At 42.6% G+C, this 103,931-nt stretch overlaps 6 protein-coding genes across 7 annotated transcripts; 3 read left to right on the top strand and 3 right to left on the bottom strand.

Moving 5' to 3' along the window:
- Window positions 1-6,689: 6,689 nt before the first annotated feature.
- LOC308378110 (uncharacterized protein) lies at window positions 6,690-9,818 on the bottom strand. The gene is made up of 4 exons (XM_080854928.1): window positions 9,535-9,818; window positions 9,147-9,250; window positions 8,955-9,039; window positions 6,690-8,675 (listed from the first exon to the last, which is right to left on the bottom strand). Exons 2-4 carry the CDS (start codon window positions 9,147-9,149, stop codon window positions 7,852-7,854), a joined length of 912 nt encoding a protein of 303 aa, XP_080711054.1. The 5' UTR covers window positions 9,150-9,250; window positions 9,535-9,818; the 3' UTR covers window positions 6,690-7,851.
- A 334-nt stretch (window positions 9,819-10,152) lies between these two features.
- Window positions 10,153-13,907, top strand: LOC308378537 (uncharacterized protein; the record flags this gene model as incomplete). The annotated part of the gene is made up of 5 exons (XM_080855478.1): window positions 10,153-10,447; window positions 11,842-11,924; window positions 12,251-12,335; window positions 12,736-13,531; window positions 13,889-13,907. The coding sequence occupies 5 exons, from the start codon at window positions 10,153-10,155 to the stop codon at window positions 13,905-13,907; spliced, it is 1,278 nt and encodes a 425-aa protein (XP_080711604.1).
- A 2,139-nt stretch (window positions 13,908-16,046) lies between these two features.
- LOC308378536 (zinc finger CCHC domain-containing protein 2-like) lies at window positions 16,047-57,031 on the top strand. Its single transcript, XM_080855477.1, has 15 exons — window positions 16,047-16,961; window positions 21,536-21,647; window positions 22,123-22,193; window positions 34,672-34,743; window positions 35,149-35,249; window positions 38,050-38,153; window positions 48,512-48,577; window positions 49,955-50,015; window positions 50,512-50,656; window positions 52,539-52,600; window positions 53,205-53,302; window positions 53,732-53,860; window positions 54,462-55,395; window positions 55,525-56,000; window positions 56,897-57,031. Exons 1-15 carry the CDS (start codon window positions 16,185-16,187, stop codon window positions 56,959-56,961), a joined length of 3,273 nt encoding a protein of 1,090 aa, XP_080711603.1. The 5' UTR covers window positions 16,047-16,184; the 3' UTR covers window positions 56,962-57,031.
- Window positions 57,032-64,894: 7,863 nt separating this feature from the next.
- LOC308378152 (leukocyte elastase inhibitor-like) lies at window positions 64,895-67,766 on the bottom strand (the record flags this gene model as incomplete). The annotated part of the gene is made up of 6 exons (XM_080854990.1): window positions 64,895-65,296; window positions 65,596-65,763; window positions 65,844-65,986; window positions 66,177-66,294; window positions 66,495-66,635; window positions 67,590-67,766. 6 exons carry the CDS (start codon window positions 67,764-67,766, stop codon window positions 64,895-64,897), a joined length of 1,149 nt encoding a protein of 382 aa, XP_080711116.1.
- Window positions 67,767-85,320: 17,554 nt separating this feature from the next.
- On the bottom strand, window positions 85,321-91,757 carry LOC308378611 (leukocyte elastase inhibitor-like). 2 transcript variants are annotated; one of them, XM_080855555.1, is made up of 7 exons: window positions 91,734-91,757; window positions 90,853-91,034; window positions 87,391-87,531; window positions 87,052-87,169; window positions 86,700-86,842; window positions 86,335-86,502; window positions 85,321-86,036 (listed from the first exon to the last, which is right to left on the bottom strand). In XM_080855555.1, the coding sequence occupies exons 2-7, from the start codon at window positions 91,018-91,020 to the stop codon at window positions 85,629-85,631; spliced, it is 1,146 nt and encodes a 381-aa protein (XP_080711681.1). In that variant the 5' UTR covers window positions 91,021-91,034; window positions 91,734-91,757; the 3' UTR covers window positions 85,321-85,628. The 2 variants fall into 2 exon arrangements, with proteins under 2 accessions (XP_080711681.1, XP_080711680.1); XM_080855554.1 differs by lacking the exon at window positions 91,734-91,757 and adding an exon at window positions 91,465-91,660.
- A 1,125-nt stretch (window positions 91,758-92,882) lies between these two features.
- pigm (phosphatidylinositol glycan anchor biosynthesis, class M) lies at window positions 92,883-99,182 on the top strand (the record flags this gene model as incomplete). The annotated part of the gene is given in 6 exon segments (XM_080855733.1): window positions 92,883-92,921; window positions 92,923-93,120; window positions 97,346-97,887; window positions 98,163-98,421; window positions 98,711-98,812; window positions 99,015-99,182. Coding segments are annotated over 6 exon segments (1,308 nt in total).
- Between the last annotated feature and the right edge of the window lie 4,749 nt (window positions 99,183-103,931).

The raw sequence follows: 103,931 nt of genomic DNA, 5'->3' as shown, positions 1-103,931 counted from the left end.
AACAATGTAAGCAGAAAGCTGGAGGGCACAACACAAAAAAAACATGGCATGTTGGCCAACAATATGTGGAGGACAGCAGGACATCACAGACACATATCCCTTTGTGCATTTGTGTGTGTGTGTGTGTTCGCATTTGTGCTTGTGTGTGAGTGTGCATTTGTGTGTGCATGTGTGTGTGCATTTGTGTGTGTGTGTGTACAGTATATATTCTATATTCAGTATATATTCTTCTACTACTACTACTTCTACTACTAGTCTACTTTCTGTCCATATTCTAATATATAATTTACAGACTGATGCCAGTGGATTGTGACCCCAGATTTTCACATCTGCTTATGAAAAGTCTAGGAGTACATTTTGTATTGATTGATTTTGTTCGCTTATTCTAACAGTGTTGTACACTGGGGCTCTGTATTGATACATCACACATTCTCCATCTTGCCAACACCAACCCCCCCTCCCTACCTCAAAAGAACAACAAAAATAAATACTGAAAATCGCATATTTTGGCATTCTTGCATATTTTTTTTATGATTTTTGATTCTGCACAGAATGCACTGGTCTAAGTAATAGCATCTTCACCATAGGTCATACTGGTGAGCATGGATGACATGTCAGTATATTACAGCCATCTATCACCTTGTGAGAAGCAAGTCTCGTAAAATGAAGTAGTAAAAGGGCTACAGGCTTTTAACTACCGGTTCCTGTAGAGGTCATAAGGCAATCCCTAGGACGTGAGAACTCCATGATCACCTTAACCACTTGTTGACCGGGTTCTTGGGGACAAGTACCCTCCCATAACTACCCAGTGACTGTATTTGAACAGCAAACACCATGTGAGAAATGGATAACATTCCAACTGAAATTCTGTCCTGAGGAAATAGTGAACAGATAGTTAGAACACATGTGTTGCAGAATTGTTTAACCTCGCCTCTGATTCATCACAGGCAAGTTATATTATGATCTTCATTGTTTGTTAAAGTACCATAAGTTTATAACATTGACACTTACAGATACAGTTTATACTGACATACAGTTTGAGAAACTAGTGAGAATACAAGAATATACAGTAGATGTGTAAAGATTCATGCTGCTACTGACATATACTTAAGCAATATAGCACGAGTGGGAGTGGGGTAGGTAAGGGATAATCCCACGGGTGGTGTTCGGCCGTAGCCACCGAGGCCGCCAGGCCGAGTGGCGTAGGCAACAACACCCGTGGGATTATCCCTTACCTACCCCACTCCCACGAGTGCTATATTGCTTTTATAAAACAATTCTACAGTCAACAAATTAACATTTCAACACAAAGTTATTGATTAAAAATGGTTTATTTCGCCATTGTTTCTCCGCAACAAAAAATAGTTCCATTGTCAACGTCTTGGTTTGGAATTTTAAAAACTTTGAATTAACGGTTATCATCAATGCGAATGTTTCATCGCGGAGTGATTCATTTTTAGCTGTGAAAAGTCCCGTAACTGTAGGTATGTTGAAGAATAACCTATAGCATGGAACGTCTCTCGTCCAATCAGAAACAGCTAAATTACGCGCTAGAACCTAATTGTTTTATAATGTATAATAAACCAGTACAATAGGTCAAGGCGTTTTGTGTCCACTTCTGTCAAATATTTCTCTTGTTTCAAAATGAGATACTGTTGTTATATCTTACAGATTTTACATCAAAGACACATTATTGCCAGGAAATACAGACAATTGCCAAACCACATGATGATGATGTAGGGTTGGTGAAATCATCAGTACCCATATTTAAGCAATATAGCACGAGTGGGAGTGGGGTAGGTAAGGGATAATCCCACGGGTGGTGTTCGGCCGTAGCCACCGAGGCCGCCAGGCCGAGTGGCGTAAGCAACAACACCCGTGGGATTATCCCTTACCTACCCCACTCCCACGAGTGCTAAATTGCTTTTATAAAACAATTCTACAGTCAACAAATTAACATTTCAACACAAAGTTATTGATTAAAAATGGTTTATTTCGCCATTGTTTCTCCGCAACAAAAAAATAGTTCCATTGTCAACGTCTTGGTTTGGAATTTTAAAAACTTTGAATTAACGGTTATCATCAATGCGAATGTTTCATCGCGGAGTGATTTATTTTTAGCTGTGAAAAGTCCCGTAACTGTAGGTATGTTGAAGAATAACCTATAGCATGGAACGTCTCTCGTCCAATCAGAAACAGCTAAATTACGCGCTAGAACCCAATTGTTTTATAAAATCCAAATATCTGTGGCTACAGTCCCTGTTCTGTGCCTTTGGGGAACATACATATCACAGCTCAATCGAACCCAGCCCAGATCCTCAGAGATCCTTAGAGTTCTCGTCTAACCTACATACACTATACCTCCATGCTGATGACTCAAAGGGAAGTGTTTGCTTGTCTTACATGTGCACGTGGTGGGATTTCCTGGCCAGGTTGAAGCCCGCTATTGGGAGTGAGGTTGGTGGTTTGGTTCGCTGTGGGGAGCCAGGCACCCTCTAGAACATTTCTCACCAGATGTTGTGTGGTATAATAGTGCCTTTCATGTTCTTAAAGGATTTTGCTTTTCTTTTCAATTTTTTTTGCAATCCATCCAAATCCATGTCTTACAGCAAAGATTTATAGTTATCTTTTCTCAAAATGAATGATTCATTTATAAATGAAGTCGTATTATATATTATTCAGGCTATCGCGACAGATTAATCTTTCGCTAAATGTAAACATCGCTTAATCGCTCAAATAAAATATTCCCATTTACACACAGTGAAAAATGCACTGGCCATTATGTGGTTTTGTTTGGTCACCTATTCAAGACGACACCAAAATAGACATGGGCCTAGGGCTTTCAAAAACTGGGCTGTTTGGAACAAAACATACCAAACACACAGTGAGACGTGCAAACACAACCTATCATTCTGACTTAAAGTTTGACAGAAAGTAGCTAAGAAACTAAGAGCCACTTCTGCATTTAGAAATAAGCCTATGAACTGTGATGTTCCACTTAGAATAAGAGCAATTAGGCTAATACTTGATCACATACACAATGTACCGAGCCATTAGTTTATTTCCCTGTTTGGCAGCACATCGCATCAAGAATGCAAAGCTCGCAAGATCCGGTCCCTTGGAATTGGATTGCTAATTACCCAGGCAATTTACAGCACCTCATCGCTGGTCTGTGAACCTGAAATTCCCGGATTTCGGAGCAGAGGAGAGGCCCCTACTCATGCAGTTAGCCGTGCAGCCCAATTAGCATCCTTCACTTGTTCTTATTAGCTTCGCTCAACTCCAGTGCACCCAATTCCCCCTAAATGGGCCTTAATAGAGCGCGGAGCAAACACTTCAGCATGTATCAGTAGTGAGGTAAACAAGAGCCGATAGCCTGATTCAGTTGCCAGGTTTTGAGTGATTCATTCATTGATGTAGTCTAAGGCTGTGGTCAGTACACTTAAGCAGCCAACTTTTTTCCTAAGGTCACAAGGTGACACTATAAACACCTCTGCACCCATTACATTGACAGTTTGAAGCTACCAATACCAAAGGCTTTTCAAGACTGTGGAATAGCTATGAACTGTGGTAGGTCAAATTGTTCCACATTCTTCCTACAGGCACAAAATGCCACAAGAGAATAATCTGCGACACACTGGTCTGAAAGTTTCACAATACCCTCAGAACTATCTTCCACCATGTTCTCTGGCAGTTTGGGGTCCCTGAAGATGAGAAACATACAAACTCAATCTGGCCTCCATCTCTTGATGCTGCTCGAAGGAGTTAATGTTCCCGCACAGGGGGGTTCCCTTCTAAACATCTTCAATATGCGAAGCAGCAGGGGACTAGAGATGAAACTATGAAAAAGAACAGACAGGGCCAACGTAATTACTGTTGACAAAAATCTGCTGTTGTATAACAAAAGAAACAACTTCTGCTGGATCAGCGAGGAATGTAAACAGAGAGCATCGTTCACTGTCTTCTTTATGAAATAGATGTCTACCATTTCTGCACGTGTGTAAGATGGACCCACACCAGACCTGAGCCACATCCATCCCAGATGTTTCCCTGGGTAACAAGCAGCCAAACGCCAGTACATGATAAGCTACCCTGCAGCAGTCCAGTGACGGATCTTGTGCCACACAAGGACAAACACAAAGCTGTTACAGTAGCTTGCAATCAGCAAATTACAGCTCTCCATTCTGGTCACTGGACTGCCAGTAAACTAAATGTCTTTCGTTGCCTACTACACATTCTTAAAATGTTGGATATACTACTATCCCATACTTGGATCAGTTCAAGAGCTTCTAAGTAGCCATGGTATAGTGGAGCATTATACGCAAATGAAGATGATAGTGTCAAGGCTTTATCCTGCCTTTCGAAGAACATGTAATTTTTCTCCTGAAAATATTTCAGGCAGTGCTCTTTTGACCCTAAACCACTAGAAAAACTTTGTTGGACACTGCAGACATTGTGTCTGGCTTGCCTCGGAGGGTAACATGAGAGTTTGAGAGTGAAACATTTTTTTTTTTAGCTGGTAGGCACTACACGTAAACATTTGCAGATTAAATATTGAAAAGTTAACTGGATTTTGAAACTGGGGGAATACGTTTATACCGTTGTATTAATCTGCCAATGTAGCTTTTCATACTGTTTTTCCTGTAGAAAACAGACCGTTTCATGTGGATAGTTCGAACAGGTGTCTGTAGAGTTCCATCACTCTTGCCACCAGGTGGAAGTTTGGGTGCTAATAGCATTTAGCTTACACCTCAGTTGGCTACACCAGCTGATCTTGATCTTGTAATAATCAACTTAAACTCGCTCAAACCTCTGAGGATGTCTTGCTTATTTTCCACGATAACATGTCGATGTCTACATTTCTGTTCCACTACTAACTTACTTCGCTATTTACGAAAGAGATGCCAACTTTGTCCTATCATGTGTTAATAAATAATGGTTTTATAACATTTTAATAACTTTGATTTCACCTGTTGTACATGCAAACTCATAATCCATTTGAAGTTATACAAATTTCAGTTAAAGATTTCACCAGGACAACAACTATATATAAATGCACAATTAGAATATATTATCATATATGATCAGTCATTATATTTGCAATTTCACGTAAGGTATTTCTATTTAGATAGATAGATACACTTTTATTAATTAGAGCGTGAAACATGCAATGAAAATGTCCAGTCTTACCTCAATTCAAAATTCCAAATGAAAATGAAGTTGTTACCACTAGAGGGAGTGTACGCTGTATGTGAGCATAACGTTCAGTCTGCAAGTACTTATACTGTAGTGATTCGTGACGTAGACGTCATGGAACCGCGTCGATTTCCACCTGTGAATACTTGGACGCCCCTGGATAATTAACACTGGGACATAAACATCGGGATTTTTTTCAACACACATACCCACGAAGCAAAATATATAACTCATACGAATTACAGAAGAAATCTACAATTAAGCTGTCATTTATCCTTAGTTGTCTAAACCAGTTTCAGCTGCTTGTTTTTGTTTTGCTCGTTTGCTTTTTTTCCACATTAGATGAACCAGACCCCTATCTTTATTTTATATTACCAGTGTTTATGGAAAATGGGGCTTTCTGCAGGTTGTGTATCGTCTCATGCACTCAATGCCTCAGACAAAAAGTTATCATGCAAACCGCTCATCAGGGTATGGATGTTTCCAGTAAGACAATCCTTACCAGCTATGGTTTATTCAAATGATGGGTTTTGTTCATCTACAACGCTACATAAATCATTAAGGCTGCTCTTTCACAAATAAAGCAAAAAAGAAGACTATCCTCACACTGCAAAAGCTCTCATGTTCATTTAGTACAACACGTCTTAACACGTTTACCTTGGTATGAAATACTCTCTTTTCAATTCTAATCAGCTTTTGTCATCCAGCATCTGTAACAATGTGTGTGCATGTTTTCTTTCCCCGGAAAAGCACGTTGCTTTGTAGCATCTGTCTTTTGACCTCCTAAAATGAAGCAGGATTTCTTCAGCCAATATAGTTATAGTGATAATTTACCCAAGGCTTTACCAAGACATGCAAGACTATTCATACACTTTTAATTTTCTTTTCACTGCTGTCTGAGACGGTGCAACGTTGTTCTGCGCCACACCAAAAATTTGATTTCCACGAGTCCGAACACCGAAACGTCAGTCAGCCTCCCCGCCCACACGCGCATTCACCAGCTGCTACAAACCCCAAATTAACCCATCTATTTTGGATCCAATCTACCACAAGAAAATGTTCAACCTCTACGGAGACTTTCACTGTGTGGAGTGGACGAAGCACAAACTGTCTCGCTGACGTGCGTCAGAATATTATGTGGCCAAGTGGACATGCAGTGATATAGAAAAAAGGTCCTGTCACCTTTGGTCAGTCAGGATTAATACATGTCTGTGGTGTGTAATGTTTTTTTTTTTTGTAGACTGCTGCACTGTCGGTTGTATTTAATCATTTTTCAGGTTTGTAAAATTAGCCTGTAATTACAGTGTATTTGCATTGAGGTTTGTGTGGGTATTTGAGAAGACACTGGAAAGTCCACATAAATAGTTGTCAAAGTCATTTACAGAAATTAGACATGGAATATAATATATAAGAGTACCTGCCTATTTATAATCATTTCACAAATACAGAGTCTTAATAGGAAGATCATCAATCATCAACACAAATTTGCCCTGCCACCTCTAGGAAAAACACATGCAGTCACCTCCGTAGCTACCACGAGGAAGGGTTCTGCAATGCCCTCTACAGGACGTTTTTGGAACAACATAACCCTACATAACTTAAAAAACACAATTGTACCCATATATATGAACCTAACACTTGATTCATTTCTCAGCCCTTCCCAAAAACATATTTGATATTCAGTTTTTGACAAAAAATAAAACACAATCAAAGACAAAGATGACTAAATGAAAGACAAATGTTTGGTAGTCCAGTAACACAGGACACCTTCTCTTTTAAAGACTTACTGCAGCAATGTTGAGTATACACGTCACATAATTTATCACAATTAATCAGTTGAGGAGATAAGAAACTGGACTATCAGGTGTGGTAAGACGATCATTGTACACATGATGGTGTATGTAATCAGTGCAAACTACTGTTCCTGAATTTCATGAGGACAAAATGACCACTGTTTCTAATTGTGCCATGATGTACAGTACATCCTCTTAAAGGAATGTATAATAAGCTGTCAGTATGATATATTAAGGCAGAACACACATCATAGCATCTGGATATTTGTCTCCTAATTATGCACAGCTTCAGCATAACAGAAGTACACCATGACTATGTGTACACTTTTGAAGGAACATGCACAATACCTTTAGCATAAAAATGGTCTTACTCTTACTTGCTAAAATTTGACCTAATATGACCACCACCACCCAACAACAAGGATCAAGTGTTACCACATTACTACAGCAAAAGGTTATCTATAATAATATCGAACACATTTCTTCCAACATCCAATCAGTGACATTGCATGTCAAGAAAAGTGTAAGAGAGTAAAAAGGCCTGACTCAAGTATGGAATAATTCTCCGTAGGTGAGATACACAGAGTGACCCACTTGTCTGGTTACTGGGTCGGTCATGAAGGTGAGGGAATGCCCTAAGAATGTCCCTGTCCCAGAACACATTCTGACTAGGCTGTGTTTAAGTTATCTGTTGCTATAGAGTGAATAAAATGGTTTGCTAAATACATGTTTGAAATTTAACTAAGTAATGAGTGTTCAAATCTACAACATTATTCTGTCTCTACACCTGAACTTCACACCACACAAAGACACGTTACAACACATTAAACCTGAGCCTAACACCAACGTAAACGAATTCCGACTACTGTGAACTGAATTGGGCTAGCTTTCTCTTCAGACAAGCACGTTTATGTCGGTTGAAGTTGCTTGGAGCGTTGAATTTCTTCAGACAGAATTTGCAGGTGTATGGTTTGAGTCCTGTGTGGATGTTCTGGTGCACTTTGAGGTTCTCGAGTCTAGAAAACCTCTTGCCGCACTGGTTGCACTGATGTGGTGCAAATCCTGTGTGAATCTTCTGGTGAGATTTCAGGGTCTGCTCGGACAGGAGTCTCTTACCACATAACAGACAGGTGAATCTCTTTTCCTGGTCTGCTGTAAAGGACATGTTAAGTTGATTCCCAGAACCGCCTGCCCTCATGTCTAAGGACACAGCGCCTGAGAGACTCATATTGAAGACACTCACAGACCCAGGTGATTTTCTGTGTCTGGACCACTGCCTGTGCAGATATGACTGACTCCTTAGTGGAGACGCTGTCCAGTGTGTGAAGTGTGCATTCCCAAGCTCCACTTCCTCTCTCTGTACCTCTTCGTGTCCAACTCTACTACAGTCTCTGTGTTGCATGGGATTTGACTGGGGTGCTTGGTATAAACCAGCTGCCATGTCACTGTTCCACGTGCTCTGCTGTTCGTGGTAATAGTCTACAATGTCCTGTCCGCTGTTTTCACTTCCTTCGTCTCTGTTTGTAGAACTGGAATGGCCAGTCTCTGACTCAATCTTAGGGTCACAGTTGGTGTCTGAATGGGTAAATGTTTCAGGAGGGGCCCATTCTAGTCCTGTATGGGGGGACAGTGATGTGCTCAAATCCAGATTAGGATCAGGCAGGGCAATATCTGAACTAGTAATTTCTGTAAAGGAGGAATTAAGATGACATTGAATCAATATAAGTCAGTGAAAACAGCAATAAGGAGTTTTGATCAAAACTATCAATCTAACTTCTGATAAAATCATGCAAAAACCTTACAAACAATAACAACAGCACAGTGGGCACTGATAAAAGGCTTGCTAGTATAATAACTCTTGTCTTTGGCGACAAAGTTGGTGAGGTCATGATGTGAAAGCATTTTTTTCTCATTTTTGTATGAGAAACATGATATGGTGAATTACAACATGCTGCAGTTTTTTACCTTCTTGTTCATCCTGCTCTTCTCTCTGAAGTTCAAACTCTTCAATGACTTCCTGTTTCACAGACACCAATTCCATCTTTGTACCCTGAAGAGGAATACACAAAATCAAACAGACTCTGTGTTTTGGGCATATCAAATTCTTTAAAAATACTTACAGTGCGTCTGTGTGGTGTGTTTATTCGTAACGTATACCATATCTTGACTGGCATGTTCGGATTCTTCGTTGCTAGCGCTGATGTCCCTCTGGCTGCACTGAGGTATGGAGTGATGAGTTCCTGACAACCCTATATATAGGCCTACATTTCAAAATACAAGTAATTCAAAATATGTATTCATCTTTAATTGTCCTTAATGTACATTTCAGTACTACCCATAAAGAAACCGAGACCTTCATTCCTCCAAATTATTACCAAAAATACAGGTACAGGCCAGAGTATCAAATAAGTTGTTTTCGACTCAGGAAACAGGTGCGAAAAAGAATACATAACACCACACAACAAAGCAGTTTTATCTGAAATAGGCCTAATGCCTTTAGGAATTGCAATGACATTCCTTGCAACGGGGGTTGGTGATAACTTACCCACGTCTCCATCTTTATCCCGTTCAACTTCTCCTCGACTGATACCTCTCGGTGGATCATTGTCTTTAGTAGTGAACCGCTGCACATTCTTAGAAGAACTGTTACGATGTGGTGTCGACTGTGTTCTCCTTTCGACTTCCCTTGAGTGCTTGCATCTTGGACATTCAGCACGTAAACTAGCAAATTCATTATCAAATAGCTCGCAGATCTCTGTCACTGCAGCTGCCAACAAGTCCTCTAATAGAGAATAAATTTTACCCCTAAAGTGTGGTTTAGACGGCGTAATCATTTTGTGCGGCATATGCATTCGGGATAATCAGCCTGACACTGTTAATCCTGGAATGTTTTTTTATTATTATTTCTTCCTGGCCGGAGGTAAAGGCACAACTTATAGTGTAATACTATAGCGCCGTCTATCGCACTGGAATAGACTTCTTGGTAATACAATGTAAAAAACCTTCTAAACCTTCTAGTAATTCGTCTTCCATAGCCATAGGTGGCGATGTGTAGTTTATGTCCAGTTGTCCAGTTGTTTTCACCTAAAATCAGGAGTAAGAAAAATCGACCAGGTAGTGGACAAATCTGAGTCAACAACAACCTTAAGTGGGCTCGTGCATCATGATCACACGATCTGAGTCTCAGTTTAGCGGTAGAATTTCGTCGATACTTCAGGTGTTTGTGGAAGCAGCAGTGACAGAAATATGTGAGATCATTGACCTGGAAGTTGCTACTTTACGTGCTGAGTTGTCGATGTGCCGCTCCGAGAAGGGCTCTGCAAGAGGAAAGTTACAGTCTACGGAAGAGGACAGATCTTTTGGAAATGAACGTGGATTTGCAACACAAGATTTTGATGCTGGACCACACGAAAATACTGGTCGTGTACAGGCTGAGAGGAAACTATTCAGAAACCAGGGTAGGTTACGGTGATGTGTATGTTGACAGTAATCTCTCCCCCCCTCTCTTTTGTCCCCCATCCCTCGGCTGACAAAAACAGCACAGTCCAGACCGCTGTATCTGCTTTGCTGGTGTAAGCTGCTTGTTGCTGGATCACGCTGGTTTTACGTTGGGAAAGTGGAGGGATATCACACGAAGCAGAGGCATGGAATAAAGCTTTGTTTGGCCTTGAGTAAACAACGGCTTGTCCAATGCTATTATAACCATTAGCTATTAATTATAACCGCTGTATAATGCGAAGCATGCTCACTTAGTGAGCCACCTAATATCCACATGCTCTTGATGTGGTCCTGGGGTCATGACCGCTAGGCTATGCATATACGATATTAACGATACGTATCGTCTTGAAATGACCCTCATCACTCATGGCTAGGTACATTTTGAGCACCCCTGGAAATTATCCACAGACTGTGCGCCACTAAGAGGTCAAAAAGAAGACATGCTGGTCTGTGGTTATTTCGCCTAGCTTTTGGCCATCGTGAGCACATTTGGCAATTGTGAGCACATTTTCTCTCAACATGAAACCAGCATTGTTGACCTTCCAGCAGGGTCTCTCTCCCTAGGTTATTTTTCAAATATTCGCTTATATGGAAATACGCCTCCGCGCGTGCGCAACCACAAGTCTACGGTCGGATAGTCAACAAATGACGTCCTATGTCCTTTGCTAACCACTTTTCCTTGACCTCGTTGGAAAACATCATGAGGTCAATGAAAAATGAGGAGGATCATTCATAAGGGCTTAGGAGAAGACAATAGCTAGGAGAATCCGACTGCACTTACACTAGGCTAGGTATTTATGCAACAGCAAAAGGACAATCCATGGTCCTGCATAACCGTGGGGGAAAGTATTCATCCTGGGCTGCGGCGCCTCCAGCAAAGAAGCCTCAGCTCCCCAAGTGGAAATGTATTCCCTTTTAAACCAGGGTGCGAGTGTCCCACATAATTATAACAATCATTGCTATTACTCTTGTTACTTCAGTACTCCAAAGAAAGATGGCCTGCTTTGGCCTGTCATGGGTTCTAAGGGGTTTAAACAGCTATCTGAGAAGAAAAGAACACATGATGTTCTGTCACGTTCAATTTGGAGAAATGATTAGCTCACATCAATCTCTCTGAAGGATGCTAATTTCCACATAAGAGACAGACTTAATGTCATTGGAGCTTTTGTGATTGGTGCAAGGTGCATTCCCATATGTGAGGTAACTCATATAATCCCAAAGAACTGGGGTTAAAAAAACCCAAGTGATAATGGACTCCTCAGTAGTCATATCTTGCTATGCCATAGGTCCTGAGTGTGAAGTTGATTTTAACTTGTGTAATTGATTTTAACTCTTGTAATTGTTGACTGCATAGGAACTCCCAAAACATCACAGCCTTGTGTCCTATGGAACCAGCAGTGTGGCAGTGAAGAAACCAAAAATGCCACTGTTAAAGGGGTATGAACAAACCACACACATTTAAGACAGATTTATAAAAATGCTCTGGAAAAATCTGTTTTAGTCAACGTCTTCCTGCATGATATTAAGATTGTAAGAATATATGAACATGCTCTAATTTTGTAATTTCGGTTGTTTTGTGTGCAATTCAACCTGTTATTCAGATACAAGGCTCATACACATTAACCCATTAAAATGAAGTTACTGACAAGGTGACAAGGTGACCTCACACAAAGATGAACAAGTGTGACTTTAATTAATGGTCTTCTTTTTATGAAAATCATATCTTAAAACATGATCAGTATGTGCTTTGCCTCGCTCCATAGTGCACAAGGATGGATGCTGTTTCAGTCAAAAAGGAAATGCTGGAGGAGTCTGAGCAGCCGAACGAAGTGAAAGACAAACATGAAGGTAAAATGAGAGGACCCCACAAATTATCATGTAAATAGAAATTGCATCTGCAAGTTGCATCTGATTGCAAATATAGTTGCTCTCACAATTCACTGTATTACACTGAATGACACGCAATATGTGAATGTTATATTTATTTAATTCTTGCTTGAGATTTTCCAGGACATATAAAAACTAACAGAAATCCAGCATTTATGTAAATGTAGGAACATTCATAAAAAAATAGTTGCAAAATACAATAGAATCATAGTCCTGTAAGTATTGAGTAAATATAATCTTGAGGTCCAAGGTGCAGGAAAGAGAATGCATTTAAGGTGGATATGAAATAGCAAAAAGGTACTTTGTCCAACATATTATGTAAAACCATCTTTAAAAGCCATATTACTCTGTCCCTCTGCAGAGATCACTGGTGAGGGTATTTCCCTTACTGATCCAAATGAGGGCATGAGCACTTCACCAACCCCTCATACTGGGCTGGAATGGCCTAATTCTGAAGCCTGTGTCCATGCCAGCACTAAAAGTGGCTCCAAGTCTGAACCAGCGAACGTCTGTGCTGTGTCCACACTGTCTACTGCCGAGACTACCGACAGCAGACACAGCTGTTTGGACCGTAGCCATCAATGTGAGAACCTGCATATGTGGACCAGTGCTATGTCTGAGAAGCATTACGCTCAGTCAGGAGAGCTCGTGGAAGACACGGACCTCCAACATGAACAAGAGGAAGATGAAGAGGAAGAGGAGCAGGATGTCAGGCATTTGACACACTGGACTAACCCAGCATCTCCACTGAGAGGTCAAGCCCATCATTCGGTGCAGTACTTACACGAAGAACCGCCCGAGTCTGTGGGTGTTTTTGGCCTGAATCTTCCCCCAGGCAGTGACCCCCTCAGTATGAGAGGAGACCTCTCTGGCAGTCACCTTGGCATGTCTTTAAACCACCTCGCAGACCTCGAGGGGAGGTTCATCTGTCCCATGTGTGGCAAAATCCTACGAACTGACAGGGCGCTGCGGGCTCACATGAAGGACCACACAACGTTGCACATTTGTAATCACTGTGGGAAGAGCTTTGCCAGGCTGACAAATCTTCGAGTACACCAGAACATCCACATGGGAGTCAAGCCATACACCTGTAAATTTTGCTCAAAGAAGTTCAGCGACCCAAGCAACTACAACCGCCATAAACATCGCTGCCCAAAGTCAGACTGTAGCGAAGGGAGAGCGTGGTCACCCCACCCAGACTCGAACCCAGGTCTACAGGGTGCCAAAAATGCGCTCTGACCGCCACACCTAATGCCCCGGCTCGATGGCATGGCAGTCAGAGCACATACTCATCTGTAGGGACGATTACATCGTCACACTGCCCTCACCTTCGGGAAGCGCACCTATGCGCTTAACGCACACAGGCATCCCTCACGCATACACAAACATACTTCTCCCATCCAGAGCACCCCACACACAAGTGCTTCACCCAACTATGGGGTCCTTCACACAGGGTCAACTTCCTGGGGGTCCCTCACACAATGTTCACGGGTGCGCCTCCGATGACCTCACAGCAAGGCATCCCACTTCTGATACCATTTTTAGCGAAGGGAGAGCGTGGTCACACCACCCGGACTCGAACCCGGGTCTACGGGGTGCCAAACATGCGCTCTGACCACCACACCAAACTTCTTAAAAAAACCTATGCCTGGATGAAGTGACTCATTGTGCCTACTTACACACTTCTGGAATTCCAACATAAGCTTGTGGTCCAGTATCATATCTGTAGAACCTGAACTTCCTACAAGTAGAAAGAGAGCGTCTGCCTATTACACAGTGACTTAGATATTCCAGAAACTACACAAACACTGATTATGTGTTCAAAACTGGGGTGGAATGCCTGACATCATGCTCCTACACACTGTTAAATATTATTTATTGTCAGGTTGACAAGAGTGGATAATCAACCTTGATATTTATTCAAATACAATAAGGAGTTTGCAGAGCAGCATTTCATTGTTAATATGTTGACATGTATTTGGGGTTGGCATCATTGTATTTTGAAAAGTTTTGAAACATGATCTCAGTCCCTCCAGGATCTTTAAATCTTGCTATTTCACATATTGCACACAAATTCTAGGATTTCCGGGTTGTACATTTCTGTCATTATTACAATATTTTTGCAAAAACACGCAAGACCCAACAGCAAATTCAGTCACTTTTGATGGCAACAATCACAAGAAACCCTTTAAGTGTCTTTAAGAACTGTGAAAAGCGATATATAAATGTGGTGTATTATTATTATTATTATTATTATTAAAAGATCCTGGAGGGACTGATTTTTATGTTATGAGGATCTGCCGCCTGTTGCTTAGATACTGTTTTGTAGAAGTAAACACCCTGTGCCATGGTCTCAGAACTACACTTGTCAAAAATTGTCCCACTGTCATTTTAATAAATAATTGAAATGTTCTGACCATCATTGAACCATTTGTGCATCAGATTCAATAAACGTAAATGTTTGTCTGCACTGATTAGAATGTGTCATGCATGTGGGCAGAGGAGGGAGCTCAACTACAATTAAATGAATTCATTTAAGCACATGCTCTTATCTAATATGATGTTCAGGTGATGTAAGGTATACTTTTTATGCTCCCTAGGAATTGACTCCTTGAATTGGTATGACTGGTATTGTTACAGTCTTACTTGGTTGCTAGGGGATCATAGCATAACCATCATATTTATTTTATTATAGCTGGCTTTATCTCAGAGTGGATGCATGTGATGCTCTTGGGCAGACTGCCTGGTACAGTTAGTACGTACAACAGTCAGTCAGAGCAATTTTAAAAGGAAATGATGACTTGTTTTCATTGGTTTCCTGTTTTAAAATAAGACTGATAATACAGCACAGAATTAGAAGCAACCTATGCAGACCCAATGGTCTCTGAAGATAAAAAGTAGGACTCAGATGAGTAGTGATTCATCCTAGGTGTTGTGACACATTACTGCAGCCTTTCAGCTGTTGGCTGTGGATCCAGTGAGACATCCATCTCTTCCTTAGTCTTGTTTATCCCTCAGTTTTGCTGAACTGAAAATTATTCTACACTGTTATCAGACCTCCACAAAACATTTCAAGTTTTTCTCAGGTTCAGTCGACTGATTTTACATTATCTTGTCCAACCCTGCTTCATTCTGTAAAGGCTGTAGCCATCTCAATATGTGTATGATACTTCACATAACACTTTACTGGGGGATTAAAGGAGTTTCCAATATGATATGGAAGATAAGGTGTATCAAATGCCAGAGGAATTACTCGTTGCCAGATTAAATATGCTTTACTTTCCCCACCCGTAAACGTGTTTTAGCCGCATGGGGGCACTGTTGCCTCATGAGAACAGGGATTTCAGTGCATATTTATGTGATCCTCAAAGAAACAAAGGATGAAATGTTTAGAGCGTTCACTGAGAAAAAAACAGCAGTCCTCTTAAAATAATTTCTTGACATGTTGATAATTTATGGGTTAATGAGCAATCAAAAGTTACTAGCCTACAACGTGTTGTTTGCTATCCGCGTGAGCTTATACAGGGGTTGTTTAGGACCAAGCTGAGTCACTAGAGCCGACAGCGGAATGGGGGAGGAGTCAGTGAATGATTGACGGGACTTCTCAGGGCAGAGTGGAGTGGTTGAGTAAACGGTAAACTCTTTAGCGAGCTACAGCTAAACTAACGAGTGTCACTGTGACTATTCCAGAAATACATTTATCTTGGGGGTTTCTTGTCGTTTGGACATCTTTAATAGTGAGTGCGACGGGGAAACAATGCATTTTGATCCTTAATTTTTCGCATCCTTATCGTTCGACCAGAGCTGATAATGCTTAAAATGAAGCTGCCCATAAGAACGGCGGAGGAGGGCGACGATACGGCCGAGGACGAGCAAGAGCAAACTAAACATATTCCAAGGTCTGGCTCTCCTTCGGCTTCTGAGAGACATCACGGATGTTCTGGAGAAGGATATCCTTTTCGACTGAGCAAGGAAACTGTGTTCGAATGGTTTGGCTTACATCTCAACTCTGCTAAGCGTATTGAGTTCATGTATGGATTGCTACATATGTGCCAGCCTCTGGAGCTCCGCTTTTTGGGATCCTGCTTAGAAGACTTGGCAAGGAAAGACTTTTACGTTCTTCGGGACTGCGAGATAAGAGCAAACAGTCAAAGTGATATGGGGCTTTTGTCAGATGTGATCGACCCTGTCGTGAGGTCCAAACTGCTGGTCTGCTTGTCTCTCTTGGGATCTGACAATAGGGAATGTGCGGGGATACTATTTCGCATTTTGAGCCATGTGGATCCCACCTTGTACTACAAAAACTATGGCCTTCCCATTTCTTCCTTTAGGGACCCACCGTTTTTACCCTTCAATCCTCAGTGTGGGGATGGGGATGAGTACGGGAGATTGGAGCAGGGTTGCAGGCCGCTTATGGAGACCGGGGCCGGACTGTTAGAGCAACTGGCATTGCTTTTCACTATGGCTTCGTTACACCCTGCTTTTCCTTTTCACCAGAGGGAGACACTCCGCGAGCAACTGGAAAAAGTGGAACTTACGATTGAAGAGCAAACTAAACTTCATACTAAACCATCCTCCAGTACACAGGTAAATTACACAGATTAAAGAAAATCTATCTGATATTACCATAAAATGCATTTACAGGTTGTTCTGTATGTTTTCGCACAAGCAGGTTGTTCTCATATGAACTTGACATATGAGTCAGTAGCCAACTAACTTTTTTTTAGTTAGTAACGTTTACATCAACCAACCTTGCTACCTACAGGTTAGCATAACATGCTTTTGGTTAGCTTTTGTGCAAGGTTTTACATCTGATATTATCGGTTTCGTTTCACTTAAAACTTGTCACTTCGCCAAACTTCCTGTAGCCATCTGTAATGTCATACTTTTTTGCGAACTCAAAACGTATCGATAGTTTACTAAGATTTGTTTTCGATATGGTTATCCACCGACACTACTTTGAATATTGTCATACATGATGTGATTTATCTTGCCACTCCCCACACGCTAGCGAAAGTTGTATTGCTACTGAAATCTAACGTTATTCGTGGTAGCCGGTAATTACATTAGTTAGCTGCAATCGAGGCGATATTGATTAAATGTTAGTCATATGGTAATGCTCCTGCTTGCTGGCCACAGTAGGTTAACCATGGTTACTATCGGCTGTCATCTCACGTTAAATTAAATAGGCTATTCTAGCTAGTGTGAGTACCGTTAAATCCTGTTTGAATAAGCAACGCAAGTAGCCCACTTGGCTTGTAGATAGCGGTATAATATTTTTCCCGTGTAATTTTTTTTGCACCGTGGCCTAGTTACTCAATGTTTGAGGCTATATAAATACATACATTATATATATGGTAACACTGCCTCCCTTGCATAACGCGGAATTAACTTGGCCAACTTGGACTATAGGCGGCTAGGTTAGCATAGTCAGCTAGCTAATTTCTCCACCATTCCCAGTAAGAGATGGGCCACTCACATTGCTGCGTTACCTAATCTGTTTCATGTATCCTAATTTGGCAAGCTATTGCTAACGTTATTCAACCCTGGGATACAGCTTTGTGAGGAAGTTAAAGAAGGTCCAATGTTCAAACTTTTTACTAAACGTAGTTCAGCTGAAGAATGCATCACTGACAGTTATGCTTTTCCAGACTTTCCTGGTTAACATTTGATAAGCTTAAGCCGTAGAATGGAGCTGCTGTATTTTGCTCAATTAATTTGGCTTATACCCCTATTTACATGCTTGCACTTGTCCGTGCCAAGCACATACAGCCAAGTCGTTTTTAATGACATGTGGTGCCTACATAATATAAAACTTTTTATGGCGTCCTTAATGTTACACTTGCTCTGCCCATCGACTTGATCCTGTCGCTTGCGCCATGAGTGCATCCTAACTGAAACACAGAGTGGCCATGGTTTGCTGAAATAAACAGATAGCTAGATCTCCATTTGCGTTATTCTTGTTGAATGTCAGAGACTGCATTTCAAATGCCGTGCTCCTGCCCAATATATGAGCCAGTAGGTGCGGTTAGTTGCTAATATGCGTTGTCATAATAGAATAACCTCTTACATCTCAGATGCATACCTCAATTCCCAAGGCCGTAGTGCTCGCTTGTGTTTGCTCACAAATCAGAAGAACAATCAGCAACTGTTCGAAGTGGCATCCAGCTTACATGTCACTTCTGATTAATTAATTTTCTTAAACTCCACCATTCTTAGTTGTATTTTGGAGCCAGTGTAGAAGCAAAGCCTGAGATATTCACCCCTGCATATTTAGTGCCTCCACTGTCAAGAGTTATGCAAGTGGTCTTCTGTGGTGTTGCCACTGAAAAGTAGGAATGAGAACGAAGGCCTCAGAGTAAGCAGGAGCTGAAAAGGGTTAGCCAGGCGAAGGCCACTTCCTTTGGGACACATGGTGGGGCAAAAGTTTGACTTCCGCATTGCATGATTTGTTATTCTCCTAAACTAGTCTTAGGCCGAAGTGATTTACTGTAATGGTTAGTGCTTGCAGTGAGAGCCTACACTGTCACACACAAACACCTATATTTGTCCTCACACAAAACCACCTGGTACTTGCTCCACGGGACAAATGAGGGTCAGTCTCACGTTGTGTCAACAAATGAACTCCAGGATAGGCACATAAACATCTCCCATATATAGAGGTAAGAGCTGTTGTGCCTGCCATAACCCTTATGGCTCAAAGACACTCTGCCTTCAAAAACTGTTTTAATTTAATGGAAATTTAGTGAAGGATCATACAAAATCAGATGTTAAAGTTATTGATGGCAGGATAGTTGTCCTGATTCGAAAGGATCATAAAAGACAACACAAGCACGTTGGTGTAACATTTCTGCTTTACAAGGGCTTTGGCATCAGTTTGTCAACTGTTATTTTTTTCAAGTCATCATATTTTTGTCTGCGTCCTAAAACTGTGACAACTGCATCATTTTGGTTTCTTATTAACTACGAGTGAATATCCCACACCATGTGCAGTGCCTCTTTATGCAGCTTTGAGGTTTTGATCCCACAGAAGTACGTACTGTTATTAAACCCAGTGACAACAGTGAATTTAATGCTCCCCCTCTCCCCCCCCCCCCCCCCGAGACTTAAGCATAAAGTTCTTCCTGAGTCACTAACCCACTGACTGACCAACTGAAAGCCAAACAAGATGTATTTTTTGTCTTATTTCTTTCTGAATCTTAATCTGTAGTTTAACTCCTGACAAGACTGTAAGCTAGTAAACCCTGCCAAAATGTCCTCCCTGAGGTGTAAACAGATCATCGGAAATGTCAGTAGTCACAGCAACCATAACATCCACTAGGGAGAAGAAAAGAAAGGAGGAGGCAAGCTCTTTGACTGTGTAACAAGGCAGGTTTTCTGTTTGTCAGTGAGGGGGGAAAAGAAGTCTATCTGCAGACAGCGGCCCCTTTCAGCTATACCTTTGTCGCGCTGCAAATACCTTGTCTCATAAAACATGAAAGGGTGCCCATTAAGGTTGTCGACTGACACACAACCCCATCCATGAGAATTAGATTACAGCCCCCATTCCACCCCACCCCTCTCCCAACAGTTGTTGGTTCATTGCGTAAGGCTCAGGCTACTGTGGCTATGAAGGAGTCTAGGACTGCCACTAACGACTATTTTTCTATCGATTAATCTATAGACTATTTTATCGATTAGTCGATTAATCTAAACGATTAATTTTCCCCAAAAAAAAAAAAAAAATTCACCATTTCAGCTCAGTTCATTCATTTTATTTTTACATAATGCAGCACAAAACAAAATGTAAACAAAGGCTGACATATTTAAGTGCTAAACTGCAAGTTTAAACTAGCAACTCCCAACGTGATAAAAAATAAAATAAAAAAGAGGACTTGTTATAAGTCAGCAGCGCAGTAATATGTCCTGTGTTCCTTTGACTTACACCTTTTAACTTTATTGATCACAATTATTCAAATGTTATCTATTGTATTAAAGGCATCCCCCACACAAATGTGCTTCAAATAATGGCAAAAATAAAATATTTCGATAGGGTACATTCTCAACAAGCACGAACAAACACTGGCACCGTCAATCAACGTAGAATAAGCCCAGATCTAGCCTGCACATTTTCTGTTATTTAAAACGTAAAAACGTATTCAATGGAAATTCTAAGGTCACAGGCAGACAACTTTATGGCTTTAATAATGCGTGTATTTAGCAGCTACAATGACAAAAGATATTTAAACGTACAGCAATTTAATAAACATGAATAGACAATACTTCCACAATGGCGCCTGTATGTTTTCGTTTGAGGTTTTCGCGCATAGCGGTGGTGCTGCTGTGATAAGCCATTGACACTTTGCAGAGTGCACAAACCACCCTTTTGTTAGGTGCTTGTTTGAAAAACTCCCATACTTTTGACGCCTTTGGTCTTTGGAAACGTGTAGATTCCGTCTCTTTAGCCCACCAGGTCGGACTCCGCTGCCGCCGCCCGCCATGATTTTTCTAAAACTGAAGCATTGACTGAAGGCGACCAATGACTGGTGCCAAAAAAGACTGACGTCAGGCACGCAGCAATTACGTAGTGATACGGAAGACGCACATTCGTTATACTGAACTGAAGCGTTTTAGAAATTGAAAAGGTAAATTCATAAAATAAAAAAAAGATGCATCGACGTAAATTATTGATGCCGACGCATTTTTATCGTCGACTTCGTCGACCACACCGACTAATCGCGGCAGCCCTAAAGGAGTCCCATACTGCCAAAACTGGATGCATAGTGCACCATTATAGAACATGACGCAGTTCTGGCATTCACCCTTCCATTATTGGATACGTGTCAAAAATCAAGTTTGAAGAAAAACAGTGGCTAAATTTTCAAGGGGCATGTGTAATGTTAAAGGTGTCTCTAATGCTTGTAGGAGAGAATGTATGTATGGAGGGAGTATGATCTAGTTCCCGTCAACTTTTGACCTCACACTGGATTCCAAAAGCAAGTCCAGTAAGGCACAAGAATATTTGCCACTCAAGCCGGCATCTAAAGTGACCACCCACTGCTGAATGCTACTACTGGGTCCATTACTCCCGCTGCCATTTTGTTCCATAGTCACTAATGCACTAATGGGGTTTTCTTTTCTGACTGACTTATTCTGCCCCTCTTTGTCAATCTTTCTCCCAGAACAAGACACTAAAGTCAGAGTACCTTTCCCCAATCACAGAAGCTGGCGGGAGTGAGCGGGGGCAACCGCACCTAACCCCCCAGTCACCACCCAGGACAACACAGAGAGAAGGTAAGAGTGTAGATGTGGGGTGTTTTGGGTACTTTCTGGTTGTCTTATTTTGCAGAAACCTTTGCTGTTGAGTAGGTCACTAAACGTAGGTATTGTAATGGTATAGTCATTACTCATTGTGTGTGTGTGTGTGTGTGTGTGTGTGTGTGTGTGTGTGTGTGTACATGCAAGAGCTGTTTCCCTTTTGAAAATGTATTTTGATACCTCCTGCAGCAAGCATGACCTTCCATAAACTTAAGCTGTTGGTCTGTTCAGTTTCAGAATATTAGTCTTATATCTTAGTAGTATGTTGCAGGAAGTTCACACAATTTAAGATTAGCCCCCTGTCCACTGCATGCATTATATCGTACAGCAACATCTTGCTCTATGCCGTATCTGATGTGCCATATCTGAAAGGATATGAAAGGATTGTGATGTAGTCAACAGTGTGCTAAAGTACATTATGTGTAAATAAATACCACCTCTATTTCTGTAGCTGTTCATATAGAGAAAATCGTACTGAAAGGCATCTCACGGACTAAGACTGACAGGGAATACAATTTTGAGGTAAGCAGTCTTTCTTAAAGCATGCTTAATACACAGTTTAGTTAGATATGGATATCAATGTCTGGTGGCTGGCGTAAGGTAAATACACAACAGTTGACGACGAGTGAAGTTGACTTTTATTGTTGCAAGCTGTGTAGCTGTTATCTTGAAGTCTTGCTCAGCTAAGGTTGGAAACTTGTGGCTTACCTCTTGCTGATCACTACCTGTTAACTATATGAGACAAACTTGACTGGTACAAACCTCCACATTGTCCTGGGGGATGTTGATTCTGTGTGAGGCCTGTGTGGTGACCTTGTCAGGCCAGGGTGGTGACATACATGTGCAACAGGCAGGTAGGCCTAGTGTCTTTTGGGATAGCATGGGAAAAGCACAAACCTAGTGTCAGCATCTTGTTACATGCCTCTGGTCCCTGATGTCACACTCGAGGCAGGGAACAGCCATGTAAGTGCATGTTGAGTATCCAGCGATTTGCGGTATTGGTTGGGATTCCAACACAGTGACAGAGTTGGCCAGACTTGCTTTGTTGTCATTGAGATGATGGAATCATGGCACAGATTGATGAGATGCTGAGGAGCTAGGTCTAAATGTAAAGATCCCGTGCTGAGTAGGTCGTTTTACGTAGACGTTGACGTCACCCATCTTTTTTCCCCCCACATCATTTGCGGTGTCGTGTAAGTCTTTTAGCAGCCCCTACATTGGCTCCACTGGGTCGCTCCTCAGAGGACCACAGGACATGTGAACTAAACCATTCCTAACGCTCAATCGCACAATTTCTTTTCTAGGCTTTTAGAGAGCATTCACTTGCTTGCCCTTGACCAAAAGGAATGTTTGTGTTTTCTTTTAGTCTTTCATTCTTTCTTTTCTTTGTATCTTTATTTTAGTCTGGCTCACCTTTCTTTCTTTGGTTCTGGCTCTCCCTTGTTGTCCCTCAATACTTTTTCCGTCTTTCCTTCTATGTGTCTCTTTTGCTATGGATTTCCTTTCATTTTGTCATTCTTTCCTTCTTTCTTTCTTTCTGTCTTTCTTTCTTTCTAATTGGATCAAAATGTCCAACATTCTCAAATTGAATAATTGCTTTCAAGATACAGGTGAAGTTGACTCTTTTTCTGAGTCATACTATAGAACTCCTCACCCTGATGGCTAATCCGATTAAGTGAAACGGTCTTTGTAGTTAAATGTTAATGCGTCGGTGACTAAATGGAGGCCACATGTGCTGGCTTATTTCGGAGTGGAAGTGAAATGACACATCATCAAACTATCAGCAACACAGCCAGGGATTAAATTGGGCCGGGGCTCAGCCTTGCCACATGCACTCTTCAGCTTCACCAGGGGACCGTCGATCTAACTACATCCATCTTTAACAATGTGCATATTACACTTCTCAGTCTTAAAAATTCAACACGTTAACACTACTACTATCTAACCGTTCTGGATTAATTACAGCCACTGGTATGTAGCTGCAGATATAAAAGGCATCAGCAACTTGTGAACATCAGAAGTTTCACAGGGTCTCCCCCTTTGTAGTGTCAGTGGGTTTCCCCACCTTCGGCATCAACTATTTTTTTGATAAGATGGCACAGATGGCAGGCAGATAAATGGATGGCATGGCAATGTAGGGAGAGAAATTGGTCAAAAACGGACCCAATTGTTTCATAACTGAATGTAAATTGGTCTGATATTTTGCAAAAAAAATCTTTCTTATCGTTTTTGCTAAATACTATTTAACGAGACATATTCAAGATAGTTAGGCACTGGTTGCTTCAAATCTTTGAATGTCTGTGTGTTTTGATATTGTAGGACGTAGATGAATTCCCTTTTGATGTAGTTATTAACAAGACTGGTCCATTTATGTTAAATCATTTGCATTTATATTATCTGCCATTCCTGTATTTGGTACTGATTTTTTATTTACTACAAATACCCAACAGTAAACTATTTTACTTTAATTTAACACCTTCTGGATGTGTGTGTTTGTACGCTACGTGCGTCATGCAGTTTTTTCGGCTGTTGATTTACCCAAGAAACAGAACTATTGTAGTCTGTCTGAACATTTCTTACATGTTGACTGGTCTCTGTCACTGTTCTATTTGTTTACTGTGTGTCATTGTGTGTCATGACATTAGGCCTTATTATTATATTTTATGTTCAATCTGTCGAATTATGTCAATCATCGGCCTACTACATAACATCTATGAAATAGTTTAAATGATACTTTGACTGAAATTTGGACCTTGTAAAAATATTTGTACAATGCTAATGTAAAAATATTTTGCCAGGCTGTCAGTGTTGCTGATGCACACACGTATGTGCACCCGTGGCTGTCCTGAAACCACAGAGCCCCCTCCCCCACCACATTACAGTCCCAATTTAACCCCTGACCACAGCAGATTACTAGCTGTCACTGTTTCCACAGTCACTCGGTGCTGTCCAGGCTACTCACTGCCGCTTTCATTTCAGTAAGAAAAGAAGCGCTGGTTGGAGGAAAAATAAGCGGTTTTGTTGTGAAACCCAAATTACCCACATAATATGAACGTACAATGAGAACAGTATTATTAATTATTATCAATATGTTTGTGCTCTAAGAACTATGACATCTGGTCTTCACATGCCAGCATTGTTTAAATGAGATTGGTTTACTTTTTCTATCATGACCAGTGTATGCCATGTTCTTTGTGCTCCTAAAATGGTGAAACAGAAGGCAACATTAGGTGGAAATGTCTTTCTATAAAGTCTTCAAGCATTCATAACGAATCACAACAACAAAATAAGTACATTTATTTTCATTGTTTTCCATTGGGCAGAAGCTTCATTGCTCAAGGTCAAAAACATGCTCAAAAGAACAAGATCCTTAGAACCAGGCTGGTATTCCATGTATGTATTTTATGACAAACCTTGGTAAGTTAACTGCTAAGTGGTAAACCTCCTAAAAGAAGGGCCTTATGGCTTTTTGCTATTAAGGTTCTTCAATAAGGAGGTTTTCTACTTACTCCAAGTTAAGTATGAGTTAAGTACCACGTACTTGGAATACCCCCCTTGGTCTAGGGTGATGTTATCACTGGAAGCCTAATGCAAGCATAGGCAGGAAGTAACTTGGGGCAAAGTCAGTGTGTTGAGCCTGTGACTGAAAGGGTTTCGACCTTGATGTCTCCCAACTCACTCACACACACACACACACACACACACACACACACCTTACACACACGTGCGCACCCCACACACACAAACGCGCACCCCACACACGCACACCACGCACACACCACGCACGCACACACACACCACGCACGCACACACACCACGCACACCACACACCACCCCACACACACCCCACACACCCCCCACACACACCCCGCGCACACACACACACACACACACACACACACACACTCTACAAAACATGCTGAGTCACATTCAGCTCCCTAACGCTATCCCATCATGCCACAGAACTTTTATCCAACGGGCTCGAAATGGGATGACATGCATGCTGCTAAATCCAGATGCCCCCCAGAGCTAAATCCAGCTTCACAAGTTAAATGGTGGTTTCCAGCCTTGTAATGAGTGGTACCTCTTTCATGATGATTTTATTTTAAAGTCACCTTTCACCATATGAAAGGTTTAAAAAGGAAAATAAAAATTGCAATGTAGAGATCCATTTGTTCCTCCGTTCTATTCGAAGTGTGAAGCCAGCCATTAGGGGATACCCCGCTGGGATGACTTTTCCTTCTGGGTAGGATGTCTCCCTTGTGCTAACAGGGGGTATGTGCAAATATGGTACCTGAAATGACTGGTGCCTGTTGCTCTGTCCTGTTTATTTAAAAAATGAAAAAAAAAACTCCTACTTCTATACATTTTTGTAGATGTAACCAGTGCGTAAGTCTGATAAATGACCAAGTAATTTTTCACCTTGAGAACCTTCTAGAACCATTCACTTTTTCTGTGAAGCAGCAGATATTTTTAAATGGCCGAAGGATGTGATATTAAAATTCCAGGAATTGTCTTAATTGTCTATTTATTTTCTTAATATCCACGCCCGGTTACGCTAAAGATGATTGGGCCCGAGAGCGGACCAGAAGTGGCACATCACCAGGGGGTTGCCGAGCAAAATCCACTGGTGGACCGGCTTGCTATCTGGACTAATTCTAAAATGTAATATATGAATACCTCATCATAACATTAACAATAGGATAATTTATTGGGATTGTTAGCTGTGGAATTAACAAACTTCATTTGATTAACAAGAACCTTAGATAGCGTTGCTTGCGTAACTGGCTATCAACACCAGAACAGCCAGCCAGCAGCATTTGCCTTGCGTCTTGGACTTTATTTCAGTAAATTATAGCTTGCCAACATATGGAACGGATACATTTACAATGACTTTGTCACTAACTTTATTGGTATATTGGATTGTCTAAAAAAAAATAAGTTAATGAAGGAAGAACATGCGAGGCACCAAGGTCATAGTGGCCAACGAACATGCAATATTCAAAGGGGCATCAAGGCCAGAAAGAGAGGCAACCTCAGCCATGCAATTTGTGACCTGGTCTCAACACTACACTTGTTTTCACCAGTCTCTTTGTCAGGCTTCTCTGTGTTGGATTCCTTCCTCTGATACTGAGCCTTAGTAGTGACCCCAGTTGCAAAATCTTTCTCTCTCTCTCTCTGCCTCTGCCTCTGCCTCCTTCTCTCTCTCTCTCTATCTCTGTCTGTCTGTCTGTCTGTCTGTGTCTGTAAGTGGCTTGTGAATATTCCTGGTGGCTTAAACCAAAGTGATTAGATGAGTCACAGGCTTGTCTGTCTGTATCATTAGATACTGATGGACCGTTATATGTCTAAATGCTCTGCAGTTGCTACCGTCTGGTAGCCAAGTAACGAAACAGTGGTTAGGAATTACAGAGTTATTGGATTGAATATCCTATGTAATATCCAAATGGGATTTCCTTAATGATTGTCTGGCTTGAATAGATACTGTGAATCAGGTCACATGAACCTGTATCAGATATTAACAGACCCATGGCATTTGGCCAACTGAAAACATTTTGGTAGTTGGCTTGCTTTATGTACAAGACACCATTGGTCGTGTTGTTATAGTTGCAGTAGTTTAGTTCACACCTGTTCATTCTATGACTTGGGGGCCATCCACAAAACAATGGTGAAAACGGAGAAGTTTTGTTTTGTTGTGTTCCACACAACAACAGTGTTTTCAGGGCCTGAAAATGCAAGCTTTTGAAAACCTGTTCCAGAGTGTAGTCTTTTGAAATTGCAACCCTTACGTCACTGTCAAAACAGGAAATTCTGAACCTTTCTGAACGATGGCGATGGACCCCAACTTTGTCCAATCATGTTTCATTCAAGAAGCTTCAATCTGAGCTTCCCCCTCCAAAGCCTTCACCACGTCCTCAGTGGCAATGAATAGAAAATCTATGTTTGATTGTGAGAAAGATCATGGTAAAGAGCTATTTCTACAACTAGGGTGTAATAATTTAGAAACATCAGCAACCAAAGCCCTTTCTGTCTAAGTGATTCTGAATGCTAGCAACCTTAAGCAAGAAATTCTGTTTGCCCTACCCACGTTTAGCTGATGTTGACAAATAAAAGATTTATTGGATTATCTTATCCCTTAGCACCAGTGCTTTGATAAGAATCGTTTTTAGTTGTAAGCTATAACTGCAGCATAGGTTATACAAGAAATGTGATTATAAAATGAACAACATAGCAACATTGTTTTCAATGTTGCTTCTAAGTGTTAGTAAGATTGATTAATCGGTTGATTGGCTGAATTCTTTGTTGAATTTAACTGTTCAAGATTTAATAGTGGATTGTAGGGCTGTCAAAATTTTTCAAAAATGACATTCGAATGTTCGTTTGGAAAAAAATCACGAATTCGAACTATTTGAATATCTGGTTGCCTATTTTACGCAGTTGCCGTCAATACGTCAATAATGCGAAAAAAAGCTGTCTCGGACTTTGCCGAGAACATTGCGTTACAGCAGCTTTCACCAACCAGACTACTAGCTCCCCTGCTCTACTTTGGATGCTTATTGAATGGCATAGCCTGTGTAAGTCCAGCTCAGAACAGTCACAGCAAGGGTGTGTTGGCTTTACTTTAATATCATGGAATACCCTTCATGCGCCCTACTAAAGCCTGGTTGCTGCTTATCAGGGTACTTTTGCAGTGTTCATTAGACCTTTACTTATTCGATGATGTTGGTTTTGGTGTGCGTATAGTTTATTTTTTCAAATGACTATTTTGAACATTGTTTAACCAGTGTATTTTCACCAGGAATAATTTCTGCTGTGCAACCGAGTAGCCTCACTTAGTCAACAAAAGAAAACAAATATAAGCTAGCTCAGTAAGTAAGCTAGCCAGGTAGTTATCGCAATAGTTTAAGACTACCAGGTGACCGAACGAGGATGTTTTTAGAAATACTACAGTGGTTAGAAAACATGTTGTATGAATTAAAGAGTACCTTAAAAGTTATTAGTCATAGTTATTAGTCACTAAGTCATTAGAATTTGGGAGGCATCTGTAGAATTAGCTGTAAACTGTAATTAGCTGTAGCTGTAATTTACTCTGGACCAGTTCTCCTACCAACCTCCTGACCAGCTCTGTGTGGGCCGCTGCCACTCTTGCGCTCAAAATTGGGCAGAAAGGCTTTCTTGTTATTACACATGAGTCAAATCTGGCCTGAAATTACGGGTCTGATTCTACACTTGGCACCTCAGCCTTCCGTGTAAATGGAGCCATTAGCCGGATTGAGCTGTGTGAAAGTATAAAACGCACTTACCTGGCATTGCCTGGCACCCCGGTAAGCCACCAAACTGGCACACCCACCAACCCTGCCCTGGCTGACTAGGCTTACTTCCACTCGCTCTGTTACTTTCATTCCACTGTCATGTGGGCGCACACTCACATTTCCGTTTGCTTTCGCTGTTTCCCAGTGTTTTGTTGATGCACACATGGACATTTTCATCAGCAATTTCTTTTAAATCACACACCTGTGTGTGGTGTGTGTGTGTGTGTGTGTGTGTGTTTGTGTGTGTGTGTGGCTAGGTGGTAGAGCAGAGGGAAGTGTGTGTCTGCCACAAAGAAGGAGATTATCCTGCTCTCATACTCACAATGGCTAATTTGACCTTTCAGCTAGCTGTGCACTAATAGTGCACAGTGGTCCATGTTTGTTGCAGTTTTACCCTTACATGTTCCCACTTTTCTCGGACAGCAGTAGTGTCTGCTCAGCTGTCTGTCCTGTGTGTTAGGCTATGCTGAATGTCACAGTGTCAAGCTGTGGCCTATACTGAGTAGCTGCAGAGTGCAAATAAATCTCTCTTGTGAAGTTGTATTTTTCCCTGTGTTGGAATCTTTAACATAAGAGACAAAGATCTGTCCTTCCAGTCATGTCCTGCTAGAGAGAGCAGAGTCTGCCGGGACGACGTGGACATCTGGGTCAGTCGAGAAGCCTGCTAGCATGAGAGCAGACACTGAATGTCGAGTGTTGATGTCATGACTTGCCTCACACCAAATTACCTGACTGCAGAACACTCACGGTTCTTTGTGCTGTCAGCATGTTCTAAAGAATACAATCGAAAGAAAAGAAATGGCAAAGCAATCAATGCTAAAATTAGGTGGTGTTTATTTCCGTTCAGGAACATTGTGGCATATGGATGGATATTTTTGTTGGTGTTTAGATTTTTAAAACTGTCGCTTTTCCTCCACTTTTGTGAGGAACACCAAGGAACTTCAAGAGAAAAAAGGCTCTAAAGAGTCCAGTGTCCTCAAATGTGGGACTTCAGCAAGAGCTGTGTTTGGTTCAGGAACTCTTTTCTGCGAAACACATGCCAGGCGGTGCCCCCTGTGAAAAGACCAAGCAAACAGGCATGGAATGCAGGCAGGGATGCGCTGCCATTGTACTCTTTGCTCGTGAGGAGATGGAATTTGACAGGCATCCTTCTCGTTGGGCGGCCAATACACACCAACACATCTATACACAACCCAGACAGGCTCCTGATTGCACTTAGAAGCATAACGTTTACGATTTCTAAACATTAGGCATACTGTTTGATTTTGGTAATGAACAATTCAAATTAAATACCAGCCAGATCAATGCAGGAAATCTTGAAATTATGCTTCAGTAGAGAATGCAGTAGAATTCACATTCAGCATATTAACCGGTCCAGTTTGTTCGATCTAGTCTAGAAGTCTTCCCGTGCCTTTTCTTTAGGTTCAGTTAAATCCTGTTGTTCAATAAGTGACCTGTCACAATACTTGTCACCCGATCTACTGGAAAACGTGTGTGTTGAAACTCGGTTCTAGTTGAACATTGTGAGTGGTTGTGCACTGTGGGTGTCATGGGGCATTACCTTCTCACAATTCTGTAAAAAGAAAATCGAAATCCGTCTGTGTGAATCATACTGATTATTTGTCTCCCATCAGAAATGCCCTGAAAAAGCCGGGGTTTTTTTCTCTCCTTTTTTTCCCACTCATATTCTGCTATTTTAGATGTATGAAATTATAGGGCCCACGCCTCTAAGCATACATCATGCGTTGTTATGAACTGTAATGGTACCATCCATGCTTGCCTTACAGGTCTGCCTCAGTTGGTGTTTTTTGAAGTTTCCAGTTTGTGGTTCCTGTGCCCTGGTTTGACCCTCTCCAGTAGATTGTTTTTGGTGTGCGAGGTAGAAGTGGAGGAGAAACTAAAAGAACTGGACTCTGAGCAAAGTATCTAGAAATGCTCTGCATTCAGATGTGCCGTACGCAGCACAACCTCACTCAATCTCACTTACTTATTCTGTATTTCTCCCTCTTGCTCTCTCTCTCTCCCATCTGTTTTCCCATCATCTGTTCACATTCTCTCTCTCTCTCTCTCTCTGTTCCGCCACAGCACCCTGTTTCCTAATGACATGATTTAATCATTTGGCGACTGAAAGAGCTGCTTGTTTGCCTCCCCTGCTAGTCGTGTAGTTGAGACGCCTCACTGGGGCAGATTAGAGTGCTGGGCTGGAGCCGTGCTCTCCACAAAGAGAGAGAGAGACTGAGGGAGGGGGGCATGACGTGTGTGAATGAAGTGGGACAGGCAGAGAGAAGGCGGCTGTATGTGTGTGTGTTTGTGTGTGTGTGTGTGTGTGTGTGTGTGTGTGTGTGTGTGAGGGAGATACTGGGTGTCTGCGTGAAAGGGAGGCAGAGAAAGTTTTTGCCCTACAACAAGCTTGTGACAGACACAATCACATCGTAGAACTCCCAATAACACACACGCATACACCTCTTCCTGGTGGTTTACTTGGTGTTTCACAAAAGAGAGACTCTACCAGGATAGACGATGCCCAGCTTAGCACTGCCAGCTTGCTTCCGGATGCAGTCCAGTAGGTTGGCATGACACCCCCCCCCCCCCCCCCGTTTGTGTCAATGCGAGCGAACAGAATTCTGTTGGACTGCTAAGCTGAGCGGTGTTGTTTTTGCCCCCTTTTTCTAAAGTCTCTTTCACACTTTCAGACTAGAGGGCATTGGCCCTGGCACAGTGCCCAGTTGGTGACATATTTGTTCTCATTGGCAAAATAGGAAATGTACTAAGGAAGGTTTCTGTGGGGGGGTGCAGTCCAGAGAAGTTGGCAGTGATAACGTCTGACATGATCTTGACATGACATCGGCCTCTTGCTGGAAACAGGAACAGCACCGTTTTGAAAAGAATGTGGGGTTTGTTTCAGTGTACTCCACTTCCGACAGCACTAGGAATTTTCCTGGGGCTCATCTGGTAAAGCAAGGGACAAACAACACCAACGTCATGGGTTTGATACCCAGGGAGCAAACATACTGATGGATACGACTATTTACAGTACATCACTGTGGAGAAAAGCGTCTGTTGGATGAATAAATGTAATGTCATGTAGGCTAATATTACAGCGGAGAAGAATTTCTTTACCATTTGTTTTTCAACGCCACGTTCACTTTACTGGAGGGTCTGTCACACTTGTTGTGGCACAGTGCCAGTTTTGTGTGTGTGTGTGTGTGTGTGTGTGTCTCTCTCTCTCTCTCTACAGCTAATCTAATTCCCACTGATATCAAGCTTTATTTAGCTGCATGACTGATTTTGCTGAAGGCCATACTTTGAAAGAGTTGGGAGTGGGTGGGGCGGGTTGGGGGTGGCTGGGGTGGGCAAAACCTCCTCAGTGCCTCTTCATCAGAGATCTCGTCACGATTAGCATCTGTATTGCTTTTTTGCAAGTGAGGAGAACACTCACTTCAGGAATGGGCTTGCACCGCCCTGTTGTGTGCTTGGTGTGTGTGTGGTGGTGTTGGGTGCATTTGTTTGGAGTATTTCTCCGAATTCCACAGCTCTTCAGTTGTCGACAACGGCAGTGGCTGTGTGTTTATTTTGATTGGAGGCATTTGCCATCCTGGCCCCCTCCACACATTGCAAGTGTTGGCTTTTCATTTTTGTCACGAGTGCGTGAAGTCTACTGCCGCAATCAGTCCACATCTTTCAGCTGTCAGGGGCGCTGTTTCCGGTGTCTCCATTTGGGAAAAGTTCAGATGAATTGGTCACACGTTTTTTGTTTGTTTTGTTGTCAGGAAATGACCAACTTACCAAAATAAGCAATCGTTAGCCTAATCGTCTCTAGTAATCGTGTGTGTGTGTGTGTGTGTGTGTGTTTCCCCTTCTCCCCCTGTTGTGATCCATACTAACTTGCATCCCAGATGTGAACTAAAGATATTTATTTGGTTTCATTTAATTTTATTGAAGCTTTACAGCACAACAGCATCCTAAAGCAACTGGAAAGCAGGTGCTAAAGTTTGTGTTCATTTATCTTTCAGACAAGCCAGACACACACAATGTTCTCTTCAGCTGCAGGACTTCTATGAGCTAGCCTATTTAGCTTGTCTGGGAAGTCCTGCCTCTACTTCCGGCCAATTTGATTTTGCCTCCAGAATCGGTCTGGCAAAGTGTATATGCCAGGTTTGTGGCGAATTGTAAGGCTCCTTGGAGCCAATCACAAACTGGCTATTGGCTACCTGGCTATGACCTGGCGCGCCATTGGCGGATTTAAACTAACCACGACTACGTAACAAAAGCGCGGCAAACAGAGTTTGAAAACATTCGACATGGAGGCATCCGAATCACAGCAAAACTTCGATACTGCTCTCGCAGCTGTCTTGGATGATTTCAAAGGCTAGTTTTCTTTGAAAACAGAACAGAAACTGCAAAGTACGTCACCTGTATCGTTGGTCTGATTGGTTAAAGCAGTGTCCAATTACGTGCCTGAAGTGGACCGCCATTGCGTAGTTCGCCAGACTAACTGAGCAAATGAAATGCAGTGAAGGGGGCGGGGAATTCCCAGACAGCTATGTAGCTGCATTGGAACAGGTCTGGAAAGGTCTACTCTTATATCGGGTGTTTGACTCTCCAAAGTCTAGAATGTTTTGGCGCTTACTCTGAAATGGGTCTTAAATGAGATTTGATTCAGTCTGTATTAAATCAGTCAGAATAAATTGATAAGGGAGGGGGTGTTCGGGGAGGGGGCTCTGAGAGGATGACTTTGGAAAGTAGTGCCCAGTCACAGATGTTATCAGTCACCACCTCTGCTGTGTTGTGGAATGGGTTAACCTCTAGTCCTAGTGTGTCCAGTTGTGTCAGATCTTTGACATATACCAAGAACATGAGATCTTTTCGCAAGGTTCCTAGGGACCTAGAACTCAGGGTTTTGTCAATATAAACAAGATTTGCCCCGATGAAACGCTCTGTTTCAGAGCTTTGTTATTGTTGGTTTCTTATCCCTGCAAATTAAAGCTATTGGCGTTGTGGTTTGATGCTTGAGATGAGTCAGCAATTCATTTATTTCCCACTCTGCGTACAGACATCAAAAGCCCCATAATCAGTCAACAATCTCTCCTCGATTGCTCTCCGACATGTTTAGTCTGAAAACTCCATTTGTTCTCTCTTATGTTTTAATTTTTTTCCCCCTTTCTTTTTCTTCAACAAACACATTATATGGACCACTGGCTAAGGCTTCTCCCTTCTGTCAGTTTTGTGCCCTTGCTGCCTCGGATGCTTTTAGCATATGTGTATTTATGCGCGTCTATGCTCTCTTTGTGTCAGTGCTAGCTCGGACAGGAAACGAACGTTTATTTCTAGTATTTTTCTCTGCGGGCCATATATTTATGCCATGTTCATGTTCAAGCATAAGTGTTTAACTGTATGATGCAGGCTATATAAAGGTTGGGAACCACACGCACCCTGAAATGTTTTAAGTGTTTCAAAATGGAGCAAGCCACCAGACAACCGTTGGTCCGATACTGTCGTGGCATGTTGTATAAATCTCGTATAAAGTGTTTTCTGTCAAAATGGCAAGTTTTTTTAAAACCCTCTTTTCAACCAAGGCCTTTACAGTTTAAAGTATTATCATTACTTCTTGGGGTTTGATCGAATAAAAGTATATGAATAGTGAAAAGTTGAATAGTGAGTCTCAATCGCTGACTTTTTATTTACAGGTCAAGTGGTCAGACTCGACATCAAGCAATGTAACGAAAACTCACCTGGAGCTGGAAAACTTCTTGTTAAAGGTATGTACTTTTGAAAGGTGTGTCACCAGCGATCACACAGTCAGTGGATAAGACACAACCGGCCTTTTTTGTTTTCCTTCTTCCTCTTTTGAAAATGTACTAGTACGTCTAGCACTTTTGTATGTAAAGGAATACAAATAGTGTGTGGATTTTCAAAAAAGTGAAACCGTGAACAGCTTCTAGTAGGTTTAGATATTGGGGCACAGATTGCTCCAATTCAGGGTTAGGGCCAGATATATACTGTTATATATGTATACACTGTTTTGGTAGATGGCTCTGTTGAATGACAATATGATTTTTTGCGTAATGATTCTTGTGGTAGAAGTGGTTGTTTTGACCGCTCATCATACTGTTGCTATTTAGCAGTCAGTCAGTCTTTTTTAGTTGTTGTTTTTCACTCATCAGCTTCCAAAGGAGCAGTCTACTGAGTCCTTCGAGAGGGGCATCCTGCGTCTGCTCAATCGGGGTGAGAAGTACGAGCAGCGGGAGGCGGAGAGGAACCTCAGGTGAGCGACGTGCTTTGTGTCTTCCTCTTTCCAGGCAGCTTGTCCTTTTGTCTTTGTGTCCACCTTCTCTCTGCGAAACAACGAAAGAAAGATTCTAGTGAGTTCTAGGATTAAGAGCCATACAGACATATGTTCCGGTGTTTTAAAAGCTACTAAATACTGAAAACCCTTTCAAATAATTCAGTTTGGAGAGGAGACTGGTTTGCATTGGAAATGGAATTCAAGCGCCTGAGGTGTAGGTCATTGCAGGCTTCAGCTGCATATCACAAATAACACTAGTGATGAAATTAGTGATGGAATCTCGAACGCAATGTTCTTGTCCAGTCATCATGAAGGAATGCTCTCACTCCCTTACCAGTGTAAAGCATAAAGACATCATGACATTGCACCTTGCACCTTGCTACTCACACGCACACATGCACATACACAGGTACACACACACATACACACACACAGGTACACGCACACATACACACACACAGGTACACGCACACACACACAGGTACACGCATGCACACGGAACCTTCTAGCATTGCCGTTGTGTGTTGTGAAGGCAACGATGCCCCCTTCTGGAAAACAGAACTGATTGACTGCATTTCCCTAAGTTTCATTTATGGTGAATTGGCTTAGTCGAGAGGTGTGGCAGCAGCAGAGGGAACTGATTCAATTCTCAACACAGCCAGCCAGACCCATCTGACTGACGAGTGATTGTTGTTGTTGTTGTGATGGAGGTGCAGGTAATGATGTCGCAGCTAAGCCTTATGGTCTCTTATGCATGACGTTTTAGTTGCAGTGCAGACAGGACAACCTTTTTTTTCTTCAGAATGTATCCCCTCCCTCCTGATTTGTCTCACCACTGACTACACTATTTGGGTCACCATCAGATGTCTCACCACTGACTACACTATTTGGGTCACCATCAGATGGGTCGCCAATGACCACACTATTTGGGTCACCATCAGATGGGTTGCCACTGACTGCACTATTTGGTTCACCATCAGATGAGTCACCACGACCACACTATTTGGGTCACCATCAGATGGGTCGCCAATGACCACATATTTGGGTCACCATCAGATGGGTCGCCAATGACCACACTATTTTGGTCACCATCAGATGGGTTGCCACTGACTACACTATTTGGGTCGCTATCAGATGGATCTTGAGATACAGAGTAGTGCTTTCCATCTGGTCTCCGCCTCAGTACTGAACAGAGGCGCTTTTTTCTTTCTTATTGCCATCTCTTTAGAAAGCAGGTGGAATATTAGGTCAGATTATATAATATATTCAGGGGATATCTGTTTTCAAAGTCGTATTCTATTACATGTTTAGACGAAGGAACTATTACCTCGTATCGGTTCAGATGGCGGTATGTCTGTGTGAGATCTGGGCCCTGTTCGGCGTACAACTGAAGCTAAAATAATTAATTTAGCTCGCAACTGGAGATTAACTAGCTCGCTAATTGAGAACAGGCCAAGCCCGTCTGGCGACGGGCGCTAATTTATTTTAACCTCTCGTTAATTTGTCCCAGGCTAAAATCATCAGCTAAATTGCGCGTGCACGTCCCTCTTCAAAAGGCAGGAGAGGTCGATCACCAAAACCATGATATGTATAACGGCACCATAGTCTAAACTCAAAGAAATAGGCTCATTTTTTTTCTCCGCTAAGGCAGGATATGACCATGAACGCGTTATGAAGAATTCAAGACCACAATCATGTCAAAATTCAACACTGCTGTGACTGCGACAGCATTAAAGAAACTGTCTATAGGCTGTCTAAGAAGTGATATCTTTTCAGCTGACTAACATGTGACTCTGGTGCAGCGGGTAGAGCGAATGACTTGCATGGAGCAGATCACCGATTCGACTCCCCTCACCTTCGTAAGAATTGTAGTTTTAAATCGCTTTGAATAAAAACGTCTGCTAAATGACTAAATGTGAATGTATTAATAAGAAATTCAATAAATTGAAGCAATGCAAATAAATTGTGTTTATTTCTCTCTTCTGATCATGCATCCACCTTACCATCCACCATTCACTACTGCACAAAAACTAGACACGTTTGCAAAACTAAACGTTTGCAATGATGTAAGTTAAAGTAGGTAAAACAACTTTAGCCAATATCTCCGTAATGGAGATGGGTTATGTGCTCAAATTTCCTGGGATCAGTAGGCTATCCATGTGCAAACTAAAAATCACGTCTCAGGCTGCGAATTAAAGTTATTTCTGGTTTATCAACTGTACCAATGTCATATAATTATGGGTGCTTTGTTCTCTGCATCGCCGACATTACAAAAATGAAGGCACTCGCAAGCAAGTGAAGACATTCAATGTTCGACGGTGGTTGTATGCAATAAATGACTCGAGAAGGTCTTTTAAATGAATTATTCCTTGTCGGGTGGATCGTAGCGCTCATACAAGAACTCATCATGATGGAGAAATGGAACTTCTTGGCGATCGCAAAGAACTCTTCCTACGCTAATCAAACTATAATATGACTCCTTGTCAATGGGATCCCTCCTTTTGGCGTGGGTGTGGCAAGTTTAGCCAGCTAAACTTTGGTTAGCCTGCCCTGGAGCAGGTTAGTGTTAAGCGATTAATTACCATGGTTATTGAGCAAAAGTTGGTACGCCGAACTCGCTAAAGTGGTGTTGTCTTTTTTTAGCCTGGAATTTAGCTCGCTAAACCGCTTAGCGACCGTCACCGAACAGTACCCAGTGCGGCTCTCTATCTGTATGTATATTTATTGATTTATTTGGAAGAATAATAATGAACACTAAAATGACACTTGCTCTTTCCAGGGAGAAGTTCCTATCTGCGCCTCCTGCCTTCCGTCAGACAGGCAAGGTGTGTGGGTTCTTCCTCACCGACTCGTCTTCTTCCCGCAGCATCAGTTGCAGCAAATGTAAGTGTATTTGTTTTCTGATTTTCTTTTGTATGCGTGTGAGGGAGGTGCTTCTTATGCCGCAGCAGATGATTTGACAAAGAAAAACAAATCGAAGTGTCATAGATTCCTATTACAAGTGCATTCCCCTTTTTTAACCGAACCCTGTGTCCATTCCGAACTGATTAAGAGACAACACTATTTTGGATCCTGTTGGACTGCTCAGAGGCAGCATCTGTGTCATGAGTTATAGTTATATATCCCTCTGGGTGACCGTGATGAACGAGAGTCATTATGAGCTGCCAGTTTATTACGCTTATGCACTCCAGCTGTCTGACTCCTACGAGAGCACGATGATGTGATGCTGATCGCAATAGAATTCAGGTATTTGGAGATGTGTAATATTAATGCTCAGCCGGTTATATCCTAGGAAATGATGCTGTGCGTTTTGTGCAAATCTGTGTCTTCTCAGTTTGCCTGAACAGTCTTAGAACAGCCCAGCTGGAAGTGAGGGGTGAAGCTGTGGTTAGGGAGAGAAGCTACAGCTTGGGGGTGTCTCTGCTCGAGATGAGGTGAAGCAAGAAGCCAGCCAGCGTTTAACCTCATGTCATGGGTCAGGTCACATGGACACTGCCCAGCTGTACAAAAGGAAGGCAGTGAGGCCCTCTCGTGGATTTCTTTCTCTCTCTCTCTCTCTCCACCTCTGTCTCTCACTGTTTCACTCACTCTTTCTTTTTACCTATCTCTCACAGCCTTGTTTTCTCTCACTTTTTGCCTTTCTCTTTCTCTCTCACACTGTTTCACCTATTCTTCGTTTTTATCTCTTATTCTTTCACAGCCTTGCCTTCTCTGTTTCACTCTTTCTCACTCTGTGTTTCTTTTGTGTGTGTGTAAGTGAGCCAGTGTGAACGCATTGATCCCAGAAGTGCAGTTAATCATGCAGTCAACACATAGCTGCCAAAGAGAAGACCAAGGGAGGATCAACCCCTGCACCTTACCCACTGAAAAGAGGCTTGTAAGGATCATGTTAGATGCGCTCAGTTAGTTGGCGGGCTCATTTTGACACACATGTGTCTGCGGGCCCTCTGCGGATGTAACAGAGTGGTGTTCACCACGAGGGCCAGGCCCGAGTCGAGTCCATGTCATCCACACTCCAGCCCCAAATCCCCCACTGATGAGCGCAGTGTGGCGCTGCTCCAGGGCCTTGTCCTGTGGCCAGGGCGTTTGGCCAGCCAACGCATCAGCCTCAAAGAAGGGGAAAACCGGTCCTTGAGATGTGGGCACGCAGTTATGATGTGTTTCGACTTTTTAATGTAGCCGTCTCTGTAAAATGTTACAGGTTTGTTTACTGCAGCGTTACAAGATAAACAGTTAACGTGGTTAAACTTTATTTCCATGGTTTGTGACTCACCAAAGTAGTGAACACAATAGAGAGGACAATGGAAGTTCAAGTGTAAGTATGAAGTCATTCGCATTTCCTGCATGTTGAAGTTATCAAAACATTTAGAGCCGGTACTTTAACAATCTGTCGGTACAGCATAAGCTAGAAGTTCCATGTTCTAATACAAAACCCTAATTCCAGATAGTTGTCAGAAGCGCACTAAGTAGATATGTGATGTGGTTGTATTTAGCCAAGAGCTCCCTCAGAGGAACAGCTGGTCAGCAGGACTGTACACAGCGCTTCTTCCTTGACATACTGTTGTGATTTATAACGCATGTGAACTTATGCCATATCTCCTCTCCCATCCCTGTGCTGGAGTGGGAAGATGTGCATCGAAGTTGAGTTTTGAAAAATATGAGTTCTGTGTGCATAATTTAGTTGTGTATCTACTGGATATATATATAATTTTTTTTTCCATAATTTTTTATGACATGATCTGTCATTATATAAATGGACAGCAAGGCAAGTTTATTTATATAGCACATTTCATACACAGAGGCAAGTTTATTTATAAAGCACATTTCATACACACGGGCAATCCAATATGCTTTACATAAATAAAATCAAAAGGAACGTCCAAAAGAGTAATAAAGATAAAGTGCTCAAAGTATAGGCTAGTCAAAGTTAATACAAACACGTGATTCAAAGACGGTAATAATAATTACAAGAAAGTACCTTAAGTAGAATAAAAACATAGTAGAATTAGCCCACACTGTGTATCTCTTTCAGAACAGAATAAGCACAAGATGTCACTTCCCCGTCTACGTCAAAAATTGAAGTGCAGTAACAATAGAGTGCAAGTTGTTGTTGGAATTGTAAAATAATACAATTATAATAAAAGTTACAGAGTTAAAAAAGTCAGACAGCAGTATGTCAACGATTTTAGATTCCACACTGTTTTAGAGGTCAATTATATTAAAATATGACAAAATAATGGTTATTTCTAGGTGACTAGAGACTGTATAGTTTCTTTGTTAGACTATGTGATGTTGATGGCCGGTCTAATAGTTTTAGAAATTTTTCTAGAATGTTCTTTGAGTTCTCACATTCAGGAGCAGTTAAGGAAACAGTCCAGCTTGTCTTTGTTTTTTTTAAGTGTTTTGTTGTATAGCTTGTGTTTGAATCCACGAGTCATGTTTCATGGTATAGGGTAGGAAAAAGCCTTCTGCCTACTTGAGGCATGTTGCCAGAAACCTCTTGTCATTGTTCTTCTCTGTGAAATGGCAACACGGTTTGCTTCAGGCCCTCACGGTTAGGTTACATTCGGGTTTTCATCGGATCCAGGGCCCACATTTGCTTGCACAAGATTGGCTTTGCCAGGCTCTCCGAACTCCCCTTTTCCTGTGGAAATCCTCTCATAACATGCCATGTGTGGCTCTCGGAGCTGCTGCCAGACACAGCAGTCCCCTCACGGTGGACTTCAAAGGCGGGGGGAGAGCGTTATTGGAAGCAAATGTGGCCCTGACCAGGAGCGAAACTCGCTAACTGCTGCCTCAGTCATGTGCCTGGAGCTGGAAGAGCCAAGGGAACGATTCTCTAGGAGATAGGAGACCACAGACTTGAAGGAAAGTTTGCAAGAGATCCTTTTCACCCTACTTTTTAGTCCCTCTCTCCCTCTCTCTCCGCTCCCCCGTTTTCTTTCTTTCTCTCATCCTTTCTTGCGCTCTCTGCATTGTCTCTAGTCTTTCTCTTTTACTTTCTTTCTTGTCTCTCGTCTGTGTATTGTGTACTCTTATCCCACCATCTTTTCTCTGTCTCTCTCTCTCCCACCCTCATCCACCCGCCCTGTATTCTCTTTCCACCATCCCCTCCTCTCTTTGTTTCTCTCTTCTCTCTTTTCCTAAGGTTACAGTTACTAACCGAGGTCTCTTCATGGATTTTTCCCACAAGTCTGCCCCAGTTGATCCCATTTGTTGTCTTCCTACCAAGGATGCCCCCATCCTAGCTCGCTCCCCACTGGCTTCTTCTGTGTCAGCTTTTGTGTCTTTTTGCTGCTTGGAAAGCTCCTTGGAAAGCTCCTTGGACTGGTCTGCATAAGTACTTGACAGCCCTCAACACCATACCTCAAGATGCTGTTGATCTGAAAGATGCTGACCTTGATGTTACTTTTTTTTTCTTTTTTTTATCCGTGATCACTTTTCACGATGATGTAAAAGCTTGTTTAGCTCAGAAAGTTGTGACTTAAACATTTGACAGCCTTTCTTTCTGTCACCAGTTAGTGCCAGTGTTTAATTTATTCTCTGAAATGGTGTGAGAAAAGAAAGAGGGAGAGTGAGTGAGCATGTATTTGTTGATGGCGGGGAAACCAGCAAAGGGTAGGACTTTGGTTCTAACCACAACTTCTGTTCTGCGCAAATCCTCTTCACTCTCTGTTTCACTGCTTTTTTGTCGCATGGCATGTGTCTGATAGGGTCTCCCCGGTTCAGGCGACTGCTGATAAGCTCAGCTGGTGGTTTCTATGTCCCCCTTCCGTCGTGTTTGTTTGGGTGTAGTAGGAGAAGGTGTTTGATATCAGGTATGCCTGTGTGAGGCGTGAATGTCGCTCCTACCTGCTGTCATCCTGGAGCCCCGTAAGGCTGTTAAACAAGAACCAGCTGCTGAACGGTGAGGAAACAGGCAGAGAGGGGCCCCCCTTGTGGTAGCTGATTTAAGAATGTAGAATTCAACGACTCGTAAAGGCACCCTGACCAAGCAAGAAGACTCATTGCAGTACTCTGTTGAGCCAACTGCAGCTTATAGCGCCATGACTCTTCTTCTCTACTGTTAACTTGAGGTCTGTGGTATAATTAATTAATTCCATTTAGATGGTTTGTTCATGGAATGAATAATTAGTGTGCTTGCCCGAAGGGAAGCACACTATTGTTCTTCATAAATTTTCTTTATTCCGCCCGTTTTTCTTGCATCGAATCAGGCCTCGCTCGTTCGAGGTACAGATGCCGTTCAAACACCGAAACGTCCGGTCCGATCCGGTGCAACCTGCTATATCTTTTCGTGGCGGTTCTCCTTGCAACTCCTTTTTTATTCCTCTTTTTCATCACCTTTTTCTCTCATAGACTAACATGGGGGAATCTTGAGCCAAGACAAGAGACTTTATTTCTGTAACACGGCGGTGGCATCAAAATAAATAAATGACTAGCTGGGCTGAGAGTTTCAACCTCCTCTTACACAGACAGTAAGAGACAGGGTTAACACAACACACACAGCCATGGAAATGTAAAAAGCAAGTGGAAGTAGGCTATACGAGACAGCTTGATCAACAACTCATTCGCGAACACCATTGCTACAATATGCGAAGCAACTAGCCTAGCCCCATAGTAAAACAATATAAGCAGCTAGCTAGCCTAAGCTAAGCTATTAGCATACATGCTAGCAGGAGCTAACATGCAACTGGCACACAGATTAAATGTCTGTGCGATTATTTCAACTGCCATACTGGAGATTTCGGTTCACTACCCCAAGTTTTCGCAAGGTACATTCCAGTACGTTTCAGACAATAAAACCAACCGACACCAAAGAATTTTAAATTTTGTACACATTCTGTTCCAAAGACAACCATACTCATGAGCTGCCTGTATTCCAGACAAAGGTTTGCCTTTGCAAGAAGTAGGCAATCTATCTGGCCAAAAATCGACAATTTTAACAATCCCAACCATCATTGAGCCAAATACACCTCTAGGCTACATCAATTAAAAACAGCTGTGTAGACCACAGCGATTTTTCAATGTAATTCACGTCTGTCTGTAGCTAGATTTAGAACAGTGCATCGCACTAAATTCTACTTCGGTGTGCGTCGTCCTACAAATTATCCATATGATCGCGTTTACATACCTGTTTTCCGTATGAACAAGCTATGGAGTAAGGAAGCTGTCAGAATGTTCGTGTGTATAAAGTTGAGCAAAACATACATATTTGTAAAGATTTACAAACACAAAATGCAACTTCACGATTACGATTTCTTCATTACGAATTCACGAATTACAAACACGAAATACAACTTCACGATTACGGTTTCACAAATTACAAACACAAAATGCAACTCCACAAGTTACGGTTCACAAACGTGACTAAACTGTCAAAAATATGTCACCACTTTCATACGTCACCACAGACATTATTATTGAGCAGAGGATACATCGATCCTACCGACTGCGCATGCGTTCAAGTTCCCGACCAAAGCCAAGAGAAACCATAGTAGTGGCTTAACAACGCGATCGTGACCGGGGTGATAAAAACATGAAATTTGGCACACAGTTAGCTTTTACCCTATCAAATGATATTAGAAGGGGTGCCCAAGTGAAACTTGTTTCGTGTTAAGAAGATTTTAAGTTTTGACCGATATCAGGATATGCGTTACCTGTGGTACAATTTTCAAAACTGATTTTTTTTGCCCAGAAATGCTCACCAAATAAGTGTTATTCATGCATGTTTGTGTTTTATAGTTTGCTTTTTATATGTGTTGGTTTAAACAGAGTAGCAAAATTAAAATAAACAGACAAAAATACCATACGCGAGCTCATCCTAGATTGCGGAACGACGTCCTGGTACAATAACAACATAAATAGCCTTCACAGCATGTTTTTTTCGACATTGAGAACTGACTTATTTTCAAATAATCTATGTTTCCAGTGTATTTCGCTTACAGACTACTCTACACCTTTCATGACTTCAAATAACGTATTGATTAAGCATATAGGCCTATTCAGTGAAGCAGCAGCTTGGCTCCCCGCTTACGGTTCTATGCGAGAGCACCCCATCTATCATCATGAAAGTAAAAAACAAATAACGATAAAAATTAAAATAAATATTAATGTCATGGTCTGAGTAGACCACAGGTTCAATATTTGTAAAGTGTTTAATTTCTTGTGTTAGAGCGCCCTCTTGTGACCTTAGTTGGTATCTATAAATAATTTAGAATCCATAGCAACACTTCCCGCTCTGTGTTGAGAGAATTGGTGTGATTGATTATTACGGAGAACGCTAGTTACTGTTTCTAAGATTTCCACCTGCATTTTAATCATATCTTACTCCCATGAGGGCAATGCTCTTTTACAGCTTGCAGGGTTTTTCCTGGGTCAAAATGGCTCTTCGGTGCTCCCCAAAAAAAATTGCGCGCTATGCGCGCACAGTCTGTGTTACCTATCAGCAGAAATCAATGTTTTTTTTTTTTTTTTTTTTACATTTCATAAATAATGGAGGCTATCATTTTGCTTCCACTTCAAATTAAAATAGATAGGCTAATATATTGACAATAGTCCAAGCCCCATGGTGCTATCATGTATGGTTCAAAGATTCAAGATCAAGGTTTACCTCGTATATGCAAACTACTGAAATCTATATCAATAGAATCTAGAACTAACCAGTGGTCAGAAATGGAACACACAAATTATGAAAGTCAAGTTTATCTATTATTACTATTCATGTTTATTATACAAACCTACATACCATTATTTTTACCAATGGAGGCTGCGTTGGAAATCAATAATCAAACTATTGACAGTATTTTGAGTGGAAATATAATGTGTGTACAGGTGTATTCGTGTACGTCGGGCTGGCCCTCGCAGTGGAACGACAGTTTTCAACCGCACCGGTTTATCAATAATAATATTAATATTATTATATTCGAGATGCAACACAAACGAGTTGAGCTTTCATTGATAAACCAATTCTGTTGTCTGCCTTCCCGAGGCCCCGCGTTCTACTGGTACTCGTTTAAACGCGTAGACAAATCAAGTAATATCCTACACCTGTGTAAGTTCTCAACATAGCAGATATTTTAATAAATTGAAAGCCATGAATATTGAAACCGCCGACTGATGAAGTCAGGATGCATCCGCAGGTTGAGTAATTAAGTGATTGGCTCTGTCCATTCGCTCACCTCACAGTTGCGTATAGATCAGACTTATCAACTCGATTACTATTGATCAAAACAGAACGAGAGTTCGGCTGTAGCCTACTTGAAGCATACTATTCAGAACATATTCGCTGACGTGCATTGCATACGTGATGAATTGCTCACAAATCTGCTTAAAACAACTAGTGAAGGTGTTTTAGAATAATATTGATGCCATATACAATAAGTGACTTTATGTAAACACCACATTAATGTTAGCTGCCTAATTATTTAGCGCAATGCTAGCATGACTCTACCGTAATTCGATTTTTAACCAAGGTAGCCTATTGTACCTATTGAGACTGTTGATCGCGACCTGTTTACAAATCTGGTTAAAAGATAAAGGTGAGCTGTTATTTATAGATACTAAATATTTCCCAGGCATCTAATGGCTTACAGCTACCTGTAAAGCATCTAAACGTACAGAGTAAAGTAGGTTGACTGCTAAATCGGCAACCAGTCTTTGGATATCTCTCATTCTCAGTTATTGTATATATGGCATTAATATTAGTCTTACCATCACACATAGGATATATAGGTTCACGCACACACTGCTTAAATAAAACTTAAAGCCTACTATCAAAGTATTGTTTTTTTAAGATAATGTAGGCAACTGCTTGCTAGCTGCTTTATACAAAAAAAATCAAATTAAAGTGACGAACGTCTGGCAAACTTGGAGAAGCCTCTGTTCAATGATTGGCTGAGGGGGTAGGAGGCGGGATCTGCTGCTGCTGCTTGAATTCAACGTGAGCGCTTAAAACACCATTAAGCTGAATTGGATGACAGGTTTTTTTTTATCGCAGACTTTTTTTTTTGCCTTTAGGCGCTCTGGATTTTTCATAGGCGTTCGGGAAAACGGCTTAGGCGCGCGCCTACATTTTCTCTATGCAGGAAAAACCCTGGCTTGAAATTAAAGCATAAGAGATTAAGAAAGGAAGACAGTCTATCTACATTCCTTGCTTACATCGACATTCTTAGTTTTGAGTTGTTAACTTGCTGGATAGCCAAGTCAAACTTAGCAAGGCCAGTCACAATTAACATTTTTCTACTGATCTGTGCTATTAATGTATGTTCTGCACGATTACAATCATCTCGAGCATTTTCATTTTCCTGTTTAAACAGTGAGAGGCAGCGACGAGCTGTGCCTCATCTGCAATTTTCAATGAATGAGCCTAATATGCATTGATATGCTTGAGAATACTCATGCATCTTCATTTGCTGAAAGAATTTACGTTTTGTTAGGCCTATATAGATGGAACCGGGAAGGCTGGCTTGTTACCGGCATCATCGTGTTTGAAAGCACGTTATTAAAAGCGTGTGTCCCTGTCTTAATGCAATGAATGAAACTTAGTCTAAGGTGATTTTAAAATGACATCAAATTAATTTCGATTATTCTGCCGTTGGAATAATCCAAAATGAATTTGGTGTCATGTAAAATCACCTTATAAGTTTCATATTGTTGAACATATTCGCTGTAGTCTGAATCATTTTTATCTGCGCTGTATAATAGGGCTACATGTTGGGGATTAGCCTGTCTGCATACCCGTTCGGGATGGATCGGTCAAAACAAAAATTTCCTTAAAACGAAAAAACGAGCAGTTTCACTTGGGCACCCCTTCTAATATAATTTGGTAGGGTAAAAGCTAAATGTGTGCCAAATTTCATTCTTTTATCACCCCGATCACGATCGCGTTGTTAAGCCACTATCAGTTTCTCTTGGCTTTGGTCGGGAACTTAAACGCATGCGCAGTCTGTGGGATCGATGTATCCTCTGCTCAATAATAATGTCTGTGGTGACGTATGAAAGTGGTGACGTATTTTTGACAGTTTAGTCACGTTTGTGAACCGTAACTTGTGGAGTTGCATTTCGTGTTTGTAATTTGTGAAACCGTAATCGTGAAGTTGTATTTCGTGTTTGTAATTCGTGAATTCGTGAATTCATATTCGTAATGAAGAAATCGTAATCGTGAAGTTGCATTTTGTGTTTGTAAGAGTTTACAAATATGTATTTTCTGCTCAACTTCAAAAAATATGCACGTATATCTATTTTATACACACGAACATTCTGACAGCTTCCTTACTCCATAACAAGCCACCGCATTAATTCCCATATTGTTGCAGAGATGTTTCCTTTTACCTAGATCATAATTTCTTACGAAGTGTATCAACACTTAGCTCAGTAAGTCAGTATAACGAAACTCTGGAACTATTATCACCATGACAGCTGAAATGTTTGTTCCATCATACATCTGATTTCCACCATAGAGAGACAATAAATATATTTACATTTGAAGCACAGACAAGATTTATTGCAGCCGCAACACACACAATTAAAACAAGCAGATTAAAACTCAAATACCGCACAATTCAGGTGCACTCATGGATTAACACGACCTTTGGAGGTAAATTACACATACACAATAAGACAAATGTCACTTGGGGCCTATTTTAAGACATCTCCAAGCTAAATGTAACACACTAGACCCTTTCACAATAAACAAGCAAACAAAAACAGAACAACAAAGACACTGTCATATGTCTAGACGTCAGTGGAGCCAAAATATAATGGTTGAGCTTGGTTGCCATGTCTGATCTTTTGTGTGATGTTATGGCTGCAACGTCAAAGGTCATGGCCGCAACAGAGCAAGCACACTCTCGCAGTTCGTTCATGAAACGCATTCTAGTTTACAATAGAAATTCTACAGTTGGGTCCCTGTTCACCTGGTTGGTACCTGCATTGTGTCCAGGCTGTGCTTTACACCTGGCATGGCACCTGAAACAAAAACAACACTGGCATGATGGTCATGCCAAACTGTAATCTAGCACACTGTATAATCAACCTAGCAGACAGGTGAAAGGAAATGAAATAGGACTTTATATCTGCAGGGCTTTGAATCACGCAGACTGTGTGTGTTTGTGTGTGTGTGTTTCTTTAATAGTAGTTCCTAACAATGGAATATTGGAATAGAAGTGGAACATGAATGCTGTGCTTTTTTGGCTATCGACTGTTAATCAGTGACTGAAACTCTTCATCTCTTCTCTCCCCAGGTAGCCCTGTTCTCTTAGGAAAGGCCTTGAAAGAAGACTGCTCAGAGGCTTCCAGCCAAGAGGAAGGTGGGTTCTGTAGTTCCTTACCATGGCTATCCTAGGATTTATTCCATACAGCACACTGGATGTTTTGTTTTTGTTTACTGTTCTTGTCAGTGACTTGCCGTGTCCACTTTTGGCCCAGTCTAACCTTAATGGCAATAGTACTCGGAACACCAGCAGTCAAACATGCATGCCTTTGCCACTGCTTTCTTTGAATGGTGTCTATGAAGCAAAGACCTTTTTTTCAAAGAAACCCAAGTTGTGTTTTTACCCAAGTTGTGCACCCTTTGGCATGCACGAGTGTTAAGACTTCGACTGTTTCAGCGTATTAAGAATGATCCTCAAGGGTAGGTCACAAGGCTTCCTGAGTTATTGCAACATCTGTGCAAGCATCCTGCAAAGTTCGGACATTTAGACTTGAGGTTGCGATTTTATTTTTAAAGACTATTGAATAATGCCAGCCTTGCTGTCGTGCTTACTTCATTGTACTTGAGACACTTAAAAACCGTTTGCCCTTTTAGGCAACGCTTTATTTTTTGTATTGGTCGATTTGGTCTCACAAGGTCTTTTGAGATCTTTATTATGTCCACAGGGAGACAGACAACTACCACTTCTGCTTTTAGATGGACAAAGCCTAATTTGGAGCAACAGAAAATAAAACAAGTGCTCAGTTTCATCATGTGGAATTAAAGGCAAAGGAAAAAGAAGGAAGTTAAGTGTGCGAGCGGGCACATTTTTATTTCAGGAGGGATTTTTGGAAACGGCTCCGGCCGTCTCCCTCCCCCGTTCTGCCGTCCGTCCCGCAAGACTGCAACTGTGCATGCGCAGACACCGTAATGATAGGCTCGGGCAAGCCTCGCGGTTTGCTTCCAAACAATAGCCTGGGTCTGCGATTCTCTGATGCTAGGGCCAGCGACACGACTCAAGGTCTCGACGGGCGGATTCGGTCCACGCAGGGTCGCCTAGGGGACCCAGCGCCATTGTAACCTTGAAGCTGTCTGGGGTCTGGGACAGGATACGAACATGGAGACTGACCTACTCTCTTCTCTCCCTTCCCTCTCTGTTCTGACACACACACACACACACACACACAGATATGCTGCTCAAATAGCACACCGTAGCCCCTGGCCCAATGACAAACACCAGTGGAGAGCAGCTTTTACACCAGTAGTCAAACATGCATGCCTTGCGTGCCTTGCAGCTCTTGTGTGTTGGGAAGTTGAATACAAGCATTTGCATGGAGAACACACTGATTCACCAGAGCCCCACAGAAACACAGCTTACACGTAAGCCGTTAATGATCACTTACTGCCACTTGACTGGCTATAGGAAGCGGATGAGTGGCTCTGATCTGTTCCGTGGTCAGTCACGACCTTTAACCTTCAACCTCTGACCTTTCAGATTCAGAGCCTTACGTCCAGGGTCACCGAAAGAAGCCCAGCGGCAAGAGCCCCAGCCTCAGGTAAGCTCATGCTTTTTATCCAGTCACATGTTGCACTCACACGTCCGGTAACAGACACTCAACACAGGAGGCCCTCACGTCCAGATGATGTGCTCTTAATGCAGAAGTGGCCAAGGGGTGAATCAGAAGACACCCAGATGATCAGAACAGGGGCAGATAATCAGAACAGAGGCAGAGCTTTTCTGCTGCTTTGGCTCCTGTGTTTCTGTGCTCTGTTTGGTTCTGTGATGCCAGAGGAGCAGAAATCATAGCTGCTACAGAACTTGTCCCCGGTCACTAGCTCTTGTCTGTGTGTGCTGAGGATGTGTCAGTGGAGGTGATTGAGTAGAGAGGCTGCTGGTTAGCCCTTCATTCACAGGGATCCGCACCTTTTAATGTTCTAGTAAGTAAGGTCATTGCTTAATTTTCCTGTCTTTTTAACCCTCCACTTCTCTCTCCCTCTCTCCCTCTTTTGTGCGTTCCTCTCTCTCTCCCTTTCTCTCCCTCTGTCTTTCAGTGTGCCTAGCTCACGGCCGGTGCAGTGTGACGGCCGGCGGCAGCAACCGCAGCAGCAGCAGCAACCCAGCACTGAGCACAATGGCCTGCCTGAGTGGAGGAGAAAGACTAGCAGCGGCGGCACCCCTAAACCTGAGCCTGCAGAGGTGTGTGTGTGCTTGTGTGTGCGTGTGCGAGTGCGGTGCGCGTGTGCACGTGCACGTGTGACAGGCAGTGTTACTTGTTGGTGGACGTGTGACTGTGTTCATGCGGGAGAGGGAAAGAGAGAATGTGAGTATTGTGTGTGAGGGGGTTCCATTTTGACAAGAGCCAGGGTTTGTGGTAAAGAGTGTGTAGTGACGGGTATTGAGACTAAGGATCGACAGTCGTAGGTAACGTTCCTCAGGCAGATTCCCCCACACTGTAGAGGAAGAGTAGAATGGGCTCATAAACTTTATTAATCATTATCCCCCTAAAGAACCTCTGATATGACTAAGATAACACGTCCCGTTTCACACTACATAGAGCATCACATCCTGGCTTTAGATCTTTAGGGGAAAGACACAGTTGCCCTAAGGGCTCACGTTCAGGCCTGCATCTGCCCCCCCCCCCCCCCCCCCCTTCAGCCGTGGAGGCCATTAGCCCAGCTCCAGACCCCCAGCCTCCCTCGGCCGCCTGACCCCCAGGCCTCCCCCCATGACCACGGCTGCCCAGCTATGCCCAGTGCTGCAAGCCAAGCACATTCTTTCCACTCTTGCTTCTCAATGGAGCCAATACAATGGAAAGGCACCGATGGCTGTACACATACAGACATACACACACGCATGCGTGAGGCGTTGTCCATACTCTTGTTAGGTGTGGCTGTGTTTTGGGAAACTCCATTGTTTGCCTTGTGGTTGTTTTGTGACTAAATGACTTCCACATTAGGGAACCCTCATCACTACAGCAACGACTGTTAACACCCCCACTGGGGCTGCTTGTCCGTGGCAGGAAGTTGTCGCTAAAGCACAACAGTAAACACACTCTTGGTAATCACCCTTAATAGCTTTGTGACAGGCAGGCGAAGTACACGGTTCTAATCCAATACACTTGTTGTCAAATTCAGCGGACTGCTCCTGTTCGGTGTTTGTGCTATTTTTTTTTTTTTTTTTTTACAAAATTCAAGTATTCATGTACAGTCTTGGCCTGGTACTGTAAATGGGAAGCAAACATAGTGGCTCGGGTCATAAACTATTCTAGCCAATCAGAAACACTGAAGGGAGCGGTGCACGTTGATTTGCCTGTTGAGCTCACATATCAACAACTGTTTGCTAGAATCGCAGGCTCTACCTATATTTAGGCTTTTGATATAATCCCTTTTAGAGAGACCATCATAAAAGAAAGAATATGGTGACTTTTCAGAGACAGCAAGTTGAAAGTTATCAGTGCTCGGACTAGTTCTGCAAACACGATACGTCTCCAGCAGCACGTGGGCGTGGAACGGACTCCAGCCTGATTCAAGGTCAGCTGCCTGCATAGTTCAGCAGTAATGGCAGGTTAATGGGAAACTTGGGTGGTTGATAGTGATCAGGCTACAGCTACGGACTTTGACCCCAGCGTATAGAGAGAGGTGAAAGTCCAGGCAGATGATGTCCGACCCAACACACACTCGCACACAAAATTAACATAATGTGTCACCACAGAGCACTGATGCTCTTTACAACACATTTCACTCTGCATGTGTGTACTGCGTTCACCAGCTGGTTGTCTTTTTGGCATGGTACCTGCCAGAATTGGCTGAGACATGGCACTGTTGCTGGATATAATTTACTGGGGACTCCATCTGAGAGCTAATTGCTGCAGATACCTGTTTTCTCATAGGGGACATACAATATACTCGTGGTCAAATCCATGGTCACTTAGGCCCTGAAGTCCTTTGCTCCTCTGGCTGACAGTGTGATGGCCAACTCGAAGAATGCATCCTGGAATAGTTGACTCCTAGCTATTTGCAGACATGTGTGTTTGTGTGTGCGTGCGCGTATTCTAAAGCTCTCCTCCATATCTCACCAGCATGCAGACGACAGGCGAAGCTCCACCACTAAGACGAAGTCCAAAGCACCCCCTTCTGTCAGGTATTGGAATTGCAGTCTGTTTCTCACTGCTCAGCCTTTTTTTTATCATCTTACGATTGGTTTAAATTGCATGTTCAAACGAACATATTATTAATAATATTATTTTTTCCAGTCTGCTAAACAAGTGGTTCTTAACCTGGGTTTGTTGAGTCACTCTCAGGAGTTCGGCAGGGGTCAAGACACACACAGTATGGCCCGGTTCACATTAGCAATGTCGGGCCGTTTTTATACATACATACGTTTGAAGAAATCATATTTTATTTTTCAAATTACGGAGGGGTTCGGTGAAAGCACTGATGAAGCTTGCAGGGTTCAGTACCTCCAATAAGGTTAAGAACCACTGATCTAAACCCAGTTTATTATTATGCAGAGCAATAATGCTAGAATTCTCAAAGGACTAAACTGGATGGCTGTTATCTTGCAGGTTTAGTTATGCATTGTTGTAATGACCGTACATAATTCATGTATTTATCCGAATTAATAATAGCTATATGTATGTTGAGTCTGTTTGGAAATGTGAAAGCGTGTGTCTAATGTTTGACCACGGTGGTACACTGGAGAAGAGTTTAAAACATGACCAATCTGAAGTTTCTTTTCCGATCAGGGAGAAGGGGAAGAATGGTGAGGGATGGGCGGCGTTTGTGGCCAATGGCATCGCGCCATCTCCAACCTCCCCGAGGGGACACCAGTCTGAGGGGAAAGGTGGGTGTGTTGGGGTAAAGGCTTAGCGCTAAGGCCACTGATTTCTCTGACTGATTAAGCTTTGCGGTCAGCCTGCTGTAAAATACCTGTGTGTGTGTGTGTGTGTGTGTGTGTGTGTGTGTGTGTGTGTGTGTGTGTGTGTGTGTGTGTGTGTTTCAACAAGTGTGTCAGATCACAGCTTGAACAGTGACTCTGGAACAGAGTGTGCCTCTGAAATAAGGAATGATCCAAGGAAATAACCTTTGAAGGCTGTGTGAGATATGTATTGTTTTGCAAGTAAAAATTGTCTTAGTACATGTGACTTGTGTTTAGAGCAGGAAGTTGGATAAAAAGTGTCTTGTGGTATTTAATGTGATTGGAGAAAACGGAATGTGTCGCGTTCTCTGGCTGGCCTGATGTCTTGTCTCGGGTGTGTCCATGCGTTGGCAGATGTGTGCGCAGACTTGTGCCCGGGGCAGGACACGTACGGAGAGACGTCGTCTGAGAGCTACAGCTCCCCTCCCAGCCCCCAGCATGGTGGCCACGAGAGCCTGGACAGCGAGGACGAGAAAGACAAAGGTGTGGAGTGTCCCCTCGTCCCCCCTGTCCAAATAAGGCTGAGACTAAAGCCTCCAAAAACATTTCCACAGTCTGAGATTAGTCTGGAGGTGAAATTTGCAGGATTTCAGAAATGTATTTAAAAATCAGCAAACTAAATAGCATACGACACTGCCTTAGACTTAAGTCAGTGCTACTCATAGGAGTCCTACACTGCCTTTCCCAAAAGAGTTGTTGAGCAACCAGCATGCTGTCTAAGAGAGATAGAGAGAGCGAGAGAGAGAGTTCAAAATGATAGTCTCTCTATCATTTTGCCATGGTCGCTGAAGAAAAGGGCTACGGATATTATGTGTGTGTGTCTTGACCTTTTTTTCTCTCCTCCATCTTTTCTGTTTTTCATCTTTCCCCCTCTCCCTTATTCTTTTCTTTCATCACTGTTTTTCCAAACCACCCTTTTCTTCCGTTACCTTTCTTCATTCTTTTTCCATACCACCCTTTTCTTCCGTTGCCTTTCTTCATTCTTTTTCCATACCACCCTTTTCTTTCGTTACCTTTCTTCATTCTTTTTCTCTACCTTCCCTTTCTCTTTTTTCCTCCCTCCCTCCATCCTCTCCCTGTGCAGACACAGACAGCTACTCGGATGACTGTGGCAAGGCTAGCATGGAGCCGTTCCTCTCGCTGAAGGGCTTGGGCCCCTCGCCAGTGGCCCCCGTGCACCCGCTGGTCCTGGGCAAGCAGCCACGGCGAGGGGCGGCCCCGTGCCCTGACAGCCCCCTGGCAGCCGTGGAGTTCCCCCAGATGCCTTTCGCCGTGCACCCAGTGTCCTACATGTTCCAGAACGGGTCGGCGGCCGCCGCTGCCCCCGCCTTGCCTACCCTGGCCATGGACGCCAAGGGCTTGATGTTGCCCCTGCCTGTGATGTTGCCCGGCTCGGCCATGCCCCCACAGGCTCCGCAGTCCGGCGAGGTGGCGCCAGACGCGTCTCTCGGCCCCACAAGTCTGGGCTTGCCCGCGGGTCTGGGAAGCCCCTCGCTGCAGCCCCTGGTGCAGCGCTTCAAGACTGCCGGGCCCCAGACGGGATCCGAGAGCGGCTTTGGGGCCCCGGTGTCCCATCAACCCCCGGTGGGTGCCATCAGCATCAACCCAGCCGCCCCCAGCACATACACGTCGCCCCTCCAGCCGGCTTACCCCAGCACCCCTGAGTCCATCCCCATTGGCTCCATGCCCCTCTCCCCCGACATCCATGCCAAACCCCCGAGCATGGGCCTCCCCTCGGGCATGCCGCCATCTTACAGCCTCCCCATCCCCACCTCCATTATGCCTAGCATAGGGGCCGGTGCTGTGGTGAGTACACAGAATGCCTCAGCCAATCAGGTGCCGGCGGTGGTCCCCACCCACTCCCCTGGACCTGCCCCAAGCCCGAGCCCCGCCCTAACGCACAGTATGGCACAGAGTGACAACACCTCATACATCAACAGCAGCACCTGCGGTGGCAACAGCCTCGCCAAGCATCAACAACAGCCATTACCACAGCAGCAGGGCCCTCCTCACCCCCAGCAACAACAGCCTATGGGCTGCGGCGCTTGCGGTTGCCGTGGCAGCTGTGGCGGCGGCAGCAGCGGTGGTGGTGGTGGTGGTGGTGGTGGCGGCGGCGGCGGCGGCGGCGGCGGTGGCCATGTGTCCAGTTACTACTTCCACCAGATGGCGCCGGCGAGGCAGGTGTTCCAGCAGATGCCACACATCTTCCCACTCTCCTCCCTCTGCAGCAGCAGCTACCTCAGTCAGGGGGCGCCACAGGGTAGCAGCACCACGCAGCTGCCCTTCTTCCCACAGGGCGTCGCCACTGCCACCTACCCGGGCGGAGCGCTGCTGCACACGCACGCGCACGCACATGCTCACGGCCACACACACTCGGAGCACGTGCTGAGTGGACAGGCCGCGGCTGTGGCCAGCTACGGGTTCCAGCAGATGGCGGCCTTCAGGGGCTTCTACCCGCAGGTCTTCCCAACCACCATGGGCCCCATGCAGGGTGCCGGCGTGGCCATGGCGGGCGTGGGGGGCATCAACAAGAAGAATGGCAACATCTCCTGCTACAACTGCGGCACCACCGGGCACATTGCACAGGACTGCAAGCAGCCCTCCATTGACTCCACACAGCAAGGTAGCCTTCAAGGAGCTTCATGTCTTTAGTCTGTACATCCGTATAAACCGTGGTTTGTTTGGTTTCACATAGAAACACCCTAAAGGGATTTATTTTGGAACCTTTTCAGCCTTGAAGAACAAGGGATTTATTTGAAAACTCCTCTGTAATGCCCTTTATTTCTGAGGGTTCTAAATATAGCCTCTATATTCTGTATTCTGGCAAAAAGTGCACATTCTAGGCCCCTTAGCAGGTTCTAGGCAGGACCCACAGGATTATTACCAATAAATCCTTCACATAGGCTGTATATATATACAGCCGCGGAAAAAATGAAGAGACCACTTTTAAAAAATTATCAGTTTTTCTTTTTTTACTATTTATTGGTATGTGTTTGAGTAAAATTAACACTTTTGTTTCATTCTATAAACTACTGACAACATTTCTACTGAATTTCAAATAAAAATACTGTCATTTTGAGCATTATTTGCAGAAAAATGACAATTGGTCAAAATAACAAAAAAGATGCGGCGTTTCCAGATATTGATTTCTGATCTCTTCCTAAGTTAAAGCATTAGTACTGTGTAGTTTAAGAATGAATATGAACTTGTTTTCTTTGCATTATTAGAGATCTGAAAGCATTCCATATATTTTGCTATTTTGACCTATCGTCATTTTTCTGCAAAAAAAATGCTCTAAATGACAATATTTTTATTTGAAATTTGGTAGAAATGTTGTCAGCAATTTATAGAATAAAACTAAAATGTTAACTTTACTTTAACTCATACCAATTAATAGTAAAACCAGAGAAACTGATAATTTTTAAGTGGTCTCTTAATTTTTTCCGCGGCTGTGTATATGCCTTTAAAATATTTCACAATTTGGATCTCACTCACTCTTGCTACTCTCTGTCACTCCAGGTGGTTTCCGGCTAAAGTACATCGCCTCTCACAGTTCTGAAGCACTTGACAACACGGAAGGATGAGTCGCTGCACCCACCCAACATCTCCTGTTCGACATTGGCAATCCACCTGTAAACACTATATTAGGAGGGTGGGGGTGTGCGCTGAGCTCTTCATCTCAACGCCACTCCTGTCCCACCATTTCACCTTTGCATTTCTTCAGGTGTGACTAAAGACTTAGCAAACGTGAATACTTGTGCCTCCATGTTTGTAGACAAGAGGGAGAGATAGCGAGAGAGAGAGATAGATAGAGAGAGAGAGAGAGAGAGAGAGAGAAGCTGTCTTGCTTCATGTAGGAACTCTTTCCAAGTGGCTTCTGGTATTTTGCACTGAAGACTCGCCCCAGGACAGCGGCTTATGTTTACTAATTTATTTTTTTAAATGTTTAAAAAAGAAAATAACAAAAGGCATATGTGTCTCCTACGAGTATGAAAGGTTTTTAAATGATTTGTTCATTGATTTAAAAAGGGGGATCCAAAGTGGTCTAAGTCAAGGGTTTCTTACCTTTTTTTACAATTGTATATTTATGCTCTGGCAAAGAAAACTATGTTTGGTTAATTTGTATTATTGTTGTTGATGTTGAATTATACAGTAAAGAAAATACAACAAAAAAGGGGGAAATAGAATTTTGTTTCCTTTTTTCCCTTTTGCTGCAGTGTTTTGAATGTACAACAGTTTAAACTTCTTAGTGCTAAGGAATTTCAGTTTTACTCAAAACAAAAACAAAAACATTTGAGCGCATTTCCAGTCTACATAATGTGAACGCCCAACTACAAAGTTTCTTTTATCATGTTTTCATCATGTCATAGTGAAAAATGGCTGCTGTTATTTTGTTCTCGTTTTGGCAATAAGCACTATATCAAGTTAGGGTTCTACAAAGACTACCCTCATCAAAATTGAGTTCAAGGATCTTGCAATGACGAACAGCACTCGGCATATTTTACTAACTGCTGTGTAATCCCATCCAGTAGGCCTTAGACGATGCACTGTGCTGTATTGCCACTAGATGGTGCCATTGGGTATCACAGCTCTCCCTAACGCCAGTCAGTGTTGACTTTCAAGCATAGCGCTGTTGGCTTGTTGGAATCGATGCGGTAGCTTCCCCTCTGGAGAAGTGACATTCTGTTTGTTTTAATTTCTCTTTTTTACCCACTGTTCACTTTACAACCTCGTTGTTTGTCCTTCTTTATTTTTGTATGTGTGTTTGTTTTAATGGTGTTTTTTTCTCTCGTGCAACTATGATATACTCTGGTTTCACCAAGGACAAAGCCTAGATTAGTAGACTCTCAGCAGGTCATGCCAATTTTAAGAAACATATGCATAGTTAGACCCGATAAGGAAAATGGAATAGGATCGTAATGAACATAAGCGCTACGGTCACTGTCAGAAAGAAAACTTGCCAGAGAAGGAGAACACTGACATTACTCTCGTACTCCATCTTGTCCAGGTTAGGTTATTGATTGGATTATTTTGCTGAGCAGTTAAGATTTCAGTTCAGTGCTTAAGGTTTTTCTGAAGTGACTGCTGAAATTGTAAACCTATTTTGCTTGAAGAGAAGAAGAACTACAACAGAAACATGATTTTACACTTAAACTAAACTTCAATTTGCATAGTGGGACGTAGAGGGACACAAGAAGGCCGAAATGCTTACATGGTAAAAGGTGGACCACTACATTTAAGTTGATGTTGTTGGATGAACCTTGCAATCTCATGAGATTGTTGTACATATAAATCTGCCAGTTATACTTGTCAAACTTTTTAATGGTTAAAAAATGCTGTACTGTGTACAAGGTAAACTGTTACCTTCAGTTGTGTGTTTACTGTATTTGATATCTAAATGTCATTATGTACTGGAAAGGTCAAATATATTTCTAGGACGATTTGGATTTTACGCCAATTGTTGATTTTTTTTTCTCCCTGGAATTAACAGCAATAAATACAAAATTCAACTGCCTTGAACTTGTCTTGGAGTTAGAGTTCCAGTCTTGATGCAATGACTTAAAATCCAATCAAAACGTATGCATCAGTGCACCACTCATGCACCATGTACCCTTGTTTATCTCTTAGCTCTTGTTTGTCAATTCATACAACAACTTACAAACCTTGTGGGGCCCCGGAGCAAACTGCTGATCACATCAACGGCTGCACCAAGTACCAGTGCCCTGGGCCTCAGGCACTGTCTACTTTTGAACAATGAAGCCCTAGCATGGATCCCAGACACAAACTTAGTTATTTAACTATAGTAAGAAATTTATTTCGAGACATACGAATATATATACTCTAGCGTTCAAAAGTTTGGGGTCACTTAGAAATGTCCTTATTTTTCAAAGAAAAGCACTGTTTTTTTCAAAGAAGATGACATTAAATTACTATTCTAAGTGGAAATATCTGGTTATTAATGAAATATCTACATAGGTGTATAGAGGCCCATTTCCAGCAACTATCACTCCAGTGTTCTTATGCTACATTGTGTTTGCTAATCGCCTTAGAAGACTCATGGATGACTAGAAAACCCTTGTGCAATTATGTTAGCACAGCTGAAAACCGTTTTGCGGGTGAGATAAGCTATAAAACTGGCCTTCATTTGAGCTAGTTGAGTATCTGGAGCATCACATTTGTGGGTTCGGTTATACTCTCAAAATGGCTTGAAAAAGATAACTTTCATGTGAAACTCGCCAGTCTATTCTTGTTCTTAGAAATTAAGGCTATTCCATGTGAGAAATTGTGAAGAAACTGAACTTTTCCTACAACAGTGTGTACTACTCTCTTCAGAGAACAGCAGAAACGTGCTCTAACCAGAGTAGAAAGAGAAGTGGGAGGCCCCGATGCACAACTCAGCAAGAAGACAAGTATATTAGAGTGTCTAGTCTAAGAAATAGAAGCCTCACAGGTCCTCAACTGGCAGCTTTTTAAATGGTACCCACAAAACTACAGTGAAGAGGCGACTCTGGGATGCTGGCCTTATAGGCAGAGTGGCAAAGAAAAAGCTATATCTGAGACTGGCCAATACAAAGAAAAGATTGATATGGGCAAAAGAACACAGACATTGGACAGAGGAAGATTGGAAAAACAAATTCTGGACGAATTTTAAGTTGGAGGTGTTTGGATCATACAGAAAAAGATGCTGGAAGAGTGCCTGACGCCATCTGTTAAGTATGGTGGAGGTAATGTGATGGTCTGGGGCTGCTTTGGTGCTGGTAATGTGGGACATTTGTACAAGGTAAAAAGGATTTTAAATAAGGAAGGCTATCACTCCATTTTGCAACGCCATGCCATACCCTGTGGACAGCGTTTGATTGGAGTCAATTTCCTCCTACATCAGGACAATGACCCAAAGCGCACCTCCAAATTATGCAAGAACTATATAGGGAAGAAACAGGCAGCTCGTATGCTGTCTGTAATGGAGTGGCCAGCGCAGTCACCAGATCTCAACCCCATTGAGCTGTTGTGGGAGCAGCTTGGCCGTATGGTACGCAAGAAGTGCCCATCAAGGTGCTTCAGGAAGCGTGGGGTGAAATTTCTACAGATTACCTCAACAAATTAACAGCTAGAATGCCAAAGGTCTCCAATGCTGTAATTGCTGCAGATGGAGCCTTTTTTGACAAAAGCAAAGTTTTAAGAACAAAATTAATATTTCAAATAAAAATCATTATTTCCAACCTTGTCAATGTCTTGACTATATTTTCTATTCATTTTTTAACTCTTTTGATAAATACAAGTGTTAGTTTTCATGGAAAACAGGAAATTGTCTGGGTGACCCCAAACATTTGAACGGTAGTGTATATACACCTCAGAAGCAAACGTTTTGACCTAGGCAGCACTGGTTAACTACAGGGACAATTCACAGCGTTTTAATTGTTTGTCTAAACAAGCAGTCTCTTGCAATAATTCTTGCTGCATCTGACTGATTCTATTAGAGTGTGAGTTCTATTGCTGGACTGTACCTACTACTCAAAGAGGCTGAGGCTATATGAGGCAATATATGTGAATATATGTGCATCATGTTAATATATTGCCTCATATATATGTTAAAACATTATTTGTTTTTTCCCCTTAAAGCACAAATACTGAGCAAATGGCATTACATTTCCAGTAGATTTATTTGACATGTGACATGGTATAACAAGTCAATAACCACATATGATTTTTAAATGTCTTTGGCTGCAAGAAATGCTCGTGTTACAACTGCCTCTCCCAGGTTCATAGTTAGGTAGAGTAACATTCTTAAAGCAAATGAGAAGAATTAGAATTTATAATAAGACTTTAGGTTACAGGTAGCTAGTCAGACAAATAAGAAGGATTAGAATTTATAATAAGACTTTAGGTTACAGGTAGCTAGTCAGACACAGGATCTCTTCAGACATTCCTGAAACATCTTTCTATGTAGACTTCTTCACTGCTGCAGACTTCCTCCAGACTTTGCAATATGACTCTTAAGCTCAGCTGGTCTGGATGACCAGAATTACTTAGAATTGGTCTCAGATAGGGACAGGGAAGGTAGCCTCGCCTTCTGGGGAGCTGTACGGCCATAGAAGAGGACGCTCTGTGTGGGGTTGTGTCGGATGAAGAACAGGAAGGGGTGGTCCGCCATGAACATTATTGGCCTCCTCCTGCAACATTGAATCATGCTGGCAGCTGTAGCTGCAGCTGCCTCAGTGCCCTCCTCGTTCACTTCCACAAAGGACTTGTGAACAACTTTTGACAGAACCAGTTTGTCACAGGACATGCCGGAGAAGTTACACTTCTGGGGGTCAAAGGCATCCACCATGCCCATGCTGACCAGGATATCTTTGAGATCATAGGTCTCTTTCAGCTTGAACCTGGGGAGACCCACCTGGACCTCCACGGTGTCCATCATGTCAGACCTGGTCCACTCCACAAGTTTCTTATACGTGAGCATCTGCTCCAGCTTAGGGAGTGGCAAAGAGAGTTTTTATCAGAGCAATGACTGGGTATGAGAATGTCTGAATCTCTAATGATCCAGGTTGGACCCTCTGTTACATAGCTAGCACTGCTGACGAAAAGGAATAAGCTTTAACCTTTAATTATTTGTGTTGCTATAACCTTTAATAGGTTAGGTTAGGCTGATAATAGGTTAGAGATATTTCATTCATATAATGTTGTATTTTTTTCATTCAGTTCTATGTTAGAAACTTTAACACTACTCTGCACGTCACTGTTTTACCTTCTCCAGTCCAGTGGCGTTGTCCTCCATGTTCTTTGGGAGCATAACGAGCATGCTCATGTCTTTGTCCACATAGGGGAGTTCCAGAATCTGGCAGTTTGCATCACGGATGTAGGTAAAGGGGGAACCTAGCTGTTTGATGCATCATTTGCACAGGCTTACTTTCATTCTGCAAACAGACACAAGGACTTAATACACACAAGCACATGGGAGGGGAGTTAATTAGCAACTGTTTTTGACAACCATTACCTTGTTGATCTTAAATTTAACTTCACTGGTGCGAGCACTGTTGAACTGCTTCTCCCAGTTGCCTTTGAAGTAGATATTTGGATCATTTTTCACGTAACCTGCATACACCAACCTGGTACAGTGGCACAACAACAGGGTGTAGAGGCAGGGCAACTGTTGGTGATGCAAGGACTGGACCTGCGACTGACCCTCTCCTCCCTGCTAATATTTGCCCGCCATCTGCAACCAACCACCCCCCCCCCCCCCCCCCCCCCCCAACCAGGTCCAGTTCACCAGTACCCCCCGACTGGCAGCGCCATGAGCCAGGCACAGGTGAAGAGGCCGGTATCTTCTGCAGTCGCACCGGCGGCTGTAAACTCGTGCCCCCAGCGAGAACTCTTCCCTGCTCCACACTAGGGCCCTCAGCTGTTCATTCTGTGTCCAGTGACCTCACAGGGGCCTGTGCTGGGTGCTGCTCCACAGGCTTTGGGTGCCAGCCCCTCCTCTGCCTCTCGTGCTCCAGTCCGAAAACAGACCTGCCGTGTTCTGCGCAACACGTGCAAGAAATGCGGGCAGTTCAGGACAGTGGAGACTGGACACAGCCAGTACAAGGGCATTATATACTGTAGAAGCTGTTCCCAAGGAGCAACGCATGAAAAATAAATGAATAAATGCCCCCCCCCCCCCCCCCCCCCCCTCCTAGAGGCATGAACCCTGCTTAGTGCCCCTCAAGCCATTCCCATCCCAGTTTCACACTTTATGTATATGTTTTCTGTTATACATTCTATACTATGAAATGTCCATTCTCGTTCTGTGGCTGGATTGTATGACTGAGAATGGATTTTAAAGGCAAGGATTGGCCGACGAGACCTGAGCGGTCCTGATCCAAGTAGCGCCAGCTGTCTAAAGTTCTCTGGTTTTGGGAGGTTGAACATTGCCACTCAACTGGATAAGGGTTACAGGCTGTCTTTGAGATGGTGCACTCCATGCATGCTACTTGCACTAACACAAAGTTATTTTCTATGACATAACTTATTTTGCTTTTGTAAAGATTAGTCAATAAATATTGTTGGTTTTGACTTTATTTGTTGCCCCCTTCTTTATGTTGTTACAGGGGCATATCATGTGTCCTGTTAAGCTATTTTACATCATACAATATTTGGGAAATGTGAATAATGAATGTGAATAGTGAAGTTGGACAATTTATTGCGGAACCATCTCACTTTTTATTTTGGAGGCTTCTGGATGCAACTTTATTCCATGGATTTCCACCTGTAACTTATGTAGCTAGAGGGGAAATCTTTTTGTTGTGCGCTGCCATCTAGTGGACAAAAAGTTATGGCTGTATGAGTTAATCAGCTCACAACAAATAGATACAATTGTCGTGCTTAATTTACCTACCGAATGGGTCGCCTTAATCATTATAAAAAAAATTGCCCCGCGAGAATTTTTTCAAGTGCCGCCACTGGTCGAGTATAAAGCATTAACCTGACCGGTGGGCTCCAGCACGCTCGCTTCATTGAGGCAGAGGTACTGTTTGCATCCCCTACGTGCTTTTTCACTGCGGTTTTATGTCAGAACAGCAAGACTAAATAGGTTCTATGCATGCGCTCAACCCAGTTTGTGAGGGATTGCACAATCTGATAGCACAGCTCGTCGCCGCCTCACCGTCTCGCTGTCTCCTGTCTGTTTGAACAGGACATGCGCATATTCTGACTGACACTGTTCATCTGTCCTAATTGAATACATGTATTACTTATTATAGCTTGTATCTACTATTCATTTTGAGCATTTTGATTTGCAAGCAGGAAATGAAGCTTCCCTGACTGCCCCCCCCCCCCCCCTTTGTCTTTTGCATTCCACGGTAAAGACTAAAACTAATACTGAAACTAATACTGAAACTAATCAAAACTAAACTCAAACTAAAAAATAAACTAACTAGCAGCCCCTCTTTAAAAACTAATTCAAACTAAACTGAAAACAAAAAGTCAAAACGAATTACAAATAAAAAACTAGTGAAAAATACAAAACTAGAATAACCTTGGTTGTTACCAACATCTGGTGAACAATTCATGCAATTCATGCCAGGCCAGGGAGCCTTTTCTCTTTCTCCTTTAAAATATATATTCTGAATCGTTTTTCAGAAGTGATCGCAGTGCAAATCAATAACCACATACAGATTCAATGATTTATTTAACTGCAAAAACTGCCTTCATCAAGATAATACAGTGAGGTTAGAGTAAAATTCCAGTCTTTCCAGTAAGAATAAAAAGGCAGTAAGGCTTTAGGTTAGTTACAGGTAGCCAGACAAAGGATATACCAACTTGATATCAGTCATGTATAAGGCTTCATCATCTTTCTTTATAAAAGTTGATATTCAATTTACTTTTTTAATTTACAACAGACAACTTCATTAATGCTTTGCAATCAGGCTCTTAAACCCATTTTGTAGAATAATCTATAGAGACAATGTGTCCTCTCACTGGTTTTATGAATACATCCAAGGTCTGGTCTTTGGCCAAGAGAGGGAGATTGTCCTCAGCTTAAGGGGAGCTGTAGCGGCCATAGAAGAGGATGCTCTGTGTGGGCTTGTGTCGGATGAAGAAGAGGAAAGGGTGGTCCGCCATGAACATTTTTGGCATCACATAGCACGTAATCCCCATGACGTCAGCTGTAGCTGCAGCTGCCTCAGTGCCCTCCTCGTTCACTTCCACAAAGGACTTGTGCACGACCTTGGACAGGACCAGATCGTCGCAGGACATGCCAGAGAAGTCACACATCCCTTCTGAAAAGGCATCCACCATGCCCATGCTGACCAGGATCTCCTTGAGATCATAGGTCTTTTCCAGCTTGAACCTGGGGAGACCCACCTGGACCTCCACGGTGTGCATCATGTCAGGCCTGGTCCACTCCACAAATTTCTCATACGTGAGCATCTGCTCCAGCTTAGGGAGTGGCAAATAGAATGTTTATATATCAGAGCAATGACTGGGTATCTGAATGTCTGAATCTCTAATGATCCAGGTTGGACCCTCTGTTACATAGCAAGCACAGCTGATGAAAATGACTATATACTTACTTATTAAAATATTAGTTTGTAGTTGACTAAAACACTTACGTACATAAGATATAACCTCTAATAGGCTATGTTAGGCTGATAATAGGTTAGAGATTTTTCATTCAGTTCTATGTTAGAAACTTTGTATCTACCTATCTAACACTAATCTGCACGTCACTATTTTACCTTCTCCAGTCCAGTGGCGTTGTCCTTCATTTTGTTTGGGAGCATAACGAGCATGCTCATGTCTTTGCGCTCATAGGAGAGTTCCAGAATCTGGCAGTTTGCATCAGGGACGTAGGTAAAGGGGAACTTAGCTGTTTGATGCATCATTTGCACAGGCTTACTTTCATTCTGCAAACAGACACAATGACTTAATACACACAAGCACATGGGAGGGGAGGTAGTTATCAACTGTTTTTGACCACCATTACCTTGTTGATCTTAAATTGTACTTCAGTGGTGTGGTCACTGTTGAACTTCCTCTCCCAGTTGCCTTTGAAGTAGATGGCGTTTACCAACACAAGTCTTGTGTCAGTACCCAAAATCCCTTTAGCCAACAAATCCTTGATTTTCTCTACAATTAAGATGGATCAACAAATCAAGAGGAGAGAAATTAAACACAAATAATTACAGAGAAATTGAAATACAAATAACGAATAAGAGGAGCTGTTTCATTTATTACAGCAGTGACAGAAAGGTTTCAAAAAGAGGTGTTTTGTATGTAAGGTTATGCTGTTTGGGTTTCAGCGCTGGTTGGTGATTACCTTGTGTCTTTTGCTCCACCCATTTGTTGATTTTTACTCGGGCCGCTTCTACATTTAAGTTGAAGTCAACAGCCTCCAACTCGGCAAGGTAGAGTGTCTTAGTGTCAGCAAGGAATTTCTGAAGAGTGAGGGGGGGGGGGGGACAAGGAATGATGGCTTGATTAAAGTCAGGTCAGAACCATAAAGGCCATCATTTTTTGGCACTAACACACCCAGTTTCCTGCTTCCTTTACTGGCATAGAAAATAATTGACCAAGGTTGAGTGGCCACTGATGAGTGCCAGTGACACTGCTGTCTGTGTTAAGCAGATGGTCTTACCTCAACAAACTGGCAGGTCTGCTCTCCATAGAGGCGATTGGCCAGACTCAGTGCATATGGGGCTCCGTCTTTGTTGAGTTCCGCGAAGAGATTTTTGAAACCAACATGGACATCACCCTCAACTTTGTTAAGGTTCAGGGTCTTCAGGGGAAAAGGAAACAAGGATTATTGATAAGTGTTCATTTATATTGTGCCGATAAAACTATGGGTCGGTTAATATTAAAGGTTGTATGGTCCAGTCTATCGTCTTTTCCTCAACACTTTTCCTTTAAAACGTCATGAGGTCAAGGAAAGATGTGAAGTACAATTAATAAGGACTTTGGCAAAGACAACCGCGGTGCACAGAGAATCCGACCGCATATACTAGGCTACTAATTATGCGAAGGTGGACGTTATTGGCTTGCGTCGCGTTGATCGGTTGTTGATTGGGTTGTTGTTGCTGTCGTAAGGAATTGTGGGGCGATACTATCTCATTTCCATTCATAAAGGTTGCTCCAGTTTACCCTATACTAAAGGAGATTAAGCATTAAGCTTCTTTCCTACGCATTCATGTCTGCCAGCATCATTTTGCTCAGTTAAAAGCAAAACACACTATCCGAACGAATTGTCTCTGTTCAATAAAATATTTTTTTAAACATGTCTTCTGTATACGGGTAATCGTCATTAACTATAGCCTAAGTATAGGCCCAGGTAACATTTACCTCTCACTTCCTCAGAACCAGAGTGTTCCGGTCCGCTTGTTGTTGCTACGTTATGGACGTGCTACAAATGTATTGTGTAGGCCTAGTCGAAAGAGAGATCGTCAGTTTTTGTTTTTTAAAGTTCTAAAAACAGCCAGAGGAGTTTTGGGGGTTGCTCAGCTGCATTACTGAACTGTCCTGTTCTGCTCAGTTCTTGTGGGTAATAATAACATGGACATCACCCTCGACTTTGTCAAGGTTCAGAATCTAGGAAAAAGGTAAAAGGATAATTAATAAGTGTTCTGTTCCTATATTCTTTGCTCACTTATCATTTACATCATACACTGAATGCAGTTGCCCTGAGTTAAGCTATCCATGGCTTCACTGAGCTGTGTGCATTGTGAACTGAACTTACCTCATGCATTTGGGCTGCAGTATTTCCCTTGGCTCCGAGAGAGACCATGGCCAACGCAGAAGAGATGCTGAGTGGTGAGTAAAACACATTGCCGGTGTTCTTGGACTTCGTGATCTCTGTGATCTTCTTGAAAAGTTCAAGAGAGAAGGTTGTGTTTGCTGCTGCAAGTGGCTCCATTGTTTGACCTATAGAAAATGGGATAAAGGAGTCATAGGTGCCACAACTGTATTTAATCTCACCGTACCATTCTAATGGCTATCAGAGAAGGCTCTTCCATTGAGGAAACGGAGGAAGGACCTCCCCAAACTTTTTGAGAATTTATTTTTTTAATTGAACTGACTAAACTCCTTTAAAAATGCAGTTTGATATCAGTATTTAATACTATGCATATTATAATTCGTTTCCCTGAGTTAAAATAACATTAGCACCCCCTATCGTAACCAGAAATTACTGAACCTACTGAGATCAATGGACTCGGTCTCTGATACTGGCGGCTCGTGGGGCTCATTACATTGCCCAGGGGAGGAAAGACCTCCCTAGCGTCTGAGTCTGCGCCAACATCGCTTAACGGATTTGGCGTTGGAGGGAGGGGATTAGACATTAATACGAAAGAAGTTACTCTCTTCAACCATTCTGCTGTAGCCTTGATACCAGACGGAATTTAGCCCCGACCGTTCGGTCTGGCACTGCTCCGTTGGGGAGAAATTATCAGATTTCAGAAACTGATCTGACCAATCAAATTGTCAGGGCGGGCTTTATACAATGATGGACAGATGATCAACCGTAACGTAATCAACTACGTCATCAACGCTTGGGTTGAATTCCACTGATCTCAAAATAAAGACTGGATAGCCCATCCCATGGTTTTAAAGTGGGGCCACAAGCAAATCGTGGCGGCCATTTTGTTGGGAACACTTTCCTGCTTGAGTCTAATTAATTTGCATATTAAGCCTTATAGTAATTTCAAGTTTGCATAAACCTTGTTATAGAGCTTGTGTTTGCTTGAATACAAATATTGAAACTTGCTCCTCTATCTTATTTTATTAGTGTTGATTAGAACCTGGCCAATTGGTAGCTTTCAATAACTTTATTTATAAACACAAGTTTAATGGATATTTGCAAGCCAGAACATGAAAATACACACTGTGGGAATGTATTTGTTCAACTCTAGGGCTATAGGTCAAACCATGTAATATAGGCTAGCTTATAGTTAATATGTCGAATCTTACTAATAAGTCAAATCATGGTCAAATCAGAAACTACTTTAATTTGGCTTTACATTCAAATATTATAGTCTTGTCTTTTTTTTTTGGAATTATTTTGCTCAGGCTAGGTAAATCTATTGTGCATCACGCTGATTTTAAAATTAGCTTGATGATAAATCATAGGTCTAATAAAAAGCCTACTGGAATAATTTACTTACGAGTGGAAAGTACATGGAAATTGTCTCTTTTTCTGGGATTCTTCGTCTTCGCTTGCACTTTTGTTGTCATTCTGCAGTATTTTCGGGGGTTTTTTCGCTTGTTGCAGGCGAAAGCACAACACCATTTTTCCCAATTGCTGTCTATGCATAGTTTGTTTCAAAGTTAATATTGTGCAACAACATGGCGCCGGTCAATTTGCGCGAGCTTCAATTCTCGTGGACCGAAACCAATAGGATGCTCTCAAGGGCGTCAGTTTGTTTTTAGAAGTGGTGGGGACAATAACCATAAGCTTGAGAGTGGTTTGAAAAGTGCTGGGTACCCTTATGTAAGCTATTCATCCATTCAACGTTGCATTACAATATGCTCTACAGTGTATTGTCAGGTGTTGAAAACCCCATTCGAACAATAAAAAATAGATAATCTCGATGTTGACAACAGCACCAGCTTGCTTATTTTACCAGATCATAACAGTCTCAATTTAAGACATACCGTTAGCTAGGCTAGCTGTAGGGAACGTTACCTCATCTGTGAATAGCAAGCTAACATTCGGCAAGGTCAACGCCACATCTTACCTTATCACTGTTACCAGTATGTGATTTTCCAAATTAAATGTAGGCTAGAGTAATTGACATTTAATAACACCTAAAACAAAATTAGACTGACGGAAGAGATTGACAGAGGCAGCGACGAGCTGCGCCTCATCCGTGTTATAAGCATAGACATGTATAGATAGACACCGCCTCCACTACTTCAGCCCGTTGCCTCGGCGAAACGCGTCGCCGCCATTTTGGGAAAAGAGCTCTCTGCCGTCAGAGGTCTGTCAGACGTGTCAAACAGGCGCAAGTTGCCAGGAGCTGCGGTTTTTCTGGATAAAAATCACGATAACCTTTTACATTTCGCAACCAATTTCATGGAGTTGTCAAGCTAAAAAGGCACCGGATGCCTAAAAGAGCCCGGGTGATGTAATTTTGACTTTCGAACGACTCTTGAGTGACAGTTGCTATGCCAACGCCAATACGTCACCCTAACGCGATTTACTCCAGAGCATCTTGCATTGTACTTTGCTACCTGAGACCAGCTTGCTTGTATTTGACCTACAATAAACCAACCAAAACAACCATGTGCTTGATGTTTGACTTTGGTAGGAAAGTGGTTGATTCGCTAGTTGGTTATAGTATCAAAGTAAGCACATTTCATTAGCTAGCTCGTGCTAGTGTAACGAGCTATCTTGTTAGCTTGAAGCTATTCATCTGTTGTTGTGCTTAAATTAAGAAAGTCCTTAATGTGTTGTGATTTTAAGACATATCTGACGGCACCCACAATTAAATTTGAACAAAACAGGGCATTGTTTGCACAACATTTTACTAAAGAACAACGGGGGCTTGCTAGCTTTGACATGCTAGCGGACATTGCTAACTTACAGGTTACCAGCAGGCAGGTGTAGCTAAAACTTTTTATTCGCTTAATATTGTGCCTAAACGGATACTATGTACCCCGACACTTTTTGGCTATCAGTCAGAGAGTCTCAAGAGTAGTTCGAAAGCCATCAGCTACGTTTTAGTCGCTTAATATTGTCGCACAAAAGGAGGAATTGCTATTAGCAATACAGATGCTAGCGCGCGAAACCTGTTGATGTGTGCTTACTTACAAAAGACCGGCAGCCAATATTAAGCGTGTAAAAAGTACCTGATGGCTTTCGAACAACTCTTGGGACTCTCTGACTGATAGCTAAAAAGTGTCCGGGTGCGTAGTGTCCGTTAAGGCACAATATTAAGCGACTAAAAAGTAGCTGATGGCTTTCGAACGACTCTGAGACTTAAAGCTAATAAGCGCCCGGCCTACGTGGTGACTCGATTACGTAATGCTAACGTTGGCATAGAAACTGTCACTCAAGAGGCGTTCGAAAGTCAACATTACGTCACCCGGGCTCTTTTTGGCATCCGGTGCCTTTTTAGCTTGACAGAGTATTCAAGGGTTTATGCTCTATGTGAAGTCAAATCGCCAGTCATACATGTGCATGGGTCTATGATAAACGCTCACTTTTCTTGCAAAACTCGTGCATTTTGAAAATACTGAGAAGATCTATAAACTATCGAAATAGTGCTTCTTTAGTTACTAGTATTGACCATCATTAAGAGAAAGAGCATACATCAAATAGTGAGAAACTGGCAGTCAGTGTGTTTTTCATAGTTTAATAGTTCCTTTTCAAGTATGTGCATTAAGACACCTTGAACAGTGCAATTGGCAATACACAGTTATTTCACAATTATATATTGTGTCAATTGCACTGCATAGATCTGAAAATGTTAAGAGCATGATTGTATATTATGTCAAATTGTACAAATTATAATATGAATATACTTATACTTAAAATATATTATATTGTATCACATATTATATATATCATATACAGCCGCGGAAAAAATTAAGAGACCACTTCAAAATTATCAGTTTCTCTGGTTTTACTATTTATTGGTATGTGTTAAAGTAAAATGTACATTTTTGTTTTATTCTATAACCTACTGGCAACATTCCTACCAAATTTCAAATAAAAATATTGTCATTTAGATCATTTATTTGCAGAAAAATGACAATTGGTCAAAATAGCAAAAAAGATGCAGTGTCTTCAGATCTCGAATAATGCAAAGAAAACAAGCTCATATTCATTTTTAAACTACACAATACTAATGCTTTAACTTAGGAAGAGTTCAGAAATCAATATTTGGTGGAATAACCTTGATTTAAAATCACAACTTTCATGTGTCTTGGCATGCTCTCCACCAGTCTTTCACATTGCCATTGGGTGACTTTATGCTACTCCTGGCGCAAGAATTCAAGCAGCTCGGCTTCTTTTCATGGCTTGTGACCATCCATCTTCCTCTTGATCACATTTCAGAGTTTTTTTTATGGGATTCAGGTCTCGAAATTGGGCTGGCCATGACAGGGCCCTGATCTGGTGATACTCCATCCACACCTTTACTGGCCTGGCTGTGTGGCATGGAGCATTGCCCTGCTGGAAAAAACACTTCTCAGAGTTGGGGAACATTGTCAGAGCAAAAGGAAGCAAGTTTTTCTTCCGGGACAACGTTGTACTTTGCCTGGCTGAGGTTTGTAAAAGACCATAAGGATTGAACTAAAGCGGACTGGAGGGTCTCCTAGTTTGTCTTCTCTGATGAGTCCAATTTCACAGTAGGTGCAAGACTCTGTGGCTTGTAGGCCTCTCCAGGTCTCCGTCTAACCATCAGACGCCCATGTGTTGGGCAAAGCTGAAAATTGGACTCATCAGAGAAGACGAACTAGGAGACCCTCCAGTCCGCTTTGGTTCAATCCTTATGGTCTTTTACAAACCTCAGCCAGGCAAAGTACAACGTTGTCCCGGAAGAAAAACTTGATTCCTTTTGCTCTGACAATGTTCCCCAACTCTGAGAAGTGTTTTTTCCAGCAGGGCAATGCTCCATGCCACACAGCCAGGCCAGTAAAGGTGTGGATGGAGTATCACCAGATCAGGGCCCTGTCATGGCCAGCCCAATTTCGAGACCTGAATCCCATAAAAAAAACTCTGAAATGTGATCAAGAGGAAGATGGATGGTCACAAGCCATGAAAAGAAGCCGAGCTGCTTGAATTCTTGCGCCAGGAGTAGCATAAAGTCACCCAATGGCAATGTGAAAGACTGGTGGAGAGCATGCCAAGACACATGAAAGTTGTGATTTTAAATCAAGGTTATTCCACCAAATATTGATTTCTGAACTCTTCCTAAGTTAAAGCATTAGTATTGTGTAGTTTAAAAATGAATATGAGCTTGTTTTCTTTGCATTATTCGAGATCTGAAGACACTGCATCTTTTTTGCTATTTTGACCAATTGTCATTTTTCTGCAAATAAATGATCTAAATGACAATATTTTTATTTGAAATTTGGTAGGAATGTTGCCAGTAGGTTATAGAATAAAACAAAAATGTACATTTTACTTTAACACATACCAATAAATAGTAAAACCAGAGAAACTGATCATTTTGAAGTGGTCTCTTAATTTTTTCCGCGGCTGTATATGTTATTCCATTGCACATTATACTGAGTCATTATATTATATTGTATTATATATATGCTATGTTATTTATATTACAGTTCAACTATTGAGATGTGTAGGCTATGCACATACTTGCACATACTATGCACATACTTGAAAAGGAACTATTAAACTATGAAAAACACACTGACTGCCAGTTTCTCACTATTTGATGTATGCGCTTTTATAGTTTATAGATCTTCTCAGTATTTTCAAAATGCACGAGCTTTGCAAGAAAAGTGAGCGTTTATTATAGACCCATGCACATGTATGACTGGCGATTAAACTAGCGAGATTCAAAGTAACGTAGAGGCAAATCTTTTTCACACACTTCACGTAGAGCATAAACCCTTGAATACTCCATGAAATTGGTTGCGAAATGTAAAAGGTTATCGTGATTTTTATCCAGATAAACCGCAGCTCCTGGCAACTTGCGCTAGTTTGACACGTCTGACAGACCTCTGACGGCAGAGAGCTCCTTTCCCAAAATGGCGGCGACGCGTTTCACCGAGAAGCAGTGGAGGCGGTGTCTACCTATACATGTCTATGGTTATAAGGACTAGGGCTGACTGCACACGTCACTACGGTTGCGTGCCCTGGCGGGGCGTGTTGCGTGTATGTATGCAAATCCAAATTTAAGAATCCTCTCGAGAATCTCAATTGGCACAGGCACAGCTGAGCTGAGAACACTTCGGCTGTGGAAGAACCAATTTTCAGGTGTTCATTAATAAGGTGGAGATATTTTCTTATGTTGAACTTCCGAAGTCCGTAAAATACATTTAAGTGAAAAAAATTTGAAATATAGTCACCATAAGTGTGAAGACAGCTCGCCAGTAGGAGCATAAAGTCAGTCAGTGCTTCTTCATGGTTTCATTTCTTAGAAAAACTAAACTTGCGTTGTCGTCAACGGCTTATAAAAATTGTATATATAACTCATTTGCTCCACACGTAGCCAGGCAGATTCCTGCCTGCTATTTTGTACTGTAGTTCACAAAAACACCCTGGAACAACTTGTATCTCACATACGTATGCCACTTACAGAATAAGCAGTCCAATGGCAACCAAGTGCGCAGTCCTTCCTCCCTCACTTTAAAAAACACCAGCCGCCACTAATGGCCATACACTAAAAAAGTTATGAGCACCACACATAACCAAGGCTAAATTGTAGCAATCATAGAGAATTCCCCATTGAAAAGCTCTTTAACACTTAAGAAAGTCAGTAAAACTTACCGTTCAAATGTATTTCGCCTCTGATATTAAGTGATTTTTCACCACCAACGCAGAGATGTGAATGTTACTCTCACCTCACTTCTCAAATGTATATTCCACTGCATGCTCAGCCTCTCCCCCATTCCATGGAACAGGTTGGCTAATATAACTCAGAAATGTCCTAAGTACTACTAGATGTACAGAGTCTGCCCCGGGGGCGTTACTATAAAGGGTGCAGCAGGTGCAGTCGCCTAACATGTTTGAGCCTTATAACAACCTGTCTGAGTGGTATGATGTCCTGGTTGTGCGGGTTATCGCCAGCCCATCCTCCGAACAGATTCACCTTTGTGTTGTTAGATATCACTGAGTTGATGCACTCAAACTAGCTTCCTGCTATTCATGGGGATTTAATCAAGGTACTCATTCACTGTGATTAAATCAGGTTCAATCATCCACTCAGAAATAGTACCCACCTCTAGACACACCCATTCCCTCCCATATCCTGGATGATTGTATAAATATCTGTTACTCCTCTCAGTATGTTGAGAGAGATACCTATCGTGTACCATGCGATAGGTTTGTCCTGTGACGCTGGAATAAACATATTTCTACTCTGGACACTCTCCCAAGTTTCCTGATTATCTGCAAACCTGACCTTGGATCCAAGACTAAGACAGACTTCTTTCATCTGGCGTTTCCACCCAGTTTCAAGAAGGAAAAAGAAGAAGATAGGATACGGAGTATAATCATCTTTCCTTTGCTGAAAAAAAGAACGGAAAAAGCTGTGTACGTCAGATCCATCTAACAGATATAAGGACTTGTAAAAATTGGGCCCATAAGTGAACCTATTTTTTCCGAGACAGATCATTTATGAGTGAGTGGTACATTTTAATACTTAATTGTATGCACTCGATATAAGGACTTGTGAAGATTGGGCCCGTAAGTGAACCTGTTTTTTCCGAGACAGATCATTTATGAGTAAGTGATACATTTTAATACTTAATTGTATGCACTTTGGTTTTTGCGGGACAGAAGTTACCGTATGGTGTGTATGTGTTATGGTGATAAACCGTTTTCGGAAAAAACATACAGTGCACGTCGAACGCAGAGTAGACTGCAGATAATTGCAATTGAGAGTTTGCTTATTTTAACTCAGTGAAGAGAAGGCTTCAGCTGTTGTTTTTGTGATCCATATTTTGGCAAAAGCCAAAATGATCGGAAAGAACGAAAAAGTTAAGCAGAAAACCACCAATAAAAAGGGTGGGCGAGCAGCTCCTGAAATTGATGAAGAAACCATAATTTCATCTGTAAGAGGTTTCATCAATGACCATTTGAAGGTAGATGTGCTACAAAAGAAGCTGGAAAACAAATATGACATTGTGCCTGACAGTGACAATTTATGGCCGATTGACGATGCAAAACGCGCATGGGGAAAGATGCAGCGGCTGTCGGGTACAAACAAATTGCCATACGCTTTGCTAATTCTGAGTCAAGTCACACGTAGGCAAAAAGCTGTCCAGAAGGCTGAGAGAGAGGCGGAGTTTTCAAAGTTGAAGGCCGAAAAATCTGAGACCGAAAGACAATTGATTGTGGAAAAGAATAAAACCAGAGCTCTAGCGGAAGATGTGAGATCGCTGAAGGCAGAGAAAATGTTAACGACTCAGGCTGGGATTAATGTTTCTGATCAACTGACGCTACCTGGCGAGACCTTGTACCCCTTTCAGGAAATGAGGGAAGCGGCTCAGTCTGAAACACGAAGACTGTTGCAATCAGCAATGGCTCCCCACACAGACAGCGACGTGTGTGAGGACAGTGATGACGCAATGGACTCGGATAATCCAATCAAGCTGAGACCTTTAACGACCAGGCATGCCAGTGGAAATGTGACGTATGGATATAAACCGGCAAAACCCCAGGATATTGATCAATGGACTAAAGACTTGCAACATCCTCGCAAGTCGGGCATGGAGGCATGGTCCAAAATCAACCGTCTGCGAAACATCTACCAACTCCATCCTTTAGACGGCGTGGCAATGATGTGTACCGTACTCAATGCCTCTGAATCAATCAAAATAAGGCGGGCTGTTGAAAGAGGTCTAGGAGACAGTCAACAGAAGATAGACGAGGGCTGGCAGGCATTACGTGATTACATCCAAAGTTCCACAAACGCCACCACTGATTGGGCCAAGATAGCCGCCTGCAAACAAAGGACTAATGAGGCTGTTGATGACTTCTCACAAAGATTCATTGAAACCTTTTTAAGACACTCAGGCATGAGTGGTTTGACAGAGGAGAACATTGGAACAAGCGACAATGGTGCTCTCAAGGCTAATTTGTTGCACAGTTTTAATCCAGAGGTGAAGCAGGCTGTCAAGCTGACCACACCTACATGGGAGGATACCACGTTTACTTTGGAGATGCTTATCAACGTGGCAAGAAGGATGGAACGGGATGTCGAACACAAACTCAGATGCGTCAACACCTGGGATTCGAATTTGGAACAGGAGTGCATGTTGAGACTTTTAAATGCACAAAAGCCTAAACAACAGCAACAATACAAACCACAGTATGAACCCAGAGACAGATCCCATGAAACATGTCATAAGTGTGGGAAACATGGCCACTGGGCGAAACAGTGCAACACTCAGAAACGTGGCAGATATACAGCTCGCTATAACCATCACAAAGAGGGTGATGAGGAGAGCAATGATGATGAAGATATATTCAGAAGGTTTGCGAAGTTGACGGATCATCAGAGACAGACCATTATGTCCGCGATTCCGGGAAACTAAGTCTGCCCTCCTTACGGTCTCTTACGGTGGCTGAAAGCCAGCAGCTTGACAAAGATGATGTGTGTGTGCCTAATGATAAAGATGGTCTAGGTTCGGTGCAAGAAAAGGCACAGGAATCTGAGGAGTCATTGATTCCAGACGTGGGAACACACATAGCACCGGAGTCAGTGGAAGATGCAGGCGAAGCTGAGGAAGTCATAAAGAGAACTGTAGGTTTGGAGGGCCAAGGCTTCAATCCTAACAACCTGATAATTGTTGAGAGTCAAGACTGTCCATCAAACACTGGAGAAGTGCAGATACCGCCAGTGGAGAGACAACGACTACAGCCATGTGACAGGAAGAATTTGAAGTGTAAGACAACACACAGAGCACTGTCACTTTCCCAAACTGCAGTCATGGTGAAGGGGGAAACCAAATTGGACAAATTCACCAACCCCATAGAGCGCATGCCTCCAGAACAACCACCTCTGGCGGGGCGCAAAGAAAAAACGTATGATTACGGATAATTTAAGTCATGCCTTTTTGTTAATCATGTCATTACTTTTAGCAATGATATGATGATTGGATGGACATTTTAGATGCTGACTTAATTATGAACTTGACTACGAGATATTTTTTACTACGAGATTTTTATTTTTTGACGACATCAGCCATCAGCATGAGAACAACGTCGCCAAGGCGTATCGAGTGGATGGCGACCATGATCCCGATGGTGATGTCCGGCATTCCAAATGCTTCATCCTTATGCGACAGCCACCACCTGCACCCCTGCACACGCATATGCCCATGCCGAAGGAGAACATTCATGTTGGGTGTGCAGATTGCTACCCTAGGCCAACGCTTCTTTGCAGCCGTCATTCTAAACTATGGTATTACCGTGGTGATGGATGAGGTCAGAGAAGTAGCCTCAATTATGGACAAGATTGCGAATGACGCCGCAGGAGCCTTGTCCATAGTCAACAGAGATTTCAGTATGCAACTATCAAGTTTTTCAATGTGCATTAATACCACTACACTATAGGAATATACATTGAAACCACTACACTACACTATGAAGACATGTGTGTTTGTACTAGAACAATGTTTGATTATGTTTAATCGTGATGTAACATTGATCGATGATCATAGGGGGGTTGTCAGATTTAACCACTACACTATAAGAACATGTGTTCTGTTCTAAAACTTTTTACCACTACACTATGGGAACACATGTTTGTTGACATTTTGTAACAATGTTGGATTGTTTTGATCACTATGTCTGATAATGTTCGTTATGGTTTTGTTAGGTTTTATTGTGATCATGATGTAAGATTGATCGATGATCATAGGGGGGAATTGTTAGATATCACTGAGTTGATGCACTCAAACTAGCTTCCTGCTATTCATGGGGATTTAATCAAGGTACTCATTCACTGTGATTAAATCAGGTTCAATCATCCACTCAGAAATAGTACCCACCTCTAGACACACCCATTCCCTCCCATATCCTGGATGATTGTATAAATATCTGTTACTCCTCTCAGTATGTTGAGAGAGATACCTATCGTGTACCATGCGATAGGTTTGTCCTGTGACGCTGGAATAAACATATTTCTACTCTGGACACTCTCCCAAGTTTCCTGATTATCTGCAAACCTGACCTTGGATCCAAGACTAAGACAGACTTCTTTCAGTGTCACTAACATGTCTTCTGAGCCCATTAAATTGCACATGTTGGTAGTTACGAGGTGGGTGTGGCCATTTTAGAGGAGGGTGGTAACACCCCCTGCTCGGAGGACGACACCAAAAATGGTTGGAGTGTAGACACTTTGGCTGCTGCCCTAAAACTACCAGAAAAGGGCTTGACTAGTGACCAATATGTGCAGGTTAAAGAGATCCTTCATCAACACCTCCCTGTGTTTAGCACTGGTGGTGCAGACTTGGGCTGTACCCACCTGACCAACATATTCATACTGGGGATAATAGGCCTGTCAAGATAAACCCTAGAACAATTCCAGTGCATTTTGAAAGAGGTTGAAGCTTAATTAGAACAGCTGCCCCTGTGGTCATTGTGTGTAAGAAGGAAGCGGGTTTGTGGTTTTGCGTTGACTATCGGCACTTTAATGATCTTACGGTTAAAGACGCATACCCCCTCTGCAGGATTGATGAGACCCCCCCCCCCCCAAAACAAAAAAAATCCACCCCACCAAAGCACCAATCCCCTCCAACCCCACACCCAGACACACACTTAATGAGCAATGATAATGTGAAACTGACATTTATTGTGAATAGTTGACTTTAACAACTAAATATTGTAAACTATTTGAATTATGAGGTTTGAGTGCAGTGTAATAGTAGTGTAACTTTTTGATTACCTTAACAAATAATGTAACTTGTTACATTTGATTAATTGTTTATTAGTTGAATGTTTTCAACTGAAGTTCTGAATTTGTACAGGTCCTGTTGTAACTATAGTATTTCAATTATCGCTCTATCTGTTAATTTGTCACGCCCTAATGCTGGGTCTTCACTGATCACTGTATGCCATCGCTGTTACTCGCATTGGTGACATCACTGCTAACCTGATCATCCAGCTGTGCTTGAGCAGTGATGATGATGACCATGGCAGTATCATGCGCATATGGTGCTGTATTAGCTGTTTGTCTGCTGCTGCTAGCATTAGCTAAACCTGGCTCAGCAGCACTTGAAACATTATCAGATGAACTTGAAACATTATCAGCAATTTTCTTCCACGGACGAATTCTTGATTGGAAATATTGTGTTACCTTAGCCGCTCAGATACACATTTTTTCAGGCAGAAACGCTTCAGTAACGCCTTGGCAAAGTGCGGCGGCCAAAACAGAAACGGTGCGCTTCCCTGCCTTGTGCTGGAAAGTTGAGAATAGTTCAACTTTTAAGGGCACCTAAAAAAAACGCTTCAAAGACGCAACGCGTGGTGGAGAAGGGGCGCACGCTTTAAACGCGCCGTACCATAGGAATCAATGCATTTGCTCGCGTCCCGTTTTTACAAAAACGCGTATGTGTATCTGAGCCCTTAGACGGGAACGCGACGGTGGAGCGTTTTTAAGATTTCCACTCTGGAGGGTGGGTTCATTTTTTTGCGTTTTTAAGCCCCAAAAACGCTGTCGCCGTCTAAACAAAAGGCACATCTGATAAAATATTTTGTCGGTTTCACCCGGGAGCGTTGTCGTGTAAAGCCACCCTTAGTTTCCACAGCTCCAGCTCTGTGTCTGCATCAAGGGCGTAGGTTTGCATAGGTAGGGACTAGTCACGACCAAAGTTTGGGAAAGACAAAAAAGTCCCCACCAATATTTTGTTAATTTGACATTGCGTCCTGAAGGTCTTGTTGACAATGCCCGTTTCCACAGCGTCTGCTGAGCGGTCATTCAGTACAATCTTAAGACATATCTACGAAGTACGATGACTGACAAAAGACTGACCGGACTTGCTCTCGTGAATATTCAGACAGATTTGGACATCGACAGTGAAAAAGAACAAAAATATGCAGAAGGAGAATTAACTTAAATTAGAAGGGCAATGCGTTTTTGCTGTAACCCATTATTTGCGCGAGTGTGTGTGAATGTGCTTGAATTTTTAGTTGTTGTTTTTTTTTTATTGAGGGGCGTTGGTGGCTCTGTGCGTAACTCACAATTGTGTTCTGCAAGCGCCCCTGGCTTCAGCGACAGAAGTAGCAACAGTCCCGGTGATCTAGCGAGCGTAGATCTGATGAACCGATGGTCACGGCACCAATGTAACCGGTGTAAACCTCTGCGTTGTGTAATTGATTTGATTTGGGACAATTGCTGAGATGGATATTTATTCACCTGCATTAAGCACACCACATTGAGTCTCCAGCTTGTTAGCTTCACTAAACATGCTCATTCCAAGCATATGTCAAACAGGGCAATAAAAACAGACATGTAATATATACATAAAGAATACATTAAGAAAGAGAAGTAAAAAACGTAGAACACCAACAGAACATTGAGTCTCCAGCTTGTTAGCTTCACTAAACATGCTAGCCCCCACACGTAGCAAAAAGGAAAATCATAAAAACAATATGTCAAAAGGTTATTTCTTACAAATAAGTGCTAAGAGGATATATAATCACATAGATGCCTATTTTTAATGGCAATATGTATTAGATTGTTTATCCCCATGAATCTCAGCCACCTGACCTACCTCATTCCAAGCATATGTCAAACAGGAAAGAGGAAGGAGGGAGAGAGCAACATAACAAAGGGAGGCTTACAGAGACCCCCAATATCAGTGCTTGTGCTATCAAAATAAAAGATCAAAAAGAAACTGAAATACAGGTCATTTGTGCAATTATTCAATCCGCATTTCTAACCTGTTACATACGTGGACTGTGGCCGCTGCCTGATTGAAGGGGCGAGTAAGCTGCAAACCAGGTACACCTGGCACTTCATGATGAGGCTGGCTGTCTGCGGTGGCACCACCACCGATGCTCTACCACACCTTCATGGGCTGCCTGTCTGTATGCACCTTTGAGTGGGGTGCAGGGGACCTCGCTCTGTTGCGGCAGATGACGAGGGAGCAGCTCAGGCAGGAAGGTGTGCTAGCCCTTACTGATCTTCTGGTGGACAGGTGAATAATTAGCCTGCACTGTCGCAGGAGGACATGCGTTGTGGAGGCCGCCATCAGCCTTATAGAGCGGCTGCTGCAGGAACTGGGGTAGAGACACATTTACCATTGGAAACCTCATAACACATTTAATTGATTGCTTCCACCATGCTGCAGGCAGGTGTCCCAGCCTCTCCTGATGAGTCTGGGTTATGTAAATTCATAATTGTGTATAAAGAAATAAAATCACTGTATCTGCATTTTGTCCCACAACTGTTGTGTCACTAAAAATGTGTCACTCATCAGTTTTCTCTTTTTTTCTTTCTCAGGCTGTGGATGACTCTGGCTTGCCGGGCTGCCGGGCATGGACGGAGTTGACAGCACGGCAGAGTATCTGGTGGAGCTGAGGAACCAGCCCTCTCTGGCCCTCACCAACCAGCAGGTCAGGAAATTGTATTGTCTTACTTCTTTCCCTCTGTGCCCTGTCATACATATTCACACGTTTTGCCTTTTCTCATGGGCTGCTGTGTTCTCTCTCTCTCTCTCTCTGTCCAGATGGGATCTCATCCTGAATGACTACAGGAGGATCAGGCTGTGCAATCTGGCCAATGGGGCTGTTATGCAGCAGACCACCCTGCAACTGGTGGACGTGAGCCACACCAACCTGGTACAGTGGCACATCAACAGGGTGTAGAGGCAGGGCAACTGTTGGTGATGCAAGGACTGGACCTGCGACTGACCCTCTCCTCCCTGCTAATGTGTGCCCACCATCTGCAACCACCCCCCCAACCAGGTCCAGTTCACCAGTACCCCCCGACTGGCAGCACCGTGAGCCAGGCACAGGTGAAGAGGAAGGTATCTTCTGCAGTCGCACCGACGGCTGTGAACTCCTGCCTGCAGCGAGAACTCTTCTCTGCTCCACACTAGGGCCCTCAGCTGTTCATGCTGTGTCCAGTGACCTCACAGGGGCCTGTGCTGGGTGCTGCACCACAGGCTTTGGGTGTCAGCCCTTCCTCTACCGCTCCTGCCCCAGTCCGAAAACGGACCTGAAGTGTTTTGCGCAACACGTGCAAGAAATGAAGGCAGTTCAGGACAGCGAAGACAGTATAAGGGCATTATATACTGTAGAAACTGTTCCCAAGGAGCAGTGGTTGGAGGATATAAAAAAATGCTTGAAAAATAAATTAATAAATGGTCCCGCCCCCCTCCCAGAGGCATGAACACTGGCTTAGTGCCCCTCAAGCCCTTCCCATCCCAGTTTCACACTTTATGTATATGTTTTCAGTTACGTATATTTTCTATATTATATAATGTCCATTCTCGTTCCGCGGCTGGATTGGATGACTGAGAATGGATTTGAAAGGCGAGGATTGGCCGAAGAGATCCGAGCGGTCCTGATCCAAGTAGCGCCAGCTGTCTGAAGTTCTCTGGTTTTGGGAGGTTGAACATTGCCACTCAACTGGATAAGGGTTACAGGCTGTCTTTGAGATGGTGCACTTCATCCATGCTACTTGCACTAATACAGAGTTATTTTCTATGCCATAACTTATTTTGCTTTTGTAAAGATTAGTCAATAAATATTGTTGGTTTTGAATACTTATCTGTTGCCCCCTTCTTTATGTTGTTACAGGACATATCATGTGTCCTGTTAAGCTATTTTACATCATACAACATTTGGGTAATGTGAATAATGCAGAAGTGGGACAATTTATTGTGGAACCATCTCACTTTTTATTCTGAAGTCTTCTGGATGCAACTTTCTTCCATAGCTTTCCACCTGTAACTTATGTGTAGTTAGAGGGGAAATCTTGTTGTGCGCTGCCATCTAGTGGACAAAAAGGCATGGCTGTATGAGTTAATCAGCTCAGAACAAATAAATACAATTGTCCTGCTTAATGTACCTACCGAATGGGTCGCCTTAATCATTATCAAAAAAATTGCCCCCCCTGAGAATTTTTTCAGGAGCCACCACTGGTCAAATATAAGTGTAGAAGAGCAACGGCAGAACAAGCATTAACCCGATGGGTGGGCTCTGGCACGCTATACCTTCATTAAGGCAGAGGTACTGTTTGCCTCCCCTACGTGCTTTTTCACTGCGGTTTTATGTCAGATCAGCAAGACTAAAAAGGTTCTACGCATGCGCTCAACCCAGTTTGTGAGGGATTGCACAATCTGAGATAAGGCACAGCTCGTCGCTGCCTCCTGTCTCGCTGTCTCCTGTTTGTTTGAACAGGACATGCGCATATTCTTACTGACACATCTTTCATAGTTTCTTTTGTGGATGGCTGTTCATCTGTCCTAAGTGAAAACATTTTTTTAAATGGTATGTTTTGTTTGAGTTTTTATTACTTATTGTGAGAAGGTGAAATTTTCTTCCCCTTCTCACCAAGGGGGTGCAACGGCGGTCTCTGGAACGTCCGCACAGGAGGCCATTTTGAGGACGGAATAGCTTCCGGGAGGGATCAGTGGTACGTTAGGTAACGTCAGTGATCTTCACAATCGTTTACACTCTTATCTTGCGGAAATTTTGACGGATTTACAAATGACTTGATTTACAATCGTCATAACCTTGGTAATAATTCTGGATGCTTGAACTGTGAAATGTGCAGCTTAATTGTGTATCACGGCTATTGTGTATCAGTCATTTTACATCAATTGGCGAGGCATAATTGTTCTTTCTTTTCAATATAACTTAAGTTGCACATAATAAAACTGAAGTTGCACATGATTTCCAATTGGGTTGGTTTGTTAAACATTTTACATTATGATTTCGACAGGAAATTGCTGACTTTATTGCCAATGAAGATGCCATCATTTTGTGCAGCCTGCTCTATCGAACGCTCCCTTGAAACGAGACCTGTCAACGAGACCTGTCATGTTATTTTCATATGAAAACCCATGTTTATAATTCTTCATAAGTATGTAGTGCAATAAGAAATATCTTACGTTTATAACAAACCAACCCGTTTGAAAATCGGTTGAAAATTGAGCAAGTTCTGGTTATTCAAAAAGTACCACTACCAACACAATGTTAAGGGGGAGTGAGCTATACCGTCCTCAAAATGGCCGAAATTGCTCGAATTGTGCGGACATTCGACTCCGTCGGCAAGAAACGCAGTCAGGATATCTAGCCTTTATATAGATATCTATGCTTCTCACTGTATAATGAGGAGTTTGGCCCTGGTGTGGGGTGGACTCCCCCACCACAATGGTTCAATCCGGGCTCCCCCACCATAGTGGCTGGACCCATGAGGCCAAATTGCTTCAATTGACTTCAGCTGGCCCCTATTTAAAGGGTGCCTCATGTTCATGGAAGAAATACTTTTCTGGAGATGGCCATGAGAGAACTTTGCAGAGAGCCTTTGAACAGAAAGCATTGAGAAGGCATTTGTGAGAAACCCATACCTGTTGTGAGGTGGAAGGGAAACTGTGTCTAGCTGTGTGGACACCTTGTGCCTTGTTTTGTTTGCTCTGCTGATCTGTGTTAAGTACTAATGGTGCTTAGTAAGATTTTAGACTATAGTTAACCTATGCGTAGTGAATTGTGCCTCATTTAAGTCTGTGTAGTGAATTGTACCTAGTATTGGTCTGCATAGTGAATTGTGCCTAGTTTAAGTCTACATAGTGAATTGTGTGTCTGCGTGGTTAATTGTGCAATAGTCTATTTCTGCTAAGTGAAATTTGCCTAGCTTGATTCTGCAAATGAACATTCTGCCTAGATCAATGAAGCACTGTGAGTGCGTTTTGTATGTGATTTATGTTTGTTTATTTTGTGTGCAATGGTTTGGGGTTGATGTAGAGAATTCCCCCAGTAAATAAAACAGAAATATATTTTTATATGAAAGCCACCATCTCCTGCAGTGCACCTTTCTGAATTATCTATACAGACAATGTGTTCTCTCACTGGTTTTATGAATACATCCAAGGTCTGGTCTTTGGCCAAGAGAGGGAGATTTTCCTCAGCTTAAGGGGAGCTGTAGCGGCCATAGAAGAGGATGCTCTGTGTGGGGTTGTGTCGGATGAAGAAGAGGAAGGGGTGGTCCGCCATGAACCTCTCTGGGGGCATCATGGCACACCGCATCATCATGACCGCGGCTGTAGCTGCGGCTGCCTCAGTGCCCTCCTCGTTCACTTCCACAAAGGACTTGTGCACGACCTTGGACAGAACCAGTTCGTCGCAGGGCGACATGCCAGAGAAGTCACACTTCTGATGGTCAAAGGCATCCACCATGCCCATGCTGACCAGGATGTCCTTGAGATCATAGGTCTCTTCCAGCTTGAACCTGGGAAGACCCACCTGGACCTCCACGGTGTCCATCATGTCAGGCCTGGTCCACTCCAGGAAGTTCTCATATGTGAGCATCTGCTCCAGCTAATAGAAGAGAGAGAGATAATTGCATTTATAACTCTTCATCTGATCTGTAATTAACCACATTGGACATTTTATACCAAGGATCACTACAGCAGCAGATTTAAGAATTGTATTGTTCACACAAAGAACATCACCTCACCTTACTTTTACCTTTTTGTAAGGCATGAGACATAAGTGTATCAGTGGGAGATATCTGACGAATATTTTGTGTTCAGCTTGTTCACTCAGCTCTATGTTACATAATATGTACTATTTCCATCTAACATTACTGTTCATATACTGTAACAGCTCATTTTACCTTCTCCAGTCCAGTGTTGTTGTCCTCCATCTCATTTGGGAGCATAATGAGCATGCTCATATCTTTGCCCACATAGGGGAGTTCCAGAATCTGGCACTCGACATCGGGGACGTAGGTAAAGGGGAACTTAGCCTTCTGATGCATCATTTGCACAGGCTTAGTTTCATTCTGCAACCAGAAATACAGATTTAATGCATATGCACACAAATGTACTCTTCGTCCTCCACTTGGTCCTCTGATATGTCCATTGAACCTCACAGGGGGTGAATGTTAGCAATGCAAGTGATCAAAATTCAACACGGCTATAAGAAATTCAATAGCTACATGAATTAGTATATCATTGCAAACAGGTTTATTGCTTTTACCTTATTGAGCTTAAATTTGACTTCACTGGTGCGAGCACTGTTAAACTGCTTCTCCCAGTTGCCTTTGAAGTAGATGGCGTTTACCAACACAAGTCTTGTTTTATCATCCACAACCCCTTCAGCCAATAGGTCCTTGATTTTCTCTACAAAATAAAATTGATCAATCAATCAGAGAATCGTGAAAAGCACAAAGAAATGTAATTTTGTGTATTTAGAGTGGGAGAAATAACAATAGATCTAGCTTACTGAATGAATAACATATATTTAAAACTGCTCTTAACTTGTTATTAACTGTTTTATAACATTTTATAACATTTATGCTGTTTGGGTTTCAGCACTGATTGATGATTACCTTGTGTCTTTTCCTCCACCCATTTGTTGATGTTCAGTCGTGCCGCCTCTGCATTTTCGAGGAAGTCAACAGCCTCCAACTCGGCAAGATAGTGTGTCTTGGTGTCAGCAAGGAATTTCTGAAATGTGTGTGTGGGGGGGAGAAACATTGAGGAATGCTGGCTTGATCAAATTCAAGGCAGACACATGAGGGACTAACATCACATTGATACTGGATATTTTCTGTTTCCTACATAAACCAGTAGTGTCCAATGTTCCGTGTAACAGTGAATGAAAGTCAGGTATTTTACTATGGCCTCTCTGCAAACAAACTGGTCTTATCTCAACAAACTGGTCTTACCTCAACAAACTTGTAGGTCTTCTCTCCATACAGGCGATTAGCCAGACTCATTGCATAAGGGGCTCCGTCTTTGTTGAGTTCAGCGAAGAGCTTGTTGAAGCCAACATGAAAATCACCATCTGCTTTGTGCAGGTTCAGGGACTACAGGGACAATGAAAAGAGTAAAGTATTATAATTGGCCACAAACGATTTCAAGTGGCTTGCAGTCTCCAAGCAAAGAGAGAGGAGAGAGAGAAACTGTCCTGTTTTAGTGGAAAACACAATAGATTTCCACTAGCACATTTATTAAACTTTTCCACTTTTGCTTTGTTTTTAGTTATAAAACATCAAAATATGTTCTACCAAGACAGCAGAAGCAGACAGCACACACTTGCAGCTGGAGGTTTCTGGAATGAACTGTTCAGTTCGAGAGCTCTTGCCAGCTGCAACTGCCCGCAATCATGCTGAATCACTGGAATTGCAACAGCAAGCATGCATTATAATGTTGAGTTGTTAAGGCCAGCTTTAGTGTGTATGAATACTATTGACTTTATCAGGTCCACTTTCCAAACAAAAAAGCTGAAATGTTTCCTGGATAATCAATTAGAGTTTCTAAACAAATGTAAACCTGTTCACAGAATGATTTAATTTCTGTCTGGAGGGGTAGGGAAACACTGTGTGATCTGTATGTGCCTGGTTATTTCATCTTTGCACTTAAAGAAAAGCTCTAGGAAATAAACAGGGAAAGATGCTTTAAGGAAATTTTTCCTCTCTCTTCTCTTACACAAAATTCACCACAAATGAAACAATGAGAGTGCCATGGATTTTTTAAATACAGTCTGTCACCCACGCTGTCCGTTCATCACATTCCTTTCGGGTTGTGTTAAAAAGAAATCACAAAAACGGCTGAAAGGACAAGGGCTTGTCAGAGAATGACATAGCAATGGAAAAAGTGAGAGAATAGGACAGGCCCATCAGAATGCAAGTTGGCACATGTGCTAGGCGAAAAAGCTAACAAAGGATAAAACAAATATCCACAGAGTTGTTGCCACTGTGCCAAGAGAACCTGAGAGCAATGCACACAATATTTGACCATCATTGCTAGATCAAGTGAAACTGGTGCTTTTAACATACAGGGAAATGAGAAGACGTATTGAGTTGGACAATCCAAGTCTATGATGGTGAGGAATCATCAGTTTGCAGCCATTATTCTTCATGTCCTCATTCTTGCTGCTGCATTTAGACGATAACTAATTCACAGTGTATATTGCAAGGAGATAAAATAGCTCACCTCAATAGTGGGGAAAACATTTTTTTTTGTATAAAATGATAGTAGCCAAAAAAGCATCCCTTCACCAATTTCCCAGCAAGAGAGACATTATAACCCACTCTGTTAATTCGCGAAACACCACCAAGACACAGATACTGCCCTCCACACCCACCATTTTACCTCACCCCACACCAAGGTACTTCAAGGGGAAAAAACACCCCTTTGAAACACCCTTTCAGACACCCTGGTTAGGCATCCATGATGACAGATTTGTCTTATAACCTTCATCACTGCTGCTGGAAGTTGGCACCTCTGGACTTGTTGGAGCATTGCAGGTCTACCTTTAGGTGCCTCATTCCTGTGCTGCACAGGCTTCGTAGTTTTATTAAAACACAGCACCTATACATCATTGAAAGAGGTGGCCTTTTATGGACAAATATGGTCATTTTGTTCAAAAGTCATACAAACTGTAAATATATCATGAAAATAATCAACTGGACAGCAGCGTCAACTTCAGACATGTATTCCTATCTTACGCATAGAATAACAGTACAGCAAAAGGAAACAATTTCTCAATTCTGCTCCTTGGCAACGTGTGATACAGATGTCAACACTTCCCCAATTGAGCAAGTGTTCCACATTGTTTGGCAATAGAAGAATGACATATCTGGTAGAGGTGAAAAAGGGTGCACACCCACGCTGCTTCATACCACAAACCCATGTAAACTTTTCATGGCTACCTGAGAGATACCAGTAGAAAGCTAAGCATTGGTTAGGAATGCATGTGACCACACCCTTAGTCAATTTCTCCTTCTTTGTGACTGCCCACACAGCAGCACCATTTTGTCATCACCTGTCATCATCTATAACAACTTTTCATTGTGAAAAAAGGCACATTTTCAAACCACCCCCACACTAATAGACATACCACAACCATCACAAATACATTTCAGGCTCTTGAATACAGGCTTTGACTGATGCAAACATTTGACATTATCAAGTTAAACTTCACATACAAACGGCCTCCATAGTATGTATATAAACATAGGTTGAAGGGTTGTCCTGACGACGAGACAAACAAGACCTATGCTTTATGGCATGGGTGTGCATATACAACTCTCGTATACGCCTATATCTCGTATACGCCTAGATTACACAGAGTACCCACTGCAATGTAGACACGGGTAACTAACTCTGCTAGACATCCATTGGGGCATGGGTTGTACTGTCACAGGGTGAGTCATAGACTGAAAGGTCATTCAGTCAGGATACCTTGGCCTTGGCCAGTAAAAGCATGTGAGTTTCTTGAGTTCTATATGACAGAAGTTGTCTAGGTTAGCTAACTAGCAACCAATGTAATATACCAACAGACCATCCCTTTCTAAGAAAAAAAAGGTGTGCTGGTGGAATGGAATTCATATGACTGATAGACAAATGGTTTGGAAAAAAAAGGCCTTTATTTGTTTATATATTGATGAAAATGCTAGTCTGAATTAATTCATATTTCAAAGCTTTAAAATCACTGACTACTTCAGTCAATCCAATTTTTTTTTGCATAATTAGAGCGTTACCGCGTTACCGCTCAGTACTAATGTATTATGATTCCATAGATATTCATAGTCTTATGATTGTTATCCATATGTGGTTTATGCCTTAATGTTTCTTTGCTTTAGAATTAAGGTTAAGCAGGTATCTGTGTTATGAAGCCATGTGTGCTTTATTAGACCATTTCTAACTGTGTGTCTCTGTGTTCTTAGTGATAAGGAGGACTGGACACCTGACGTTAGAGATGCTTTGAGCATTTTCTTGTGAATCTTGCTTCTCTCCTGCTGTGCTCAGCTGAATAAAGCCTGTATCCTGATTGAGCCCCATCTTCCTGACTGGGGTCTCTGTTTCTGTGGTACAACAATACTATCAATGTCCAGGGACATATTAATGTGTTCTGAGGCATTTAGACTACAAATTTGCACACACAGGGGGTCTCACCGCTCAGTGACTACACTCTTTACTCACTGATCACCTATATCACCTTACTGAGAGCACAAAAAGAAAACTAGCTGACAGCTATAGAACTGTATACCTGTGGACAGTTCACCATAAGGACAGACATGTAGAGCCAATAAACTGAAACAAAAGTTACACGTTTACACAGTAAAAAAAACTCTGCAAGGATATTTTGTGGGTCTCTACAATTTTGTGCGTTGTGAACTCACCTCATGCATTTGGACTTCTGTATTGCCCTTGGCTCCAAGACAGACCATGGCCAACGCAGAAGAGATACTGAGTGGTGAGTAGAACACATTGCCCGTCTTGTTTGTCTCCGTGATCTTCTTGAAAAGTTCAAGAGAGAAGTTTGAATTTGCAGCTGCCAGTGATTCCATGGTTGACTTAGAGTCTGGAATTCGAACAAAAGAGTCATGGATGTAATTAAAATGGCACATCATTCCAACTTTTAGATACTACTCGATAGGTAAGACGCCAGTCACGAGTCGTAGCAAATACTAGGCCTAATGATCTTGCAATCCCTGTTCAAACAAAATCGATGGTTGTATTAATAGGCTAAATTACAAAAGCATGTCAACGACATATTTTACATAATTGTCTTGTACAAAGACACACCACCACACCGAATACTCCCTCTTACTTCATTCGGAAAGGTTAATCTAGAGCAGGCCATTAACTAAAGAAACTATGTGGTCGACAGTGGTGACGACATTCTATTGTTTAAGCGACAATCAACCGATATATTGCGGACATGAAATAGAGAATTCTCAACTGGAAATGCCACAAACACTAAAGTTAAATAAAGTTGATACAGGACTTACCGATGTGTTGTACACGTTATTTTAGCTTTCAGGAGTCCTCTTACCACCGTACTGACACAGAAACTGAACTGTCATTTACACTTTACTCCCCATAAGTTTATTACTTGACACGCCCTGTTACACACCTCTCACTGACTCGACTACCTATCGCATTGCGTAGCCTGCGTTTCGTAATAGGCCTTCCACTATAGCTTTACTTTATTTTATTTTAACAAATAACCTCTAAATATGTGAAACTGCAACTTCGGGGGTAATAAACACACACGTACCGGCCTTGTAGCAGTAAGGCAAACACAAACCCTGTCAGTGGAACCTGTCAATGGAAGTTTCCGGGGTGGACACGTGATGATGACACAGTAACTCGGGAAAAGACACATTTACACAGATAAAGCTGCAATGTCCAGCAAAACAAAAACTCTGGATTAAACGACATGGCACAACTACCCAGAATCTTCAAATAAAGACATAAAGTGTAATGTTTTTAGTCATAGTTTGGTTAACTGTTAACCACATAGCCGAATGCGATGAGCATTTGTATTCGATACAAGCAGATATACAATGTACATTTGTATTTAGGCTACTCTGTTTTATAAAGAACATCTTTGTAGGCATTGCATTGTTTAAATGAATGCAAAACATGAGTTCTGATGGGGCTTCAACGTGAAATCAAATAGCATTAACCATTTTTTGTGAAACCATTAGTTTTTTTTTTTTTCAATTGTTACATTTGCTTGAAAAACAAGGAACTTCAACACAGCACCTTTTTACCTTGCTTCTTTGCAGGACGTTGTAAAGAAAAGGTTACACAGTAAGCCTACCGGGGAAGGGTTGGGCTTTTACTTTAGGTTAGGTATGAAAGCCTTATGTTTTATTTTTTTATGACTGAATATGTTCTCATTTTATTATCGAATTTTAATTTCATGAACCGATACTAACAAGTTACAACTTATAAATCTTAATGTGCAGCCTATTTAGGGGGGAACACTATTCCTGCAAAATGCGCTATCTACATCCCTCTAACTGAGTAGGAGGGGCTTCTTTGGGAGATGATTCCCTCCCATTTGACACAGAAACTTGTCAATCTTGTAGCACCGCCTTCAACGACGATGTTGACACTTCCTGGATTTAACTTGAACAATTCCAGCGTTTAAGTGCTTGCCATGGGACTCTGGGCAGGATAAACACTTTAACGTGTTTCATACAACATATGATTTCTTATGCATAGTCATGTTCAACGTCGATGTGCCGGTTCTGTCAGTAAAATGATAGCAGACTGATTTATCTCGCTGAATGGGAATGGAGATCCTGCAAAGCTAGCTAGCTAGCTAGCGAGGGAGCAAAGCTTAGTTGACAATGTTACAATTTTAAAGTTATTGTGAAAGTAATTGATCTGTCGCTACTTTACTAGGGTATTTCTTATGTGGTTCGCTGGGAATAAGGGAAGTCTGTATTTTCAGTAAGGGTAGCAGTACCATGGGTTTGTTGGTGCATAAAGCTCTCAATCAACTGATGAGAACACACGTGTTGTTGAGTTTTGCACTTGTGATGCGACTGCTGTTGGTCGGCTTTGGTATTTATCAGGACAGAACTATGACGGTCAAATACACAGACATCGACTACCATGTATTTACAGATGCGTCAAGATACCTTACTCAGGTAGGCATACTGTTCAGAGTTATCCATTGTCAGTTTAACATTGCACGAATGAGATGGATTAGAAGTCTTTTACATACAACTGGTATATCTGATTGGCCAAGAATATGGGTTCTCCCTCGCTATCATTCTCACACACACACGCACACACACACACCTGCATTACTGCAAAGAAAGTCAGAAAAAGCACATATGTGTGTGTGGTGGGTAAACACACGTTTTAGACCTCCACTATTCATATGATCAGAAATATGTATAGCGTCAATATACAGTATGTGATCCATTAATCCTTCTCACAGGCTATGGCAAGAAGTGATCAATGTATTTTGCATTAAAAAGCAAGCGGTCATCTTGTGTCTGTGAAGCAAGCATTCCCTCTTACAACTGATGTCTGTTACTGTTTTTCTTGCGTCAATGCATTCTTTACTTCTTAAGGCGCTCACATGCTTGTCCGATCGTGCTCTCCGATCTCACGAGGCACGCCCTTAAACGCCCACCTTGAAGTGGGACCACACCTTTGAGCACCTCGGAGAGCCATCCGAGGGTGTCGGATGGCCTCTGGAGCACCGATTGAATTTTCTCACTATCCGATCCGAGCTGTCCGACACCCCTGGCTAAAATGACGTGTCCTGTTTCGTTCCCTATATGACAGCACCTCCGTTTTTAAAAAATCGCTGAGAGATCGCTGGGAACCTGGGGCTGGAGGTCCAGGAGTGCATTAGGAGTTGGAGGAAGATCAGGGACAAGTTTGTAAAAATGAAAAAAAAACTATGAAGGGCACCAGCGGCGATGCAGGAGGAAAACCGTCATCTCCCTTCTTCATTGCTCCATCGTGGCTCTCGCCGCATATAAAGCATAGGGAGACGTCGTCTAATTACAGCAATAATAAAAACATTTCTTGGTTTTCGAACAGCCTCTTTGTGTTTGAGTTAGCATGCAGTGTAAATGATTAAATTGTAAAGAACCTGAATTGTAGACGTAAAAAAGCAGAACTGTTTGTGTGGTATAATAGGCTAATAGAAAATATTCGACAATAACCGCGAGCTTGGTCATTGTCGTTAGTAATTAATTTCACAACAACAGCCTCTGATCATTAACTAAAAATACACGGGATAAAAACAAACGATTTCTTATTTTATAGTTTGTTGTTGATGATGTAATGGCCTTGTAACATCATAATAAAGCGTTGGTAATCTCCACAGCCCCTCGTAGAATCATGCAGGTAGAGGTGAGTCGTACAATCATCAGATTAGAAAGGGCGTGTCTCTCGTGAAGTCGTACGAGGTGAATTGGATAACCATGCAAATGCCTTTAAGGCAAATGCCTTTAAGGCATTCTACGAGGGGCTGTGGAGATTACCAACGCTTTATTATGATGTTACAAGGCCATTACATCATCAACAACAAACTATAAAATAAGAAATCGTTTGTTTTTATCCCGTGTATTTTTAGTTAATGATCAGAGGCTGTTGTTGTGAAATTAATTACTAACGACAATGACCAAGCTCGCGGTTATTGTCGAATATTTTCTATTAGCCTATTATACCACACAAACAGTTCTGCTTTTTTACGTCTACAATTCAGGTTCTTTACAATTTAATCATTTACACTGCATGCTAACTCAAACACAAAGAGGCTGTTCGAAAACCAAGAAATGTTTTTATTATTGCTGTAATTAGACGACGTCTCCCTATGCTTTATATGCGGCGAGAGCCACGATGGAGCAATGAAGAAGGGAGATGACGGTTTTCCTCCTGCATCGCCGCTGGTGCCCTTCATAGTTTTTTTTTCATTTTTACAAACTTGTCCCTGATCTTCCTCCAACTCCTAATGCACTCCTGGACCTCCAGCCCCAGGTTCCCAGCGATCTCTCAGCGATTTTTTAAAAACGGAGGTGCTGTCATATAGGGAACGAAACAGGACACGTCATTTTAGCCAGGGGTGTCGGACAGCTCGGATCGGATAGTGAGAAAATTCAATCGGTGCTCCAGAGGCCATCCGACACCCTCGGATGGCTCTCCGAGGTGCTCAAAGGTGTGGTCCCACTTCAAGGAGGGCGTTTAAGGGCGTGCCTCGTGAGATCGGAGAGCACGATCGGACAAGCATGTGAGCGCCTTTATGTTCCTTCGAAATACAGCAGCATACGAGCTACAACTCCAACTCGACTATAACATTAAAGTTGCTGTCCTCGATGCTAGTTAAAGGTTGTTGCTATTTGAGCTTCACTTCATCTTTCCCTTCCATTCGCCTGAAACAATGTTGTTGATTGATTTGATTGGTGTATGGCTTGGAGCCATGACTGTGCACAAACTTAAGAGTGTTTTGTAATGGACAAACAGCTAGAGGAACGTGAGAAGAATATAACTGAATTCAATGAAAAGTATTATGGATTACAATTTAAGGACTATACAGTTGCAATCAAAATTATTCAAACCCCATTGCCTATTAGGTTTATTGCCAAAATATACAATTTCTCGAATGTTGGCAATAATCAAACTTACACAAGACTTGTTTAAGTAGTTTAATGAAACTTATATTAAAAGGGTTTTATCTAAATTCATTTTGCAGTGTCAAAATTATCTAACCCCTTCATGACAAGCATCTTTAGTACTAGAGCACCCTTTTGCTGTATGACCTGCTGCAAACGCGATGCATAGCCAGACACCAGCCTCTGACAGTGTTCCTGAGGAATCTTAGCCCATTCCTCATGGGCAATGGTCTCCAGTTCAGTAATATTCTTTGGTGTGTGTTATGCAACTGCCTTCTTCCAATCCCAACAGAGATTTTCGATGGGGTTGAAGTCAGGCGACTGTGATGGCCACTCTAGAATCTTCCATTTCTTCTTCTGAAATTCAAGCCTTGGTGGACTTTAAGGTATGATTGGGATCATTGTCCTGTTGGAAGGTCCAATGACGCCCAAGCTTCAGCTTCATCACAGATGGCATGATGTTTTTTTCCTAAGATTTCCTGATACTTGACTGAATCCATCGTGCCCTCCACACGCTGCAGGTTTCCAGTGCCAGAGGCAGAAAAGCAGCCCCAGAGCATCACTGAGCCACTGCCACGTTTCACTGTAGGCAGGGTGTTCTTTTCAGCATATGCTTCATTCTTCTTCCTCCAGACATACCGCTGATCCATAGGCCCGAAAAGTCCCCATTTTGTCTCATCGCTCCACAGAACAGAAGTCTGAAACTTTGGTGGCTTATTTATATTGTTTTCAGCATATTGGAGCCGACTTTTCTTGTGCTTTTGGGTCAGTAGTGGTGTGCGTCATGGAGTCCGGGCATGGAACCCTTCAGTTTTTAGTATGCGCCTTACTGTTCAAACTGAAACCTTAGTGCCTGCTGCCACCAAGTCTTGCTGCAGGTGTTTTGCAGTCACTTGAGGGTTTTTTACCACTTTCCTCCTCAGGAATCTGGCAGCCGCTGAGAGCTTCCTCTTTCTGTCACGTCCAGGTAGTGTGACCACTGTTCCTTCAACTTTGACCTTGCGTACAGGACAATGATCCTAAGCATACCTTAAAGTCCATCAAGGCTTGGTTTCAGAAGAAGAAATGGAAGATTCAAGAGCGGCCATCACAGTCGCCTGACTTCAACCCCATCGAAAATCTCTGGTGGGATTTGAAGAAGGCAGTTGCAAAACGCGCACACCAACGAATATTACTGAACTGAAGGCCATTGCCCTTGAGGAATGGGCTAAGATTCCTCAGGAACACTGTCAGAAGCTGGTGTCTGGCTATGCATCAAGTTTGCAGCAGGTCATAACAGCAAAAGGGTGCTCTACTTAGTACTGAAGATGCTTGTCATAAAGGGGTTGAATAATTTTGAGACAGCAATAAATTCATTAAAGTCATTAAAAGAAGCATTTTGTGTTGAATTTGGATAAAAACCCTTGTCAAATTAGTTTCATTAAACTACTTAAACAATTCTTGAATTGTGTGTTTATTGCAAACAGCTGAGAAACTGTATATTTTGCCAAAAAAACTAATGTTCAATGGGGGTTGAATAATTTTAATTGCAACTGTACCTCTTAAGTGCATACAATTAAAAGCCCTTGCAGAAGGGAGACAACCGAGTTCAATTGCAAACTGATTAGTAATTAAAAGGGTTTCAAGCATTTCTGTCTGTGCCTAATAAGTGTTGGTCTGAGGAGTAGGTATTCTGAGCCTATTCTGAACCAGTATTTGATGAGTTACAATTGTGTCTTTTGTCTCACCTCGCTGTCTGTAGGGCGAGTCTCCATACAACAGGTCCACCTACCGCTACACTCCCCTCCTAGCCTGGATGCTGACCCCAAACATCTACCTGACATTTGTGTTCGGTAAGCTCCTGTTCGTGGCGTGCGACGTGCTAACAGGCTTTCTCATCCAGCGCCTGCTTCTGCTGCGCGGCCTGTCGGTGGAGTCGTCATGCCTCTACAGCGCCCTCTGGCTGCTGAACCCACTCCCCGCAGGCGTCTCTTCGCGCGGGAACGCGGAGTCCCTATTGGCGGCCTTGGTGCTGGGAACTCTGCTGTGTTTGGAGAAGAGATGGCTGTTTACCGGTGCCCTGCTCTATGGCTTGTCCGTGCACATGAAGATCTACCCAGTGACGTATGCGCTGCCCATCGCCCTCTCTCTGCAGACCAGGGAGCAGGGAGCGGGAACACCCGGTGGGAAGAGGAGCTGGACACTCTGGGGATTTGTCCGCAGAGTCCTGAACAGAGATCTCCTGATATTCGCCCTCATTTCTGGAGGTCTTTTCTGCGGACTAACCCTAGTATTCTACCATATGTGAGTTTTGTGGTGTAGTTTATTTTGGCTGTCTCATAAATAATAATATCCTATTTTTATATACTCTAAATATATAATGCACCCTTCTCACTTGGTCTATTGTAGAATTAAACCTTAACACACTCGTCTATACTTACTGTTTTTTTTAGTTAGATGTTTAACTCATTTTGGATGCAGTGTACTTGTATAACTGACGTCTTCAAACCCATCCAGTGTAGACACCTGAGCCTAATGAGAACCTTTTCTCAACCTGACATGTGACCTCTGGTGGGCAGATACGGTTGGGACTTCCTCCACGAGACATACCTGTACCACCTGACGCGGCGGGACATCCGCCACAACTTCTCGCCGTACTGCTACATGCTGTACCTGACGGCAGAGAGAGAGTGGAGCTTGGTACTGGGCCTGGCCTCCTTCCTCCCTCAGGTGTCCCTCCTGCTGCTCTCCTCGCTGGCCTTCCATACTGACCTGAGCCTCTGCTGCTTCCTCAACACCGCCATCTTCGTCACCTTCAACAAAGTCTGCACCTCACAGGTTCGCCACAGTCATTGTCACTGTCACTTTGTCAACCATTTTGAAGTGGGGATCTGATGCATTACAGTAAATGCATCATAGCTGTAACCATTTGTGTGTTCTGAGGTAGTATATACTTATATGTAATTGATCAAAAATAACAATGTATCTTTTATACAAGGCTAGTAAATGTTAATCAAGTTATAGGGTTAAGATTAGGGTATGTAAAATGCTATTTGCGTATCTGAGTTTTGCTGTGTTTGTTGGTTTTCAAAGTCAATTAACTGGACTGTCGATGATTTTCCCACAGTACTTCCTGTGGTACCTCTGTCTATTGCCTCTGGTTATTCCCCACCTCACTCTGTCTCTCAAGAAAGGAGTTGGGCTGCTGGCTCTTTGGTTTGCTGGACAGGTAGCTATAGGCACTTTCGCAGTAGATCAAAGTTGAACGTAAAATGTCTTTAATTTTTCTTTTTAATTGTATAACGTAACTGGCTTATGCATCAGAAATTCCACTATGTATTGTGTGTGTGGGGATAAAATGTCCCCTTTCCCTGTGGGCTTTCTCTTCTGTTGCTCTACTATGGTCTAACACTTTCTTTGCTTTGTTTCAGGCCCTATGGCTGGCGCCAGCGTATTACCTGGAGTTTGAAGGACAGGACACTTTTGTCCTCATCTGGCTTGCTGGCCTGCTCTTTCTCATCATCAACACTTACATAATGGTCACGATCATCTCCCACTACAGGCGAATTACCATCAAGAACAGGCCTAAAACTGACTGAATGGTCACTTCAAAAAAAGACATTCGCCATGGTGTTTATTTACTCTGGTGGGCCTGTGTTTTCCTGGAGCTACATGGGTCTAAAAATTGAGTGGTTTACACATTTGGCTTCAAACTAGGTCATGCCCTCGATGACCCTCAAGGTGCAGTATGAGGAATGACCAGTAGGTGGCACACAGTCCACAAGAGTGAGACATAATCTCAAAACACCATGTGGTGCACTTAAGGATATCCAGGATGTAAACAACAACATCAACAACAATAATAATAGCATCAAGGCGGGGGGGGGGGGGGGGGGGGGGGACTTGCAGCAATGGCCATGGAGGATCTTCTTTTTTTCAGTTCAATAATAACCAAGTTTTGGTCCCTGAACTTTGGGCCCTGTGTAAACTGGCCCAGTCACTTGTTGGGGATGTTTTGATAGTGATTGGAAGAAGGACTTGGACAGAAGGATGTGAAGTGCCCTGAAGGAGAAAGAAAGGGGAAACCACACCGAGATGGAGAAAAATCTCATTTTGAATTCCTCACTCTATTACCAAACCCCTTCATTATGTCAATCAGATGTAGGCCCCTTGACAGTTCAAACTCGTTGACTCGCTACCGCCTCTGAAAGTGCTGTTCCACAAGTGGCCACTAAGTGGCAGTGTCTACCCAGTGAGGCTTTGGAGCTGAGCTGTGCATCCTCGCACGCCCTCCGGGGTAATCGTGGCATTACAGCATGAACGCAACTGAAAACAAACAGTAATGGAGACTGCTTCTTTGCTTTGCGGATGGAGATTACGACCAGATAAATCCCCTCTAATTTTGGCAGCCAGTTTGAGTGGTCCAGAGGAATCATCTCCTCTTGAGTCAACTTATGTAACCCTTTGACCCAAAATGCTGTTTGCTTATGGGCATCTTACTGTAAAATATTTTACCCTGTAGGAAATTAAATAACACAGGAACTGGGCTATTTGTTTGTCTGTTATCTTGTGTATGTTTGAGTGTATGTGTGTTGGGGAAGTGCCCTTGCACTTTATTTCCTGCCAATTCATGTATGCGTCTATGTATACTTTTTTATTTATTTGTTTTCAGTATTTGAGTCATACAAGTGACTCACTCTTCTGCATTCTGTGGCTTCTCCAATTCTTGTCCAGCTCTTAGTGTGTTCTGTATGCCTATGCAGTTCTGAGTGCAGGAGGCATATGTTGCATTAAGGCCCTCCTTTCACCTTTTCACAGCTGCTTGCTGTAGATTAACTCTTCTGGTCTATTTTCCCCCCTGGATCTCTGAGGAATTTCAGAGGCTCATGAAGCTTGTTTGCTTGATCCTGAGGAGGATCTCTAACAAAACCCCTCTTCTAACTTGGTTATGTGGCACTGCAAACCAACACGAGAAGAGGTGGCTGTGTTTGCGTATCTTGACCCCCCCCCCCCCCCCCCCCGTCGCCCTGCCACCTGAGGACCCTCCTTATCTCCCGGGGTCACTTCAAGATGATTGACATCACCATGGACTCTCTGTTTGACCCGAGGCTTCGCACCTTGTGGCAGGCTAGGCTGCATAATTGGAGGGCGTGGTCAATCAGAAAGTATGGTATCAGAATAATGACAAGCCGTGTGAGTGGTCACGCAAGCCCCTGCTAAACAGCTTATGGTCCTGGTGGATAACCTTCCACCTTCACCTCTAGCACCAAACTCAACCCCGGCCATCGTATGGTCCCTCTCCCCCACCTCCTCCTGGGGCAGTTGTCATAGCGCATAAAGCATTCTCTCTGCCGATGTTTGCGCCATTGAAAGGCAGCCTGCCTGTTCCCAACTGTGCAGTCGACTCGACGCAGATAGTGTGCAGCCCCGGCTTGCATGAGCACTGGCAGAGATGAAACATTTCAAATGAAATCTCTCTCTTTGGGGCTGATGTTCTTTAAACCTGTGTGAACCTTAGAGAACAATAGAGTCATGAACTTTGACCTCTAGAGGTCTGGAGCTAGATACAGCACAAAAGCATCATAGCTGGCTTAATTGAAATTGTTCTATTCTTACTTAAATTTTTTTATGAACTGGATATGCGAAGGTGGCATATTTTTCCCAGACTGTTCTGTAGTGTACATGTAGGGAGGGTGGATACCTGCAATTTCAGGTGAAAATGGCAAAACAGGCTGCTGAGATGCTAATCTTCCCCACAAGTCACAGCAGAGTTTGTAAAATTAGAGCAAGCCCAGAGAAAATTTAGTCCGTTTTGTCACTTTAGAGGATTTTTTGTTTTAGTTTTATTTAAACTGTGATAGTGGACGGTAACTAACTAGAAGTCCCCCCCAAAAAAGTATAAACCAACCATCTGGAACTATTCGATTTCCACCAGGAAGCGCACGAGACAAGCTTATGTCCCTAATCCTGCATGCCATACCAGTGTTGAAGGTTTATCGCTGTCAAAAAACAGTGGGTTTCCCCTTCTACATCCTCCCCTTTGGCTGCTGTGAATCACACAGGCGATTAAGAGAAGTGCCTGTGTGTGTGTGGTGTGTGAGGGTATGGCCGTCCGCTGTTCTAAGGGAAGTGTTGGGGTGTGTGAGAGAGGGTATGGGCGTTCGCTGTTCCAGCGGATTAGTTTAGGAAGGGCACAGGACTTGCTGTGAAGGGCTGGAGGCACCGGCGGCGTGGATAACGGGCCCCCTGCTGAACACAGAGGGGCAGTTGAGCAAGGCCGATGTGGAGCTAGTCCCACCAGCAGAGGCTGAGGCCATGGTCAGTGCCGTGGAGATACTCAGCTGGATTTGGCCTGCGGTAGCAGAGCTGTGGGACTTCACAGGTGATGTGCCATTTAGGGACATCATGTTCTCTCATTGGCTCAATCCAAAGCCCATTGTCAGAAAACAAGGCTGCATTTTAAAACCCAAAAGTTCTGAGCTTGTAGATTCTTTAAAGAAAAGCTACTTAAATTGCCACATGGAAGGATTAAAAAAAAAAAAAAAATCAATCCTAGTTTGAATTGATTTATATTTCTCTAATCAGGGGAGAGGAGCGTTCCTCATGTTGACGCTTATATCCTGGTGTCATCCACATGTGCCAGGGAAGCTTTAAATGGCAAAACTCTGTCCTATACATGGTACAAGTTCACACACAGGAGAAGGATTACTGTTTAGATTGTTTAGAGTTTATTTTGTCTCAATAACATCACAAGGGGGGAGCCCTTGCTGTCATTTTTTGAGTGTTTTTTTTTGCTGGATGTTCATTAACATTTATATACATTACTAGGGAATGCCATTTGTATACCCCCAAAACACAGTCTCAGACTTTCTGAAGAGAAGCTTTTTGAAATAATCAGAGCATGGTGTGTTTAGCGGTTTCTCTCAGCTCTCAGAATTGAACCAAGTCTCTCTGAAACGGTGAGAATTGCGACGGCTTTGTTTTTTCATGTGAAAAGTTCCCAGCCCTCCCTTGTGAGGCTTCCCCACGCCAAGGGATCAAATTCTGCCTGGTGTGAGAATAGTTCTGGCTCCGAACCTCACTGCCCTTACATTTTCCAACCAACGATATCCACTCTGGGCTCCAAAACGCAAAAGCTGTCCGCGCAAAAGTCCATTACATGCCTTGGAAATTGTAACGCCGCCTTGACGTGCAAGCCGAACATGCACCCTCTCTCTATCTGGTTGCGCTTCTGACAAAGTTGTGCCATGTCCAGCAGCGACATCAAGAGAAACAAAAGCCTGGCCCTGGTAGACATGGAAGGGATCGCCATCCGTTTTATCCTGTTGGCAGGCATTCCACTCTTGGCCTGCTCTCCTCTATCAATCTTCTTAAGCCTATGGGTAGGTTGAGAAATGTACTACTCTCTCTCCTGCCTCTCCCACTATATGTTCTGTATATCGTTTTGATGGTTATTGAAAAGGAAAGAGTTGATCAATGTTGATTAATATTACAGCTCTTATTAGTGGACCATATAAGGTATCACTGGGGGGTGAAACAGCTGAAGTGCATCCACTGTTGTAGGCCTGACTTTGATACATTTTGTGTGTCTTTTGATGTATTTTGTAAGGCAACACCTCTGAGGATATAACTGTTCTTGTGTTGGTGGTACTGGTGACTGAACTGAGTGCAAACAGTGCTTCAGCCACTTACTCATCCTTTTAAGATGATTAGCTAGGGATCTCTTAAGGTTGATCCAGAAGATGTGTGGATTCTTCTGCCTGCCCTAGTTGTGGCTTCGTTCAGGATACGCCTCTCGTATTCCTAGAATATTTGTGCAACACCGGGCTAATGGCACACAGCCAAGAACATGATCTCATCTCAGGAAATTGTGGTGGTGGACATGCTCCTTCGAGCATAAGGAACCGCTACAACAACTTTGTTGTACTCAGTCATTGAGAAATCATTCTTCATTCCGAGTCACAGTCCAGTTTTTAGAAGGCTAAATGTATCTGTGCAGTTTTTTAAACCTTTGGGGATAGCTAGAGTAAGCATATGAGTGCGCTTGACCGCCATGTCTGTCCTCTATCCCCACTAACTCATTTTTCTGCAGGGCCAGAGGCAGTGCCTACTTAAGAAAGGGTTCCAGTGGCAACACCTGCTTACATGCTGAAACAGGACAGTGGTCTTAAACTTGAGCCAATGAAGTCCGGCTGTATTTGTGTAGTGGAATGGAAGATGTCTGATTTTCCAAGTCTAAACTGGCTGGAATTGAAGATGTATGATTTGTTTCTCATCAAAGGGCACTGGCAGAATAACAGTAAAGACTGTTTGTAATGTTAAACCCACACACTATACATTTAACCCAT

The sequence above is a fragment of the Sprattus sprattus genome (genome assembly GCF_963457725.1).
Source record: "Sprattus sprattus genome assembly, chromosome: 17".
Lineage (NCBI taxonomy): Eukaryota > Metazoa > Chordata > Actinopteri > Clupeiformes > Clupeidae > Sprattus > Sprattus sprattus.
The sequence above is the reverse complement of the archived record's forward strand: the minus strand, read 5'-3'. Positions and strand labels throughout refer to the sequence as shown.

Coding starts and splice junctions, on each gene's coding strand:
- LOC308378110 (XM_080854928.1), bottom strand. Junction 8,676..8,954: donor AGAGCAGGATGAACAAGAAG/GTAAAAAACTGC, acceptor CCTCCTTTACAG/AAATTACTAGTTCAGATATT.
- LOC308378536 (XM_080855477.1), top strand. CDS start 16,185: ATGCTTAAAATGAAGCTGCCCATAAGAACGGCGGAGGAGGGCGACGAT. Junction 52,601..53,204: donor AAAGCACCCCCTTCTGTCAG/GTATTGGAATTG, acceptor TTTTCCGATCAG/GGAGAAGGGGAAGAATGGTG. Junction 56,001..56,896: donor CATTGACTCCACACAGCAAG/GTAGCCTTCAAG, acceptor CTGTCACTCCAG/GTGGTTTCCGGCTAAAGTAC.
- LOC308378611 (XM_080855555.1), bottom strand. CDS start 91,020: ATGGAATCACTGGCAGCTGCAAATTCAAACTTCTCTCTTGAACTTTTC. Junction 86,503..86,699: donor TCAAATTTAAGCTCAATAAG/GTAAAAGCAATA, acceptor TTCTGGTTGCAG/AATGAAACTAAGCCTGTGCA. Junction 86,037..86,334: donor ACAACACTGGACTGGAGAAG/GTAAAATGAGCT, acceptor CTCTTCTATTAG/CTGGAGCAGATGCTCACATA.